The sequence below is a fragment of the Peromyscus eremicus genome, chromosome 6 (assembly GCF_949786415.1).
Source record: "Peromyscus eremicus chromosome 6, PerEre_H2_v1, whole genome shotgun sequence".
Classification (NCBI taxonomy): domain Eukaryota; kingdom Metazoa; phylum Chordata; class Mammalia; order Rodentia; family Cricetidae; genus Peromyscus; species Peromyscus eremicus.
This window is the reverse complement of record NC_081421.1, coordinates 12,886,852-13,031,030: the sequence shown is the minus strand read 5'-3', so window position 1 is coordinate 13,031,030 and position 144,179 is coordinate 12,886,852. Positions and strand designations below refer to the sequence as shown.

Below are 144,179 nucleotides of genomic sequence, written 5' to 3'. Positions count from 1 at the left end.
ACTGGGAGACAGACTTCACAGAAGTAAAACCCGGACTCTATGGGTACCGGTACCTCCTGGTCTTCGTGGACACCTTTTCAGGATGGATTGAGGCATTTCCAACCAAGAATGAAACGGCTAACGTGGTAACCAAGAAACTGTTGGAAGAAATCTTCCCCAGGTATGGGATGCCTCATACATTGGGGTCGGACAACGGGCCTGCCTTCGTCTCTCTGGTAAGTCAGAAAGTGGCCAAATTATTGGGGGTTAATTGGAAACTCCATTGCGCATACCTCCCCCAGAGTTCAGGACAGGTAGAGCGAGCTAATAGGACAATTAAGGAGGCTTTAACTAAATTAACGCTTGCAACTGGCACTAGAGATTGGGTGCTCCTACTTCCCTTGGCTCTTTACCGAGCCCGGAATACTCCTGGGCTGCACGGCCTAACCCCTTTTGAAATTCTATATGGGACCCCACCCCCAGTCGTGAAATTTCTCTATCCTGATATCTCATCTTTTGCCACCAGCCCCACTTTAGAGGCACATCTACAGGCCCTCCAGCTGGTGCAGAAGGAGATCTGGAAACCCTTGGCTAAAGCCTACCGAGAGCAGCTGGACAAGCCGGTGGTCCCCCACCCTTTCCAGGTTGGGGACTCCGTTTGGGTCCGGCGCCACCAGACTAAGAATCTAGAGTCGCGGTGGAAGGGGCCCTACACTGTCCTGTTGACCACCCCCACTGCACTCAAGGTCGATGGGATTGCTGCATGGATCCACGCCTCTCATGTGAAGGCTGCCGGGGAGACCGACCCAGCAGGATCCAGAGAATCAACATGGACAGTGTACCGCTCACAGAACCCCCTAAAAATAAGGTTGGCCCGCAGCGCCTCCTCCTCCTCCTCTTCTTGAGCTCTGTCTACCCCCAGGGGACTGGGGCGGCAGAGAGCCTGCACCTAGTCAAGAAACTCACTTGGCAGGTCATCTCACAAACTGGGGAAACGGTCTGGCAGACGACCGCCCTTCGTACCCCTTTTACATGGTGCCCCCCCCAACCCCTGACTTCTGTCAGTTGGCATTGAATTCGGGACTCTGGGGGGTTGAGGGCATTAAGCTTGATGTCTTAACCTCCTCCACCCACCCGGGGGGGGGGGGGGTGCATTGGCCAGATCCGGGATGCCGTCACCCCCAAGCAAGGTGTAAATTCGCCCAGTCGGACTTTTATGTCTGTCCGGGGGATGGGAGGGGCTGGGCCCTCGCCAAGAAATGCGGGGGGGAAGGAGATTTCTTTTGTGCCCAATGGGGCTGCGAGACCACTGGTGCAGCATATTGGAGTCCTAGCTCAAGCTGGGACCTGATTCAGACCGATAGAGGTTTCAGGAAGGTTACAGGCGGGGGGTCTTGCTCAGATGGGTCCACCGAGGTCAGCCGATTTGAGCCCGGGCTCTCACTCCCCCTAAATATAACTTTTACTGGCCCGGGGAAGGCTGATAGAAACTGGCAACGGGGGCGCACTTGGGGGCTCAGGTTATACGAAAACGGATATGATCGGGGCGTAAGGTTCACCATCAAACTTAAGGTTGAGGAGGCCTCTGCCCCCGTAGGCCCCAATCAGGTTCTCTCTGATCCGAAGCGCCCCTCCTTACCTGTTCCAGCACCCCCGAAAATTACCCCTCGACCCGGTTTGATTACCAGTCCAGGTATAATTCCGGCCACTGCCAAACCACCCCGGCCAGGAACTGGAGATCGGCTCTTGGGTCTGCTAGCAGGGGCTTACCAGGCCTTAAATGTAACATATCCAAATAGAACGCAAGAATGTTGGCTATGCCTGGTTTCCCAACCTCCCTACTACGAGGGGGTAGCAACCCAGGGTAATTATACTAACGGCCACAGTTCCCCTCCAAGCCAATGCCTAGGGACAGCCCAACCTAAGCTCACAATCTCAGAGGTGTCAGGACAAGGACTATGCCTAGGGAGCGTCCCCCGCACCCACCAACACCTGTGTATCCTATCCATAAGCGATGTCTCTGGTTATGTCATTGGCCCTAATGGTACCTATTGGGCATGTAATACTGGGCTCACCCCCTGCGTTTCAGCCTCAACCCTCAATGCTACCTCTGATTTTTGTGTGCTCATCGAATTGTACCCGAGGATAGTTTACCATACCCCAGAGGAGATTTATTCACACTTCGAACTGGGAAGGGACCTCCATCGATATAAAAGAGAACCGGTGTCCCTTACCCTGGCATTATTACTAGGAGGGCTGACTATGGGAGGGATAGCGGCCGGAATAGGGACCGGTACCACAGCCCTGCTGGAAACCCAGCAATTTAGGCAGCTCCAAATGGCCATGAACCAAGATTTACAGGCCTTGGAGGAGTCAATAAGTGCTCTAGAAAAATCCTTAACTTCCCTTTCTGAAGTAGTACTACAAAATAGAAGAGGCCTAGACATTCTGTTTTTACAGGAAGGGGGATTATGCGCCGCCCTCAAGGAAGAATGCTGCTTCTATGCCGACCACACTGGGGTAGTACGAGATAGTATGGCAAAATTAAGAAAGAGACTAGAACAGGGACAAAAATTCTTTGAAGAGCAACAGGGATGGTTTGAAGGATGGTTCAGAAGGTCCCCCTGGCTCACCACCCTCATTTCCACCCTTCTGGGACCCCTTCTGATTCTATTACTCCTCCTGACGTTTGGGCCCTGTATCCTAAGTAGACTTGTCCAATTTATCAGGGAACGCGTCTCTATTGTTCAGACTTTGGTATTAACCCAGCAATACCAAAGGCTTAACCAGATGGAACTCGAGCCACGTCACCAATCTTCCCCATGAATGGAGGATTCCATTCCCGAAATAAGAAAATGGGGGAATGAAAGACACCCAGCCTCCCCGCCTAACATAGCTTGGCTCAGCTGCTTTTGAATAAAGCCTGAGAGGTACTGAGGAGCTCAGTTAGCCACCTAGCCCCAGAGCGAGGAACTAAAAGGTCAGAAAAAGGTCGGGAAAACACCCTGTACCCTAGACAGAAGCTCGGGAAGAAACCATGAGCTGACCTGGGTTTGAACCTGGCCTGATTCGAATCATCCAATCAGAACTGGCCTCATTTGCATTATCCAATCAAAACCCTGTAACCAGACTTCTTGTTTCTGTACCCGTGCCCCACCCTATAAAAACCCTCTGCTCCAGCCCGTGGGCGCGCCAGTCCCTTGAGCTTCTTGAGAGACTGTGTCGCCCCGGGTACCCGTGTTCCGGAATAAAGCCTCTTGCTGTTTGCATCTGATTCGTGGTTTCGGTGTGTTCCTTGGGCAAGGGTCTCTCCTGAGGGAAGACTGCCATCGGGGAGTCTTTCACCCTGTCCTCAGCGTCTCATGGAATCTCTCTACTATTGTTGTCTCTCACACAAAGTTTCCTAGATTTACATCCTTTGTTGCTGCTAATTTGCATTTTTATAGAACATATATCCAAAAGATTCAAAAACTCCCTTCTTAAATGATGGTCTAATATAGGGCTGGAAAGGTTGCTCCATGGTTAAGAGCACTGGCTGCTCCTACAGCGGACCTAGGTTCAGTTCCCAGCACCTGCGTCAAGGCCCACAACCATCTGTAACTTCAATTCTAGGAGATCCAACGCTCTTTCCTGGCCTCCTTCTCCACCAGGCATGCATATGGCACACATACAGACATGGAGGCTAACACTCATATATATAAAATAAAAATACATCTTTTTAAAGATGATATAACATAGGGAACAGGGTTATTGCGTTTTGTTAGCAACAGTAGTTTATACCCACAATGCCTTTGGACTTCACTGGCAGCTGAGTAAGAACATTGTAGAGAAGAAATTCACTACAAAGAGCTTAATTAGAATCCCTAAATCAAGCCGGGTGGTGGTGCACGCCTTTGATCCCAGCACTCAGGAGGCAGAGGCAGGTGGATCTGTGTGAGTTCTAAGTCAGCCTGCTCTTCAGAGTGAGTTCCAGGACAGCCAGGGCTACACAGAGAAACCATGTCTTGAAAAACAGAAGAAGGAGGGGGAGGAGGAGGAAGAGGAGGAGGAGAATCCCTAAATCAAAGGCAGAGAACAGATCAAAATTGGCTCTCAAAAGTCTAAAAACAGGAAAAGTGTCAAGACATTTTTTGCTTTTCTATATAAAATTGTACCTCTAAGAATCCATTCTTTTTCCCTTTCTAGAAAAATCCTACCTAAAACAAGGAAAATGCATGAAGCCACAGGTTTCACGTTTTTGTTTTGTTTTCTTTTTTGGTTTTTTTTTTCCTTTTAAGAAATTCTCTACGCTCTTCTAAAAAGATTTATCTTGCCTCTCACACCAGCCACAGGGATCTGAAATTTGATCTGCTTCTGGTGGTCCATGAAGTCAAGTCTTTCAAACCCCACTTGACAGACGTTGCCAGGAGAAAGGTAAAGTGCGTCAGCATTTCTAATTAGCGAGCGGCTCCCTCCATTGCTGGGTTCACAACTGGTCACAGGTACCGTGGTCTCTGCCGAGATGCAGAGACTCGAACTGCGGTCAGACATTACACAGGTGTCCTTCATAAATGTCAGTGACCAAATTGACTGTCCCTTGGAGGTTGGAATATTCAGGGCTAAGGCACTAGACACATTCATCACAGAGGCAGGCTGGATGCCACGGCCCCAGAGCAGAGCCAAGCCAAGCGTGCCTCGTTCCATTAAGATCTCACAGTAATCAGGGGCTCTGAAATGGAAAGCAGAGCATCGATGTAGAAAGCCACTATGGGAAGTGAAATCACAGACGTTCGGCTGAGCTTACGGAAGCTTAGGGTAAAACAGCAGCCATTTTCTCTGGATTTTTCTACAGCGAAAGGAAATCAAATTATTCCAGGAGGAAAATATGCTGTGGTTTTCTTTTCCGGGGAAAACACAATTTGCTCTCTCTTATTATGTTTGACTGGGGTTAGAGTTTGACATTGTTGCCAGCCTGTCTGCTATTGCGAGTCTTGAATAAGCCTTTAAATAATGGCAAGTTAAAAACCTGAGCAGACATGAAAAACCCCAAGGGTTTTCTTTTTCAAGCTAATATGAATCATTCATTTCAGTAGCTTGAGACGTTTCTGTATAAACACGCTCAGAAGAATTAATGATGCTATACATAACATGAGCCATTTAAAATTTCATCTCCTTCATTAGAAAGTCTGGCTTTTAGGGGACTGGAGAGATCCTTGGCCATTAGGAGCACTTGCTGATCCTACAGAGGACCCCAGATCAGTTCCTGGGACCCACATAGTGCAGCTCCCAACTGCCTATAATTCTAGCTCCAAGGAATCCTCAGTTCCTTTCTGGCCTCTGTGGGCACTGTACACACATGGAGCACCTACACAAATAATTTTAAAAAAGAAAGTCTAGCCTTTTACTTGGATCTACAAAAGTATTTTATGATTCCAGTGTCCTCTGTTTCCATGCTGGTTCTACACCTTCTCTTCATTCTTAATGTTTTCTGACCTGAACTCTTAGTTTTCTCTAAAGCATTTGGAACATGTCACTCATTAAAATCATTTGTCACTCGGGAGGCAAAGGCATATGGATCTCGGTGAGTTCAAGGCTAGCCTGGTCTACAGAGCTAGTTCCAGGATAGTCAAGGCTACACAAAGAAACTGTCTTGAAAAAAAGAAAGAAAGAAAAAAGGAAGGAATTTGTCAGAAGAGCTAGAGAGATGGCTCAATGCTTACGAGTACTTGTTGCACTTGCAAAAGATCTGGGTTCAGTTCTCAGAACCCACTTGGTAACTCACAACCATCCTTAACTGCAGTTCCAGGGGATATGACACCTTCTTCTGGGCTAACCTCCATGGGTACTAGGCAGGCATGTGGTGCACACGCATGCGTAAGGCAAAACACATGTACATGTAAAATATATCTTTAAATATATGTGTGTGTGTATGTATGTATGTATGTATCAAGAATATTCACTAAGAAATGAGGGGGTTTGTGCTAATATAGAAAATTCTAGGTCAGCCTGGCTGTGGTAGTGCACACCTTTAATCCCAGCACTTAGGAGGCAGAGGCAGGTGGATCTCTGTGAGTTCGAGGCCAGCCTGGTCTACACTAGTTCTAGGACAGCCAGAGCTACACAGAGAAACTCTGCCTCAAAAAAACAAAAGAAAGAAAAAGAAAGAAATGAAGGAAGGAAGAGAAAATGAAAAAGAAAATTCTAGGACAAAGATGAATTATAGTTTAGGCTCAGCTCCGACAACAAAGACACCGAGAAGCAGTGGATCAAACAAAGTGACATTTTATTTTTCTCCCAGGACTTGGCCCATATCACCACTGAAGAACCCGATTCCTCCTTGTATTCTGGGCCCCTGTACACAGCTGGGACTAAGTTGGCATAGCATGGAAAGGGAAAAGAAAGAAAGCAAGCAGCTTCCTTTAAATGAAGCAACAGCAGCTACCCAGTCGCCTCGGCTCACAGAGTTGTTGCAAAGAACCTAGAAATGTAATCACAAGCTGGATAACCATGTGCCTAGACAAATTTCTGAGTTTCTCTTACCAAAACAGAAATGATGGCTGGGTGTGAAGACCATGTTAGATCGTGTTAGGACATAGGCATAGCATGCACAAAGCCCTGGATTGGATCCCCAGCATCATCCAGAAAAACGAAATTAGAGCCAAGCTTGGTGATTCATGCTTATAATCACAGGGCTTTGGAGGCTGAGCCAGAAAGATGGCTAATTTAAGGCCAGCTTGGGACTACATAGCAAGTTTCTGACCAGCCTAGATCTGTTAACAAGACCCTGTCTAAGTGAAAGAAGGAAGAGAAGGAAGAAAGGGAGGAAAGGAGGGAGGGAGGGAAGAAGGGAGGGAGGCAGAGAGTGGAAGATGGCTGCTAATGAGGAACAATTACAGTCTCCATCAATGACAAGGTACTACAAAGTGGGCTTAGTAACCCATGAGATGCCATCAGGCTTACCAGTATAGGGCCCTATACTCAAGTAATTTCAAAGATCACTGGATTAATTAAAATTTAGAAGAACTCTTTATAGTTGAGCTTATCATAGCATTCAATACGCTAATGTTTAAACCAGTAGTTCTCAACCAATGCTGCGACCCTTCATGCTGTGGTGACCCTCAACCATAAAATGATTTCGTTGCCACTTCGTAACTGTAATTATGCTACTGTAATGAATTATCATGTAAATATCTGATATGTAGGATATCTAACATGCAACCCCCAAAGGGGTCTTGACCCATGAGTTGAGAACCACTGATGTAAACCTGTGAGTGAAGGAGCTCTCCTTGACTTCCTATTTTTGTTCAATGTAGATCTCAATTTTAGAAAGATCAGCTCCTCAGATTAGTAGTTCATAGAACACATTCTGGGCCTGGTTCCTATAAACGCTATAAGTAACTTCACCAGCTTGATTGCAAATTATAATTCACCTAGGTAGAGAATGAAAACATTCTCATATTAATATGCTGTACTCCTTGAAAACACTAGGTACACCTAGAGACCGTCAACACAGAGGCTCCAGGGAACTTGGCTCTTAGGTCAAAAACACAATTTTTTTCTTTAAAAGGGAGAAAGAGTATTTCTGAACAAAAGAACAAATAAGTATAAATGTTAGGCATTGCACATAGTGGAGTTACCAATGAATTTCAGGACCATCCCACATGAGGTCATTGTCTATGAGAGGAAATTCACAGGACCATAAGACAAATAGCTTATAACTGGAATATCAGTCAGGCATTGTTGGTGGTGCCGAATTAAGTCCTTTAACATGAAGACTGTCGAAGCAGCTAACCAGAGCCTATTCCAGCACCTCTACACACCTTGCTGGAGGCAGTGAAGACATCGCTCAACATCCAAGAAAACATGCCTGACTAGCTCCATGCTAGGTTAAAGCAGAGTGATCACAGGTGCTTACTAAGACTCTAGGATCCTCTCAGATCACCACGTAGGAGGCTAATGTCCAGGCTGGAGAGATGGCTCAGCAGTTAAGAGCACTTGCTGCTCTTGCATGAGCATATGAGTTAGGTTCTCAGCACCCACGTGGTGACTTACAACCACCAGTAACTCCGGCCTCTCCGGAGGCCCTCTGCTGGCCTCTGCTGGCATCCCCACTCACATACACATACCCTTTATGCAGACATACACAGACACTTATTTGTAATTTTTAAATAAATATTTTTTAAAATAAGAAATTCATGCCTAATTTTGCCTCCTGTACAATGAATCCCTATCATATCATGAGTGACTCTAACCCTGACACATGTTCTCTAGCCTCAGAAGCTTTCTGGAACCTTCATGTAAACTTTCATGATGCCATAACGCCTTTGATTTTTTGCATGCTGGAAAAACCAACACCATGTAGAGAGCAACAAATTCTGCTGCCAAGGTAAGACACAGCCCAGACTCCTTAGAGCAGGGCTGCAGTGGCCTCTCTGTGCTTTTGCAGCTGAACCAGGAAATACATTCTTCTAGATGGCTGACCACTGAGTAGGAAGCCCTCAAGGCTCTCTTTGTTCAGCCACAGTGCTGGATAACTAAGAAGAGCACACATAGGCTCATATATGTGAATGGTTAGTCATCAATTGGCAGACTGTTTGGGGAGGATTAGGAGGTGTGGCCTTGTTGGAGGAGGTGTGGCCTTGCTGGAGGAGGTGTGGCCTTGTTAGAGGAGGTGTGGCCTTGTTGGAGGAAGTGTGGCCTTGTTGGAGGAGGTGTCCCTGAGAGTGGACTTTGGGATTTCAGAAGCCATTGCCAGGCCCACTCTTGGTCTCTCTGCCTGCTGCCTGTGGATCTGGATGCAAATTTCTCAGTCACCACTCCAGCACCATGACTACATGCTGCCATGATGATAATGAGCTAATCCTCTGAAACTGTAAGGAAGCCCCCAATTAAATGCTTTCTTCTATAAGAGTTGCCTTGGTCCTGGTGTCTTCACAACAACTAAGACAGCCACTTTTCAAATGAAAGACCTTCAAGTGAGTGTGCATTGTTCACACCCTGGAACCCAGGAGGAGTGAAGTTTTTCTTTCAAGGCCTCTCTCCCACTACCTCGGTGCTAAGTTCATGGTTTCTCTTTAATGATACTAATCTCTTTATCAATGTTAACCGCTTCGTCTGCACCTGCCCTCTCAATGGTTTTAACCAGGTTCAGTCTCCTGGCCTCACCAAACTGCGCCTTCTGTCTGCAACTTTAAGTGGGTGTTCACTACTTCCCTCATCAAACTACGTTTTCATGTCTGCTGGTCTTCTTTCTCCTCTCTCTGACTGTAGAGCTGGGTAAATGCAGCAACTGATGAGCACACCATTGTCTGCTTGTCAAGCTGAATGGAAATGTCTTCCACCAAGCAAATTAGTCCAGTGCTTTCTAGTTCAGCTTCACTCAAACTATCTAGGATGCAGAAGGCTGCCAGGTTCTTTGCTAGAATATAACACGAGAGTCCTGCAGTATATTTGTTAGAACTGCCCACATTCCAGAGCCAGGTGCCCCCCATTCACCACCCATCCTGCCTTCAATCGTTGTCATTACTAAAGGCCAATGTGACCCATTTCCATGTCACCGTGTGTCTTAGTCAGGGTTTTATTTGCTGTGAAAAGACACCATGATCATGGCAACTCTTACAAAAACATTTAACTGAGGTGGCAGCTTACAGTTTCAGAGGTTCAGTTTGTCATCATCATGATGGGGAGGATGGCAGTGTGCAGGCAGACATGGTGCTGGCTGCATCTTGACCAGAAGGCAGCAGGAAGTCCACAGGCTGTCACACCAAGTGGAGCTTGGGAAAAAGACCTCAAAGCCCACCCCCACAGTGACACACTTCCTCTAAATAGACCACAGCTACTCCAACAAGGCCACACCTCCTAATAGTGCCACTCCCTTTGGGGGCCATTTTCTTTCAAACCACCACAGCACTGTTGTGTATTTTCCCTCTCCATTACCCGCCCCCATAAAGCCCTCACTATCACAATCTACTCTCTCCCTCTTCTTCCCTCTCCCTCCCCGTCTCCCTATCCCCCTCCTCTCTTCTCTCTCATCCCCACTCAGAGGCCACCTTTTGCATCTCCCCAATAAATCTTAGGTGAGGTCTGTTGCGTGGTGTGATTTTTGCAGCATTCCTTGTCCCTCTGATCGCCAAGACGCCCTTTTGCCACAAAACCCTTACAATATTTCCTAAGGGAGTCTCTCTTCTGAGACCTCATGAGCCTGACCTCCACTGTCAGTATTGCTATTCACATTCTGACCTCCGACCTCCCAGAAAAATGGCCTGTTAAACTCTGCTTACAACATCCTGGGCCTTCTTTAACCTGCAGCTCCAATCTCTTCCTTATTCCTCTGAAAAACCAATTCCAGGGCCTAAAGGCCATATGCTGAATCCACGGTGACAGCAGCTTTTTTTTTTAAAGATTGATTTATTTATTTATTTATTTATTTATTTATTTATTTATTTAATATGTATACAGTGTTCTGCCTGCATGTATGTCTGCACGCCAGAAGATGGCGCCAGATCTCATTACGGATGGTTGTGAGCCACCATGTGGGTGCTGGGAATTGAACTCAGGTCCTCTGGAAGAGCAGCCAGTGCTCTTAACCTCTGAGCCATCTCTCCAACTCCTGTAGCTCCATTCTTTACACCAATTTTACATGTTAGTTACTTTTCTAGTTGCTGGAACCAAGCACTGGATGAGAAGCAGCTTAAGTGAGGAGGGCTTGCTTTGACTCTCCGTTTGGGAGACACAGTCCACCAAGCAGGGCAAGGAAAGCCCGCAGGAGCCTGGGGCTGCTGCTTACATCTCTGCAGAGCAAGAAACAGAAAGGATTGCAGGCACCTCACTGTGTGACTGTACACAAGCCATCTACATGCACCTCGGTTTCCATATCTATAACATACAGAGTATAATGTTTTAAGGAAATAAATAGAATACTAAATACCCAGCACAGTGGCTGTCACACACAGAGGTACAAAAGGAAAGTTTATTTCCATTCTAACCATTTTCCCAAACCTTCAGAACATGTTAGTTATTAAGAGCATGTTAAACATTAAAAAGGTGTGGTTAAGAACAAAGATTAACAGAGCCAAACATACCAAGCTTGAGTCCCTGCTCGTCTACGTGACTCTGAACCAGTTGTTTACCCTCTCTGTGCCTCTATTCCACACCTGTAAACTAGAATAATACCTACTAGATTGCTAAGGGTAAGATGCAATGTTTTAAAAGTAACAGAATATGGCAGACACATAGTTCACCAAACCTAAGACTCAGTTCAAAATGCAGCTTAGTTTTAGAAATGTGTGTAAGGAAATGCTGGTATTATTGACTTGATAAAATATGGTGATAAGCCCTTGTTAAATATTCGACCTTGTTATTCCTATAACTTCTTACTGAGGAAGTTGTTTGAAGATGCAGGGGTATGGCTTACAGATATTGGAAAGGTCACCCTTTGTCTCAGAATGCCAAGGTAAGTTATATTGGCCACTATATAGGACAGTGAAAGTGCTAACAGGAGTGTGTGCATTGTGCAAGAACAGGAGAGCAGAAGTTACCTTAAGTCAGGTCTCAGATTATGGGTCCAGGGCACAGGCAGGTGGGGATGGGAAGGAAAAAGCTTCAAATAACCGATTCATAAACAGGGTTTTGAAAGATGAGCAGGAGTTTAAGGGCTGGGAAAGGACATTCCAGAAAGTGGAGGAAGGAACTGAAAATAATCACCAGTGCTGAGAAGCGCATCTACTCAGCAGAGCTGGAATGTGTACAGTCTTGATCCTGGGCGAGAGAGCACAGACGTGTGCTTGATCGCAGCCTGGGGAGATCACAGCCTGGGGAGATCGCAGCCTGGGGAGATGAGCCCATCCATTCCCGGAGGGAGCAGCTTCTAAGCAGAGGAATTTAAGTCCGTTCAGGGAGGAATCATAAAACAAATGTACCAAACCGCCTAACCCTGTAGGATAATACAAAAAAAGATTAATAAAAAATCTCTAAGGAAAAAAGAAAAATAGACCTCAAGTCTGTTTCTTAAAGAATGCATGCACAATCAAAGGGAAGCTGACAAATTTGAGTGTCTTTCATGTTTCCTAGAGACTAAATCCCAAACACTTCTGTAATTGAAGTGCATTTTATTTCTAGTTTAAATTTATTTTTTCCTTAACATTAGTACAATGACCTCATCTTTTGGATTTTTTTAAGAACTTTAGCCCAGTGAGTATCATTCCAGTGTGTGTGTGTGTGTGTGTGTGTGTGTGTGTGTGTGTGTGTGTTAATATGTCACTAAAATCCACTCTGAAGCAGCACGACTCTTAGGAATGTAATAAAACACACACTGGGATCAGTAGACAGTCAACCTGAGATACAAAAAAAAACCCCATTAAAATCAAAATTAAAATTCCATCAGAAATGCAAAGTCAATCGAGAATATTCTTGTATGAGGAAATTCAGCGGTCGGATCCTCGTGGAGCTGTTGCTGTCTCAGCTGCGGGGCCCGGCCAGAGTCCTTCTACTGTGGTGCATTTCAGTCTTTCCTACATGCCGGCCTGCACAGAGTGCCCCACACACCTGAAGGGCCAACGGAAAAATGACGATTCCTGATATCGCACACACTGGCAAGGGCTCTGTATGTTTTGTCGCTTTTTGAGACAGGGTCTTTTCATGGACACCAGGCTGGCCTCAGACTTACCATCCCCCTGCCTTAGCTTCCAGAATGTTGGGGTTATAAGTATTTGCCACCTCATAGAGGTTTTAACTAGTGTGTTTGTCGCCATACAAGGAAGCGTAGAGCTGTGCTCTATGGAGGGCTCCAGCAGTGAGCCTAGCCTAGCACACATAAAACCTGTGCCAATATATAGTACTCAAAGATAAACTACAGAGAATTAAAACCCTTTTTAAAGCTCCCCTGAGGGCCTGGAGAGTCGGCTCAGTTGTGCTAGTGGCTCTTTCAGAGGATCCAAGTTCAACTCCCAGCACCCACATAAGGCAGCTCACTACTACCAGTAACTCCAGCTCCAAGGGATCCCATGCCCACTTATAGCCGGGTACCAGTTTGCACATGTGCATGTGTGTGTGTGTGTGTGTGTGTGTGCATGTACATTCACACGCTAAAAAAAAAAAAAAAAAAAAAAATGTTTTTCATTTAAATTTCTTTTGAGCAGATGGCAACTCACGAGCCAGGCTGCTTCCTACCGGAAGTGATCTGAGGCTCCACCGAAGGAGACAGAGGCCAAGTGTTTAAAAGACAAGTTCAGGGACAAGAGAGAGGGCTCGGTGGTTAAGAGAACTGCCTGCTCTTACAGAGAATCTGGGTTCTATTCCCAGCGCCAACATGGAGACTCACAATCATCTCTAACTCGAATTGCAGGGGATATGCTGCCCTCTTCTGGCCTTCTCAGGCACTGCACGTGCAGGCAAAAGACCGGTACACATCTACAAAAATAAGTAAATCTTTTAAAAATGAAGAGGTAGCAGCACAGGTTAAAGAAAGCATCCGGTTGGCTAACTTGGGGCAGAAGCCTTTGGACCAGTGCACTGAGAAGTCCTTAGGTGAAGTTAGCTTTTAGTTTTTGACCAGTGAAACCTAAACTTCATCTCTCTGAAACCTAACCACTTACACTAAGTGGAGGTTTGTCTAACATAGAAACCTCAGGACTGCCTGGGGCTGCCTCTCTCCAGTGGCTGCTGTACAAGAGAGAAGGCATTTTATTCCTCAGCTTTCCCAGGTTGCTAGCTGGCACGGGACCTGAAACAAGAGACAGACTAATGTGAGAAAAACAAGCAACTCGTTGTTCCCACACAGATCACGACGTGCAGGAACAGCCCAGAGAGTGACTTCGAGTTCCGGCCTGCAGCATCTTCAGCACAGAGCCACAGACCTGCAGGGAAATCGTGGGGGGAAGGCTTTCGGATTCCAAAGGCATGAAGCCAAGAGACAAGTGGCAAGTTGATGGTTTCTGTGAGCTCCTTGGCGCTCACTGCACTGGAAAGGTCCGGCTTTGTCTGGGTACCACGTGCATGCAGTGTCTGCAGAGGCCAGAAGAGGGCGCCAGACACCCCGGTCCTGGAGTTACAGGTGGTTGTGAATCTCCAGCAGATGTAGGGAATCAAACTCGAGTCCTCTGCAAGAGCAGCCAGTGTTCTTATTCCTCCAAGTCCCCACCTGATACTTCTTAATTATCTTTGACTCAAAACTATTTTTTATGTCTAAGGAGAATTTGCTTTGGGTGGCATAATCCAGTTTCCTTCGCCTCCCAATTAACAGTGGCTTAAGTAAAACAGTAACTGGGGTGGGCAGATGAGGAGCAAAACCATCAAAGCGTGAAAAGAAGCACTCCTAGCAGGTTCTACAGGTGAGGCCTGTCCTGCAAAGGCGGCGTTTGCCAGGCCCTGACTCCAAGACACGAAACCAGTGATTTCCACACTGCAGTATCAGGCTTTGGCATCCACCACTCCCCCTCCACCATCCCCCATCATCTTTCCACAACCTTGAAACATGAGCACCCTAAGGTTTTATAGTCACTGTGAAGAGAGTGAGGCTTGGGCTGGAGCAGAGTGGGGAATCAGGAAACTCAACGGAGGGAACGGCTCTTACCTCAAATAAATAAAAGCTGTGGTTTATCCTGGAGCCAAATATGCATGGCCATGGCCTGGAAACATAGATTTGTGTCTCCCTAGTAACAGTGCTCCAATGAGGTAGCGTTTTGGTGAACCTTTTATGGTAACTAGATCGAGAAAGCCATAAATCAAGACACTGTTCAAACACATTGGTGGGAACAGCAGGTAATAACTCTGATTTCAGCCTCAGATGCTGCATGACAACTCTCTCGGCCATGGTTGACGGGGAAAACTAGGGTTTCTGTTAAGTTAATACATCCCAGGTTTTTACCTGTGTAAAATGTTTAGTCTGGCTTTATCTGTTAGTAACAGGATGTTAGGTCCAACACAAACTGGGGTAGGTCAAAGGTCACCCAAGATAAATTATAAATAGGCTTTGGATTTGCAGCATCCCAGATCTCCACATCACTGAAGTTTTAATCTGTCAATCAGTGCTTGCAGAGACAGATTTTTTTTCTAGGAATTTTTGTCCACAGAAGGAAGAAAGAGATATTTGAAATGAAGACAGCCCCGGACCCAGGGGACTGCTGGAATGCGTACCATGACTTTCATATCATCTTTCTCCAATTTAAGAAAAAGCATCCCTTTGCTTTTTCTCTCCCCAGTCACTGGTCCCATTTCTCTGCTTCAGCTCTGCCTTCTCTTTCTTCTCTGCAGGAATTTCCTCCGACTCCCAGTACTCTCTCCTCTGTCCTGTGGAGGTTTCTTAGCAATCCTGGGGCAACATTTAATGGTTTGCAGCTTGGCAACTTTTTTTTTTTGCAGACTATTTTAAGATAGGGAGATTTCTGTGTCACAGGAATGAGCCGTTACAGAAATGGAAGGTGAGAAAGAATGTGCCACCTCTCGTTACTCCCTGCTGGGAACTGGGTACCAGGGTTTCCTGGGCTCCTTCTGAAGGATAATGACAGCTCTAAATCTGAGGCCAGTTTCGTTGGTGTGACAAGATTCTAAAGATGTAACTGGCGCCAACAAATTAGCAGAAAATCAGCAACAACTAAATTCTGCCCATTCCCCGCCAGTTTGTGAGGAAAAAAAAAAAAAAAACACTTTTCTTTATTTCTGATGCCCTTAAAGAGGAATGCTTCCCCAGTTTGAGCCTGTACCATTATTTTGATGCTGCTGGCTGCTAAACTGATTGCAAAAACTTATACTTTATCATACATAGCAGATTTGGGCAGGGTGGGGGTGGCGGTGTCATGACTGGGAAATATCCAGTTGTTCCGGTGCTTATCACACAGAAGTGAGGACCTGGGTTTGCATCCTCAACACTCATGTGCAAAGCAGGGTGTGGTGGCCTGCCCTGAAATCACAGTGTTGGGGGCGCAGAGACAGCAGGATTTGGACGGCATGCTGTCCAGCCAGCCTGGCCAAATTGTCAATCACCAGATCAGTGAGAGACCCTGCCTCAAACAAACAAGGCGGACAGCATCTGAAGACTGACACCCGAGTTTGACCTCTGTACATGCACGCACATACAGGTCAAAAGAACAGATTCAGATAAGGAAATACTGAATTAAACTAACTCCAGTTTTATTTTGTTAGGGTTTTGTTGCTACGAAGAGACACCATGACCACAGCAACTCTTATTTAAAAAAAAAAAAAAATTTAATTGGGGCTGGCTTACAATTTCAGATGTTTAGTACATTATTGTCATGGCAGGAAGCATGGTGACATGCAGGCAGATGTGGTGCTGGAGAGGTAGCTCAGAGTTCTACATCTGGATCTGAAGGCAACAGGAAGAGAAAGTGACATTGGACCTGGCTTGAGCTTCTGAAACCTCAAAGCCCACCTTCAGCAACATATCCCTCCAACAAGGCCACACCTACTCCAAGAAGGCCACACCTCCTAATAGTGCCCTCCCTACGGGCCTATGGGGGCCATTTTATTCAAACCACCACAATTTGCCTTACAAGAATTCCTGAACCCTTTAATAGCATACAAAGTAGAATCGAGGTGATGCTATGGTTTAGATCTGACCTGTGTCCCACAGGTCTTAGGCTTGGACCTTCCCCATGCTCCTATTGAGATGTGGTGGAACACTTGAGAGATGGGATCTAGTTGGAGGAAGTTAAGTCATTAGGGAGTTACTGTGAAGGGGATATTGGGACTACAGCCCCTTGCTTTCTTGCTGAGACCAAAGGGATATAGATGCCCTCTGCCATGACAATCTGAGCTACCAGCTCAAATCAGCAAGGTCAAAGTTTCAATCTCTGACACCATGAATCAAGTCAGTCCTCTCCTTGGTTAGGTTGAATGTGTCAGGTATTTTTGTCACACTAATTGAAAGCTCTCTAGCACTGATGAATGCCTTACAGTGCCTCCTAAATTCATTTTTCTACACAACTCTTTCTCAGCATCTTCTCCTCAGAGATGAATATTTACTGGGAAGTATTGGATTCCATGCTAACCTATAATACTCGGGTCTCAGGACTCCTTTGCCCTTAAAAGTTAATGAGGACTCCAAAGAGTTTTGGTGCATTACTATTTTCCATATCTAAAATTAATAAAAATTAAAAAATAAAAATTAGATGTGAGGGTATGTACCTATAGTCCCACCACTTAGGAGGAAGAGACAGGAGGATCAAAGCAATTGTGAGGCCAGTCAGGGCTCAAAAAAAAGTTTAAATGTATGGATCCATTTCAAATGCTAAAATAAACTTATTATGTCAGCATAATATTTTTATTTTTAAAAATAACTTTCCCCAAACAAAAATATTCTGTGAGAAAAGAATGACCCTGTTTCAGATTCCTGCAAATCACTTCCACGTCTGGCTCAGTGTACAACATCTGGATGCTCATATCTGCCTCCCCACTGTCTCTGTAGTCATGGTGTAAGTCAAGCAGAATTAAGGTAGAAATCTCAATATCCCTAGAAACTGCCCGGAAAGAAGCCCTGTGCTTACCTTGGAAATGTCTAGAGTCAGAGTAAAGAGCCTACAGAAAGAGAAAGATGGAGTAATGAACTGTGTATGGTGTCTCCCACTTGCCAACACACTGGGAACTTGCACTGTTAGTAACAGCCTTTGTCTGGTTCACCAACAGGGTAGTCATTACGTCCTTTGTTAGTGCAGGTGAGGAAACAGACTCACGGGGATTATAAAGCTGATCCAGCACCAAATGGCTGACGAGGCAAATCCAACCTGAAATTGAGTTGTGGACTACCAAATATCTTAAAGGTTGTTCAAACTTACGTCATGATACTCTCTGTCACCTATAACAAAGTTGACATCCCCAGACAACAACACATATCATCTCACCATTAAGTCCACCACAAGTCCTCAAGTTGCCACAGTGAACTCTTCTCCCCGAGTCTCACATTCGTGCTCTTACTGGCTGGGTTCTCACTTAGAGGTTCTGGGGAAGGATACACTTCCAAGCTGATCTCGGCCTTCGGCCATGTTTAGTCCCATTCCGGGCTGAGTCTCTCATTCGCTCTCTGGCTACTGCCCGAGTGTCACTGCTGGAAGCTGCTCTCAAGTCCTGCACATTTCACGGCCTTCATCTTTCTTCACTTCTGTTCCCTTTTCCCAGCTTTCCCAGGCTTCAAATATCTATGATGACTTCACTCTGTCCATCTGGGACCCGAAGCTCAGCCCTGCCAATCAGCCAGCTCGATGTCCTTCAGAGCCAGGTAGATAAAAATCTCTGGGTTTCACAGCAACTGACCTGACATCTTCTTTCACTTTCTGAATTCAAGTAACTATTCAGCCTAAGCATTTACCCCTCAACTCTCATGGCTCAGTGACCTATGTTTAAATAAAGAGGGGGATAATGTTTTTGGTTCCTGATGCCAGCCCTCTTCGTTTCCTCTCAAAGTATTTTTTTTTTTCTTGTTTCCTTCCTTCTCATGAAGATAAATTCAGACGCTTCTGTCTTGGTTGCTTCTTTATCGCTGTGATAAGACACCATGACCAAGGCAACTTGTAAAAGAAAGCATTTAACTTGGGGCTCATGGTTCCAGACAGTTAGAGTCATCGCCACTATGGCAGGGAGCGCAGCCTCAGGAAGCACGACCGCAGGGAGCACGACCGCAGGGAGCACGGCCGCAGGGAGCACGACCGCAGGGAGCACGGCCGCAGGGAGCACGGCCGCAGGGAGCACGGCCGCAGGGAGCACGACCGCAGGGAGCACGACCGCAGGGAGCACGGCCGCAGGCAGGCAGGCAGGCAGGCAGGGTGCCGGAGTAGCTGAGAGCTCACCTCTGATCCACAAGCGCACGGCAGAGAGATCCAACTAGGAATAGATGGGCTTTTGAAACTTCAAAAGCCCACACCACGACACACCTCCCCCAGCAAGACCTAATTCATTCAAATGTATGAGCCAATAGTGGCCATTCTCATTCAAACATCACAACTCTTTTTATCACCTGTAGATTACTCTGATAGTGCTAAATTAGAGACCATTTTAGTTAAAAAAAAATGCTAAAAACCAGATTTCTTAAGAATATGATATGATTTTAGGACCAACAGCTTTACAGTTCTACAATTCCAGACAAAAACATCGTTAAATATTCAAAAGAAGTACTAATGTATAAGAACATCACAAAACACTTTGGGGAAATTGAAAATCAACTTTCTTCCGTGCCCTGCTGTGCATTCATAGAATTATTATCACCGTGTTAGTCAGACTTTCATCACTGATATATTCGGCTGAAATCGACCAAGCACAGCAGGGCAGCTCAGAGCGTGAAGACAAGACAGGCAGAGCTGGTGGCTGTATTAGTTGGCTTGGCTTCCTCTTTGCATTCCATGTGTACCCTGCCCTATAGAAGGATGCTACTGTGTTCTGGGTAAGAGGGGCTACCCCTGTGCCAACCAGCCTGTCATCTCTGGAAACACTGTTATAAGCAAACCTAAAGTGTACTTTATTTATCTCCCAGACACTGAAATCCAATCAAGTTCACCATCAAAGTTCACCATCACAGCTATCCAAAAAGCATGGCATACCTTATTTCAAAAAAAAAAAAAAAAAATATTTTTGGCTTTATTTGTCAGTCAATTTTTCAGTCTTAATTTAAAAAAAAAGATTCCGAGAAGAATATTACTAATTGATTACTGCTGGTCTCCTTCCCCCTCCAGGATCATTGGTCACCAGTCCATGAGGGAGGAGGGAGCAGGAGCAGGGAACAGAGCTCAGACAGCTGTGAGCACAAGGGAGACACTCTTCTGGAGTCAGCTTCAGTGACACAGCTGAACTTTACTCCCGAGTGAGGGGAATATATAGGATGGGGACAGTGGCTGGGGCATCACCTCATTTGCATTTGGCAGCACGCTCCCATCATGCACCTGGAGCACAATACCTAATGATCTTATGGATGGCCGTGGGGGAACATTTGCAGGGAACTATGTCAAAAGTCATACTTAGTTCAGACATCCAAGCTCAGGGACAGCCTCCAGATAAGATTGGGCAGAGAGCAGGAGGCCCTGCTTTGGGGAGAAGGGGGCATCCTCCATTTTGTGCTGAGCTCAGAGAGCTGTCCTGACATGGTGGAGATATCCACTGTGATAGACGTGGGGTGCCGTCGTAAGACACCGATAACAGAATTAGCATAGAATTCATTGATCAAATTAAAGAAATATCACACAAGAAAGAGGCACAAAGGAATAAACGGGAGCATGGGAGCAGGAGGATCAGGGGAGAGGAGCCAAGAGGAGCCATGAAGAGCAGGTGCAAACACAGACACAGAATGTGAACACAGCACAAAAAGAAAGTCATCATACCACAGTTAGTCAACTAATAATATTTGTTAGATCAGATAGTTCTAGAATATTCTATTTGCATATCTAAAAATCTAGGTGTTTTAGTGAGGGTTTCTGCTGTTGTGAAGAGACACTATGACCACAACAACTCTTGTAAAGGAAAACATTTCATTGCAGCTGGCTTACAGTTCAGAGGTTCAATACATTATCATCATGTCGGGAAGCATGGTGGGACACAGGCAGACATGGTGCTGGAGAGGTAGCTGGGAGTTCTACATCTGGATCCACAGGCAGCAGGAAGAGAGAGAGACACTGGGCCTGGATTGAGCATCTAAGACCTCAAAGCCACCCCCAGTGACACATTTCCTCCAACAAGGCCACACCTCCTAGTAGTGCCACTCCCTAGGAACCTACGGGGACTGTTATCTTTCAAACCACCACAATAAATGGAATAAATATAATATAATCAAAACTGGAAAGATGACTCAGCAGTTAAGAGCACTGGCTGTTCTTTTAGAACACCTGGGTTTGATTTCCAGCACCCACATGGTGGCTCACAAGCATCTGTAGCTCCATTTTCAAAGAATCCAATGCCCTCTTCTGGCCTCCATGGACACTAGGAATGCAGGCACAGCACCCATACACATTAATAATAAAGTATATATGATTTAAGTCTGTCAACTTAGAGCTTTGAGAAAACTACACATTAACTAATAATATATGTTGGGTTGACAGGATGATTCAGCAGTATAGGGCTGGCAGGATGATTTAACAGTATGGGGCTGGCAGGATGACTCAGTAGGTATAGTGGGTTGCCACCAAGCTTGACAACCTAAATTCAAGTCTCAGGATCACTATAGTGGAAAGAGAGAAATGACTTCTGCTAGCTGTCCTTTGACCTCCAACTATGTGCTGTGCAGTATGTGTACACAACACACACACATGCACATACGTGCACATACACACAACACATAAATAATAAATAAATAAATAATAAAATGTAATAAACAATTTTAAGATGTATTGTTTAAATCTTTCACATTAGAGCTTTAAGTATTGGGGAGAATTCTACACTAAGCCAATGTATTGGCATAAGTTCTAGAGTTCTAGCCTAGAGATTCAAGTGCAAACACAGAAAGGGGCTCACAGGATCCATAGTCAACGTGGAACTATCTTTTGGATTTAACTCCACTTACACATAGCAGTGTACCTGAACCCAGTAGATTCTATTTTCATATCTTGGTGAGTTTCCACAAGTAAGCATGCCAAGGAATAAGAGTGCAGAACATTTTTTTATAAACTGCAGCAGGTAAGGAAAACATGGAAGTTGTAGATGGAAGTTTCTGTCCTGCCAGACTGTTGGCAAATAACCACAAAGAAATGTATTATTAATTATAAATGCTAGGCCAATAGCCTAGGCTTGTTACTAACTAGCCCTTATAACTTAAATTAACATGTATTTCTTATCTATACTGTATGTATAGATAAGTAGCAGTACCTTTCAGCATGGCATGTTCATCCCCTGCTTCCTCTGCATCTAGCTGGAGACTCTACCCTCTATCTTCTCAACATTCTCTCAGTCTGGCTTTCCCAGCTAACCTCTTCCTGCCTAGCTATTGGCCAGTTGGATCTTTATTAAACCAATGAGAGTAATACATATTCACAGTGTATAAAAGGATTATTCCACTGCAGGAAGTTTTTCCAGAGCAATTCTCTACCCAAAAAGGGAAAGTGTGGAAATTTTATATGGAGCCTTGTGGTGGTTTGAAAGAAAATGACCCCCAAAGGGAGTGACTATTAGGAGGTGTGGCCTTCTTGAAGTAGTGTGGCCTTGTTAAAGGAAGAGTGTCACTGTGGGGGTGGGTTTTGAGTCTATTTTGCTCAAGCTTCCCTCAGTGTGACACTCAGACTACTTCCTGTTGCCTACAAGATGTAGGACTCTCAGATACATTTCCAGTACCATGTTTGCCTGCAACAACCATGTCCCACCATAGTGATAATGGACTGACCCTTGGAACTGTAAGTGATTACAGTTAAGAAAGTGATTTGCATTTCTGAGCATGCTCAATTTAAATGCTCAAGAAGAAAGATGGGAGAAAAGTCCTGGGAAGATAGCCCAGTGGATAAAAGCACTTTCAATGAGAGCAAGAGGACCTGAGTTCAAATCTCCAGTAGCCATATAGAAGCCAGGCATGGCTTGCATGCCTCGGCCTCCAGCACTGGAAATGGAGACGGGGGATGTCAAGAGTTCTCAAGCCTTGGATTCAGTGAGGACTTCTCTCAAAAGCAAGATGGACAGGTCAGCAAATTGGTTAAGGTGCTTGCCACCAAGCCTGATAACCTACGTTCAATCCTCCAACAAGTTGTCTTCTGACCTCCACACGGGCCACAGGCACTATGACATACGCATGCTCTCTCTGTCTCTCTGTCTCTGTCTCTGTCTCTGTCTCTCTCTGTCACTGTCTCTCTGTCTCTGTCTCTCTGTCTCTGTCTCTGTCTCTGTCTCTCTCTCTCTCTCTCTCTCTCTCTCTCACACACACACACACACACACACACACACACACACACACACACACGCAAATGCGTGAATAAAAAATTTTTTAGCTGGGCGGCAGCGGCACACACCTTTAATCCCAGCACTAAGGAGGCAGAGCCAGGTGGATCTCTGAATTCGAGGCCAGCCTGGGCTACAGAGTGAGTTCCAGGAAAGGTGCAAAGCTACACAGAGAAACCCTGACTCAGGGGGAAAAAAATTAATGCCGACACATGTTTGGTGTATGAACAGTTCAAGGTCATGGAGCCATTTTGAAAAGGTTAAGTGGTGTGCAGGAATACCTCTGGGCCTGCTCACCTGGTGTCAAGATAACAGACAGAAATAACTATGGTGTTTTCTTCAAAAAGTTCTACCTGAAACAAAGAGGAAGGATGCTTTGAAGGTGCTTTACTGGGCATCTAGCCCTGAAAGAGTGTGTCTTGTGTAGTGGCTAGCAGTGATACTATTTTCAAAAACAGAAAGCCGTGCTTTTGTGTGTGGTTTGCTCACACGGTAACGTGACGACAGCTCCTAATGACTGAAAGCTACGCAAGGCTGGCGCCATCCTTTCAGCAGCCTCAGCCCAACTACTCAGGAGAAACCAGAAGCTTAGAAATTCTCTTTAATATTTTCCTTTCCTTTTCCGGTCATGCATAGATCTCCTGCTTTGCATAAACTCTTTCCGTTTAAAGTGAGATTCCTGAGGCCTCCATTGCCAGAAAACATTTATATTGCCATGCTACCCTGAAAGAATTAATTTTGTTGTTCTTCTTCTATTTCAAAAATGAATTATTTTATAAATAGAAGTAAATCATTTAGAAGCCTTATAAATAGCTTAGGAAAAGGATAGTGAAACAGAAGTAAAATATTACCCTAAAATCCACCAGAAAATTTACAGAATTGATACAACTTGAGACCATGCACAGTCCTGGGTTTCCTAAGGACATTTCCATGCCAGTACATAACATGCTTTGAGCATGTTCATCCCTCGGCCTCTGCTTCCTCTCCCCTCCTCATCAGTCACCTTCATTCCTTCAGAGGTCTTTCCTTACACTTTCATGTCACACATACACAAATGATTTTATGCACCACTCCAAAATCTAGGGCCCAGAAACAAGAGAAAGCACTAGGTACTAGGGCTAGCGCCACCCACAGTGGCTGGGCCCTCACACATCAATCACCAAGAAAACGTGTGACCCAGTTATCCATAGCCAATCTTCCAAAACCATTTTCTCAAATGAGTGTCCTCTCTTCTCAAATCAAAGTGAACCAGTCTCAGAAAGACAATTATCACACATGTTCCCTCATTCATGATTCCTACATTTTATATAGATCTGTAAAATCATGCATGTATGTATGTATGACATGAAAATAGACTTGCAACCCTCGAGGGAATGAAGGAACTAAGGAGAGGGAAAGTAGTGGGTATGGGGGAACATGCCCAACATACAATATATACTTGTATGGAAATTTTAAAATACAATTATAACATTGTGTGTGAATGTTGTTTGAGGTGCTAGATTATATCTGACAGCAACTCCCTAGATATAAAATAAATACTATCTTCGGATACCACATGTTCCTGGCTTTGCTCATTAGAAGTCCCAGTTTTTACTCTGCCAGGAAGTCACTTTTGTTGGCCTGTGACAACATGCCAGGCAGAACAACTTAAAGGAGCACGCGGGTTTTCTGTCGACTCGTAGCATCTGAGAGTTTCTGTCCATCTTACTGGGGAAGCCCAGCTTCATCCGGGGTGGCTGGAATGAGTAGTGAGGCTTTCCAGACCCTGGAGGACCAAGAAGCAGAGAGCGTGACCAGAACCAGGGGTGAGCAAAACAGTCAAAGACCCACCCTGGGGACCTACTGCCACCAGATAGTCCCTTTCTCAAAACCTTCCACAGCCTTTAAAGTGTCTGTGGAAACTTGGGACCAAGCATTCAAAACAGCCTGTAAGGAACATCTCAAGCTGAAACTGTAACAGGTCTCTTTTTTCCTTTGCCTGATTCCCAGCTGTCCTAGCTTGCTTTCTGAAGCTGTGATAAACACCATGACAAATAGCAACGTAGGGTGGGAAAGGGCCAATTTGACTTACAGGTTACAGCCCTCCATTGTGAGAAGCCAAGGCAGGAACCTGGAGGCAGGAGCTAAAACAGAAACCACGGAGGAACACTGCTTATTACTTGATCGATGAACTTTTTTGTACAAACCAGACCCACACGCTAGGGACGACACTGCCCACAGTGAGCTGGGCCCGCCTGCATCAGTTAGCAATTGAGAAAATGCCTCAGAGACATGGCCAAACGCCAGTCCAATGGAGGCCAACCCTCAGCTGATGCTCCCTCTTGCCAAGTGTGTCAAGCTGATTGAAAGGACCAAGCAGATGCCATAACAGGCTGCTCAGACTTCTCTCAGAGATCAGGCCTCAATTCCGGTTTCCTGAGACTGAACAAGCAGTCTCTGGGAGGGCCGTGAACAAAAGACATAGTCCTTGCAGTAGCTCCCTTTCTGCTCGTACTCTGACTGCTCAAAGTTCAGCCAGATGTTTACTGTCTGGGACCCCTCACCAACTTAGAGTTATGTATGTGAGTCAAGGACAGAGCCTGGACCACTGAGCCAGCCCCCACAGTCAGTACGTGCTAGGCCAGCCAGCCCCCATGGCAGCTCAAGGACAAAGCCTGGGGCTTGTGCTGGACATTGTCCCGGACAGCCCCCAAAATGATAATTGTAACCCCCAACCAGTAAATTCAAAAGTTACATACCCTCACCCAATTAAAAGAGAACAGACATAAAAAATAAACCAATCCTGGTTGTACCCGTGCAAAACCCCAACCCCCACCAACCTCCCTGAAGGGCTTGTGGTTTTTGCTTTTAAATAGTTAGCCTCACAAAGAAAGAGCAACTCCTCCCTGCCTCACTGTATTGGGTGTAGGAATGAGTTCCCTGTCTAGACTTGTATCTACAGAATAAACCTTGCTGTTGCATTCTGGACATTCAAGGTTTTCAGTGGTCTCTTTGGGGTCATGATCCGGGCATAACACTGATAATGGAAGCTGACTGTGACAGCAACTATGAGCATTACTATGACCTCTTTTTAGGTATTTGTTTCTTTTTCTCTGGTTAAAAATAAAATGTTTTATGCATGTATTGCCATTTACACACCTCCATTTGTGTTAGCTTTGGGGCCATTTCTCTATTGGTAAGTTTATCTTTCTTGTAGGAATTCATAAGAGCTATTTAAAAAAATTAATTATATTTTTTTAACTTCTCTTTGGAAATTCTTTTCCTTGACAGTCTTTCCCATTAAAACTAGACCATGAAAATAAGACAGTGTTTCAGTAATGTCTAAAAAGAAGACAAAAATCAAATTCTTGAATTTGAGCTCCAAAACAGACACTTGTAAGCTAACAGTAGAAATGATACTCTCTGACGTCATCAAACCATTCAACGTAAATGGCAGGTTTTAAGCCAGGAGAATATGAAGAGCCAAAACCTGACACGTTTACTGCATCAAGTTTGTACTCAGAGTTAAAGAAAACACAAGATGATAAAGGGCTGGTTACTCTTTCAAAGTGAATTCAATAAAAGTCACTCAGTGTCTGACATTCAAACAGATTCAAAGATCTGATTGCAAAACACTAGGATTTTTCTGTGGGAATTCAGCCCATGCCCAGCGTCACTGAATGACATGCATACTGGACCTCAGAAGCACACATTCTGTGTGAGCATGCAGAACAGAAGGAAAGCTCCCACTGGGCTATTTCGGTGATTCCAAGAGTGGAGACCTTGGCCTTTTCTACAAGATGAAACCCAGGGAAGCATCAAGACTTGTCTGAAGTCCCTAGACCAAGAAAGATATGAGAGTAACTAAATATAAAAGCATTCTGCAAGAGTCTGTCACCGTCTTACAGTCAAAGAAATAGCTGAGGGGCTCAGGGGGATCAAACACAAGCCACACCTTCTTCAGACAGAGTATCAACTGCATGAACCATGAGCTGTGACCAGTGCCAAACTCCCAGAGACTATACACGTCAGCAGAAGACGCAGTGAGTTGGAGGCTGCCAAGGGAAATGCCATGTCCACCTCCATGCATACTCTAGTGTACAACACCCGAAGACCAGATCATCCTCCTTCTATCAACCACCTAGAGCACTGTGGTGGCTTGAATGAGAATCGCTCCCATAGGATCATAGATTTGAATTCTTAGTCACCAGGGAGTGACACTATTTGAAAAGATTAGTAAATGTGGCCTTGTTGGGGGAAGTGTGTCACTGGGGGTGGGCTTTGAAGTTTCAAAAGTCCATGCCAAGCCCAAGGTGTCTCTCTCTCTCTCTCTCTCTCTCTCTCTCTCTCTCTCTCTCTCTCTCTGCCTGCAGAACAAGGTGTAGCTCTCGGCTGCTGTTCCCCGGTGCCATGTCTGCCTGTTCCCTGCTGTGATGATAACAGACTAAGTCTTTGAAGTTGTAGGCAAGTACCCAATTATTACTTCCCTTTATAAGAATTGCCTTGGTCATGATGGCTCCTTTTTTTTTTTTTTGGTTTTTCGAGACAGGGTTTCTCTGTGTAGTTTTGGTGCCTGTCCTGGATCTCGCTCTGTAGACCAGGCTGACTCGAACTCACAGAAATCTGCCTGCCTCTGCCTCCCAAGTGCTGGGATTAAAGGCGTGCACCACCACTGCCCAGATGGTGTCTCTTCAGAACAATGGACTAGGACACCCACTTAAGGAGTAGAGGAGCAATGTAGGAAATCTATAGAAAACCCTGAACGCTAAGGAGCCACTAGATTTAAGTAAGTTTACTAAGAAGTAACTATAGTCAATTTTTAATCATAAAGGAGAAAGTTAAACATTATAATAACCCCAAACTCTAAATAAAGTTATGCTTGTACACAAAGAAGTTTCACACTAGAAATCATTTTGCAGCCCATATCTATTGCATATGTTACTAATATTTTCCTAGGTTACAATTTATTCTTCAACCCTTTCAGGTTATTATTTTATTGCTGTTGCTTTTGCTTTGTTAATTGAGTTACTATTATAAACGGGCTGTGTGTGTGAGTGCACATGCATATCCATGACGGGAGAGCATGTGTGCTCCAGAGTACATGCGGAGGTCACATGACACGTTACTGGAGTTGGTTCTTGCTGCCCACCTTTATCTGGTGTCCAGGGATGGAACTTGGGTGTGTTTAGGAAGGTACCTGACCCACTGATCTCTCCCTCCCTTCCAGCTTACTATTGGTTTGATATTCTGCTTTTGGGGGTTTTGCATTTTAAGTTTTTTAAGTTACTCCCTGGTGTTTTCTGGAACAGGTATAATGCTTTGAAAGCTTTTTTTTTTTAATTGCTCAAATGATAAAAACATATGACAATATTTTCTCCACTATTCTTATGGCTTTATGTGGTGATAATGTGCTCCCCAATATATCGTGCACCCTAATAAACTTATTTGAGGTCAGAGAACAGAACAGCCACTAGACAGACATAGAGGTCAGAAAATGGTGGCACTCACACCTTTATTTTAATTTTTTTTTTTTTGGTTTTTTTCGAGACAGGGTTTCACTGTGTAGCTTTGCACCTGTCCTGGATCTTGCTCTGTAGACCAGGCTGGCCTCGAACTCACAAAGATCCGCCTGGCTCTGCCTCCCGAGTGCTGGGATTAAAGGCGTGCACCACCACTGCCCGGCTCACTCACACCTTTAATCTTAGCATTCTGGAGGCAGAGATCCGTCCAGATCTCTGTGAGTTCAAGGCCACACTGGAAACAGCCAGGCATAGTGACACATGCCTTTAATCCCAGGAAGTGATGGCAGAAAGCAGAAAGGTATTTAAGGCGTGAGGACGAGGAACTAGAGCCTGGTTAAGCTTTTAGGCTTTTGAGCAACAGTTCAGCTGAGATTTATTCTGGATGAGGACTAAGAGGCTTCCAGTCTGAGGAAACAGGATCAGCTGAGGAACTGGTGAGGTGAGGTGGCTGTGGCTTATTCTGCTTCTCTGATCTTCCAGCATTCACCCCAATACCTGGCTCCAGGTGTGTTCTTATTAATATGACCTTCTAAGATTCATGCTACAGCTTTATTTACACATATGAATGAGACTTGTATGGGACTAAGCTGATTTCAGTACAGTGTTTTAGTGTGACTATAGAATGACCCTCAAAGGTCATGTGTGAAAGGCTTAATCCCCACCCTGGTTCTGTTGGAAGATGCTAGAAATTTAAGAAGTGGAGCCTTGGGTGCAGATCTAGGTTATTAGAGACATATGTCTAAAGGGAATTGTAGACTCTGCTCATTTTTTCTTGCACCTAGGAATGAATATTCCATGTTGTCACCATAAAATACAGCCATATCACATGCCCAAAAGCAACAGGACCAGTACCTGATGGACCAAAACCCCCAAAATAAACCTCTCCTCTTTATAAGTTCATTAACCGCAGTATTTGTTACAGGGACTGAAGGGTGACTAATACATGCAGAGATCAAAAGAATAAATGTATTTTTCCAAGTGATCATCATCTTTCCTTACGTGATTCATTAAGTAGTTTATATTTCTCTTAGTATATATTTAACAGGATTATCATAAATTACCTTTTTATACATACAATATTGCTTTCTCAGTGATTTCATTTTTCCCCTAAGCAGATACTGTGGTAATATTATACAAGACATTTTATTCATCAGAACTTTATAGTATACTTTAGTATGTGACTAATCTATTATCTTCCCATTAAAATTTATTGTAAAAACTTTTTTCAAGTAAAAATTAATTTTGTCTGTTTCTCCCAAAACAAAGTTTAAATATTTTATTCATTTTTAATGAAAGTATAGATCATTTTTACACTATTGAGTCTTCCTATTCAAGCAAGTTAGTAAATAATGTATGGAAATTAAAGACCTTTATTATACAATTGATAACCAGTTAAATGGTATTAAGATAGAGAAAAGTCTATTTATAATGCAAAAAATATGAAAATACCTAGGAATTTTTTTCAAGAAATGTACAAAATTCGTATTAGAAAACTCTTACATGTTCCTAAAAGACATAGAAAGTAAATAAATAGAATAATACATTGGTTTCTAACTTAATAAATCTCATTAAAATATCAACAAAATTATAATGAAATTAGACTAGACATCATATTAAACTTCATGTGGAAAATTATGACATTGTCAACCAATTTTTAGAAAAATAAAAACCCTCAAGTATATATGTAGCCTCAGTATATGATAAAATGGCATCTGAGCTCACCATACTAAAAACAAAGCTTCTCAGCTACTTGAGAAGAGATAAAATTTGATCCATATCTCTCAAAAAACCTCCCCGCTCCCCACACCTCTCCCTCCCAAGTAGGTAAGAGAAAAAGGCGAAAATGCGCTCGGTGTGGTGGCTTCTGACTCAGACCCCAACACTTGGGAGGTGGAACACTTGCTTGGCTACCCAGCAAGTTTGAGGCCAACCCTGACTTCATGATCCGCTTACCTAAACCACCTGAGTGTTTGGATTATAGGGGTGCACCACCAAGACAAAGTAATCGCTTTGTGTTGATATCAAAGCCACCTCCCGAAGTGTGACACGAATCCCAGGCCCTAGGCAAACACCTCACCACTAAATCCATCTCAGCATGTAAATCACTAGGTATGGCTTTCACATGTTTCAGTCATTCTGTCTGTGATGTATGCAGCAGATTACAAAGAGGGAAAGTTCCCAAAATGAAAACAAAGCAGTAAGTTGAGAAATAGTGTGGTTCCAGCCAGGGCTGCCAGGGTGGCAGCTGTGGAGGGGACAGCGTTCACATAAGGAGGAAGTCCACATTTGACGTTAAAGACTGAAAACATCTTAATCCAATATTGTAATAATATAAAACTAGCATGTGTATAATAGGAGAGTTTTGTAATCCCCACACACACACTTTTCGTCCATTCGAATATCAACACTATTCTACAAAAAGTATTAGAGGCAATGTTCAGAAAGGGTACATTTGCCCAGTACTAAAGTTACCCATGATGTCCACCCTTTACTATCAGCGTGATAACCAACATAAAGATAACACCATCACAAAAAAAAAAATATTCTTTAAATGAAAAAATTTCTCACTAGAAATAATCCCCCTGACATGGAATTCTCCAAAAATGGCCCAGAATATATGTCATAGGCCAGCAGAGCACAGAGCATTCATTGTCCATGAGAATGAAACTTCTAATATGTTTTCTGTCAGTGTGCTACTTCAAAAAATGAAATGTTTCTTTTTCTTATCAATTCCTTTTAATTGACTGTCACTTATGATATCATTTGTCTGTCATAATAGCCTTCCAGTGCTTTCTGTAGATAAGCTTAGCTTAGTTACATCATTTCAGGTGAGATTCATCTCTCTCATGTTCACACAGTTCTCAATCTACTGCACAGTTATAGATATATACATATATATGTATATATAGTTATACATATATAGTTATATGTATGCTATATAGTATACATATATAGTTATATGTATACTATACACATATATGTGTGTAGTCATGTCTACTACATAATACTATCGGAGTATATATACATATATGTGTGTAGTCTACTACATAACACTATCAGAGTATATATACATATATGCGTGTAGTCATGTCTACTACAAAATACTGTTCCACAGTGCATCTTCAGTTGTTATAGACTATAGACACATTGAAAAAATAAATAAGCTTTTATATATATATAAACAGTTGTCTGATGGCTTAAGGAAGAGATCTTTGTAAACCATATCATTCTCTGTTGCGTTATGGACTCTCTAGAAAAGCTTGTGGTACTATAGTGTTTCTTAACTTGAACTGAAAAAAGAAAAAACTCACACATGAGATGGAAATCTGATTAAACTTATAAAAGCTTCCCTTTTAGAAACAATTTACATTTTCAGCTTTTACATATCTGATTTTTTATGAGTTGCTTGAGAATTGCTTTAATCCTTGTTCAACACAGGCCCTTCACTTTACCAGTGTCTGCCCTTACCTAATGCCATCTGGTGTAGATCAGCTTATTGCATGTCACATAACCTCCAAAGAATTCTTGGTATTATTTATAAATATTATAATATGGGTTGTAATATATCACGAAAAAAAACGCAAACCCATCTGGAAGTCATTTAAGAGAAATCAATAAACCCTACACAAATTCAAGCATCATTTGTATGTTAATCTGATTGGCTCACTAAATATTTCCATTATTTCACTAAACATTGCCTGTTTGTCCAAATATGCCTCAGAGTTGATCAAAGGAATCAGCGTCTACATAAAACCCTAACCGACTTCCCTGAGTGCCCTTCCATGTCACCACTCACTCTGGCCAGCCTTTAGTTGAGTAATACAATGTGAACACCTCAGGTACACTGCTGAGAGGAAACAGAGGATTGCCATCAATCCACGTGAGTCTATTCAATGGGTAACAGAATTTATTAAGATATAAATTGAGGAAATACACTCACAAATACAGAACAGAATAGACAGCAGAAGTCGTCCTTTGATCTGACTGGGGGCAAATCCACCTCCAAGGCAGGAGCAGGAAGAAGGGGCATGTGACCCTTCTTCAACTCCTTATAAGAGGTCACATACAATGGCAGGAAGCACCGCCTCCTTTGGGCCCTATAGCCCAAGGTCATGGGTGGAGCAAATACCACTACAACAGAGGATTATAATTATCTGTAATGTGGTTCCATGCACAAAATGAATAAAATAACTGTCTATCCTCCAGGCAATCTATACAAAAGAAATTACCCATTAAAGATGACTTTGCCCAAGTTACTCCCAAATCACTACTTCACACCTCCATATCTCTCTTCTATTCCATTATAACTGTCAGAGAGCCCTGTAAAAGAGATTCTTTGAATATCTTTAAACAACCCAAACATAGTCACACATAGTTCTAATCCCAGTGGGCTTGTCTTTATGAAGTTCTCATTGGCTTCAGCAGGACACACCCATTCCCCAGTGTTCAGCCAGCCTTTCTTGTTTCTGATGGGAGAAAACAGTTCATCAATAAAGCAGGTAGCAACCATGACAAATATCTTATTGAATATGAAATGGGAGGTTTCTGACCTGCAGACTTCAAATAGGCAATGTTCCAGCGGACAGACTGAGAAGATCTTTTACAGACTTTCTAGAAGTGAACATTTGACCTCTCACCCTGAAAAATCGAGATTGCTGGCCACTTCTGACAGCATGCTTTGTGCCAAGTATGTATGAGGCACACTACATACATTATCATCTTACAAAGAGTTAAGTTCAGCGGTTGTCACTAGGCATGGTGGCACACACCTTTAATCCCAGTACTCAAGTGGTATTAAAGAGGCAGACCTCCATTAGTTCAAGGCTAGCCTGATCTACATAGAGTTCCAGACCAACCAGAGCCACACAGTAAGACCTCTTCTCAAAAAACCTAGACCAAAAAAAGGTTGTCAGAGCTAAAACACATTACTTGCTGAAGGATTCATAAAACAAAAGAATCAGGTAGACTACCGAAGGCCAGGCCCCTTCACTGTACTACTACTCTAAATATGCCCTTGCCAAAAAGTGTAAATCACCTCTCCACTACCCAGGTATACAAGTAGAGTGATGCTCTGCCCTGCTGTCTGTAGTTCACAGTATTTTTGTCATGAGTCCCTACTGCCTGGGCAGCAAGAGACAAAAGTACTAAGAGTCACTTTGGTTAAAGCTTCCTGCAACCCAGTCATTCAAAGTCGTGGTGTCTCTGTGAGATGCCACCATGCATCAAGACTTGAGGCCTAGAGTGTGGTTTAAATGGCACTACCTTGTCTCTAGGGAGGAAATACTCTGAATTTTCTTCTTGATACGCTCATGGGGGAATAAAGGATCTTAGACAACCCCCTGATGCTCTCCAGACTGCTTGATTTTCAAGATTATAATCTTGAAGATAATTTACAAAATAGGGCAATATATTCACATATACTATATGAATATCTGCACAAATATAGACATAGATTTATAGAGAGGGAGATAAGATAGATATGAGAAAGAGAGATAGAGGTTGAAGAGATGAATCACATTTAAGAGCACCAGCTGCTTTTATAAAGGACCAGGGTTCAGTTCCCAACACCCACATTGTGGCTCACAGCCATCTGTAACTCCAGTTCTAGGGGACTCAACATCCTCTTCTGACCTTCTCAGGCACCAGACACACATGTGGTGCATATGCACACATACAGGCCAAAACAAAACATGCACATACATAAAATAACAATAAATCTTTGTTTGAAAAGTGAGAGAGTGAGAACAAGGTAAAGATAGATACATTTCCCTCACATGCTTCCTGCTAAGGTAACAAGACTAATATTGACACTCTAGTACATATCCGTCCATACTTGCATCCACACATACAAGCACACCAACAAGAAGATATGAGTAGGAATTTTTATATGATTGAACAAACTAAGCAAATTTTCAATAGCTTGCTTTTCTCATTTAATAATATTAAAATCTGTCAAACTGCCTTTTTTTAAAAAAGGTTCCACACAGATATTAACAGTTATGAGCACTTTAGAATTGGATTTATATAAATGGTGAAACATGAATACTATTACAGTACTAAATTGAATGTAAAATTCGTCACTGCCCTACAGGGAAATAAAGTCATAACGTTGGGGTTATCTTCTTTACCATACAGAAAAAAAAAAGAACTAATAAATGTAATCGCTTCCTAGAGTCCCAAGGGGTAGCCTCTAGCTTTTTGCCAGGCTGTGAGACATTTGGCCTTAGTCCACTATAAGCATCAGTTGAGCCAAATCTCCTTACAGCTGGAAGAAAGACAGACCTTCAGGCTGCCTAGAAAATGCTTTAGCAGGATGCTAAAGTCAGACTTTTTGCCTTATCTCCAAGTTTAGGATGGATTTCCTAAACAATAGGTGATAGGTACCCTTCTGGACTAACTAATATGGACAGATACACCTCAAATTCCCTTTTCAAAGATGCACCGTCAATGTGCAGTAAAGATGTTTTATAAACATTCCAACAATCCCACTATTGATGAACATGGGGTTTGTTTCCAAGGTTCTGGCCACTGCTGTTTTAATATCTTTATATACATGCCTCAGTACTAATAATTCCATCCTGAAGGCAGTCCCCAAAGCAGGGATAGCCAACCAAGGAAATAGATGTAAGCTAATACTCCTTCATGCTGTCTTCTAAGTGCTGGCTCAGGATATAGTCCTGTGCATATTTTTAACATATTTAAAATAATCCTAACAGAATTGAAAACACTGATATGTGGAGAGCTATAGCCATCCCAGGAAACGATATGTGGGTTTCCTGCCAAAAAGTGAATGGTCATGATTAATGTGGCTTTAAGGATTATCTGATGGGTGGGGCTTTGTAAAATGAGTATACACCCACTTACCCTTACCACACGAGCTGAGACAGCACGAGGCTTTCATCAGATAAGGATGCCCAATCTAGAACTTCCCAGAATGAAGAACACCATCAAAATAAATTTTATATAAATTATTTAACCTTGGGTTTTCCGCTATACCACAGAAAAAAGACTAAGATGCCATATGACCCAACGATTATACATCTTGGTCTATATTTAAGATAAGGAAAACATATTCACAAAAAAAACCTCATCCATGAATGATCACAGTATGATACTCACAAGAGCCAAAAGGTAGAAACAACTGGGTGGGCACCTGACAGACGCATGGACAAGATATGATGTAGCCATACAGTGGAAACCCATACAGCAACACAAGGGAACAGCGTGGTATCACATGAACCATGAAAACATGACACTACATGTGAGCAGCCAGACTCCAAAGGCCACACTGTAAGATTCCATTCATAGGAAACTCCGAGAATATGCAAATCTACAGAGTTAGGAAGTTGGTGGGTGTCAGAGGTAGAGGAAAGGAGCATGGTGAATAACAATATGAGAGTGGAGGTTTGGAGGGGTCAAAATCTGGCATCAGGGGGTAGAGGTACATTCTTATAAAGCATTTTAAACCATTGAATTACACATTTTAAAATGACTGCGTGGTATGCGGGCATGATTTTATTGTTGCTGTTTTCTTAAGGACGGTGAGAAATGATAACTGGAAACTAGGCACAGAATGGCCAGTCACGGGATAGAGAGACAGTTCAGTGATTCAAGTGTTCAGCCCACTAGCAAGCGTGACAACTGGAGCTCGGATCCCCAAAACCCACATAAATGCCAGCTGCCTGCCTGTAATTCCAGCACTAGGAAACAGAGACAGGAGATCTCCAGAGCAAGCTGGCTAACGAGAACAGTCATATCCGAGAGCTCCAGGTTTGACTGAGAGACTCTGCTTCAGTGAATGTGGAAGGGCCATGAGGGATGGTTCCTAACTTCAACTTGTTCAGGCTTCCACATACAGGTATACACACACCACAAGCCCACACATGAAAATAGAATATATAGATAGTATATATATATATATATATATATATATATATATATATATATACTATATGTATATTCTGTATATCGATAAATGTTTTATATATATAATTTTTTATGAAGAATGGTCAGATGTGGGCAAAGCCACTCCACTCTTTCCTTAAACCTCCAGGAACTCTCCTCTCCTTGTAGTCTGAAGAAAACGTTCAAATCTTGAATTATATGAATGGGATGAAATGCATTTTGTTTCATTCTCCTTGGCCATGCAGAGCTTTTCCAGCAAAGAATGGAGGACCAAAGTACAAACAGCTACAGAGTTCAGATTCTGTTCTGTATGACCTCACACACTGAGCTCTATCAACGCAGCCCAGTTCTTTTTCTTTTATGAACTGTGCTACTTATTAAATGAATGTCACTGGCCCCGAACTGGCCCCCTATAGTCTGATGCGTGGTCCTGGGGCAGGGACTCTGCATCCTGCACTCTGCTGGTTATTCCATCCTGAGCTTCTCCAACAGGAAGCAGAAGGGACACACACAGGGTGGGAGGCACCATCGGCATTCACGCTGGTATCTGTCAGGTTCCTGTCTGCTTGCTGCCCCTTGAGTGTTACCTCACAAAGCCTGGTGGGTCCCACAGCAGCAGCTCCTCTGAGGGCTGAAACTGAATCTTGCTTGTAGCTTTTCTAACATGTCCAGAAACAGTCTGAAGCAGCTCTCAAACTCACAGCCCCAGCTAACCAACACCCCTGTAGGGATGCTCAGTTTTCTACACTTTAGATTCTAACCCTCTCTTTCCAGTGCCAGGGCTGGCTGGTGGCTGCTCCATAAAGGGGCCACTTCTGTGGCACCCACTGCCATTTTCAGTCACCAAGTTAACAACTTTATACCTAGCTCACAATTCTGTATTTTTTAAACTCCTTCTGTTCTAAGAACTTGGGTGGTTCATCCTCATCGTCACATGTTAGCAGAACTTTTTATATGTGTATAACATTCCTGTATTGGGGGGGAGGCTCTCTCCATGGGAGATTGGGCTGTTTCTATCTATTGGTTACTATGAACAGTGCAGATAGGAATTGACAGAAGTCAAATGCAAAAAGCCACATATGGTATGAGTCTGCTCAGAAAAAATACCCAGAAAGGTATTGAAGGTATTGTTGAATACTAAATGGTGATTTCCAAATCAGTGACAGGAATCACTGGGGAGCAACTTCTTAAGAGGTGTGAGGCTCCCTTCTGGGATAACGAAAATGTTCTGGACCTGGGCAGAGAAGGTTGTATGATACCATGAAAGTACTAAGACAGCTAGTTTATATGATGTCAAGTTGGCATTAGTAAACATAAATGAAGTGTATTGTGGCCAGAAGTTTTCCTGGTCTCACCTGGTTCGCAGCTGCTCAGACCCAAATTAACACACAGATGCTTATATTAATTAAAACTATTTGGCCTAATAGCTCAGGCTTCTTGCTAGCTAGATCTTACACTTAAATTAACCCCCTAATTTTTATTTATGTTTAGCCTCGTGGCTTGGTACCTTTCTGTCTTCACATCTTGCTTCTCATGGTGGCAGCTGGCAGCAGCTCCTGACTCAGCCTTCCACTTCCCAGAATTCTCCTCTCTGCTTATCTTGCCTATACTATACTTCCTGCCTGGCTACTGGCCAATCAGCATTTTATTTATCAATCAATCAGAGCAACACATTCACAGCATACAGAAAGATATCCCCAGCAGTGTATGTCTTTGGTCTCTTGATTGGACCTTGACTAACACATGAACCTTCCCTCCAAAACCAAGCTTACTTTTCCAACCCAAGTCACAGTGTTGCCACCAGCCCTTCTTATCTACTCTTCCTGTTTTCACACTTCCAGAGGTGGCTCATTGTCTTGCCCTGGAGGGAACAGTAAAATAGCCACACATGACTATTTTAGTTTTGATTAAATGAAAGCTTTGGTTCTGCAGTGGCTTGGCCATATTTCAAGTGCCATTGACCAGTGGCTCGTGACTAGTGTTGAGCTGCATATGACAGTTCCACCAGTGTGAAAACATCTACTCATTCATCCTCACCTCACTGGAGCTGTTCTGTCTAATAACCTTCCACCTGTCCATCACATCCCTCCTGAACCTACATGGGAAAAGAGGAAAGAGGCATTTAGATCAGGGACACAGTGTGGCAGTTTTCATCACTTAATTCTCCCACAGCTTCAGTCCAGTAACTCAGTTCCCACCAATTCCTCTCCCTAAGTTCATCTCAATAACTACACAGCTGTTTTGCTTACACATTAATTTTTCCTCTAAAACTACAAACTATGGACTGGGGGATGGCTCAGTTTATAAAGCCCTTGCCTTGCCTTACAAGTATTAGGACCTGAGATTGTATCCCCAGAAGCCAAAGAGAAAAATGTGAAGCCCTGTGGCACAGGCTTCTACTCCCAGAGATGACTAGATAAAAGGTGGACACAGGAAAATCCCTAGAAGCTCACTGGCCAGCTAGTCTAGCCTGCGGCAACACTCAGGTCAATGAGAGACCCTGTCTCAAACAAAAGATGGAAGGCACTTGAGGCTGACCCCTGACCTACACACACACACACACACACACACACACACACACACACACACACACGCACACGCACACGCACACGCACACACACACACACACCACATGGGCATGTGTGCTCTAGGGCAGAGGTTTGAGGTTTGCCATGCACACTCACATGTCCAGTAGTGTACTCCCTGAGCACTCACCAAATAACTTGCTGATTGAACATCTGAAGAAGCTAGCTCTGGTTTCAAGGGATCAACTCAAAACTGAAAAAACAGAGCCTCTGCCAGCATAGTGGTATTACCCAGCCTAAGTAAACAGGAGTGATCTGCAGCGTTCTGCTCCTATGGCTTCTTCTGGGTTTTAGATTTTTAACGAGGATACCACTTCAAAAACATTCCTAGTGGGTACAGCCCAACAACTCCAGGAGAAAATGGTGAGCTCCCTGATGAAAGCCAGCCCACATTGTCCTCTGTGTTTCTGGGTCACAGACCAGTTCCAAAATCAACCCAGAAGGATACAAAACAAGCAATGTCCCTCCCAAGACACTCTCTGCGTACTTTCTATCCTGTTGCGGCTTTCAGAGAAAATCCCAAGAGTTAAAATGGAAAGTTCCAGTTATCCAACAGATGATCAACAGTGTTGAATGAGTTTTTGCAAATACAGTCAGATTTTAAAATATTGGTCTGGCAAAAACATTCCAAATCCTTCTTTCTAGCTTTCTGAGATGCACAGTATGCAATTAATAGCTACAGTATCTGCATTAATTTAAGCTCAGTGAAATGAAATCCTTCTTCTTCAAGCAAAAAGGCAAGAAAAGATTAATCATGTAATGATAAGAGTTGGAGATACACTCAGGAAGCTGAGGCAGAAGGACTGTGAGTGTTTTGCCTGTTTGCACACAATGTTCACATGTATTAAGTCATTGCACGATACACCATTAATATGAGTAATGTTTACATTTTACATACCACTTAAAATTAAATTTGAATTTTCATTTAGAAATTAGATGGAAAGTTGAAATAACTTCCTCAATATTTAGGAATACATTTTCAGGAAACTGCCGATTCCTGTAGGTCAATGATTGTTTGCTATTGTTTCATTTTTCTTCATTGGTCTGGCGAGTGGTTCTCTTCCTACATTCCTTCATGCACCATCTTGTCATGCTGCATTTAAAATGGTGCACACCTTTAATCCCAGCACTTGGGAGGCAGAGGCAGGCGAATCTCTGAGTTTGAGGCCAGTCTGGTCCAGGACAGCCAGGGATACAAAGAGAAACCCTGTCTCAAAAAAACTAACTAAATGAATGAATGAATGAGTGAGTGTGTATGCTATGGTAACAAGCTCATCCTTGCTAAGTAGAGGAGTGATAAAATATCAAGAGATAAATGGGTGAGCAAGCAATGAGACACCTTGAAGGCCCAGTATCAGCGCTTGGACCTTTGAGCCAATCCTTGCTGGCACTGGCCCACTCTTGTCTCTTGCCTGTGCTCCCTCAATTATTACCTTCTCTTACCAAGCTTACAGCCCATCTTCCCTCCTTCTTTAAGCCTTGATTGTCCACGTTTCAGATCGGTAAAGTCATTGTGGGAATCCAGGTGATAAACTGAGGCGGACGCATGTGTCTCTTGGAGTCTTCTTACACCCCCTGGCTGATCATTTCTGTGCCCACAGGCTGGTCTCAGGCTATTTTGTCAGCAGCTGCATCTTTTTGACTAGAGATCCTCTCACAGAACATGACAAACAGGCAAGCAAAGAAGTATCAGGGTATTAACTCGCTTTTGCATAACTGTGTTTATAATATCTCAGGGGAACCACTGAAAGGGGGAACAGTTGAGTTGGGTTTACAGTTTCAGGGGGTGTAAGTCCATTGTGACGGGAAGGCACAGTGAAGCAGCCTGGTCCGTGGCAGTGGGGCATGCGGTGAAAGCTGCTCACATCACAGCAGAGGAGGAAGCAGAAACCGAGACATAGTTAGGATAGAAATAATGAACTCTCACAGCCCTCCACCAGTGTCCTGCACCAGCCAACCAGGTCTCCCTTCCTGAAGATTCCATAGTCTCCCAAAAGAGTACCATCATCTGTGGAGCAAGCATTCAAAACACAAGCTTGGGGTGGATGAGAGGGACTGCAGATCCAACCCCAGCACTCCCCCTGAAAGGAGTCCTGTCCATAGATGATAACATTGGTATATGGTACCCAGTTCCCTGAAAGGAGCCCTATCTGTAGATCATGACATTGGCATGTGGTACCCAGTTCACTGAAAGGAGCCCCTATCCACAGATGATGACATTGGTATGTGGTACCCAGTTCCCTCACCCCTCGGGTGAGATGCTTTAAAACACATCTTCTAAATGACTCCCAGAGTTCTCTAGTGGGATGAAGCACCTGCTTTTAAGGTAGTTGCTTGGGTTTAGTGGCTGTCTTCCCTTCCCTCACTTACCCACTGGAGTTTAACAGGATTACCTCCCAGATAAACTACTCATACTTAAGTCTGCTTCAAGAGCCTTTTCTGTGGATCCCAAATTAAGACAGCTGTTGATGGTTATTTGCCAATGATAGGCCATGTCAGAGACAGCGTTCCAAGCGCTTGATGCATAGTAAGCCACGTACACACTGCACTGCTGGATAAGATGGATGCTACAGTCCCTGGTTTCATCATTCTGGAAGGAAATCTGGAGCTCAAAGAGGTAGAATAGCCACCGTTTGAGCCTAGCCAACATGGCTTCAGAACCTGTGTACTTATGGTATGCTCTGCTGTTCTGCCTCAGATAAGCCTTTGAAAAACAAACTAATAGAACATAAAAGGTAGAAAATCAGAAACCTGGGCATCACAGCAACTGATTAGTAAATCCTGGCAGCATAAAAGAGGAAGAACTGTCTGGAACATTTAATAGATCCAGTACAGAAAAGGGAGCAAAGAATAGTGTGGAGACAGTGGAAGGCAGACCCCTAGAGAAGAATGTACACCAGCCCTTCCTCTGACCTCTGTGTACAGCACACACAGACACATAATTAAAAATAGTAAAAAACGAATCTTAAAAAAAGAGGGCTCAGAAGCCAAAGGATCTCTTTGTGTAACCCTAATGATCTGAATTAGATCCCAAAATCCATGTAAAGGTGAAAGGAGAGAACACACTCCAGAGAGTTGTCCTTAGACCTCTAAACATGCATGTGCATGTGTGTGTGTGTGTGCACTCACATGTGCACACTCATGTGTGGATGGACACACACACTAATAAATATTTTTTAAATTTTTATCATATGTATTTTAAGTAAGCACAAAATAACATTTTCTATAGCTTTTAAAAAACATCCTTAGTGTTATTTATGCCTTCCCTCTTCCCTTCCAAGTTAGAGCATCCCCTGCTATTTTCCCATTTCCCCTTCATAGCACCTGTGTCCTACTACCCCACTCTCTAGAGCTTGCTCTTCCTGGCCCCCAGGGTCCCTTCTTACTTTCCCGGTATCTATTATAGTTACATACTCACAACTGAAGATTAGGAGCTAAGATCCACAGACAAGAAAAAATGTGACATTTGTCTTTCTTGGTCTGGTTACCTCACTCAGTATGTTTTCTTGTTTTATCCATTTACCTGCAAATTTTTTATTTTTTCTTTGCAGCTGAATTATATCCTTTTGTGTATATGTACTGCACTTTCATTATCTATTCCTTGGTAGAAGGACCTGTATGTTGTTCCCATTTCCTAGATACTGTAAATAAAACAGCAATGAACTGGGCTGAGCAAGTCCCTGTGGAGTAGGATGTCCAGGGCTTTGGACATATGCCAAGCCCTGGACATACACAAGCCCTGGTATAGCCGGGTCGTACTGTAGATTTATGTTGAGTGGTTGCACCAGTTTGCATTCTCACCAACAGTGACAGAGAGTGCCCTGCACACCCCCCAGCATTTGTTGTCGGTTGTTTTCTTGATCTTAGGGGTGAGTTGTTTTAATTTACATTTCTCTAATTGCTAAGGACCTTGAGCACTTTGATTTCTTGGTCATTTTTACTCCGTTTCAGAGCTCTGTGTTTGGCTCTGTAGCCCAGTTTTCTAATTGGGTCATTTGTTTCTTGAGTCTTTGTTTTTGAGTACTTTGTACAGTTTAGGTATTAATCCTCTAACAAATGTATATATGCCTGGACATAATTCTCTCCCACTCTGTGAATTTCTTCTTCATTCAATTGATTATTTCCTGTGTTGTACAGAAGTTTCTCAGTTTTATAAGGTCCCATTTGTCAATTATTGACCTTAATTCTCTAGCAACCAGAGTCTTATTCAGAAAGTCCTTTTGATACCATCCTTGTAGGGTCCTGCCTGTGTTTTCTTCTAACAGTCTCAGTCTTTCAGGTTTCACACTGGGGTCCTTGATCCATTTGGAGTGGATTTTGTGCAGGGTAACAGATGTGAGTCTAATTTCATTCTTAAAGGATGCTCACAACAGAAGGCCGGTAAAGGATCAAAGGAGAGAATAAACCAGGAGTGTGGGACTGTCTGTAGAATGAGGAAAGAGACTGCCCTAATTACAAAGGGACCTCTTGAGTCTAGAGCCCCCCTACACACACACAGTGTGACTTGATGAATATTTAGAAAATACTCGCTGAACACCTACTGTGTGCCAAGCCACACGCTGGAAATCTGTCTGTGTCTCATGTGAGCTACACTCTCTGGAAATGTACAGAAGTGAGCTGGCAAATCCAGGATGGAACTTTATCTCAGGAAGGCACTGGAGGCAGGTCAGCCAGAGGATTCTGGCAGGTGAGGAAAGCTTAATAAACTGCACTTTATCAAAAGGAGAAACTTCCATCTTCAAAAGGCTGTGTGGAGAGAGGGAGATACAAGCTGCAGGCTGGGAGAAAGCACCGCAGAACCCTTAGACAAAGGATGGGGGTCTGGACTTTCACATCTCTCAAAATCAATTGTTAGAGGCTGGTGAGAAAGCTGTTGGATGGATCTGCCTCACAACCATGAAGACCTGGTCCTGTCTCAAAAGGTGGAAAGCTCCTTCCCATCAACAGCAGAAACTGTCACACACACACACACACACACACACACACACACACACACACACGAGCATACAAACATGTGTGCACATTCACACAATAAAAAGTAAAAAAAATTAAAAACCCAATTAGAAGATGAATAAAAGACATGAAAGGCACACCAGAGGTGTGTGTGTGTATCTAATAAACACATAACGAGACATTTAAATCAGCCAGTAGGGAAAGGCAGTTAAAACCACAGCAAGGTAGTTTTACAGACCCCTTGGGATTGCCAAGACAGCACAAAGACAACGTCTGAGGGGTCCCAGGTCTCAGAACTCTTGGGACTTTGCTCCATCTGCTTTTGGTTGCTGCATGACACTGCATTTAAAATATTTTATCACACTTGTTTATTTATGTGTGTGTGTGTGTGTGTGTGTGTGTGTGTGTGAGAGAGAGAGAGAGAGAGAGAGAGAGAGAGAGAGAGAGAGAGCATGCTCATGCCAAGGGGTGTGTGTGTGTGTGTGTGTGTGTGTGTGTGTGTGTGTGTGTAGGTCAGAGGACAACTTCCAGGTCTTGGTTCTCTACTTCCGCCATGTGGTTCTGGGGGCTGAATTCAGGCTGTGAGGGTTGGTGACACGTGCTTCTACCTAATCTTGTACTTCCTGTTAGCTTACAGTCAAAGAGCTAGCAACCACCCTGCTGAGCTGAGGCACAGAGAGCTGAGAGACTTAGCAGGCATCCTCCAGAAGGTCAGAAATGAAAAGGCAGAGCAGGTCATCATCCACATGGAAGAAAGCTGGAAGTTCAGGTGAACACCCACCGTTTGCTGGGCAAGGAAAGCAAGCGCCTGCTGCTGCTTCCTGTGCCCCCCCCCCCGCCCCCCAGGTGGGTATGAAAGATGACCGGGAGCCCTGATCTCTTTTAAGAAAATATTTCCATTCTCGATTGGCAACAAAGTCACCACTTCAGAAAGAAATCCAAGAGTGTGAGTAGGAAGCCAGTCACTAGCACCTCAGTTAGTCAGGGACAAAGCCAAGATTCAGAGCCATTTCTTCTGATTCCAAGGCCGGCTCTCCCGAGGCCAGCTGCATCTCTCCAGCTAACAGCTTCAGACAGCCTTTGGCTAACAACTCCACAGAAAGCTGGGCTGGCAGGAGGAGGAAGTGTGATTCAATTGATCATTCCCACCTCTCGTCATGTGGGTTCTGAACACCGGTTTGGACAGATTAAACCTTTTGAGCTCTTATTTGGAAAACTATATTGCCTGTGGACACTGCCTTTCATTAATAACACACCAAACGCTTTCAAGTACACTTGGTCCTCACACAATCCTATGAAAAGGTAAGGCTGGCTTTGTTAAAAACCATTTATTTAAAAGTGAGGCTGGTGAGGGTAAGTGCCTTGCCAAAAATGACACGGTTCGTAGCGGAGGCGGGACTGGGATGAGAAGTCACATTCTCTATTGGCGGCCTTTTTTTCCTTTTGTTCTTTTCGTGTGTTTGTGTGTGTGATGTGTTCATGTGTGTATGTGTGTTTACATGTGTGTGTGCACACACGCACAGGAGTGCAAGTGGAGACGGAGGTTGATATGAGAAGGCTGTGACTGCTCGTCCACCCTGGTCTTTCAAGGCAGTTTCTCCCATTCACACCTAGAGCCCACTAATATGCCTCGTCTTGACAGCTGGCTTTCTCCAAGCATCCTGTCTCCGCCTTCCCAGGCTGGAATCTGAACGCTGATCATCCTGCACAGGTGGCAAGCATTTTAACCACTGAGCCATCTTCCTAGATGTTCTAGTTGGATTTCTCTGCTGCTGGGATAAAACGTTAACCAAAAGCAACTGGGGAGCAAAGGGTTTGTTTCATCTCAAAACTCCCAGGTCACACTCCATCGCTGAGGAAAGTCAAGGCCGGAGCTCCAGCCGGAGCTGAAGCAGAGAGCACAGAGGAGTGCTGCTTACTGGCTTGCTTGCCATAGAGTGCTCAGCCTGCTTTCTCATACATCCCAAGACCACATACCACATTCTTTTCAAAGCAGTCTTAACCCCCTCCCCCACATCAGTCAACCAAGAAAACGCCCCCACAAACTTGCCTACAGGCCAATCTGATGAAGGCAGTTCCTCAAGTGAGAGTCACTCTTCCCTACTGACTAATGTGTCTCAAGTTGAAAAAAACCAACCAGAACACCACTCCAACATCTTTTAATTTTTTTTTTTGAGAGACTAGATCTCACTTATGTAGCCCAGGCTGGCCTTGAACCTCTCTGTACCTCCTCTTGCCTTAGACTCGTGAATGCCGGGGGCAACACTCAGTTTTATTAATTCTTTTATATATGAAAATATTTATATTAGTAACTACCCAGATTGAGATAATTAGCATCACTCTGGACGCCCCCCCAGATCAATCCCAGGCATCACCAGCAGTGAACAGTAGGGCAGGCTGACACCCTGATGCTCTGCCTCAGCAGCCCTTTTCGGTCTCCCTTTCCCTCAGTCTTCACTTGTGTCCATCACTTCCTGATGTTTCACTATATATCTTTATTTCTCTCAAAATATGCTGCTTAGCTTTGCCCAGTCTTCTGGAACTAACTTTTCCAGTCCACGTTTTGCTTGCAAGGTATGTCTATCTTTTATTTTTTCCCTGCAGTGTGGGATTCCATAGCGTGAATCCCTAGCGTTTGTTCATCAAGCCCCCTTCCACTGAACATGGGCTTCGCTCCCTGCCTGGGACTATCATAAACACAGCATCTGGGGCTATTCTTGGACATCTCTCGTGAGCTACAGGCATAAACGTTCCCCTGGGGCTGAAAACAGTAATGTAACTGGTAGGAGGAAAGATTTACAATCTGCATCACGACTGCATCCTTTCAGGTTTTCCAGTTTTTGTGCCTTTTAACCATCAGGGTGTAGGGTCTCTGCTCTATCAGCACCTCTCTAGAGGAGGTGTAGAATCTCACCGTACCTCTTTGTGACTCTGCTTTGCATTTTATTGGTCACTGGTAGGACTGGTATCTTTTCAAACGTTTTGTGTCATTTCTGTTTTTTCCCCTTTTGTGCAGGGTCTGGTCATATTGGTTATTTGCCTTTCTCTTACCAATATTGTAAAGGAATTTGTGTTTATTTGTCGATGATACATCTTACATCTGTTCTTTACAGACTGGAGAGGGATTGTGATAGCCACCCTTGGGGCTTTAATGAATGAGTTGATTACGTACATGGCAAGCAAAAGTAAAAGAATAAAAGCAGCAGGCAGAGAGAAGCGGCAGACAGTGAAACATCACCAAATGAAGAGTTTACAACATTGAGCAGAAGTAACAACAAGCCCCTTCCTCAATTCCAATCCTCAAATGTAGTGTAGGTTTGGTCAGAACAATGTTTGATTTCTATACTCACGTGCGTGCTAAGATACATCTTACTAGGATAAAAGGAAATGGGGAAAATCTATGGGAGACAGTTTTAAGTACTTGGGTTTCATGCTTTTTCAATCTAAGTTTTTAGTAGAGAAGAGTTAAAGACATAGATAATCATAAACAAAAATAATATTCCTAATCACCCACAACTATCAGAAGTACTCTATGTGGAAATGTATAGACATATACTACACCTGCATATATTTTCATCTACATGTAACAACACACTGTGAATTTTTATCTGAGGAAATAATAGATCTGCATTAGTTTTAATGAATAAATAGCACTTCATAGAACAAATGAATTAAAATTTATCTTAGTATCATTCTTATTGCCTAGTACACTTGAGTCATTTCCTATTTTTACTGTCATACTTCTTCAAAGTACAGCTTGATATTTCCTGCTTTGTTTATTTGTTCTGTTACTTCCTGGGTAAACATCTCTAGATGTGGTTTAGCTGTGTCTGTTTTCTAATTGGCAAAATTCTCCAGTCTCTCGACTCTTCCGGATCATTTAGTTGCCTGAAAAAAAAAAGATAGATTAGATTCTTTTGACACCCCCACCCCCACCCTGCCGGTCAATAAATCCAATTATTTCCAAAGCTGTAGAGTGCCAAAGATTATTTAGCCAGGTGTGGACCAAGAAAGAACTCTCTAGAATCCTTCGGGATATATACATAGCAGTCTTTTCCCACAAGGAAGACAAAACAAAGGCAAGGCAAAAATTCAAAGAAAACTGTGCACGACTATTAACCCGCTATGTGTTCTGTTTCAACATACCGCGGTGATTAGTCTGTCGTTTGCAAATGATGATTCAAGTCATTCTGCTCAGATAACACATATTTCTCCTCTCCAAAGATGATGACTTATGTGTCTTCCTGCTTGGCTTTCTTTACAGTGGCCATCTCTGGAGACAGGAAAACAATTAAACAGGAGGCTGGTTTCTGGCAGGACAGAGTGGCCTGCACTGGTCACCTCTAAGTGCACTCTGCCTCAACCCCAGTGCATTGCTCTTGGGGGAAAAAAAAATAAGAGGATGATTCTCCTTAATCTCATGTAGTTTAATTTGGAAGCATTCCTAGCCCAACACGGAAAATAATTTAGGTCAAGTAAAAAGAGTGATGCTGACCTTGAGCAAAATTCAAGTAACTTCTCAAGGCTGGCTGTGTGTGAAGACAGTGTGTGGCAAGGGGGCCAACTTAAGAAGAGAAGCTTCTTCATCCCTAACTTCCCTGTGTGGCCAGGGCTGGATGGGGTCAAAGAGTGGACTGGTACCCTACAAAGAACCCTTAAATGGGGCTATCAGGGCTTTGGTTTGTGACCCATGGGTTCTGACTGTCAACGTGGAGCCCATTTCCCTCATGAACAATAGAGTGCTCAGTCGCCTGGGCTTTGGAGTCAAGCAAAGGAAAAAGAGAGTGCCTGTCCCCAGACTCAAGGAGCCTGGATCCTACAACTGTCCACATGAAAATACAGCTCTCACCACGAAAAGAATAAGAATTTATCCTGGGGGCTGGGGGGATGGCCAGTGAGTAAAGCGTTTGCTGTGTGCAAGCGAAAAGACCCGAGTTTGAATCCCCAGAACCCACATAAGAGGGCAGACACGTGGTGCAAGCATCTCTAAGCCCAGTGCTCCTACAGAGAGATGGGAGGTAGAGACAAGAGACGGGAGACACCGTGGGAACTCAGGTCAGCCAGGCTTGCATGCAAAGCAGGAAACAGCAAAGAGACCCGATGCCCAAGGCTGTTACCTGGCCTGTCCTCTGTCCACATGCACGAGGAAATGTGTGTACTCACATTTCATACAGCAATGTGCAGACTGTTCCCATGAATAACCATAAGAGTTGAGTTCTGGATGCTCAAAAAAAATATGAAGTGGACCTGGAGAGATGACTCAGTGGTTAAGAGCATGCTCTTGCACAGGACCTGAGTTTGGTTCCCAGGGTCCACATCAGGCTCATGAACACCCATCACTTCTCCAGCTCCAGGGGGACCCAATTCTGGCATCTCCAGGCACTCACACACACACACACACACACACACACACACACACACACACAAACACACACACACACAAACACACACACACACACACACACAAACACACACACACACAATTAAAAAGAAAAAGAAACTTTGATAAACGTGACAGTCATAAGGAGGAATATTTATAATAGCCAACATTCTTTTATATATGTCGTTGTGACTTCATCAATGATAAAGGAAATAACTTTACTTAATTTCATTTATGTCTACATTTTTTGAGAGAGTCGAGAAACAATGGGCAAATCTGAAGTACCCCTATCTTAGAACTTTTTCAGCCTAGAGAGGAAAAGAGGAGCATGGAGACAGAGGGGATAGGAGGGTAATAGACAGCAGTGATAAGTTAGAAGCAGACACATCAGCCATGCAGGGCATGTGAAGACCAGCCATGCATCCCATACACACTGAGTGTTACCTATCTAAAAGGCCTTGTTGTGAATCTAATATTCATTGTTCTTATTTCAAAAGTACGGAGTCCTGCCTGTATTATTTCTACAATCTACTCAGACACAAACATGCTCATTTGCTTTTTGAGGTAATATTTTGTAGATTTTTTTTGCATACTATATGTATACCCAGCAAGTTATTTACACACACATATACATAGTCTGCTATGCAGCCCGGGCTAGCCTTGAATTGACAATCCTCCTGCCTCTGTCTCCTAAATACTGGGATTACAGGCATGCACCACCTGGTGTGTGTGTGTGTGTGTGTGTGTGTGTGTGTTATAAAATTTCGAATATTTAAAGTACTTTGTATGATTATAATAGTAACTCTATAAAGTGTTTAGAAACACAGAAAGTGCATTAAATACACATAACCTGCATGAAAATGTTGTTGTGTTTCACACACATACATACAAACACACACTCACACACACCTGGGTTATACATCATTTAATTAACAAAGGGTATACAGTATCTGGTGTGCATTTTTTTCTTGATAATAAACTTGAACTGTCCTAAAGGAGTCCACACAATCTCCCTATGCAATTTTGTCCACAATTCCAAAATCCATTCTAAGGACTTTGTGAGTTCTAATGAAGAATGCGCATAAGTAATTTTCTGTTATAATGGCTCAGAACTTTCATGGACATTTTATTTTCATTACAGTAAAAATATTTGCATAAATAAATTAGCTTGAGAATTTATTATCTTCACATAAATGAGTCCCTATAAATTTGAGGCCTTTATTTTTGTTCCTCCTTAAAAGGGCATAAGGCAGGGCTGGAGAGATGGCTCAGTGGTTAAGAGCACTGACTGGTCTTCCAGAGGTTTTGAGTTCAGTTCCCAGCAACCATATGGTGACTCACAACCATCCATAATGAGATCTGGTGCCTTCTTCTGGCTTGTAGCAAACATACAGGCAGAATATTGGATACATAATCAATAAAATAAATCTTAAAAAATATTAAACAAACAAACAAACATTTTGGGACTGGAGAGATGGCTCAGTGGTTAAGACACTGACTGCTCTTCCAGAGGTCATGAGTTCAATTCCCAGCACCCACATGGCAGCTAACAACTGTCTGTAACTACAAGATCAGACACCCTCACACAGACATGCATACAGGCAGAACACCAATGCACATAAAATAAAAATAAATAAATTATTTTAAAAAAATAAAAGGGCATAAGGCAAGTTCCATATGCCTCCCCTAATTTCTGATATTGACATGACACAAAAAAGTAAGCATCTTTAATTGCTTTCCAAACTCACTGGCAAAAGCCATCCAAAGAGCAGGTGGCCTCCCAGAATTTAGTGGTCCTTGGCCCAGCATAATACTTTTCAATTCACAGCCATCACTTTTAGAACATTGTTTTTCCTGTTACAGGAAGCATATATGTGCTTCTTGGAGAGAATTTTAACAACAGTAGTAATAGGAAAAGAAACATCAGTAACAGTGTAATGACTGAAGAGACCAAAGGAGACACAGCTGAAGAAGCCTAGTGTCTCACCAGGCTGGGGATGTTCATGCCACACACAGGAAGCTGGCTGGGTCCACAATGCTGATCTGGAATGTAGCTGATGTCAACATGAGGCCAGCAGGCATGTTTCAGTGTGGGGAGTACCCAAGACATAGTCAGCAAACATCAGTAAATATTCCCCCACCCCATCCCTCTTAAAAAAAAAAAACATTGAATTGAACTTACTACTTTTGGTTTGGGAGGTTTGGGGTTTGCTTTGAGACAGAGACTTGCTCTGTTGCCCAGGCTAGTCTCAAACTTATGTGCTTTAAGCACTCAAATCATCCTCCTGCCTCAGCCTACTGGGACCACAGGTGCCCTGATATGTTCTACTAAACAATCCAAAAGTCATGTTCTTTTGACTTGGTGTGGAACGCTAGCAGGTCAGCTTTTCCATTTATGTCTAATTTGGCTTGTCCTTTATTTTCTAATGTGATGCTGGTTGATTGACTAAGAAACAGGTCAGAATGGGGCAGAGTGACGTGAATGATCTGTAAACAAGACAGTAGAAGGATAACAACTTAGAAGAGCCATAAATGTTCGACAGTTCTACACACACACACACACACACACACACACACACACACACACACACACTGTTAGCCTGGGAACGTCACATCAGATAAAATCGAAGACTTCATTTCTACTGATCTCCAGTTCCCCTTATCTGATGGAATTTCCCTTGCTTTCCCTTCCTGCTCTCTAGGACCTCCGCCTCCTGCATTTCCTGGACCTTCTCCACAGGCTAGACTGCCATTGCTCAGGACAGCACTAGCTCACTCCTGAAGATGGTGAGCCGTCAAGTTTGACAAACGAGAGTACTCAGCGGACAGATGTCAACATCAGAACCCAAACCCCCAAATGACAGTTTCTTGAGCATGTCACACTTTTAAAAGATTTCACGTACAGCATTGAAATTTAACTAACTTTCATTAGATTTTCACCTAATATGAAAAATGAGTTCCTATAGGCCAGGGAGGGATATGTTAATAGCGTAGTTATCAAACTTGGATGAAGTGTATGTAAAAACATAAAAATTCAAGGATAAAAATGTGAAGAAAACCTTGATTTCCTCAGTTCTTTGTTAAGCAATGTCATTTTACATTTTTGAGAAGAGCTATGAATGCCCTCTAGTGTTTGTTGGAATAGATGTTTTGAGAACAGAAAGATAAATTGTCTATCTAAATAACATTTCAAAACTACTTAAAAAGTAAACGTTGCCAGATATGGTGACTCACACCTATAACCCCAGTACGTAGGAAGATCACTAATATAAGACCAGCTTAGGCTAATGAGTTGTAGGAGGGCATTGTTCATAAAGTGAGACCTTGTCTCAAAAATAAAAAAACAAATAAAAAATTAATTCATAAATAATAAAAAAAACCTGAAGAAGTAAAATGTTTTACATATTACAATAAGTGAGAAAAGCAAGACAGGTTGTCTTGCCTAAATAGTAGATATTACGGTATTATACATAAGGTGGTAAAGTAGATATTACGGTATTATACACAAGGTGGTAAAGTAGATATTACGGTATTATACACAAGGTGGTAAAGATGAGAGCCGCAACTGAGAGTTTTCTGTATATATGTACATATATACAGAATATATATATATTCTAATATATATGTATATATGCACACACACATACATATATATATATATATTAGACACATTTGCCTCCTTTCTAGTTATCACCACTTTAAAGCAGTGGCAAGAGCCATTCTCAAAGGAACAATACGCAGAGAGTTTATCTCAGAAGCCACACTTGTATATGCCCACAAAGAGCTTCATTAGAGACAAAGAGCTAGACTTCACTTCCACGGCCATCTACCATCCCTGGGAAGTGAGTGCTCTTGTTGATAACGGCTGTGGTGGAGAAAGAAAAGCAGATACAGTTATGATTCGCCCAGGCAGGTGCCAAACTGCAGTGCTCCCATGCATCTTGCCTCAACTCTACATATCAGCAATCGTTCTAAGCAGCCATGCCAAGAACAAGAAATGCCAGCCCCTCAGGGTTTGATAACTAATGCTCTGTCTTCCTTATATGGCATATCCAGAGAGGGGTAAAATAAGCATGTGGAGATGCTATCTGACTAAATTCTGTCATACGATCTCTGAAAATGAGGAAAATAAAACCATCACAGACAAAAAGAGCGTTGACAGGTGAGGAATAAGTCAGGCATTTGGTACCTGTTGTCTCTCTTGCCAGCATCGCTTAGCCTCTTTCCAGGGGCTGCCCATCTTCTGTAGAACTGGTATTTTGTAGAGGATATTTCACAATCTGAGGACCAAGGAATGGGCACAAAAGACAGCCTTGGTCAGAGTTTACCCCAAGAATATAAAGCTTGGACAAGGCAAAGGGAGAGAAAGGGTGTTCCTTAGATAGCCTGAGCTGCGTGCTCCTGTGCTCCCCAAGACATGCACATCCAAAAGCTCTGGATTGTCGCTCTCTTCTTGCTTGGACTAAGCAGGATATGCTATCAAGCTACTTCATAATAATGTCATACATATCGCAATTGCCTAAGACATAAAGATCAAAGCTAAGTGCTATCATGTTGTGTTTCGATTACAAATGAATAGTTCATGCAGGATATAATATCATTGAGAATATGGCCTCAAAATATAATTTATAGAGATGAATTATTAATGGTTTGTTAAAAACTATGAAAGGACACCAGAAATTACTAGAGAAAATTATTCATTGCTGTCCACAGACAAAGATGGCTGTCTCCTTTGCTCTTTGCTTCAGTCAGGCAGTGTGAAGCGGCCTCCTTCTACCATTGATTTCCTGGTCCTCCAGGTCCTTTGTCCAACTGAATTTGTACTTATTCCATCCTAACCTTCCAAATGGCCATTAAGTGACCTAATCTTTATTATTAAATAATCCATATACCTTACAGAACAAAGGTAAAGTAAGGCCAATATTTCCACTTAAATAGTTGATTCAGAATGTTTCCAAGAAATCTCTGAGTCACGCATGGTGGCCCACACCTGTAAGCCCAACACCTAGCGGGTAGAAGCAGGAGGAGAAGGAGGAGAAGGAGGCCAAGCCAGTCTTGGCTATGTAGTAAGTTCGAGGCCAATGTAGCCTGCAGAGGTGGAGGGGGGTGGAAAAAGAATCAAGTTTCTTAGCATATACTGCAAAAAATAAAAAATAAAAACCTAATAAAAGATTAAGATACCTATTTGTTTTCTTTAGCAGGTAATTTCATAAAAATAAAATTAAAATTAATAATAAAAACTTAGTAGGCAAATGTGTTTTGGTTTGAATGTCCTCAAATGGTTTGTTTTATTTAAGCCTTAAAACTGTGACAGAGAAGAGATTGGTTTCTCTGCCAGATAAAGAAACTGGGGCTGCAGAAGGGCACGTGGTTCACCCCAGCCTGAGGGGACTGTCCAGCCAAGCAGCAGGGACTCCGCCAGAACTCTCCACCCCATGCTGCCTTTGTTTCCTGTCACTCTGCACGGTGACCTGAAGCCTTATTTCCCTGGGGTCCTGTCACCATGTGGGTGTCGGGAGACAAGCAAACAGAGAGCAGTGTGACGCCAGACTCTTCTGCGGTTTCCAGGAGGTGTAAGTTACCGTGGCCTTTCTACCAGGAACAGTAAACCCCCTGTCCCTCCACGCCACCCACTGACAGTGCTCGCTGACAGTACAAGGATGTGCACCCCATTCCCGTGATAACGTCAGTGGACTCTGGCTCCCCAGAGGGAACGTGGCCAACACTTAAGGTGAAGCGTAGTAACAGTCAACATGATGCGCTCTGTGTATACAGAGATGACACCCATGGCTCTTCTTCACAGAAGTGTATTTCTAGAAGGGGATTTGCATTGACTCATCCATCACTGTTGTCCATCGTGACCGGTGGGGGGCTATGTCAGAAACCCTACCTGTGGCTTTTGGAGCTCCTGGGCCCACTGGTATCCCAGGACACTTGCTCTTTCATCACTGAACACTGATAATAAGGCAGTCCAAACACTAGAATCTAAGTTTCATGTCTTCAAGTCCTCATTTTTCATGTGACTTTCAGAGGGAATCTCACGTTAGTCTGGGGTCTTAGAGAAGCAGGCACCAAAGCAGAGTTGAATATATAAAGATTCTGTAAAGTGAAATGTCTGCGTGAAAGGGAGTTAAAGGCCCAAGACAGATGTCCTCTGTGTGCACACAGAGTCCATCCGTCCCTCAAGCTGTGCTTTATCTCTGCCATCCTGTGCTAGGTCCTTGGGGACAGCAGTCTGGTGGAGGGGGGTGTGGCCTAACCAGGAACCAAAGGATGGCAGGATTTCAGAGCCTAGAGGTGAGGGCCTTACTGTTAGATGTGATTTCCCCACCACAGACAGTGTGAAGGGATGATGTAGAAAAGAAGTTGTTAAAACCTTACAACGTTAAAAACAAGATCATTTAAAAAAATAGATAATTCGTTAAATGGACTAATTCCATATGACACAGAAACAGTATCAATGGCTTTGTTCCAAATTAGGGAATACAGATTGGGCAGTTCTTCTGTTTACCACTAGGTGGAGCTCTTTTGCCTTTTTAAAACTTTTTTTCTTAGTTTAACACAGGGTAAGGCTGATTGTTTGAAAGCTCTTAAATCATCTTTGAAAAGCACTTGAATGGTTTCACACTGTATTTACAACTTTTGTAAACCTGATTTTTCCCCAGTTACCACAGAGCGATCAAATTGCAAGGTTATTTAAAAAAGAAAAAGACTAAAAACAAAATTAAATCACTAAAATAAAGTCATAGATAACACTTTTTTTAAATTAATTTTTTAGGTTAGCATTAAAAAGTGATGAGTTTCATCATGGAATTTCCATACATATATGCCCTAGTCCTTTGCTCTTACCCTTAACCCTCCCCAACTCTCTGTGCCCAGATCCTCTGCCTTTCCCTGGTTCCCCTAGTAGATCCTCTGCCTTCATAACACTACTGCATGTCTACTTTTTTTCAACGAGTTGAAAAACCTATTTAATCCCCATATTCGATAGCTGCTGAAACACTATCCCAAATCCTCCACTTGCTCCATAATTGTTTTCTATTCATCCAAAACGTATTCTGTATAGGAATCGAATTGCTGTAAACCTGACCTGAGGGTGTGTGTGTGTGTGTGTGTGTGTGTGTGTGTGTGTGTGTGTGTGCCCACACACAGCACTGTCTTGTGGGCCAGGCACTGAACTCAGGTCTTCATGCTTTTGAGGAACGTACTTTTTGGTTGAATTGTCTCCCCAGGCCAAATACAGTATTTTTAACAACCTCTCTGTGCCCTCCCCCCAAAGAAGGCAGCACACACAATTAACACTGTTTACCCTGCAGACCAGGACCTTGACCAGGGAGTTGTTCTGTGTCTGTGCTGTAGGAAGCTTTCATTAGCATCCCAGAGAATTTTTTAAAAACAATTTTCTAATAAAAATGCAAAAACATAATAATAAAATTAGTGATGTGGGTGGCAGACCTGTTAAGGATGGAGTTAGAACCCAGTTTTCACTTTCAGCTGATATTTAATCACTGCACATTTCACGAGGTAGAGTATGAGATGTTGATGCGTGTGTGTCCTCATCTGCTTCCTGTCTCTGTGATAAAAAAAAAAAAAAAAAAACTGACCAAAAGCAACTTGGAGAGGAAGGGTCTGTGGGAGCCACAGCAGGACCTTCCCAAGAAGTTACACTCAACCTGAGACTCCACAGAAGAGGAGTGTGGAATGAAAAATTAAAAACAGGGCTTTAAGGAGAAAGTTTGATTTTACAAAGGATGGCAGGTGAGAGAGCGAATTGAAAAAATGAGAGTATTTCAGCCTGGCTAAAACAGTACTCTAGGAGTAAGGTAAGTATCTCAGTTTGCTTCTGTTGTAACTTGGAGAGGAAAGAGTTTATTTGGGTTACAGCTGGGTACGCCGAGGCAGAAACTCAGGCAGGAACCTGGAGACAGGAACTGAAGTAGACTCATTACGAAACCCAGCTCCCTGGCTTGCTTTCCGGGGCTGGCTCAGCCTGATTTCTCATACTGGCCAGGCCCATCTGCCCAGGGCCGGCACCACCCACAGTAAGCTAGGCCCGCCCACATCAATCAGTAACCAAGAAAATGCCCTACGGACATGCCTACAGGCCAATCTGATGGAGGCATTTTCTCTACCGAAGTTCCTCTTCCCAGATAATGTTAAGTAGTATCAAATTGACAAAAACCAACCAGGACAGTAAACACAAAAAAATTGAAGGATTTATGAGAACCAGATTGCCAAGGGTCTTCCAACAAAACTAAGAAGTCTTCATTTTCCCCAAGAACCATGGAAAAAAGTCCATAGTGTGAGTTGAACAGAGAGGATAGGATAACCAGCCTAAGAGTGTTCAACGTCCAAAGGAGCAACTTGTTGGAGAATCAGGAATACCCGAGCAAGATAAACTGATTTGACGTGCTCCGTTTGATTTTTCTTATCCATTAAAATAATAGCATCCTGTGACAGAGAGATGGCCAGCAGTTAAAAGTAACTGACTGCTCTTCCAGAGGACCTGAGTTCCATTTCCAGCACCTACACGGTGACTCACAGGCGTCTGGAACTCCGGTTACAGGGACCCTGAAGCACCCTGCTGGTCTCTTGCAGGCACTGCATGCACTTGGTGTACAGATGTAACATGGAGGCAAAACACCCACACACACAAACTTAAAATAACAACAATAATAATATTGAGATACAGGACCCAGGCTCAGTGAGTGTGACTTCATTTCAGTGAGTTTTCCACTGAATTCTTTTGAAAAGTTTGGACCTCTCTTTTATTGGTATAAGACTCTTATACTCTCTTACTCCACACCCTTTAAGTGGATTCACTGTGTTAAAAGAAAGTGATACTTCAGTATTTCAGTTTCTGACAAAGCCAATCATTAATTTACTCAGTATATTTGTAGTCAGGAAATTTCAAGTGGGAAACAAGTCTGACTTTAATTTCATGCTTAGGCAGTTCAGGAACTCTCTGCTCTATGGATCCAAGAGATCTGTGCGCCATAGTTGACGGTGCTCGGTGAGGGTTCCCGTGTGCCTCAAAGCACCACAGCACTCACCTGGCATTTTGACCTGAAAGTCTTTTCAAATTATTACAGACTTTGCTTTTAAGTATCGTTTGAAGGCAAATAATCATGACTTCCTTAAAATTAAGCAATGATACATCAATACGGAGAGAAAATACCTTTGAAGGAATGGTTTCCTGCTAACCCCCTTCCACCCCACCCCCACCCCAGCGGCTACTGTCCAGACACCCCTTCTCTGGAGATTATGACTAATCTATGTGTTACATCATGTGAACAATCCACATTCATTTACCTTCAAGCTGCTGTTTATTACTAACATTTGCGTTATTCAGTTGGCTTGTTTTAAGCTATGAAGAAAGTTTTTGGTTTTCATGAGCTGAAATGCTGTGGGGTTTTGTTGTTGTTCATTTTTGTTCTAGAATTCAGGAATTTTTTTTTATATTGATAGTGTGAATTTAATTTAACCATATAGTTTTCAGGAATGGGATAATGTCACCAAACATCAAGAACAGGATCAAAATCTATTGAGGTGTTTCACTGTGTGTACACAGGCATCTACAAAATTTGGTGGAATAAACCATTAAATCAACTTTTGTGGAAGTCGTGTGATTACTTTGAAAATAAACCCGATAAACTCAATAACTTCCCAGGAAAACACAATTTACCCAATGTGTCTCCAATGGAGATAGGACAAGAAGAAGGAACGGGTTTTTAAAAGTAAGTGACAGCCCTAAACCCTGTGGACAATGCCATCAATTCAGTTACAATTAGAACCACAAAACACAAAGGCTGGAGATATGCACAGCCGTTAAGAGTGCTGACTGCTCTTCCAGAGGACCCGAATTCAAGTCCCAGCACCTGATCAAATGGCTCCCAACCACCTGTAACTCCAGCTCAAAAGGACCTGCTGCCCTCCACTGTTTTCTGCACACACACACACACACACACACACACACACACACACACACACATTTTTTTTAATTAAAAAGAAATAAAGCACAGACACCGATTTTTCCCTTTTGACAAGCATAGCTTCTGTGCTTAGTTTTTAAAAGTAAAAGTCAAGAAAACACTAATAAAATCCCATTTTCTGAGCACCTCTCTGCACAGTAGACCAGACAGCTTGCACACTTCTGGCTATTCATCTTTACGATCATTTAAGTTGTCTTTTGGGGAACAGTCTCTTGTTTCCTATAATTCTGTTATGGAGTGAGTATGTGTCAAAACTATGCACAAAACTAGGTTATGGGACCACTATGATTTTTGACCCAGGATAGACAGGGTAGACTTTATTTTGTATCCAAAAATCAACATTTTTTTTAAATCTCAAATTTCTAGACCATGCATATTGAATTAACATCTTAATTGATTTGTTTGCCTGTTCATAACACACATGCACAGATAAAACCCAGTGTGAAATAATTTTGAATGAATTTTCCATCACAGACATTATTATGCTTCATCTCTTCATACAGTCACCAGTTTATTCCATGGTTATTAGATTTCCAAAATGGCTAGTGACAAACAGAATCTTCACATTTATCACTGCCTGTCATTGGCAAGTTGTGGGACCCACCCCACTCTTCCTCTGCTGCTGGAAGCATCTGCTGGTCTCTCTCCAGAGACTTTTAATTTGTGCCTGTGAGAATCCTATTCCCAGTTTTTAAATTGCCTACCATCTTCAGCTCCTTTTCCTGATATAAGACCAATGGGAACTGAGTGCAAGGTTTCCTTGCACACCAAGCTTTATCTGCTGTCCCTGTGGTCCTTACTCATACACACATCTCCACAGCACCACGCATGAGCCAGTGCAGATAAGCGAAATAATCAGTGCTAGCCTTTGCCCAAAGAAAGCTCCTGCGCACACACTCCGAACTCTGTTATCCCCCTAAACGTCAGACACCCACTTCCTGTGCAGCCACTGCCTTATGGAAAGTCAGATTCCCTCTCATTTCTTCAATTCTTAGTTGTGTGAATGCATCGCCCTCAGGTTTACCACGCCTGTGTGTCATGAATGGCATCTGGGCCTTCAGAGAACGGAAAAGTGAGGTGAGCACTCCTCCACCCATCCCCATCCCCGCCTCCCACACAAGTTCCAGCCGCTTTCATCTGGGTGCAGCCCGAAGAGTATGGTGGGAGGTGGCTCTGCACACTATGAGACAGCACCCCCGTGAGCAGCTCACACGGACACTCAGAATCCAAGACTGATCAAAGCACACGCACACACACACACACACACACACACACACACACACACACACCGTGCACTAAGACTGACTGTCAGTCAGGGCACTAGGAGCTTTGCATACTCATATGTACACAAGTAAGGGGACTGGAGAGTATGTATAGGCTTTGAAATCAGACGGGAGGTGAAAAGGGAAGGAGAGGTGTTGAGAAGGGGGGCGGGAGGGGGGCAAAAGGACACTGGCACACAAAAGCCCAGAGGAGGCTGTAGAGGGGAGAAGAGCAAAGGGGGGCAGAGGGAGCGAGAGAAACAAGACAAATCATGTTTGAAAAACTACCATAGTGAAACCTAATTATGTGTGTGCTAACGAAAAATAAATTAAAAAGAAGCTAGCGGCGTCCTCAGTAATCCTGTATGCCACTGAACTGATCCCCAATTGCTAAAAGACGAGGCACCTGACAGGCCCTAGAAAGGGTCGGCAAAGGGCTCTTCCCACCTGCTTTGTTCTAACACACAGAAAAGATTTAGATGCAGTCCAAATCATGTTACCTATCTGCCTATCATCTGTAAAGCACCCCCTCTTCCCTCTCTCTCCCCATCTCTCCTTCTCTGCCTCCCTCCCTCCCTCCCTCCCCCGCCTCATCTTTAGGATGAAAACACCTGAATGCTGTTCATTAGTCTCTGACTTGGCAACGGTGGAAAGAGGAAACATCAGGCTGTGGAGAATCAGGTGCTCCTGTTTGGGACAGCAGTGCAAACAGCCTGAGACAGTGTAGTGCATCGGAGCTACGAGTCAACTCCTGAGAAAGATGGGGACTCTCAGCCCTGTGCATGGCTGATGATGGAGGCTCGTACCTCCCCCACACACCGCATCCCCAGTTAGGAAGACGGAAAGGGAGCCTTGTGATGAATGCCTTGAACACTGTCTCTAAAGGTTAACACAGCAATATGTACTCAGGAATATTAAGTAAACTGGCCTTAATGACATGAACATCTGTGCTCAGCACTTGGGAGGTGGAAACAGAAAGATGGCCAGTTTGAAGCTGAAGGAAAGGGGGTTGGGGAGAAGGAAGGAGAAAAGGGGAAAAGAGGAAATGAAATATTGGTAAAAAAAAATGATATGCATGAGGGGAGAAGTCAGAAATGCTAAAATACTATAAGCTTTCTGTGATGGTTAACACTGCTTGCCAGTTTGACAGGATCCAGAGTTACCCAGGAGACACACCTTCCGCAGGTCTGTGAGGTGGGAAGATCTGCCTTAACTGTGGATGACATCATTCCACAAGCTGGGGTCCCAGACTGAATAAAAAGGGGGAAAAGTGGGCTGTGCTCCCTGGTGCAGATGCAGTGTGATCAGCTGCCTCAGGCTCCTGTCACTGACGTGCCTGACGTGGTGGACTTTGGACCCTCGACCTGGGAGACAAACCCTTGCTTCCTTAATTTGCTCCTGTCTGTTATTTTATCACAGCAACAGGAAGACACTATTATAAAAAGACACTCTATTACCAATATGCCTACCAATGTCTAAAAGAAAGTACAGACACAGAATACTAACAGAAAAAAGTCTTGACTAATCCAATCCTGAACACACTTGCATTCGTGATGTGGAAATATTCCTCTGCTGTCCACATTACAGAGGTCCTATGTGCCCCAAAGCCCTGTCTTCCTTATTCCTTCTCAGTTTTCTCCTCACTTCCTACCTTCACTTTTTGTGGCATATTAGTTGAAGGTGTGTTATACTTCATTTATGCTGTGGAATATTTGTTGAATGATGCAAAGATGTGTTGCATTCTTTTATGTTGCATTTGTTTAACTCTTTGAAGCTGTGTCTGCCTAAAACACCTGATTGGTCTAATGAAGAGCTGAATGGCCAATAGCTAGGCAGGAGAGGGGTGGGGGTTGCCAGACAGAGAGAATAAGTAAGAGGGGAAGACAGGAGAGAAGAGTGAGAAAAGGAGGAGAGAGGATACCGGGGGCCAGTCACTCAGCCACACAGCCAGCATGGAGTAAGAAGGAAAGAAAGAGATATAGACTAGAGAAAGGTGAAAAGTCCAGAGGCGAAAGGTAGATAGGATAATTTAAATTAAGAAAAGCTAGCTAGAAATAGTCAAACTAAGGCAGGCCATTCATAAGTAAGAATAAGTCTCTGTGTGTTTATTTGGGAGCTGGGTGGCAGACCTCCCAAAGAGTAAAAAGTTTCAAAAAAAAAAAAACAAAAAACAAAAAAAACAAACACTACACTCACTATTCCGCCAGGTGCCCTAGCACTCTGGTGTCTGTTCCACACTGTCATGCAATAACCTCAGACTCATAGGCAAGAACCAAAGCTCTCTTGATAATCAACTGCAGCATCTGCTCATCTTTGGACTAAAAGGCCCCTCATCACTGGTGTGATTTCAAAGGAATAGAGAAGTGTGCTTTGTAGATGATAAGAACGGAGGAAAGTTGACCTTTGGAGGTAAAGTCATGAAGATTAGATCAAGATACTTCTGCGGTTTTTGTTTGTTTGTTTTGTTTCAATACAGGGTCTCTCAATGTGGCCTTGACTGTCCTGGAACTCACTATGTGGACCAGGCTGTCCTGGAACTCAGAGATCCACCTGCCTCTGTGTTCTAAGTGCTGGGGTTAGAGGCGTACACCACTACATCTGGTTACTTCTACAATTTTTAAGATCTAGACTTGCTATGTATATGTTGTCCTTGCAACAGAAGGGCACAATTGCATCCAGCACATAGAAGTCAGTGATTAAGACTACTCCATGCTTTCATTTTTCTTCACCGTGCTGGGGATAGAAGGCAGGGCTCTGCATGTGCTGGGCAAGTGCTGCACCCCCGAGCACTGGCCATTCATTGCCCTATGCTGCGTGTTCTTCCTGAGGCACAGAATACACAGATGGTCTCTGCAGTAATGTTGCACAGGTGAGCCAGCAGTGGCTGGGACTTCAGAAGCAGCCAGTAGTGCTGGACAAGGGCTTTGGAAGTCTCAAAGCACTCAGACTTCGTCTGTTGTTTGTTGTTGTTGCTTTGATGCTATATTGGACCCCATTGTGCAGCATCCTTACCAGATGTTAAAACCTCTATTGATAAACCCCTCTGGCAGAGAAGTCCATGTCAGACTAGTAGACCACTACCTAGCCCTCTCCTCCACCACCTCCTCTTATGTCTCTTCTCCTTTTCCCTTCCCTCTACTTCCCCTTCTATTGTTCAAGAGGAATTGTCTCTCTGTACCTCAGCCTGCCCTCAAATGATCTGCCTGCCTCCATCTCCTGAGTGCTGGGATTACAGGCATGCACCACCATATATGGGCTTATGAGCTTCTTTGATGTTCAGTAAGATGCTGTGGAGCCTGTCTTGGATCCCTCCGCATTCCCACTTGCCCTTTCCTTCAGGAACCATCCATGCCTCATCCTGCTGAGGACCAACAGCTGGGAGTCTCTGCTGAATCCCTACACCAGCCTTCACTGGAGAGAATCACCTAAGCAAATGTCTTTTCTGGATGCAAAGACCTGTTGCTTGCTTCAACTCAAGACCATCCCCTGATACGGACACAGATTGACTGAATATTTGTTGGGACTGTATTGTAGTTGAAGTATTCCTCCTGCCCACATGATTCCTTCATTCCCCTCCTTCATCTCCCTACATTTCCCAATAAACTTGGTATGTGGAAATCTCCATCTCAGAGGCATCTCCTGCCTTTGTTTGTTAACTGTAAATGTGCCATTGTAGAAAGGCCATCAGTCCTGATTGTAACTTGGAAGATGAGCTGATTTGAGCAATCTATTCTACATGAGAGCCTTTCCAACCTTTGAAGGAAGTTGCTGTGTGCTTGGGAAGAAGAGTCTCAACCTTTATGGCTTAGCATAAGAAAAGGAACTGCCCCCGCCCCACAAATGCAAAAGCAAGGACCCCAGGAGAGTGTGGTATGGAGAAATTCATGCCTACACTGTAGCTGCCAAGCACAGCTAAAGCTATTCCTGCCCACAAGCCCAACTGGGTGGAGTCTGCTCCCTGGGCAACTTGCCATCTGCACCCCTGAAAACACCCTACGTCCGTTTTCTCTTGATAAACAGAAATGGCACAAACTTTGTGCCCTCAACAACTAGCTCAGAAGTTTAGTGAAATCAAGGGTTGTGCTTAGAGTCTCACAGAACAAAGTCAAGCTTTACCTGGGGCTAAGGCACTGAAGGATCAGGGTGGGTGAAGGGGCAATCCTCTTCCAGGCTTATGCAGGTCGTTGGCAGAGTGGAGCTGTTTTGTGATTGTGAAATCTATGTCCCCATTTCCGGGCTGGCAGTCAGCCAGCTTTCACTCTCGGCTGCTAAAGCTACTGCATGCCCTCCATGCAGCCTCTCTACTCCCGGGCCACCACTGCTCCATGAATTCTACTCATGAGCATCTCTCCACCAGGGCTGGCTAACCAGCAAGCACCAGGGATCCACTTAGCTCTGTCTCTCCACAGCAGGAATTATAAGCAGGGGTACCTAGCTGTTTGACGTGTTTCTGAGCATCAAACTTAGTCCTCTTGCCGGCAAGGCAAGCATTTTACCTATGTAGATATCTCTCCCGGCCCCTCAGCTCTCTCTGACAAAACTCTCTGCTTTTCAGGATTCATGCAACTAGGTCTTTCTCATAGAATAGTCTCCACATCTCATCACCTACTGCACCATGAGAACTAGTGTAGCACCAGCGTGCTAAGTCATCATGTTTTCGGGCTCTGTGGATCACGATAGGACATCTCTGGGAGGGTGTTTAGCAATCCTGCTTCTCACAACTCTCAAAAGGCCTGGAAAGCTCTTTACGTTTGTCATTCCGGTCACCCTCTTCCTCTGGCCCAAGCAGTTCACCTTTCCTGTGCTTTTCTCAGGCCTCTACCTTGGCCCCCTGTCATATCCAGCAGATGATCTTGTCTCCCATTTCACACATGGAAGAAGCTAAACTGTTCTAGCTCCCCTGGACTTACACCAAATAGCGGCACACAAGGTGCTTAAAACATCAGAGATGTATCTTCCCATCGTTCTGGAGACTAGAAGCCTCAGATGAAGCTGTTAGAAGGACCATGACCCCTCGGGGGTTCTAGAGGATGCTTGGCTCCACGCCTAGCTTTTGGGGCTGCCAGCAATCTTGGGTACTGCTCGCTGCTTCAATGAGGTCACTGACTGACCCAGAGGCTCATGTGCTTCAGACTTGGCCCCCAGGGTGGTGTTATTGAGGAACCTTGAACACGTGGGACTCTAAGTCATAAGGAGTGAGCCCTTTCAAGGGATTGTGGGACTTTGGTCTCTTCCTCTTCCTCCTCTACTTCCTGGCAATGAGGTGAGGAATTTGCTTTCCAAGTGTCTGCTGCTACTCTCATCAGGCATCCCGAAAGGCAGTGTGCATACCTGCTAATCAGATGGGGCCATCTGTTTTCACGGTATTTCATGGTAGCGATGGAAAGCTGATGAATACATGTACAGATTCATCACTCCAGATCTGCTGTCCAACAGTCTCTGTCTCTCTGTCTCTCTGTCTCTCTGTCTCTCTGTCTCTCTCTCTCTCTCTCTCTCTCTCTCTCTCTCTCTCTCTCTCTCTCTCTCTCTCTCTTCTCTCTCAGTGTGTGTGTGTGTGTTTCTTTTTCCTGTTCTTTTATTTTTTATATTGATTTATATTTTATGTATATATGTGATTTGCCTGCATGTGTATCTATGCACAGGTGTTTTGCCTCATGCATGTCTGGGTACCTAGTGTGTTTCTAGTGCCAGCAGAGGTCAGAAGAGGCTATTGGATCCCCTAGAACCGGAGTTACAAATGGTTGTTAATCAGCGTGTGGATGCTGGGAACCAAATCCAGGTCCTCTACAAGAACAAGTACTCTGATGAGCCACCCCCAGCCCCTTTTCTCTCTTCTTATAAAGGCCCCCTGACAGATTAAGGAACACTCTAATTCAGTAGAATCTCATCTTTGTTACATGTCAAAGACTATTTCCAAATTAGGACCCATTTGGGTACCAGGGGTTAAGAACTCCACTATACTTAGGGTGATGTGAATTAGCTTATTGTTGATTGTATTATATGAAGACCCCAATTCCATGGCTAGCAAGAGACTTTGAGAACATTGAGCTAAGCTTCCATTCTTCTTCCTCTTCTCTCTCTCTTTCTGGACCATGGGGTGCAAGTGTACATGTTGCTTTGGAACCCAGGGTCAACTGAGGTCCAGTGCATCTCAACGCTATCTCCCAAGGACTGAACAAAAGACTCACGTCAGTCAGGCCTGCAACCGCCCTTCACACTGTACTCACTCACATATGTGGTTTCTTTTTTGATTTTTGCATGTTTGTTTCGGGACAGGGCCTTGTTATGTAGTCTTAACTGGCCTGGCACTCCTTACATAGAGCAGGCTGGACTCCGACTGGTAACTATCCTCCTGCCTCAGCCTCCCTAGTGCAGGGAAGAAAGAAGAGCGCCAGCAGCCCAGCTTGCATATGGTTAAAGGGTTTAAAGTCCCACCCACAGGGGCATCTGGCTCCTCTTCCCAGCTCACTTTCTCAGTCTGCAGCACAGCCAAGGGGCCTGCTCATCTGTCCCGCAAGCGCCTCCTCCTCGCCTAGCTCGTTGGTGGCCTCAGGTGGCAGCGTCTTGCCCTGGGGCGGCGCCTGGACACTGGTGTTCTAGGCTGGGGCCGCCTGAGGTCGGCTAACCCAGGGTGAGGATCGGAGCGTGCACCGCAACAAGAGAGCGCCCTTGGAGCGCGGTGCCTGGAGCGGTCGCGGGGTCCCGAAGGGCTACGGGGCACCCCGGTCCTGGGGCTCTGGGCGGCGCCACCAGAGCGCCCACCTGCAGAGACCTAGCGATCGCTCCCGCCGGCTTCCCCGGAGCACACGGACCCCCGGTGCCACCTGGGCATTCGTGTCCTTCATCCTCGATCGCAGTGGAGCTGGGGAACCGCTGACACCCGCTGCCGCCCCGAGGCTCATCCTCGCGGCGGCTTCCCACGGGCATGTTTCAGGGGGGTAGGACCAGCATCCCCAAGCCCGCGCCCCGCAACCTGGAGGACCTGGACTCGGTGCAGCGCGTCTTGCTACACAGGTCAGTGCGGGCTCCCGGGATGCGGCCGGGCTGGGCACAGAGGCAGGGTTCGGTTAGGTGCAGAGCTCCCCTCCCGGAGTCGGTGCTAGGTGCCTAGGGTCGCTGAGACTCCAGCCCCGCGCCAATCCGTTCCGTGAGGCTCCACTTTATAAAGAAGGGGAAGGACCACGTGAAGCAAAGCTGCCTCTCAAGGCGCTCTGCACTTTCTGCAGGAGGTTTGGGGGAAGCCGAGAGCTTTGCCTGGACTTTGTGAGTGAAATTAGAAAGAATTTCTGTTTTAACAAATCTAATTTCACCCCACCCCACCCTTCACGCTGCGGAACTGCACACTATAGGAGTTCTCCTAAGGAAGAGAACCCCAACTTTCCATCAGCTTATCCAACCCGATTTTTGATGCGAAACAGACGAACAAAGATTAAAACCCACGCTGAAGGCGATGAGTTTATTGGTGAAAAAGGAATCCACGCCGAGAACAAACTTGAATGCATGGCAGTTAACGTTGCTAACTCGAAAGGCCTGGCCTTATTGAGATATGATGGGAGGGGGAATCGCTTAGAAATAAATGAAGGGTTTCTCTTGAATACCTCTGTGGTGAGGACGAGTAAGCCAGCTTAGTAAATATCTGCCAGGGAGGTTTACGTGAGTTCTCTCATCTGTAAACGTTTCAAGTGACCCTTTTAAGTCTTTATACAAAACCATATGAGCTGTAGAAAGTGTGAGGGAGGGGGCAGCGTTATGCAAGTTTTTTTTTTCTTTTTTCTTTTCTTTTCTTTTTCTTTTTTTTTTTTTTTTCCGAGACAGGATTTCTGTGTAGCTTTGGTGCCTGCCCTAGAGCTCGCCCTGTAGACCAGGCTGGCCTCGAACTCACAGAGATCTGCCTTCCTAGTGCTGGGATTAAAGGCTTGCGCCACCACCGCCCGGCTGCAAGGGGTTTTAAAACTGGATTTCTTCGACTCGAGAGCTGTCTTCTGAAACTTGAAGTTTTCTGCATCCCACTCTCCACCCTGCTAGACAGCTGTTGCCATGTAAAATGAAATATTGTCAAAGGAGGAGCTAAATTCCCAAGGACGATTCCCGCTTGCATTTGATAAAGTTACAACTCAGGAGTGTTCACTGTAAAGTTACTCACAGCATGATTTTGGCCTAGCTGGGAGGAAATTTGTTTTAAACACCCAAGACTCCATTGCAACAGAATTTCTTATTTTTCTTGTTTGAAATGTCAAGTAGAAAGAAAAAAATCCAAACTGATTAACACTACAGAGCCTCAAATTCAAAACACAAGCCTTCCTGAATGAAGCAGGGCAAAAGAAAAGGTTTAAACTCTAGTCCTCAGCCTGAGGTGATCATTTCAGAATGAGTATTTCCGGAATACACCTGCTCAGCATTAGAATGAAAAGCCACTTCATCTGAATTACATAATAACTGCTACCATCTGCAAAGGCAGCCGGAGGAATCTGAACTCAGTTTGTCAGTACTATGGCTAACAGCGATTTCTTTCTAACAGAATATGAAAATCTTTTCATCTTTGCATTGCATTCTATTATTTTGGCGTTCTATTATTTTGTGTTTTATTGTCATTTTGTGTTTTCAAAACATCTGTTTAAAAATTTGTGACATAACAAAGTTTCTCTCTCACTTGATGAGGATATATTTTCACACACATTCATACTTTTCAAATACTTTTTGCTTGCATATATAAAGCTTTGCATGGATATAATAGAAACACCCTTTAAATCATATTCATCCATTTATTGTCATTCGCATGAACCAGACCGGTGCATAATCTGTGTTTTAAAGTTGTTTTGGCAATATTTTTATGTTTTCCTTCTAGAAGCACCTGTTGCTTGTATAGGCAACCCTATCTAAATGCAGTGGGTTGCACACACACTCAAAGACTTGCAAGCAGGAGGCTGAGAGTCAGAGAAGAAGGGTTTGAGCAGGGAGCAGGTGAGACAGGGTAATAGAGTGTGAAAGAGCCTAAAATTCACTATATGCAGATGGAACTGTCAGAGAATAAAAAGAAATAAATACCTTGTAAGTCATCCACAAAATTTTGACAAATGCTTTAAAGAGACCAGGGCCACAGGAAATTCATACTGAAGAAAATACTAGGCTATTTCATTTTATTTTCATGTTTAAATTTAAAAGCTAGGTCTTCCGGTTGTTGGTTTGTTAATTACTTGTGTATTTTCCATTGCAAATACGGTTTTCAAAACCTACAGCCCTGAATTGCTTAACTGCTGAGAAGGATACTAGAACCAAACATGCCAGTACTCAAGTGACAGTCGCTCACCGGTGAGCGAAGAATTCAGCTAGTCTGCTTTGGAGATGAAAGTCAGATTATCTGAGCCTAAAGAAAGGCTCCCATATTTCATTTCTCAGTTTTTTTTACTTAATCAAGTTAATGTTTTGGAGACATTTGATTATTTGAAATACTCTGTAGTACTCACAAGTATTTTCTTTCTTTCTTTCTTTTTGGTTTTTTTGAGACAGGGTTTCTCTGCATTGTTTTGGTGCCTGTCCTGGAACTCGCTCTGTAGCCCAGGCTGGCCTCAAACTCCATCTGGCTCTGCCTCCCGAGTGCTGAGATTAAAGGCATGCGCCACCGCCGCCCGGCTCATTCGTATTTTCCAAATACTTTTAAATTAAATTTTACAAATACTTTTAAACAACTTATGCACATGGCTAGTGAATTCAGTCCTCTCAGAGTGGCATTTCTGTTGCAGAGTCCTGTAACTTGGTGGGAACGGTAGCTCGTTCTTCTGTAACTTGGAGAGACCCACCTCATAGGGTGACACTGTGAACTTCTGTCCATGTGGCAGTGCTCTGTGAACATAAAGTCCTATCAAGCATAAGGGGTGGTGTTAGTAACTGTTGTCTGGGCTCTAAAACAAAACACAGGTGAAAGGCTATTCTTAGAGACTCCCAGACGTTCAGCAGGGTCAGTTTGTCAGAGATCTGGTGGCTAATGATGACACTGGGCTAGAACAGTGGTTTGTGGACACCTAAGCCATCAGACATGTGAAAATACTGGATGTTCTGAAGTTCATACTTTTACCAACAGCGAAAATGTGTGTATTCAAAATGTATCAAGTATCTAGGCCTTGCTGAGGTAAATGTATGCCCTGTTGATTAGAGTCCTGTTACCAAGATAGTATAGGATACCTTTTTAAACTTGAAAGTAAAAACTAAAATAAATAATAATAAAAGCAAAAGCTTAGGAAAATACAATGTACAATATATACTGCGTTATTTTTTCAACAGTAAGGCATTAGATTTAAGGGTTATCACATTTGAATTTTAACCACACCATGTGGTGGGTAAATTATTAATGCTGTCTACACGTAAGAAAACTGACTTTGCCCACCTTCAATTTGTTCTTAGTTCTAGACTCAAAGGAGAGCATGGCCGCTTCTGCATTATCCAGCACGTGACTGCCACTGTGGGCGCCTGCACGGCTCACAACACCGCAGGTTTTTAAAGGGCACCAGCAATGCTTTCAGCACTCACATAGGCAGTTGTTTTCTCCCTCCCGACTCGTGTCTGCTCTTCTTTCCTCCTTGTCTCTTCACCAGGAGGTTATAGACCATCAGCAACTCCCCCAGCTGGGCATTCCTGCTTCAGGGGCCTCTTTGCTTCTGGTTGGCAAATACTGGTCTCTGGCAGCAAATGAGTCACAGTTTGTAAGTAGAGCTAGAGGATGAAGATAAGGAAGGACGGATGAACTGGGCTTGGGGCTTGCGTGGTGTGTCTGCTGCAGTTATTGGGTGACTGACTGGGAAAGAATTGAATCCTGTTGTTTGGTTTCTGCCAAAGTGGGAATGGAAGCCACAGGTTTGTTTTTTTTTTTTTTTTGGTTTTTCGAGACAGTGTTTCTCTGTGTAGCTTTGTGCCTTTCCTGGGACTCACTTGGTAGCCCAGGCTGGCCTCGAACTCACAGAGATCCGCCTGCCTCTGCCTCCCGAGTGCTGGGATTAAAGGCGTGCGCCACCACCGCCCGGCGGAAGCCACAGTTTTAAGCCTGTTAAAGAAGCACATTACCCCTGACCTGCCCCAGTCTGGGTCTGCTTCTGGAGCCTCCTCTACGTTCTGTTCTCATTTAAATGATCTCGTAACGATTAACTCCTGTACATATGAACAAAGGATTCCATTTTCATATGAGAAAATTGAGATTTCAGACTGTAACTTCATTACATAAATTTAGCATTGCAGTGTCTTTTATATATTGTGATTCTATTTTGGAATATTTTGGAAAACTCCACATTAGAAAGTCATGGTATTTTAAATGGTATTATTGGTCTACCATCATTTTAAAAAATGATTACTTTAAAATAATTTTTAAAAACTATTATTGCTCATTTTATAAAGTGTTATTCCTGTGTTCACACTTAGGGCACTATTGATTAGTTCCTGACAAAGCTGCATTACATCAATTTTTGCCCCGGGGTTTAAATGAACATCATCTCCCATGGCCCTGTTTTCATTTATCTCTCATTGCTAGCTACTCTTGCTACCAAATAGAGAGCCCTTGAGCCTGCTAACGATAGTAAATATTTAATTATGTTCTTATCTGGGGTATTTTATGTCTGAATTGTATTGTTTGCCTAATTGAGATGGTAATCTATGGAAATTTTGACCTTGTGTCTCCTACATATGAAACTAAACATTTTTGGGCTTCAATTTTTATACAGTCAAAAATAAAAAATAAGAATATACCCCAGTCTAAATCTTTAAGATTTTCTTGTGATTTCCAATTATTAAGTCCTTGGACTAACAGAGTATTTTCAGAAGACCCTGATGTTATTTTCTTTTTCTTTCTCCATCCTTTCCCAACACAATTAAGATATTAAAAATTAATAAAGTTGGAGATACAATTTGCTAATACCACACCCACCCAAATTAAATTAAGAATAAAAATAGTTGTTGTTGTATTGTATGTGGGTCTGTATGAAAAATCAAGTAAGGTAGTTACACACAAATTCTCTATCTTTCTCTCTTTCTCTCTCTCCTATTAAACTAACAGATGGAACTTAATTAGCCCAGGAAGTTGACATATGGAGTATCTAGTACAAGGAATCTTTATTAGACAATATACTCTTATAGGGATCTTTTTTCTTTTCTTTTTCTTTCTTTCTTTCTTTCTTTCTTTTTTTTTTTTTTTGGCTGTGATTCAAGTTTGTGAAAGGAGACAAGTTTAAAGAAGAAATAACTGGTCACCTCATCATGTCTCCAGGACATGATGGATATCAAATGCACATAGGATATTTGATTGAGGGAAGATAGGAAAAAGGACTTCTTACTCAGGTAGACATGTCTGGGTGGCTTTTAAAAGAGAGATATTGTGTCTTAAAGAGAAAAGTTGTACTGTATTTGAACAAATGCATTACGTAGAAGCATCAAGGGAACTTCATAAGCCTACAGAGAGGCTCGGTCTACTGACACTGCTTGCACTAGGTATTTTACACGCATCAACTCACTGTACTCCAAACAGTCTTGTGCAGTGGGTACCACTGTGAATTTAGAGAATAGGAAAATGAAGCTTGAAGAGACTGATGTGCTGGGGGTTGTACAGATGTGGTTTTGTAGAGAGATTCAGAGCTGGTCAGCCAGGCTCAAATTCACCAAGTGGGAGTGGTGGCAGAGTATTCAAGAGTACCAACCATCCTGTCCCAAAGAAGCATTGGTCTGGGGCAAAGCTTAGGGCATCATTTCCCAAGACTTCAGAACCATTTGGGGCCCTCATTTAAAACAGAGATTTGGGAGCTGGAGAGACGGCTCACGGTTTAGAATACTTGTTCTTGCAGTGGAGCCAGTTTGACTCCCAGCACCCAAGTAGTGGCTTACAACCTCCTGTAACTTCAATTATAGGGGATCCAACACACTCAGGTACCAGGCATACACATGGTGCACATACATACATACATGCAAGCAACACATCCATATACATAAGGGAAAAATAAATCTTTAAACAACAACAAAGATTTCTAGGCTTCTCCTCTACTGATTCTGATCCCATTGATGTGGGATAAGGTCTCAAAACCTGTACATTTAGTAAGCTGTGAGTGATTTCCTTTTGATCAGACATGTTGAACACACTTCCTTAGTTTGGTTAATATGTAATAGGAATTAAGGACCTAACTCCTAGTTGATACTCAGTTATTTCATTTTGGGAAAAATATTTTTGAGACAGGATTTCATGAATCCCAAACTGGTCTCAACCTCTCTATGTAGTCAACAATGACCTTGAACGTCTGCTCCTCCTGCCTCTCTCTCCCCAGTGATGGGATTACAGATATGCACCACCATAGCTGGTTTTCATAATGCTGGGGATTGAACTCAGGACTTCCTGCATGCTATATAAGCACTCTGTCAAGTGAGCTGCATCCCCAGCTCTGTGAAAAGCATTTTAAAGACTATACAGAACGTAGACTCTATTGTCTAGTGAAGTAACAGTGGAGATTTATGAGCACAATGTAAGATTAATAGATGCTCATAGAAATTATAGACTATTACTTGGGGGGAGAAGACTGGATATTTTGCTAGTGAAAATGTCTTTTATAGGGCTGGGGAGATGGTGGTTGGGAGCACTTACTGCTCTTCTAGAGAATCTGGGTTAGATTCTCAGCACCTACATAGCAGCTCACAACTGTCTAGAACTCAAGTTCCAGGGGGTCTGTGGCCCTTTTCTGGCCTCTGAGCACACCAGGCATGCATATAGTACACAGATACACATTCAGACAAAACACCCACATACATAGCATAAAAATAAAGTATTTTAAAATGTCTTTTACTTTTAAAAAAAACTTCTAATAGGTTACTTTAAAAATGAAGAAATGCAGCCAGGCATAGTGATCTACATCTCCACTCCCAGAACCTTGGAGGCAGAGGCTGGCCAGTCTCTCTAAATGTAAGGCCAGCCTGGTCTACATAGTGTGTTCCATACCAGCCTTGGCTGCACAGTGAGACCCTCTCTCAAACAAACAAACAAACAAACAAACAAACAAAGGGCTAACTTATCAACCAGGTGCCTACAGTACTTTTTATTTTAGAGTAAAATCTTGGGTAAATTTTATTGTTTGAGACTTTAATGGTGGAAAAGTATATATGCTTTTATCAGAAATATAACTATTATAGTCTCTTTATTACAATGACCTACCCCTGTCTGACAGTAGGTCATAAGACACTTGTCATTCCAGAGGAGTCCTAGGAGAAAGAAATGCAAAAGAACAGATACATCCAGGCATTACTGAGTCTTCCCGTGCAGCCTGTTAGCAAGGTGGCCTATGTGATTACATTTCCATAAGAACCGAAAAAAAAGGGAGGGGGTCGGAGGCTCAGAGAACCCACAGATGTATCAGCATATGGAGGATCTCTTGGAGAGTGAACACTGAAGGAAGTAACTGAAATTCTGCACCCCTTCTCCCATACCTCACCCTGTGTATCTTTTTATGTATATTTTTGTAATGACATACAATAAAACGGCAACTATAAGATTTCCCCTGAATCTATGAGCCACTCAAGTAGATTAGTCAAATTCAAGGAGTTATGAGACCCTCATGTTGTAGGGAATAGATAAGTAAAAACAAGCTGGAGCTTGTGACTGCCATCTTAAAGGGCATAGCCTGGGTGGCAATCTTGGAGAATAATCCCTCAATATGTAAGGTCTGAGCATCTCCAGGCAGTGTCAAAATTACTGGAGTAGATGGACACTGCTGGTGTCCAATGCTTGCTTGCTTGTGGGGAGAAGTCTCCATACATTTTGAGGTCACAGGCATCTTCTTCATTGATTGTGGTACGATATTAGGAGGAGAAAGCCAGTATTTTTTTTCTAGATGCAGAGTGATATTAGGTAAATGATTTAGGCATTGTGATCTAGTTAGTGTTGGTTATCCTAACTGAATACAATCACTGAGATACTGACACCTTGACTGACGGCTTGTCTTCTAACCAGTCAGCTACTAGAAGGGACTAATGGGTGAGTTGCATATACAATGTGCCTACCGTGAACAAAGAGAAGGTTTACTACCAAGTGAGTGGAACAAGACTGTGTAAGATTTCACCACTGCCCAGAGTGACGTGCAATCTAGAACACTTCTAGAACCTATCATATAATACTTTCTCACCTTGGCTGATGTTGGAAAATGAAACCACAGATAAATGGAGCAGTGGCTCCTCAGGAGAAAGTGTAGTGTACTGTAACGACCAAAGTTCATTTCTTGGTTGACTTTGTTGCTAGCTACCATTCTTACCTCACTACGTCTCAGTTTCTTATCTAACTAGAGAGAGCTATTTACTTCATTGTATGCAGATACTTAGCATGGTATATGAATTGAGAACGAATGTAACTGAGTTGGCAATGAATGACTCAGTGATTGCTATTATGTACCTTAAAAATACTTGATTTAAGTATTCACAAACCACGGATAAAAAAATATTAAAAAAAAAAAAAGAAAGAAAGAAGGAAAGAAAGAATTGAGATATTTGCATTAGCACTGAGGGGTGCATGAATGCAAAGGCTCTTTACCTCTAAGGTTCTGTCAAAACAACAACAACAAAAAAAAACCTTGCTAAATCGAACCCATCCTTTTGGATCACAATTTTAAAAAAATTAGAGAAAAGAAAACAGGACAAAGAACAAACTGTAAGATACTCATCCTGGGAAGAAAAAGAAAAGAAAAGGGGGAAAAGAATGTCTGCCTCATTCGCTGCTTAGGGGAAACACGGAGCAGCTGTTTGCAGTCTGTGGAAAGAGCACTTACTTGCTCTCTTCAATGCTCCGCGTCTTTGCTGGGAAGCTTCTCTGTCTCCCGGGCAACCGACGTTTCAGCCAATCGCAGATGAACATCGGGGTCACGTGGCCCGGCCTGGCAAAATGGCGGCACGGCTGGCTCGCTCTGGGATCTGAGTGTCTCCACCCTGAGCTCTCGCAAACGTGATGATGTCGGACCCCGCGTGGCGAGACTCGCGTGGGCGCTCGGCCGAGCTCCCCGGAGACCTGTCCTTACTGGAGGAGGAAGAGGGGGAAGACGACTCCGACGCCGGGGCCAGCGGCTTGGGCTCCTGCTCCTCAGCCAGCAGCGACACGTAAGGATGCAGGGGATTGCTGGTCCTCCGCCCCGGGAGCACGTGCGGGGAGCCGGGTGCTGGCCTGCTTGCTGAGGTTTCCGGATAAGAGGGTCTCTCCTCCCGGTGGGCTCTGTGCTTTTTGAAGGATGTCTGTGGTGCTCCTGAATCCTGCCTTCTTACCACACTTGTGACTTAGACTACGGAGCGTTATTTTACAAGATGTATTTTTATTTATATTTTGACTCTGTGTACCTGTGTGTCTCTGTGTGGGCTTGTGCACGTGAGTGCAGTGCCTGTAGAGGCCAGAAGAGGGCGTTGGATCCCTGGAACTAGGGTTTCCAGCGGTTTGAGCTGTTGTGTGGGTGCTTGGAAGTGAACTCTAGCCCTCTGCAAGAGCAGCAAATGCACCTAACCTCTGAGGTCCCTCTCCGCCTGCAACTCTTGAGTATTTGTAGGGGAAGAGACTCCGTACACACTTTATAAGGCAACTGTTTTTAATTATGGTGATGTTTTCTTCTTATGAAAATGAATAGATTGTAGCGAGGAAGTCTCCTCCACGCCTCACTATCAAGACAGCCTCTCTGGCTTCAGGGTATTCATGCTGTATTTTTCTATTCAACCCCAGGGCTTTCTATTTCAAGTAGGAATTCTTGGTAATACCATGAATGAGTTATTTTGATTCACAGTATTTCATTTTTTAGTAATCTATACCTGTTGCTATGGATTAAGGACTTCTTGGGAAAGCCTGTGGTAACTTACAGTGAATGACTGTCAGTGGAAGAGTTCAGGCCACTGGGTACCCAACGGCCACCCATAGTTTTAGGATAACAATTTATGTGTAGTTAGAACTAGCAGTTACAACATCTTTTTTTTTTTTTTTTTTGGCATTAAAAGTGAGGGAAACCCTGCTTAAAATAAAAATGAGGGAAAACTCTGCTTAAATCCATTCTAGAAGCTTAATAGGGATAGATTGTATTCTATCGAACAAATTCGAACAAATATAAGAATATCAACTTTTTCTAAGTTATTGTTGTCATCTTAAAATGGTGTAAAAATTTGTGGCTTGTTCTAGTTTCATGTCTATTGCTATAATAAGAAATTATGACCAAAGGCAACTTAGAGGAGAAAGGGTATACTTGGCTTACAGGTTACAGTCCGTTACTGAAGGAAGTCAAGGCACGCCTGCTTGCTCTTCTACAACAATAACTCCAAACCAAAGAACTCACTTCACAGCCAAAGCTGCAAGGCAGAAAGCATGTGGGGTGATGCTGGCTGGCAAGCAAGCAGCCTTATGCTCAGCTAGCTTTCTTTATAGTTTCAGAACCACAGTGGGTTGAGACCTAGATCAATTAGCAATCAAGACAATCCCCTATGGACCTGCCCACAGGTCCATCTGATCTAGCAGTTCCTCAATTGAAATTGTCTTCCTAGATAATTCTAGGTTGTATCAAGTTGGCAGTTATCATTAACCAGGACACTGTTATTTCATGAATTTCTTGGGAGGTTGTGCTATGGTTAGCCTCAGACTGACATTTCCATGCCTGGTTTCTTCACATCTTAGTCATGCACTGTTAGCCTAGAAAAAATGTGTAATGTTCCTATGGGCGCAGGAATGCTGTCTCTAGAAATCCAGACCTCACTCCTGACAGGACACCCAGCATCCAGTGGGATTTTCTAGAAATGAGCAACCCAAGAACCTTGTAGTAGGAAAACTTAAGTGTCTCATGGTCCATAATACACGTGTCTATGTCTTTATTAGTCATTCATCAATCACTCCAAATATTCTAGTGTCCTTGTCCTGATGGTACTCCCCTGTTGCAAAGTATTCCGCTGGTCTGTATTTTGAGTCCTACCAAAATTCAGATTTTTATGCCTGTCCCTTATTGATGTGTGTGACATGAAGATGGAATTGCTGACCTGCCCTGGGAAGTTTTTGTTCACATCTTTTGTTCCAGTATTAGGTATTTACTGCCTTAAGCTGTACTTACAGTGCAAGCAGGGTCATCCTGCTTTGAGAAGAACCATTCCACTGAAAGGCTTAGGAATATGACCCTGAACTTTTCTAAGAATCACCTGTCGCCTCTGTGGTCTTCATGAAACTTAGTAAGAAAGACATATTACATATCCTGGACTTCAAGATTCCAATTGCTATCTGACTCATCTTTTTGCAAGTTATTGTTTCATGCATGTTTGTGATCAAAACACAGTTTGACCTGCATATGATTGTCAGTAAGTTTATTAATTTTGAGATGAAATTGCTTTAGGATAACATTCTGGTAGAGTTTAAAAAATATTTTAGCATGTGCCTGTGCGTGTGGGTGTGGGTGTACACATATGTGTGTGCTTGCTTACAGTTGCCATAACACAGGTATGGAGATCAGAAGACAACTTCGACGGTGTTGATTCTCTCCTCCTACCATGCGGGTTCAGGGCATCAAGCGTAGGTCGTGCCCTTTGCTTGTTGAGCGTTTCTCTGGCCCCAGGTCATTCTTTTCATAGATTTGTTTTAGGCTTGTTCTGGTAGAGAGAAGTTTTAGGTTGATGCTCTTATGTCTACACCTCAGGGAGGCTTCAGAGACAAAGCTGTTGGGAGAATTGGGTTAAGGGAACCACTGACTGCTCCAGAATTTAGGTAATGGACGCCAGGAGTTTCCTTGGCAGTGATACCAGACTTCCTTGCTTTGGTCTGCAGATACCATTTCATTGAAGCAACATTGATTAGTTCATGTTGGCCAGAAGCTGTCAATTTTATGACATTGATTTTTTAATTTTTTAAAGTGGTTTTGTTTTGTTTTTTTGTCATTGTAGTTTATAACTAGGGCTGGTGGGCAAGAAGAGGGGTGACTATAAAATAGATTTTAGCTGTAAAAAGCTGAGAAACTTCTACCTAAAATAAGATTGGCTAGAGAAGAAAGCAAATAGCTCCTTTAAATCTTACCTGAGATTTTCAGCCACTTTTTTGAGGCCTATGTGAAAACCTGGACATACACCCATCAACACAGCACGTTATACCTCATGCTTTCTGTTGCTCTAAGTGCCTTTGTGTTTTCCAGAGTTGATAAAAAATTAAGTCATTTAGTTTTTGTTTACCTTCTTTTTCTTGGAATAATTATGTTGTCTGTAGTGGTTCATCTCTCTTTTTTTTCTGAGTAGGATTCCATTGTTTGTCTAGATCAATGTTTACTTTTTTCTTGAGTTTTGACATGGATATGAGTGACTTATGGAATCAAAATATTTCATTCAAATTCATGATGCCATATTACTATTATACCCTGTTCAAGGTAATAGTTCTCCATTTTTCTCCTGTTCTGAACTCTGACTTTTCTTTTAATTCGTTTTTTTTTTTTTTCAATAAACTCATGTAGTTTTATAAGATAAGTAGCATGGGACTGGGTTAATGGTGAAAATGGTAATTCTCAACCACCACCTCACTCCGCCTGTAGCTCAGTGTGTGAAGAGAACTCTATTCCTTGTTTCTCTTCAGTCCTCACCGCCTTCTTCTTACTTTCTGTCTTTAGACTTGGAAGTCTCCAGTTGTACTCACATTCCTCCACCCGCCTCACTGCCAGGCCTTGCCTCCTCTCCCTCTCACACTCTGCGGGGGTCCCTCTGACAGCTGGAGATGTTCAGCTTCTATTGCCAGCCATTCCTCCTTCCAGCTGCAAGAGTTTACTTTCTCTCCAAAGATGGGAGAGAGGCTTCCTAGATTAAGAGCATGGCATGGGCTGTTGTCTTGAGGGAGGACCCATGTTCAGTTTCCAGCTTTGTCAGGTGGCTCACAGTCATGTGGAACTCCAGCTCAGGGGGAGATCTGATGCCTCTGGTCTCAACAGATACACACACACACACACACACATACACACCACACACACACACACACACACACACACACACACACACACACACACAAGTCCATTTCATTCTCCTTCCCATCAGTGATCCGTTTCTGGTTTTCTGGATTCTGCAGGCACTCCAGATTAAACATACAGATCTAAAGATTTGCCACTAAGAGGCATAAGATGAAGCAAGTTAGCATTCTAGCATGGAGGGGGAAGAGGTTCATGAATCCCCATTCCTAACTAAGGTACTGTGGATGGTTGATGGCTTCTGGGTTAGCTTCTGGCTTCTTGTGAGTTAGCTTTCTTTAAGGGTATGGTCCCTATTAGGTCCCTAAATACTCTAGTGGATGTCCCCACACCCAGGAGTGCATAGGCAACACTATTGGACTTGATGGGTCCTTTAAATAATAATAATAATAATATATTGTGGGGATAGAGGTGAGGGTGAATCTGGGAGTAGTTAGGGGGAGGCGTTGGGAGTGAATATGATCAAAATACAATTTTGTGAAATTATCAAAGAATTAATAAAAACATATTTAAAATAAATCTTTAAAAGACAACACAGTTCTAAACCATTTTTCCTGCTCTACTCAAAATCTCAGTGGCTCCCTATCCTTAGATTCCTTAGGATAGCTTTGAAAGTTCTCTTCCTGGCTGATCTAATCTTTGTTATGTGTGTGTGTGTTATATGTGTATATATATATGTGCATGTGCTCATGTACTGACCGAGATCAGTGGTGGACATGGGGTGTACTGATCTGTCACTCTGCTTGATTCCTTAAGAAAGGATCTCTCCCCACAGCCAAGCACTGGACCAAGCTTGGGGAATCTTTTTGAAGAAAGGGAGGAAGGATTGTATGAACCAGGGGGTTCAAGGACATCACAAAAAAATCCCACAGAAACAACTAACCTGGGCTCATAGCTCAGAGTCTGGACTGACAACCAGAGAGCCTGCATAGGACTGACCTAGGCCCTCTACAGATATGTGACAGTTGTGTAGCTTGGTCTGCTTGTGGGACTCCTGTCAAGGTAGTTGCCTTGCCCAGCCTTAAGATGAGGGGAGGAGCTTAGTCCTACTTCAACTTGATATGCCATGCCGTGGTGACACCCATGGGAGGCCTGCCCCTTTCTGAACAGTAACAGAGGAGTGGATTGGGGTGGGAGTGGAGGGAGAGGTAGGGAGGTAATGGGAGGAGAGGAGGGAGGGGAAACTGAAGTCGGGATGTAAAGTAAATGAATACATTTTTTAAGAAGAAAAGAAAGGGTCTCTCGCTGAACCTGGAGGTAGGCTGGCAGTCAACAAACCCCAATGACTCAGTCAACAAAACTCGATGTTCACACCTCACAGTGCTGGGGCGCCAGGCCTGAGTGGCCATCTCCCCTCCAACCCCTTGGATTCAAATTCTGGTCCTCCTGCTTATGGAACAAACACTCTTACCCAGTGAACCATCTCCCCATACCCAGCTTCATCCTCTGAGATACTTCCTGCACTGAATTGCCCATCTACTCTTTCCTACCTGCAGCTTTATACACTGTAGTCCTTGGGTTTGAAATCTCTTTTCTGTCTCTACTTGTCAAAAATCACTGAAGGGGCCCACTCAAATGCTACCTCTTCCTAGATCCCTGTTGGCTTCTTCTTAATTGCTCTGCCTTTTACCCTCTAGTAGTGTGTGCTTGTGTGTGTGTGTGTGTGTGTGTGTGTGTGTGTGTGTGTGTGTGTGTGATTCTTGCATTTCAGCTGTTCAGTTAGCTCTCTGTCCCAGCTGACATCCTCAAAAGTTCAGTAAAGCTAGGCTCAGTGGCCCATGCCTGTCATCCTGAAAACTCTGGAGGCTGAGGCATGAGAATTGTAATTCTAAGCCTGGCGTGGGCCACATAGCAAGATTTCATCCCACAATGAATAAAATAAAAGTACATTAAAGCCTTAGCATAAGCATAAATGTGCTGCTGGTCTGTGACTTTTATTCTGCCCACATTGGATCATAATCCAACTTAGCCGTATGTAGGTGTGCCCATTGGCTGCACAATGGGAAGTGGGAATAGGGTCACTATTGTCATAGCTTCAGTGGAGCTGTGCTCCTGGTGCAGAAATATACTACACTTAGTGAGTGCTTAGTCATGGGTTCAGCTGCTCCCTGTCTTCTCAGACATGCTTTTCTGTTGTGCCCATGGTGACTGAGGCTAGAAGAGCTTACCTGAGGTTGCCACATTGAAGCTGCTACAGCATCTAGCATGATGGTTTTCCATTAGAAGACTGTCAGAGGTGAAATTCAGATGTTACCAAGGGACCACAGAAAAGCCTAGGCCGACTGGCACCTACTGAACACATGCCAGATAGAATTCATATTAATCCCATGGTGTGTTAGGTACTTGTCTTGTTGCTGTAACAGTATACCTGACAACTTAAAGAAGGGAGGCCTTATTTGGTTTATAGTTTGAGAGAACAGCCCACCATGGGTGAGAAGTCATAGTAGCATGTACTTGAGGCAGCTGGTCTTGCATCCATGGTCGGTCAAGGATCAGAGATCAGTGAATGCTCAGCCAACTCTCTCCCCTTTATTCAGTCCAAACCCCCAGCTCATGGAATGGTGCCACCCATGTTTACAGTAGGTCTTTGTGCATCAGTTAACCTGTTTATAATCCCTCACAGGCATGCCCAGAGGCTAGCCTAATCTAGATAGTCGCAGGCATGCCCAGAGGCTAGCCTAATCTAGATAGTCACAGACATGTTCAGAGGCTAACCTAATCTAGATAGTCACAGGCATGCCCAGAGGCTAACCTAATCTAGATAGTCATAGGCATGCCCAGAGGCTAACCTAATCTAGTTAGTCACAGTCATGCCCAGAGGCTAGCCTAATCTAGATAGTCACAGGCATGCTCAGAGGCTAGCCTAATCTAGATAGTCACAGGCATGCCCAGAGGCTAGCCTAGATAGTCATTCACAGGCATTCCCAAAGACTTGTCTCCCAGGGATTCTAGATCCTCTTGTGTTTTGAATATGAAATGTTCCACATAGGCTCATGTCTTTAAACACCTGGTATCCAGCTGGTGATGCTCTCTTTGCTTCCTGTATGCAAATTCATTATGATCAGCCAGTTTCCTGCTCCTGCCTTCCTTCTTGTTACCATGTCACCCTGCTGTGATGAACTCTGTCCCTCTGGAACTGTGACCTTTCTCCCTTACGTTGTTTTTGTCAGGGTGTTTTATCACAGCCACAGGATTGCATCTAGGACAGACCCCACCAGGTTGACAGTTGAGACGAACCATCACCTCATCACCCATTTGTTTTGTTTTGTTTTCTATTCTGTGTGGTTTTTCTGTGTGTCTACACTTGTCCTGCTGTTATACCTGTTGATATCATATAACTACATGGTGGCCACTTTGGTAAAATGCATTGTACTTTTCTCAAGAAAAGGAGGGTGTAATTATTTGGGGTAGCACAAACGTCCATTTTACTTAAATGAGGAAATATGCAGATCAGGATACGTACTGTGTGGTTCTTCTTGAAGTGGTAAAGGAAATTGCCAGGCTATTTCAAAGGATGAAAAAAAAAATCTTGGCATTAATGCAAATGAAGACCTAAGAGAGTCATGTAACTTTCAGAAAGGGAAAATAAAATGTTTTCTGTGTCTTAGGGTTTCTGTTGCTGTGAAGAGATACCATGACCATGGCAACTCTTAGAAAACATTTAATTGGGGCTGGCTTACAGTTTCAGGTTTGGTCTATTATCGACATGGTGAGAAGCATGGCAGCATGCAGGCAGGCATGATGATGGAGAAGGAGCTGAGAGTTCTACCTCTTGATCCACAGGCAGCAGGAGAACTGTGTACTACACTGGCCAGAGCTTGAGCATATGAGACCTCAATACCTACCTCCACAGTGACACACTCCAACAAGGCCACACCTACTCCAACAAGGCCACACCTCCTAATAGCGCCACTCCCTATGGGCCAAGCATTCAAATGCATGAGTCTATGGGGGCCATTCCTATTCAAACCACCATACCTATAAACCCAGGATTTTGGAATACATTAGGAATTGGGAGCTGCTAACATTTTCTCAAGTCCATTTCCTTTGATACGTTATGGTACAGCTCTAAGTGGATGTGCTAATTTTCACATTAATGAATTTTTCTCTGGGCAGGATGCTGCTCCTGTATACTTTATTACTGAGGGTCTTGGAAACCAGTTAAAGCACCTTCAGACCTTGTCTGCACCTATAAACCTAAGGCTGTTTCTGACTAGAAAAAAGTAAAATGAACATCATTGACTCTCAAAAGAAAACATTACACAGTGAGAACTTCCTAGCTTGTGCCATGGAGTCTCAGAGATGTTAAAAGTACCTTATTTCTGACTCCTGAGGTCTGTGCACTACAAAAATGTGGATTGAAACAGCTAGATTTAATTCTTTTTCTAATTTTTTTTTAATATGGGTTAAGTTTTGACTTATAGAAAGTTGCAGAGGTGCTCCTGTGCTCCCAGACAGCCCTGTTCTCTGCGATGTTAACATCTTACCCAGCTGTTACTCGCTTGCCAGTAAGAAGTTGCTGTTGGTCTGTGAGCTGACTCCAGACTTCATTTAGATGTGACCGCTCTTCTATTACTGTTCCATTTTGGTTCCAGGATTCCACCCAGCATATCATGTTGCTGCTCGTCATCAGTTCTCCTTAGTCTCCTGTGGTTTGTGACAGTTTCTCAGCCCTCGCTTGGTCTCTCAGCAGCCATTTCCTGGGTATGGCGATGTCTGCCCTTTACCCTGTTCTGTGGGGGCCAGCTGTTAAGTCTTGTTTTTCTTTTGCTCCCTCACTCTGCCCTACCATTTCCCCTTTTAGGTCTCTGTCTGTCTTGTACCTCCCATGTGCATCACCATGGGTTCCTTCTCAGCTTCTCTTCCCCCAAAACAAAGGTCTTTGTTTTTTATAACTTTGTGTTTTATTTATTATTATTGTGTGTATTTACAAGTGTGTATGTGCCATGTAGCACGTGTGAAGAACAGAGAACAGCTTTGTGGAGTCCATTGTCTTCTTCTATCATGTGGATCCCAGGAACCACCTCAGGTTGTCAGGCTTGGCAGCAAGCACGTTTATCTGCTGAGCCATCTCGATATCACAGCAGAGGTGTTGTCACTGACCACAGTGCCCCCTGGCCCTGTGTACTTGCTACATTTTCTGCCCACATAGATCTTTAAATCATAACCAAAAGGTGAATTCATGTTCAGATTTTAAAGGTTAAGATGAGCCAGCCTTATACTTAGCTAGTGAAAAAGCGCTCATGAGCCTAACACAAAGAACATAGCCAACTAAAAGGATGATGTGAAAGCAGACAAACCATTTGTCATTGATATACATCTCAGTTACTAGGCATCAGTCACCTCTCAGCACTGTGACAAGTTAGTTAATTAGGGAAGAATTTGTTTTGGATCCTGATTTCAAAAAATGGTTGCTTGTCTTTTATCTGGGCCTGTGGTCGAAACAGTCCAAGATGGCAGAGGGAAGCTGCTTACCTCATGGCAGTCATGCAGGGAGGGGACAGAACATAGTTTGAGAGACATGCCCCTAGTGGCCGCCTCCCTCCTAATAGCCTTTTCACCTGTGAATTCATCAATGGATGGTACTCTCCTGAGCTTTCTGTAGCCCACCGCCTGGGACCAAACATTAGCACGTAAGTGTTTTGGGGACACTTCACAGCCAAGCCATAGTGAAACCTGATCCTACTGTCCACAATGTGCCAGTTAAGATTATTGTTCACTTCTCACCTAAAGGCTTACCGTAGGCACACAGCTATTTGGAATCTGCAGAGCAGAGCTAGCTATGAAGTGTTAAACACTAACTTCAAGGATAGGTGAGGTTGAAGCGGCCGACATATGTGGCTGGTGACACTGGACATCTAAAGTGATGCCAAGTATTGGGAACCAACCAGACCAGTGAAGTGTTAGTTTTGGTGTTTTGAGCCACGTGTATCTTTCTTTCTTTATTTTTTATGGCTAACACTTGAAAAGTCTGTGTTACTAACCAGCTATATAGACCACGGCAGTAATAGGATAGAATATTTTGGAAACTGATTTTCATGACATTCAGTATTTGACAAAAATCTAATTAAAGAAGCAGAGTTGCTAATAATCACTCAAGAGCAAAGAAGACTTCTGTTGGGTGATTAGATGATTAGAACACAGATTATCCTCTCTCCTACCAGGATGCTCTGCTTAAGACTGTCCCCACATGGCAGGTTGACACTGACAAACCACTGTCACTTTAAAGAACAGCAGCTCCAACAGGACAGAGCCATCAGTGGGTTGCCACAGTGTGGGTGTTGTTGCTGTTTCCATTTTAATGGCAATAATTTGGGTATTTACCAACCAACTTCCCACCTATCCTCTTTTGCAGCCACAGGGTGAATCATGTAAAGTGTGGGCTTTACTTTTCTTACTATTACTGCTAATGAGGAGTTGTGCAGAAATTATAGGTTACAGCTAGGTTCAAAACGAACTGTGATTATAGCTGGCTGGTTTGGGGCATGGTTGCAGTTTGTGGAAAGATGAATGCTGCTTGTCTGAAAATTGTTATCTAAACAAAGGACATGACGCGTAGCTTCACTCTAACCTGAAGCTGTCCCAAGTGCTCCCCGTACGGATAGAACGTTTACCTGTGGTTTCCAGACAGCTGGCCTCTGTGGATTCAGTCACACTTTCAATGACAAATGCGAATTCTGAGATGTCCAAAGTGACTTATAACCACACAGTGGCTCGATTAATGGTGTCTCTGTGTGTGTGTATGTGTGTGTGTACAGGCACATTTGTGAATGGGTGTGATTGCCCAGGTGTGCACATGTATAGGCCAGAGGTTGAAATTGGTGGTCCTTTATTGCACTCTACCTTATTTTTTGAGACAGAGTCTCTCACTGAACCTGGAGCTCACCCTTTGTGCTGCCATGTTGTTGTGTGAGGGATTTTTCTGAGAAGACACAACACATGTATTTACTCACTGCAGAAAGGGAACCCATAGCAGAGTAGACATCAGTGTCTAACGGTGAATCAGTGGGGTTTGTGGGGGTCACTAACAGGAGTTTTAAAGAGTTACTCACAAGGAGCAGGGACAACTCAAAAGCAAGTGTGTAGACTCAGAAGCTGCAGTCCTAGAGCCGTCTGTACAGCATGTAGGCAACTCCCCAGGCCCAAGCATCTCCCCTCTGTGGAATGTAGGCAACTCCCCAGCCCAAGCATCTCCCCTCTGTGGAATGTAGGCAGCTCCACAGGCCCAAGCATCTCCCCCCTGCACAGCATGTAGGCAACTCCCCAGGCCCAAGCATCTCCCCTCTGCACAGCATGTAGGCAACTCCATAGGCCGAAGCATCTCCCCTCTGCACAGCATGTAGTCAGCTTCAAGGCCCAAGCATCCCCCCTCTGTAGCATGTAGTCAGCTTCACAGGCCCAAGCATCTCCCCTCTGTAGCATATAGGCAACTCCACAGGCCCAGGCATCTCCTCTCTGTAGCATGTAGGTAGCTCCACAAGCCCAAGCATCTCCCCTCTGCGGCTGCTGTTTAAACTTTCCTCCCAGGCAGTTCCTGCTCTTTCTTGTAAAGCTGGGCCTTCTAGAATTTTCAAGTTTTTGCTTTCCCAGATGTGTGACATTTTCTTTATCTTCTGAATCTTGTGAGCCTCCTCATCCCTCCTAAAGGGAGCATGTCACTTCAGAGGATACCCCTATGCAACATCATCCCCGAGTCTGGCTTTTCTGTGGGTGCTGGGGAACTGAACTCAGGTCCTCATGGTTGTGCAGCAAGTACTTTACCCACGGAACCATTTTGTTGTTCTTGTTTTGCTTTGTTTTTGTTTTTTGAGACAGAGTCTCACTTTGTAGCCTGGAACTCACTGTGTAGCCCAGGCTAACCTTGAGTTCATGTCTGTCCTCCTTGCCTATGTTTCCTAAGTGCTGGAATTACAGGTGTTAGCCTGAATTCGTTTTCTTTTAAAAAGTATAGCCCAAAAGATTGCAGAAAAGATTCTTTCCTTTCCCCTTTTTTTGGTTTTCTTTGGTATCACTCTGCCTGTTTGATTTTATTCCCCATTCTTTAAAACTCTAACCCCACTCCATCTCTATTACCAAGTGTACTGCCCTCCCACACAGGAAGGTGGAGCTGTCTTTCTCATGTTGGATGATCATTCAGGTGACCTTTCTTCTCTCACACAGTGATCTGGAGCCCGAGTGGCTGGACAGTGTGCAGAGGAATGGAGAGCTGTTCTACCTGGAACTGAGTGAGGATGAGGAGGAAAGCCTCCTTCCGGAGACACAGACCGTGAACCATGTCAGGTTCAGTGAGAAGGAGGTCATCATTGAAGAGGATGATTCCAGAGAAAGGAAGAAGTATGAACCCAAGCTCAAGCGCTTCACCAAGATCCTGAAAAGCAAAAGACTTTTACCTAAGCGCTACCACAAAAAGAGCAGCAATGACAATGGGCCGGTGTCCATTCTGAAGCATCAGTCCAACCAGAAGACCGGAGTCACCGTGCAGCAGCGGTACAAGGATGTGACCGTCTATATCAACCCCAAAAAGCTGATGGCCATCAAAGCCAGGGAGCAGCCCAAACTCCTGGAAGTGCTGGTGGGAATCGTCCATCAGACCAAGTGGAGTTGGAAAAGGAGTGGGAAGCAGGCCGACGGAGAGAGGCTCGTGGTGCACGGCCTGCTGCCAGGAGGCTCTGCCATGAAGAGCGGTCAGGTCCTGGTTGGTAAGTGCTGCAGCAGCTCCAGCCCTTGTTTGCAGAGGTGCGTGGTTAAGGGCAGTGCCCCGTGAGCCATGGCGTAGAAGGCAGAATTTACAGTCTCCCTGTAAAGTTGGTCCAAATGGTCAGAAAAGAAGTACTTCCGTGTAACAGAGACATGCGCAGCTAGTTCAGAAGATGAGCAGCCTAGCTCATCTGTAGGTTTTGAAAAATATAATTTTATTTCATCTTGCTTATGGTTGCTGACAAAGAGAAGAAAATAAGTTGATTATACAGTGATCATTTAGGCTGAAACAGCTGTATCCAATAACATGATACAAAAATATGTAATTTATGAATAAAAATACTTTTAAATTGTATGTTTGCACTTGAGGACACCAAGTTCTTGGAGCGGCTATGGACTGTTTCAGTTGACCTTCTTAATGACAGTGGTATTATACATAAGTTCCTTTGGAAGGGCACTTCTCTAAAATATCCCAGTTTTGAGAGGAAAAAACAAGTTATTTTGGACATATTAAGATGCGTATTTTTGCGTTGCTGATTTCAAGTTATGTGATATAATGTGTGAGTTAATTAGCAACCTTATTCTACTTTATAATGATAGACTAATCAAATGTGAAAATATATCCTTTTTTACAGTTATTTATTTGTTTGTGCCTGGGCACATGTAGCTGACGTGTGTGGAGGTCAGAGGACAGCTTGTGGGCGTGGGTCTCTCCTGCCATCATATGTGTTCTAGGCTTGGACCTCAACTCACCAGGCTTGTTGGCAAGTGCGTCTACTCACCGAACATCTCACTGGCTCTGAAAGCGCATTCTTAACAAAACTTCAAACTTGTAACCATCCGAAAATGTGCCAGTCTTTTCAGCTGACCCAGTTTAAAACAGGAGTTTTAGAAACATTTTAATGTGTCTGAGTCGAAGTCTAAATTTCATTGTTTGTTCATCGATTCAGAACACATTTGAGTGTCTATTAAGTGTCAGGCATGCGAAGATTACAGTGATACTGTGACTGCTTATGTAAAGAGCTCGTGTAGTAGTGGAAGAAGCATGTTAGAAATAGGCAGAGAGTGTCACAGCGTGACGGATGATATGACAGAACATCACAAAGCTAGTTCTAAGGAGACATGTCAGAATATCTGTCAGAGCATGGATTCCAAAATGCATCTCCACATTATCTTACAATATGATGTGGCCTAGCCAAAACAGCAGCTGTGATTCAGTGAGGGACCTTGTCTCAGGGCAGAGAGTGATAGAGGAAGACACCAACTTCTTGTCTAGCCTCTGCATATACAGGGAACCAACTCCCACACACTTGTGCACATAACACACACACACACACACACACACACACACACACACACACACACACACACACGCACGCACTTCTCATGGAGAAAAGGCCACACAAGGAAGGTAGAACATTGAATTCTGGGGAAAGGCTTGACCTTCCAGTGTTTCATTTGTCTGCACAATAGGCATTCATCTAGCTGCTGCAGCTCCAGGAGCTTTTAGTGGATGAACACCTCCTAGTTTGAGGAAGCCAGCGAAGTTACTGACCACTTAGGAAGTGCATGGCAGTATAGAAAGACACTCAGGCAGCAAGAGTGCTGTTCCATCTCATTGCTTTTCTGCCAGATGTGTGGTCTGGATACAAGTGCATGTGGAAAGGCTTCCCACATCCTCCAGGGAGAGCTGAGGATAGGAACATTTAATTCGGAATGTCCGTGTTGGTATATATGGATTTGAGGAGCTTCAGAAAGAGCAACCCCATGCAGAGACTGTGCATGGACTTCAAGGACTGCGCCCTTGAGTAAAACAAACTGCTGTTCATCACAATTCAAGATCCTCAGATACGCCTGTGATCATGAAAAACCAGGGTTAACCGCCAAGCTGTTGTCCATAATCTGTCCATGTTGTATACTTCTTTATATGCCAGATATTCTTTTCAGCTTTAGGGGGATTTCGTTTTTGAATCTTTAGTTATTTTTCAATCTACTATTTTAAAGTGTCAACAGTGTTTTATATAATGTCTTGGATTGTTTTTGTGTGTCTGTGTGGTTTTTATGGTTATGTTCCCCTGACACACACTTATCTATTATCTCTAATACTAGCGATATAAATTATATAACACCTCTTCGAAAGTTTCAATTCATTTTATTTATTTTTCAGATTAGGCTCCAAGGAGATGCACTGTTACTAAGTTAGGTTTGCATGCAAACATTGGGTATGCACATAAACACATGGAGCCTTCCTCACATATGTACACAGTGCTGGCCTTGAACTCCTGAGTCTCCTGCCTGCACATCCCAAAAGCTAGGATTACAGGCATGTGCTATAAAACCTGGCTCACATTTTCCTTAACCAATAAAAAGGTATCTTTTTCCTCTGTCTGCATTTGATGACATGAGATCTCTCAGGATCTCAGCTCCATCAGTGACTGAGGTTGTCGGCCTCGGTATTTAGTTAGGACACTCTGCACAGTTAGTTGTCTACTGTGGCGATGTGCGCACACACATCTTGATTTCTGGCCTCTCAATGTGAGTGCAGCTTGTCTGCTGAAACTGCCTCTTGTCATTAGTAAGACAGGCCAGTGATGTTTCTCTTGTGTCCTTTCACAACAACAGAGCCTATCCTGCATTTATTTTCTTTGCTTGGATCTCGGAAACTTTCTGTCCTTTGGGGGTGGTGCCACCTACATTTCTGTTTCTAGGTGTTTTCTTGAAGTTTGGCAATCAGCTGAAAGCGGTAGCCAGCTGGCATCTTCAGACTGGAGCAAATAGAATTTACTCTCTTACCTATACTGCCTTGGTGGGGCTTTTTCTTCAATATTACTCATTTTTGGTCATAACTGGATTTCTTTTCCCTCAGGGACTAAACCTGAGTCTTTTGGCCATGGCTTCTTGAAGGGGATGAAGCAGGAGGGGTGGGTGGTACCAGTGGCAGGTCAGCTGCACTTCATGGGCTTGTGATGGAGAACTCCTCTCTAGCTTGATTTCCACCTGGCTGAAAGTCTTGCCATCATACATGCCCACCATACTTTCTCCCATTTGGGGCAGGATGATTGAGTTCCTCAGGTGAGTCTTTACCACCTAGGGCTTCTCCATGGGTGGCGCCTCCTTCTTGGCCTTTCTCAGGCACTTAAGTAGGGAGCCCTGCTTCCGAGCGAGCGGCCTCAGAAGGGAGCTGTCCAACTGCATCAGCTGCTCATAGGAGATAGCCAGCAGCTGGTTCAGGTTCATAGCATGTAGGTGAACTTGAAGACTGTCTGTTTCTTCTTCTGCTCCACTTCCACCATCTTGCTGGCTTCTGGGAGTCGGGGCAGGTGGATAACTGGATGTTTTTTAAAGATAAGAAAGGAGAGAAGGAAATCATACATTATCTATTTATAAATAATATTTATCTATTCATTGTTTTTTATTGTTTTTTGAGACAAGACTTTACTATGTAGTCCATAGGTTGATCTGAAGCATTTTATTCTCCTGCCTCAGCCTCCCAAGTGTTGGGATTACAAATATACACCATCATGCTCATTTCACACATGAATTTTCCAGATTACTCTCCTCCCCACCCCCCTGTGAAGACACTTTCTGATAAAGAATGAAGATTTTAATTCCAAACTGTTTTGTATCGTTTCTTAAGTCCTCAACTGTGGATTTGTTTTCTATGACATATATAGCTTATGTTTTTCTTTAACTTTTTTGAAGATGCGTGCTCATTTTTCAAAAATGTTTTTGAGGTATGATATCCATTCATAAGTGCACATTGATCATTTTGATGTGTGCATTGTCCTGTTTACCTTCTTGGGTCAAGAGTCAACATTTTCAGAACCTAGATGGTTAAAGGTCAGTCAGCATCCCTTCATAACGCAGCCTTGAGCCTTCCGTGAACAGAATTGATTTAGCTCGTTCTTCAACTTTAAGTGAATGGGAGTGTGTGTGTGTGTGTGTGTGTGTGTGTGTGTGTGTATGTATGTGTGTGAATATATATGTGTGTGTATGTATGTATGTATTCTCTTGTATCTCATTATATACATTTTCTGTGTCTTTTCTGTGATTCAAACTACATCTCTGAGAAGTATATCTCTGTTGGGCTGTGGAATTGGCTCAGGCTCTTGCTGCGTGAGGTCGTGTGTTCAGATCCCCAGCACCCGTGTAAAGCCAGATGCAGCAGTATCCATGGGTGATCTTAGTGCTCCTGTGCCAGGAGGGAGGTTGAGACAGGGGTCCCTGGAAGCTCATGGCCAGCTAGTCTGGCATGTGCAGCAGTGGTGAACAAGACGCCCTGTAAGCAAAGTGGAAGGCAAGGACCAGCATCCAATGTTGTCCTGCGACCTTCATGTGTATACTGTGGCTTGCATGCAGCCCCCCACCTGACACACAGCGATGTCTTCTTTATAAGAGAAAGAAAGGGAAGTTCCATGTGGCTGCCATGTAGAATTCCTTGGCATTGTTGTTATGTTTAGTTCTGGTGTTTTCTTGAGCCCGGTTCTCACTGTGTAGCCCAAGCTAACCTAGAATTCACCCCCTAGTACAGGCTGATCTCAGACCTACAGTCCTCCTGACTCAGCCCTCAAGTGATGCGATTATAGGCATATCTACTATTGTAGAATATTATTTTAAGATGTGTTACATTTGTTTATGCTGTGGAATATTTGTTTAATGATACAAAGATATGTTGCATTCTTTTATGTTGCATTTGTTTAACTCTGCGAAGCTGTATTACTTTGCCTGTCTAAAACACCTGATGCCCTAATAAAGTGCTGAATGGCCGATAGCAAGGCAGGAGAAAGGATAGGTGGGGCTGGCAGGCAGAGGGAATAAATAGGAGAAGAAATCTGGGAGAAGAAAGAGCAAGTGAACAAGTAAAGGAGGATACTAGGGGTCAGCCACAGAGTAAGAGTGAAGGTAAGATATACAGAAGTCAGGAAAGGAAAAAACCTGGAGGCAAGAGGTAGATGGGATAATTTAAAGTTAAGTAAAGCTGGCAAGAATCAAGCCAAGCTAAGACCAGGCATTTATAAGTAAGAACAAGCCTCCATGTGATTTATTTGGGAGCTGGGTGGTAGGCCCTCAAAGAGCTAAGAGTAAAAAACAACAACAGTCTACCATGCTTGGCTAATATTCCATTTTATATAGACTGTTTTTTTATTGCATTGTTGTTGAATCTTTTTTTCCAACTGAAATATTTGAAATGTTTTTGTAAAAGATGGGTTTGGTTTTATGAACACCTAATATGTTGTTCTCTATGAATTTTCATCTTCTTTTTGGAATGGGTTTTTAGTTCCCTGTTTGTGCTCCTTGTGACCCCCAGACTTTCTTACAGACAACGTCTCTGTCCTGTTCTGTCCCCCACAGCCTTTCTCTTCTCATGCTTTCCTGCTGTCAGGAAGAGGCTAGAGCACTGTTTGTTGGAAGGACAGGATTTTAGTGTCTCCTCCCTGGGAAGGCGCTGCTGCAGATACTTCCTTCTGCAGAAGTGGGACAGAGGCATTAACAGCTGCTATTCAGGAGCAAACTGCTCCTCACTGTTAGACCTGGGCCCATGTTCTCATCCCCACTCAGACTCTCTGGCCTGCTGTGTTGGTTGCTTCTATAGAATCAAAGGATTGATTTCTCATTGATGAAAAAAAAAGAGGAAAAGAAATTGTTTATGCTATTCAAAATATAATTTAGATATGAGTATCACTCTGCAACAGTGTATAATTTAACCCATTGACTTCATTTCTGGACATTTATCTTGAAAAACCATTCAGAATGGATAGGCAAATTAGAGCTGGTAGGTCACATCAGGTTTACCGCCTGTGTTTATACAGCTTGTCCAAAAGGCTTAAATAATGTACAGCATAGGAAAAGTCTTTGGAACCCAAATGTGGGGGAATAAAATATGATTGCACACAGCCCACCTCTTTACCTGTTGTCTATGGCTGAGTTCAGGATGGAGCTAGTGGGAGAGTTGTGCAGTTGAACACAGACCATTTATCTACCGAAGCATGAAATGCTTTCTGTGTGGTCCTTAACAGAAGAAGTTTGTAAAGCCTAGATCAAAATAGAAAAAAGGAGCTGGGAACATGAGGACCTGAGTTCAAACATCCAGTATCCACATTTAAAAAAAAAAAAATGGAGGCATTGCTCCCAGATGCCCTTGTAACCCCATTGGTATGGGGGACAGGAGGATCTCTGGGGCTGGCTGCCAGGCCTAGCTCCAGGTTCAGTAAGAGATTGTCACAAGGGAATATGGCAGGCAGTGACAGAGCAGAACATTCGATCCCCCCCACCCCCGTCCTTTTGTTCACATGGGTACACAGACCCACATACACGTGTGCATATATCACACACACAAATGGAGGAAGAAAAACTATGGGCACAAAAATGTTTATTGAGACACAAGTTAGTGTTTTAAAAATTTTAAGCACAAAAATGTCAAACAAGTGTATGGATATTGACGTTATAAGTTATGTCATTTGACCAATAAAATTACAGTTCTATAAACTATGTACCAGCACAAAAATGTTTGCTACTTGAGAGGCTTAAAAGTATAAAAACATCTCATTCTTCATTTTGGTGAACACAGTAAAGACGACTTAGTGTTCAAAAATAGTCATAGCTGGAGCAATAAGACCAGCAGAGGCTCCAGAACTAATCTACTGAGGGGTGAAGTTGTGTACTAGTAAGCCACAGGTTCTATGTGACCATCTCAGCCTACCACAGTGGAGGCATTCTTTTTTTTTTTCTCCATAATTTTTATTAAGAATTTTTTTTATTCATTTTACATACCAACCACAGATCCCCCTCTCTTCCTTCCTCTCACCCTCCCCAGTGTCTCCCCTCCCCCAACCCACCCTCCACTCCCTTCTCTAACAAAGTAAAGCCTCCCACAGGGTGTCCGCAGAGCCTGGTACATTCAGTTGAGGCAGGTCCAAGCCCCTCCCCCTGCATCAAGGCTATGCAAGGTGTCCCACTGTAGGCAGGGGACTCCAAAAAGCCTGCTCATGCACCAGGGATGGATCCTGATCCCACTGCCAGGGGCCCCTTAAGCAGATCAAGCTACACAACTGTCTCGCTTAAGAGGCGTTCTTTTCAATTTTTTTTTTTTTAATATTTTATTTAGAGAGAGTGTGTGTCCTTGTCATACTGTACAGTAAGCAGACTTGAGCTGTGCTCAAGAGAGAGACATTTTCTCTGACATTCAAGCTGTTCACTGTGCAAATACTCTTGAAAGGAAGACAGAGGACAGACCTGGTGCCTTCGTTTGTAAGACGTGCAGAACCTGTTGTTATTTTTTTACCCACTTACATGCTCACTACCCCCTCAAGCTTCCTGAGAGTAGAGAGTTGGTCTTGGTAAACTCTTGTCTTGATTCTCTTCTACAGTTAGTTTAGGACAGGACTTGACTTGTAAAGTTTGGAATGACGAGACAGTTTCCTAGATGTATTTGTGATTTTTGTTAACACAGCTTACTGGGGCTTTGATATTACTTTTAATTATGTTCTTATAAACTGAAGGTCCCAGAGAAAAAGCTACCCCCTTGGCTGAAGACTACAGGACTGAGTGACTGGTTAGAACTTCGTGATTGAGGAGATTTGAGGTGTTGAAGGTGCAGACCCAAGTTGTCTTGGACTGTCTCTGCCCTAATCATCGCCCAGCCAGTATCTGTCTCTTAGGCTCACATTACTTTCCCATGTACAGCCTTTTGACTGTCAGCTAAAGCTTGGGCAGTGTATTCTCAGCAAAACACAAGCTTCCACTAACCCCCAAGTTCCAACTCTCCCCAGAAAGCACCTAGTACTTATGGAGGCTCGCCCTACCCTGCTGTGCTAGCCCACCTACCTGGGACCCTCACCAGTGAATTGGTAACTGCGCTGATTTAAAGCTTCCTTTTATTCTGGCTTATGTTCACTTCCGCAGCAGAACATGTTTGGGTCACCCTGAATCTGAGTTTGTGGACCATGATCGCTCATATTTAACCCAAGAATAAATTGTCTCTTACTGTCTTTGGGCAAGAGTTGTGTATCAATAGTTTGAAAATAAAATTTCATTTTAATAGTGATCTTGATTTTGAAATTAGGTAGAAGACTGTTTGAAGAACAGTCATGGGGAAGAAGATTTTGACTAAAATGTACTTGACGGGTGGGTACTGTCGGAAGCTGTGGTACGAAGGCCCGCTGTGTAGACACCAGTCAGTGGTGGCAGCAAATAGCCCAGTGCGTTGGGATTTACCACATGGATTTAATTAAAATTGAAGCTGGATTTTTTTTAAAGCTATGGGTCTGAGTGGTTAGATTCAATTTTGTTAAGTGCAATACTTGGTTTATGTTAAAAATTTTCCATTTGTCCTTTGGGTTCACATAACTCTTAGTTATACCAAGACTAGGAATATTCATATCTTTAAGTATTCATGGTTTGCAGAGAGTTATGGTGCAGTGTTGGGAGGCATAATGGACGAGTTGGGTGATTGGCTGTGTCATTAATGTTCAGAATAACCTTGGATAAGTCCCTGAATGTACCACATTTTCCATTATACCCTTGAAGAAGTCTGGATAGCTGTTTTCTCATGCCGCAATTCTGGAACTCTTTGGTTTGGGGTATTCACACAGTTGTCTTTTGTTTTTCTGTTTATAGGCGATGTCCTTGTTGCTGTGAATGATGTAGATGTGACTTCTGAAAACATAGAGAGAGTTCTGTCTTGCATCCCTGGACCAATGCAGGTGTGGCCATCCCTTTCCATATTGTATACAGTGTTGCTTAAAGTGCATACATTGTGTGCTTTTTTTTTTTCAGATCCTGAAGTTATCCTCCCGTGTAATGGGTGAGGGACGGCGAGGCTTGAGCACCAAGGGCAGTTTCGCCTCTTGCTAACACGTAGCTCGGGAACACTGTTCTGAAAGGAGAGGGGTGTCTACAAATAGAACATCCTAAGTAAAGAAGGCCGCAGCAGTAATGAAAGTGAACACAGTTGCCAGCTTTCCTTTAGAACGCCCATGTTGCCAATGACAGCATAGCTCTGAGAAGACTCCTGTAAAAGCTGTGGCCAGGTGTGGGGATGCATGCCTTTCATCCCAGCACCCGGGCAGCAAAGGCAAGTGTGTGAGTTCAAGGCCAGCCTGGTCATCATAGTGAGTTCCAGGACAGCCAGGACTATGTAGAGAGACCTTGTCTCAAAAAAAAAAAAAAAAGTAAGTAAATAAATAAGCTGTGGACTTTATATTCTCTGATTTAAAATCTCTCATATTGTAAAAAAATTTTTTTTAGTTTTTAGGTTTTTGAATCTTTCTATGTAGCCGAAGCTGTCCTGGAACTCACAGAGCTCTCCTGCCTCTTACTCTCAAGTACTGAGATCAATTGTGTGCACCATAAGCCCAGCCCGTTTCTTGATATGGCTTTGGTTATTTTGAAGCCTAACTAGTGTTTTCTCTGAGGCTGTGTACACTAGGAGTTGATGGAGGCTGGAGGAGAGTACAGAGAGCTTGTGTTACTCTGTGGCCGTCAGCCGATGGCATGCACTGCCAGTGTGTCCTCCAGCTTTCTGTCATGTGGCACAGTCCCCAAGGGAAGCGACTCTGAAGGTGGAAAGGGTTGTTTGGTTCACGGGTTCAGAGGGTTCAGGCCTCGTCAGGTCAGGTGGCTGGTTTTTTTTCTTGTGGGGGAGGCTGCTGTGAGGAGGCAGAGCCTTGTTGTAAGGGGCAATCCTGGGACAACATCACTCACTCTCTGACAGCCAGGAAGCAAATACAGAGACAGGAAGGTGCTAGGCCCAGATGTCTTCCTCAGGAGCATTCCTCCACTGCCCTCACCTCTCCTGCCATGTTCTCAAAGGCTCCACTACCTTCGGCAGTGCCGAATGCTGGCAGCCAAGTCTTTAGTATGTGGGCATCAAGGAGGCATTTAAGGCCCCATATAGAACACTGTATCCCGGATTCACAGATGTGTGCCCATACTACCACAAAAATGCATCGAGTCCGTCTCCAAGAATTTCTAAAGCTTTCACGGGTCCTCGTTGCTCAAAAGCCTGAGCCCACACACTCCTCAAGACAGTGAAAACTTAGATGTGAGCCTCCACCCAAATGAGACTAAACCACTTATTTCCCAGGTGATGTCATTCTCATTACATAGGAAGAAACAGGGAGAGAATGAGGATGAATTAGACCTAAGCAAGACAAAAACTGAACGGCCTGGCCTGCCACCTGGGATAGACAGTGGCATGGTGTGTACTCCAGACCTCGGCACTCCCACCCCCGTGGCCTTGCTGGCTGCAGCCCATATGGCAGCTCTCCTGGGCTGGCTCTGCTTGCCGTCTGCAGCTTCCCCGTGCCAATGCCCGTGTTCCTGGCATCTGACTTTCTAGGTTTTCCACTCTAGCTTCCGCGCCACTCTCATAACTTCACGCGTGGCTGTCAGGGGCTGCCCACAGAGACAGGGAACCTGTCACACACTCTGTGGACTACACTTCCCTTTATAAATTTTTGGCTGAAGCCTCCAGGGCCCTACAACTCTGACATTCTGCATGCCTGCCAAACTAGCATCCCCATGGTCAAAATCATCTGAGCTTTGGCCGCAGCGGTTCCTGAGCGCCTTACCAGTTGAACAAGATAAAGAACCCTAGAGAAACTGCCCTGAACATACCTGTGCGAGCTGGGTTTTCAGAGGTGTCTCTTGAGAAGAGTTATAATGTTCCACTTTTGAGCTGGGGGTGGGCTGTGAGGGTGGGAGGGAGTCCTGGTCAATTCCTGAGTACCCTCAGAATATCCTTCCTGCTGTCCCAATGCAGAGTCCTTGGCCTCTTTTTTTTTTTTTTTTTTTTTTGGTTTTTTGAGACAGGGTTTCTCTGTGTAGCTTTGGAGACTTTCCTGGAACTCACTCTGTAGTCCAGGCTGGCCTTGAACTCACAAAGATCCACCTGCCTCTGCCTCCCAAGTGCTGGGATTAAAGGCGTGCACCACCACTGCTCAGCATCCTTGGCCTCTTCTTAACAGTGCCAATCTCTACATATTTACTGGCATAAACTTTCAATATACTCCATTTCTGGCTAAAATGTAAGTTTTTCAAATGTTTCTGTCTAGTTTTTTTTGCTCCTGATTCCCACTGTTAATCTGGCTAAAATTAGCAAACAACGCAAAGCCACAGCCTGAATGTTGTGTGGCCTTGAGATTTCCTGTTAGTTTTCTGTCACCTTTAAATTCAGTGTCTCACAAAATTTTAGTGCATAGGTAAAATGCATTCCATTTCTTTGCCACCATGTAGAAAGGTTGATCTATCCAGTTACCAACGGAGTCTTAATTTCTGTCTGAAACCTAATGAGCCTGGTCTTTGCTGTCTGCATTTTGCATTTCTGTCAGGCATCTGGTTTTCTAAACCCTTAGCAGAACTCCTCACCCAAGCTACTTAGAGATTCTGCCCAGGCTTTTCTACCCATTTCTCAGACACTTCGAGTAAGCCAGCTCCTCAGGGTCCTGAACTGCCATTGGGTGTAGATGTCACAGCAACAATCTGCTTCTTTCTAAAATTGCTTAATTAAAAAAATTATTCTTTAATACTTCCATGGATAAATACAGTATTTTTTTTGTCCTATCCAACCCCCATTTCCTCTCCCTCCAATCCTCTTGAACTCCCCACCCAGTGCATCCCTCTCTTGACTTCATGCCCCCTTCCAGTCAAATTAGAGCTGTGGGCATGTGCATGGGTGTGGAACGTGGTCAACTACCACGAGACACACCAGTGAAAAAAAGATGATCTTGTTCCTTCAGTGGCCATCCACTGCCAGTAACTCCTTGTGATCCCCTCCCCATCCATGCTGTAAAGCAGGCTGGCCTGATCCCCCACAGTTCTTGTGCAGGTAGCCACAGTTGCTGTGGGTTCATGAGGGCAGTTTCATGTCCAGAAGACACTTGTTCGCAGACCCTTGGCTCTTATGGACTTGTTGACACCTCTTCCACAGTGTTCCCTGAGTGCTCCTCCACTTCTTCAAATAGATTTTCTGACATGTTGGGTCCCAACCGTAAGTCCTATAAGCGTCCAGTGGTTAGTGGTCCTATTTTATACATAAAGAAGCACCTAGAGGGCTGAGGCAGGAGTATTGTGAGCCAGACTAGACTGGTTGATGAGATCCTAAGAAAGAGAGAGAATTTAGAAACTGCTTAGTGATTTCCCCAAAGTCACAGAATCAGTTACTCAAAGTAGCAAATTTCAAACTAACCCAGAGCATATTCCTTCCTTTTCCTTTCCACCTGTGTGCGTCCTGGTGTCTTGATGGGCCAGACCCTACTGAGATAGACCTGTCCAAGGTGTCTGCATGTGCAAAACAGTCCCTTCAGCAACAAGAGAGGAGGAGAGTGCAGGTTTATAAGTGATTCCACAGGAGACGTTAATCCTGGACATACCGAGCAGTGACATCTTAGACATGCACTCAGAGTATAACCAAGTCTACAGCTTCCCGTTCTCCAGCAGACAGTGACCTCTGAGACAGTGTAATGGGAAGAAGGCACTGGGAGAACAGATCAGTCCTCCATGTAACACCACCCAGAGATTCCAGATCTAGTTTCCTCAACTGTAATCAGAGGGGATCTAAAGGGAAGTCTTCAAATCCACTTCTGGCTCTACTGGTGTGTGCTGGTGCGAAATGCAGAGGCAAAACCCATCTCCTTAGTGATACACAAAAAGTCCATTTTAACATTTCAAAACTAGTTTTGTGGTTTTTATTTTTATTTTTTTTATAGATGCTTCAAAAGTCTTAGTAGCATGAGGGTGTTGGTTTGTGGAATAATGGTAGAGTGTGTGCTTAGCATGTGCAAGGCCCTGGGTTACGAAGTCCAGCACACACACACACACACACACACACACACACACACACACACCTTACAAAGTCCAGCACACACACACACACACACACACACACACACACACACACACGCACGCACACGCACGCACGCATGCACATGCGCGTATCAGGAAAAAGAGGCTAGAGAACTCCTACACATTAAGACAGACTGAACAGTGTGTGACTGTGTCTTACTTGGGATTTCTATTGCTGTGAAGAGACACCATGACCCCAGCAACTCTTATAAAGGAAAATATTTCAGAACAGTGTGTGACTGTGTCTTACTTGGGATTTCTATTGCTGTGAAGAGACACCACAACCCGGGCAACTCTTATAAAGGAAAACATTTCATTGAGGCTGGCTTACAGTTTCAGAAGCTTAGTCCATTGTCATCATAATGGTATATGGCGGCATGCAGGCAGACATGGTGCTGGAGCTGAGAGTCCTACATCTTGATTGGCAGGCAACAGGAAGTAAACTGAGACACTGGGTGTGGCTTGAACATATATGAGACCTCAAGCCTGCCCCACAGTGACACACTTCCTCCAACAAGGCCACAACTACTCCAGCAAAGCTGCATCTCCTAATAGTGCCACTCCCTGTGAGCTTATGGGGGTCAATTACATTCAAACCACCACAGACTGCAGCAGATGCAGCAGGCAGTCCTTGACTGCTTCTGGATTGCAGGAGGAACAGCTGTATTAGATAACTGGAGAAATCTGGGCTTAGAATTTGTTAGATAGTAGTATAGGCTGAGTATCCCTTACTCAGAATGCTTGCAACCAGAAGTGAGTAGGTGAGTGCTGGGTCGGGAAGAAGGGGAGGGAGAGGAGAGGAGAGGAAGAGAGAGAAGGGAGGGGAGAGAGAGGAATAGAAATTGATTCAACTTGGAATTGTTGCATGGTTGAACCTCCCAATGCAGAACAACCTGAAACCCTAAATACTCAAAAATCTGAAACTTTAAAAACACCACACTGACGGATGCTCAGAAAACCTGAAATTTTGAAGTATTTCAGATTTAGAGACCAAAGAACTTTCCAAGCTTTACCTTAAGCAACTCATTGAGATTGTCCAAAAGGAGAAGAGGCTGGAGGAAAGAAAATTCGCTGAGCCAATTAGACTAATTCCTTGAGCATTACTCATGAAGCGTTTTGAAAGCCCCTGCCACTTGCCAGCTGGAAGAGAAAGGATAAGGCAGCAGAGAGCAGCCCAGAGTGACAAAGACTGTGGCTGATTCACAGGTGCAAGGCAGGCCAGCTCTGCCATGGCATCGGGTCCTCACAGCCCCACAGTGTGCCCCTGTGGAGAGGGTTCCAGCTGAAGTGGGGAGGGGGTTTGTCTGATGAAGATGAATTGCTTCTTACATAGCGCAGCTTGAAGACAGACTTGGGGAGGAGATAACCAAAGCCACACGACCTTGGAGGTGATGGGTTATAGAAGTCACGTCCCTGGACCTGAGGGAACCAGGGCATCATTCCTGAACCTGGAAGGGGTGAGGATAGGTTGGGCAGGCTGCACAAGGGAGGGGGCAGGAGATGTGGAATCGTGAGCTTCCTTGCATGTTAAAGACTGTGGAAGAACAACAGGAAACTAAAAGGCATTAAAACAAGACTTATTAGATATTGCTTAGTAAAAGTTTATCCCTATAGCCACGTAGTACCCTTAATACTTATGTCTATCAATCTTTTTTAAAAATAGTGCTCATCTCTTTATTTAGTTATGTCTTATACCTTATGTTGTCAAGGCAACTGAACTCAGCATTTATAGTTGCTTATTATATAGGACTTCAGAAATGTCTTTCTGAAGTATAATTATCTTCTTATGATGGAACCAACTTTTCTTAAATTCAAAATGGTGCTAAAACAGTTCCTTGAAGAATCTTAATGAACAATTTCGTAGGGTGTGTTTTTATTTGGGTTTGTGTTGTGGCAAGGTGAAAGGTCTTTGCACCAGAACGTAGGTAATGGCATTTGCAAAATATACTATTAAAATTAGTTTTAAAGCACACACATCGTTGTCCATGAGCATAGCAAAGTAGTATCAAATTTTACATCTTTGCTACCTCTCAAGTATAATTTCCAAATCTTTCAGTTTATCAACTCATTTCAATTTTGTCATTTTTGGGGGAGTCCCACCCAATCTTTAAACCTTCCCAACCACAAGAACGTCAGCCAGAGAAGATGCCCTCCATGGTATGAGCCATGGCTCTTTCTCTGACGTCCCTTTCTGTGCATCCTCCTACCCCTCCCCCCCCAGAGTAACCACCATCTTTCACACTAAATACTGCTGACTTGTGTGGCCTGTTTGTGTCAGAACCTCACACCAAGACTTCTTTTTGTAACACTTATTTGTCGTACACTCTTGTGAGCGGTCAGAGGACAACTTGAAGGACTTGGCCCTCCTGCTGTCATGTGGTCTCAAGGATCAAACGCAGGTCATCAGGCCGGCAGGCAAATGCCCTACCCACAGAACCATCTCACAGGCCCTGAATATTCATTTTCAGGGCTAAGATGATGATTTCTAAAACCATAGGCTTTCAGCTCTTTTTTACTTTAATTATATGTTGATTTTCATATCATTCTTACATAGGGTTTTTTTTATTTTCAATTTTTGTTTAGTTTTTTTCTCTCTTTCTCTAGCAATACATTAATTTTCTACTCAGCCTTTTTGGACACAGTCTCCAGATACCAAGGGCCCACGTTTCCATACTGTGTTTACAGAAAACATGTAAAGAAAATTCTGTAGACACTGGGCCTTCTCATTTGACGTTTTCCCCTTCCTGCTCTCTCTGTAAGTTCTGTTAGCCTTGGCCCACTTCATCTTTCCTAACAACATGTACATCCAGACAATTTTAAAACCCTCTCTTTGCTCCATGTCAGTTAGCATCTGCCCCGTAAGAACTATCTAAAGTAGCTGACCTACAAGAAAAAGTTTATCTGGGCCTGTGGTTTTAGAGGTTCTAGTCTGTGCTCAGGTGTATTTGTTACTTATCTCATAGTTGGGACCAAATACCTGACATAATACAACTTATGGGAAGGTAAGTGTAGGTCGGCTCTTTTAAAAATATAAACATCTGGAGCACTGTGTGGCTACCGATCTTATGACGATGCCTTCATTATCCAGCATTCATTATATGCTCACGCTGGTGCATCTTTGAAATGAGTGGGTTGTCTCTGGGCAGCTGGCACCGGGTAAGTGTCTCTGTTTTCAAGGAGGGGTACCTGAGAGGTGGAAGGTGCCTTTTGGCACCTGGAAAACAGCCGCATTCTGGATCCTGACCAATCTTGACTTCAGGCTGTGAAATTAGAACTATCCTGATGAAACTGACCGATAATCCTCCCGGTGGTGCAGTGTCCCAAATGCCAACGGTTGTTGGTTTGGTGGCACTATATTTGGCCCTTCCTTACAGGGTTACAAAGACTGTCTGAGAGAAGAGTATTTGAAACCTGTCCCACTTGGAAGGAAAGGCAGCGCCCATGTGTGAGATTGCCCTTGACCCCCAGTCTCTCTCTTAGCTTCCTTTGACGAGTCAGTGCTATTAGCATTGAAGATGTGCAGTGACCCTATTCTACACTCAAATGGTAGGGATTTCTGCTCTTCTGTGGTCCTTCTTTAAGTAGTCATGAATGAACTTTAGTATGGAGCATTGTACTTTTCACTCAGTAAACATTTGTGATTATATATACATACATATAAACATACATATAATGTACCCACCACTGTGTAAAGAGCTAGATACAGATACAAGTGAACTCACTGTTCTCACCATTAGCCCTGGCTCTGAGGTGCCATCTCCATCATGTGCACTCCTGACTATACGTGTCAGCACATGTCTTTCTTTGTTTTTTAAAAACAAACAAACAAAACAAAACGCACCTGATGTTTGCCTGGTGGAAAAATCAAACATTTTGTTTTATTTTTTTCAGGTGAAGCTGACATTTGAAAATGCATATGCTGTGAAAAAGGAAACAACCCAACCAAAAAAGAAAAAGACCCAGTCAAGCACGAATGATTTGGTGAAACTTCTCTGTGGGTCGGAGGCTGAAGGCATCCAGCACAGTATCCTGGGCACCCCACACATCATCATGTACCTCACCCTGCAGCTCCAGTCAGAGGTGTCCAAGGAGGAGGTGAGTGTCTGCTCACGTATGCTGCAGCAGGAGGGGGACCTTCCATCCTTCCAGCACATTCAGACTTCAAGAAGGAACAGAAGGGAATTAGCTGTCTCGTATCGGTGTTCTCTTTATAGTATGTTATGCTGGGTGTAGTAGATACTTTATATCACCAGTTTTAAAACATATAAGAGAAAAGTGCATGCACTTTTCAGCTCTTCTAAGTGGTAGGGAATGAGACCCCAAAAGCTTCCTTTTGCGGTCTGTAATATGAGGTGTGTCGTTTTCTGTCTGTTTAATAAAAATTCAAATGGTAAACATTTGGTTAATTGTATATGTACTGCTTAGCATTTTTTGTGTTCTGGAAAATGCATAGATATCCAGTGGTAATAATTCTAATTTCGTATACCTTGCTGGCTCCTTGTATCTTTAGAACAAATGAGACATTTAAGCATTTATTTTTTAAACCTCCCAAGTTTGGGAGTACTGTCTTGAACCTTTCTAGCCCACATGTCATTGTGCCTGACTTTCCCTGGGAAAGTGTGTGAATGCCTCACAAATAAACAGGTTGCTGTCTGTGGCCAGTTCTGTAGCAGTATCATAATTAGGAGAGGCTCTTTATTCTTACCACACAGAGTGGAAGCTTCTGTAAGTGCAAGCTACTAACAAGGGCTTTAAAAATACAGCCAATTAAATTGGCTGGGCGCTGCAAATCTTGCCAGCCCCTCAATACCAAGGATTTTAAGACTCCTATGGAGACTTCCTTAAATGGCCTTTTTTTTCTACTATGTTACTTTACAACGAAGTGTCATAGGGTCATTTCTTTCTCTGAGAGTTACATAATTGATACAGAGCTTGTCTTCAAATTACAAGATTTGGAATGCAAGGACCACAAGATGAAGACTTCTAAAAAGCTAATCAAAGACAGTTTAAAACAGCGTTTGGTATTTTGACAAAATAGAATGGAAGGTTTGTTGGAGAAGGTTTAAATTTATTAAGTCAACTTCACAGAAGATTTTAATTCATGTTTGACTTAATTTCTAGAGATAAGTAATAAAATACTCTATAGCTATTTTCACAATGAAAATTGCAATAAAATTTGAATCATTATGCAGTGTATTTGGGAAACATATCCCATAGCATATATTGAATAATTTACATATATTAGATGGTTTTAATAAGTACAAAAAGTAGGTGGCACAGTGTATTATCATCATATCTGTGATGATGTAAAAATTGTGAATACATGGACATCTTGCCACATAACAATGTGGCATATAGATGTTTAACATTAGAGACAGAACCAAGGAAAAGCTAAGCCAGTATAATACTCGAGGAGTCTGGACTTTTGTTATAGCAATTATAACCATTGGAGCAATTAGAAGTTACTCTGAGTTCTTCATGCTTTCTATCTAGAAGTTTTAATTTGCAGTGTGAGAAGAACCAATGTTGCCTAAGTATCAGCAGAGAGGGAGGCTCAAGCTGCCCGTGTCTTAGGAGCGTCAGCATACTGCAGCTCTCTGTTTCCTAGAATCAGGGTCTTACTGAAAACGGGAGAATATTAACCATTTTCTAAATTACCATGTAAATTTGCATTTTCCACAATTTAAAATAAAACATGCCCTTTCTTATAGATTAATTTATGCTGTTTAAGCCCTCCCATATTTAGGTTAGAGATTTTATGATCTTGTGATACTTCTTTTTCTTCCTATTTGTACTTCTTCAGTTTTGTATTCTCACTTTGTAAATGTTTAATAATATCACCAAAATAATGATTATCTTTTAAGATTCAGTGTGACAGAAATTAAAGACTCCTAGGAGTAACACATGGAGATAAAAGCTTAAAACACTGTTTGAAATCAATACTATTTGTAATTGTGTAGATCTGTCTCCTGGCCAGCGTGGCATTTGAAATGCTTGTTGAAGTGTTAACATTCCAGGCATAGTTCTGTCCTTGGGTTTGAAAGAAACTTTGACTAAAGCTGAAAGGATTCCTGTTTTGTTCTCCATACAAAGTCTGAACCTTCAGGACAAATGTTGGTTGGAGCATCTGAGAGCTCATCATCTGTTCTTTCCCTCACAGCAGGAAATTCTGTACCATTACCCAGTATCCGAAGCCTCTCAGAAACTCAAGAGTGTGAGGGGGATTTTTCTCACACTCTGTGACATGCTGGAAAGTGTAACTGGGACGCAAGTTACTAGGTAACAATGTTTCCCTCTTTCTTCACTGACATAGTTGTCTATGATAGACCTGTTCCTGTCTGTGGCATTGTCCACTGCTGGGCGTCTGTTTCAGCTAAACATTGATTTTGTATGGAGTGTATGTTTCTAATTCAGTTGAAAGTCTGGGATTTGCCAGGATCATTTCATTAACAGAGTGGGCTGTTGACCCATAGTTACAATTCTTTATGACAATGTCCTCTTTGAGTTGGCAAGATGGCTCAAGGGTAAAGGTGCTTACTGTCAAGTCTGTCAACCTGGGTTCAGTTCCTGGGACCAGATGGTGGATTGAGAGAACAGACTCCTACAAGTTGTCTCCCAACCTCCACACTCAAGCTGTGGTGCACATGCCACGTGCACACGTGTACAACACACACACACACACACACACACACACACACACACACACACATTCATGTATTACTTTAAAAGAGTTATCTTTCAAACATGGCATTGTTATGTATCTTGACTTCCTTATGTTTCTCTTATGATTGTCAGCTCACTAAGTAATATGCTAAATTTTTCCCATGCTTAGAAAATACTCTGATTTTACAGTAATGAAAGAGAAATATAGGCTGTTCTGTAGGAGGGATGTTCAGAATTCAGTGTCATGTGAAGTTTATTTAGTGATGAAAGGGCAAAGTCAGAATGGGGTTGTCCTGCACAGTGGTGGAACTGTCGGTCAGTCAGCACCCTGCCCGTGGCCTTGGCTCCATCTCTAGCACGAGGGGAGGAAGAAAGGAGAGGGAGGGAACCTCAGCCATGGAAAGAACCCACCCCACACACACGGGTTGTCAGGCCTGACTGATGCCATGGCTAAGTTACGGGATGAAGAGCTCAGAGCTTTTGAATTTGTTTTCTCGTAAAATAAATTATTACTATTTTTCTACTTTAATATTTCAGTAATCTAAAATTCATGAAAAAAGTTTATATCGAGTTTTAACAGATCCCATATTACTGATACAATATGAAGTTGGAGTTCCCAGATTTTAACTTTTGTTTTCCCATCTCCTGGTAAAAATTACACTTAAAAATTTTAGAAGGTGTGGGGTGTGTAAAATAATGGGAAGAATTTACTTGTTTCCCTAAATAAAAGTTAGACATAATGCTCTGACTTTTTAATATGTAGATATATTGATTATATATTTGAAGACAGTGGTACTTGAGGCTTCATTTCATATATAAATTTGTATTTATAAAAGCAGCTTGTTGGTCATTCATTCATTCATTCATTCATTGCAGTGGATCAAAACAAGGGACTCATACCTGTCAATTATGTGCTGTATACCACTGAGCTATGACCCCATTCTCTCTTTAATATTTTAACAGCTTTGTTTAACTATAGTCCATAAACCATTCAATTTGCCCATTCTTAAAAATGTACAAGTAGCTGGGTGGTGGTGGCGCACTCCTTTAATCCCAGCACTCGGGAGGCAGAGCCAGGCAGATCTCTGTGAGTTCAAGGCCAGCCTGATCTACAGAGCAAGATCCAGGACAGGCACCAAAGCTACACAGAAAAACCCTGTCTCGAAAAACCAAAAAAAAAAAAAAAAAAAAAAAAAAGTGTACAAGTAGGGGGTGGGAGATGGCTCAGAGGTTAAGAACACTGGCTGTTCTTCCAGAGGACCTAGGTTTGGTTTCCAGCATTCACATGGTATCCCAAACCCTCTGTAATTTCAGTTCCAGGGGATCTAGCGCCCTCTTATGGCCTCTGTGGCTACCAGGAATGCACATGGTACAGGCATACATGGAGGCAAGATAACCATACACATAAAATAAAAACAAATAAGTCTGTTTTTGAAAAGTAGACAAGTAAATAGTTTCAGCTGTATTCATAGATTGGCCATGGTCAATGTCAGAACATTTTTACCACCTTAAAAAGGAACCATGTGCCCCTTAACTGTCAGCCTGGACACCACAGCTCAAGCCCCAGACTCCACTGGCTTGCTAGCCTTGCCTGGGAGAGATCCCTGCAGTAGACATTCCAAATGAATGGAATCGTAAGATGAATGCTCATTTGTTTTTTAAAAATGTGGTTTTAATTGTGTGTGTGTGTGAGTAGGGGTGGTTTGTGAACATGAGTGTAGGTGCCTACAGAAGCCAGAGGCATCAAATTCCCTGAAGCTGGAGTTACAGACACCCATGTGTACCTGACATGGGTGCTGGGAACAAAACTTGTCTTCTGGAAGAGCATCTCATGTTCTTAACTACCAAGCCATCACTCTACCCCTAGAGTAATGCTTTAATCTTTCGTTTGTTTTTTGTTTGGGTTTTGTTTTAATTTTAATCTTTTTCTGTAGGTTTGTTCTTTGTTTTTCTCTGCTCTATAGGATAGATGCTATTTTATTTAATAGTTAGATCTCACCAGTGATGATAAGACACGAGGTAACCATATGCAAGCAATAAGGACAGGTAGTTAACTAACTTAATAGTTAGATCTCATCAGTTATGATAAGACACGAGGTAACCATATGCAAGCAATAAGGACAGCTGGGAATACCTTTCTGAGGAAACAATAAATGTGAAATGTACTTTCAGAGTTCCTTAACAATATGTGTGTCTTGTTGCATGTTCTTTTCTAAAAATTGTAATAATGCTGGTATGATAGAAAAGAGGCTAATACTTGCCTAAAAGTGTATGTGCTTTTAAACTTTAAGATAAAAATAATATCGTTTGGAAAAACATCTGTTTAGTAGTTCATATTTAAAGTGGCACACACTTGTGTTCTCTATATTTCCATAGTTGGTTGTTGTATTTCTTTTGAGAGGTATCTAATTGTTTACAGCTGCATGAAGTATAATTAAGAATAAACTGCACATGCATGAAATGTACACACTGACAGCTGATAGAAGCACTCACTCTGTAACCATCACACGCTGTGCACATGCCCCGTCCTGGAGTTCCATTGAGGAAGATGTGCATATGACTCAGGTTCCATCGCTTGCTTCTATGGCTGCATCTCATATTGTCAGGTTGTCGTTTTTTAACTAGAATCACTGTTTTCTTTTCTTTGTAATCTCCTTAGTGATCATGTCCATACATGGGCAATCACAAAGTCTCTATGGAATTAGTGAGCAAGGATGGAAACATTCATTTAAAAAACTAAACTGTGTGCAGCTACTTAATGTCAACAAAACATTTCACACACACCCCAATTTGAGAGAGGGGGGGTCTCACTGTGTAGCCCTGCTGTCCTAGAACTGTGTTACTCAAGCTGGTTTCAAACTCACAGCAATTTTTCTGCCTCAGCCTCCTGAGAGCAGGATTGTAGGCATGTAATGATTTTACTTTTATGTGTCCTGGGGGTTTGGAGATAATTCCAAATTTATTTTTGTTGTTATATAACCCTTGCCTTTTTTGTGTGGTAGTTAGGTATGTGCCAAGAAATTTGCTTATTAAGCAATTCAGTTCTTAAATTATACCATGTGTAACCTTTTAAGGATATTTTTATAACTTCATAAAAGATATTCTAACCACATCTTGAATTTATGTTTTTCTTAGCTCATCCCTCCATTTAAATGGGAAACAAATTCATGTTGCCTTCTTGAAAGAATCTGACAAGTTGTTGTTAATTGGCCTGCCTGCTGAAGAGTGAGTTGAGATTTTTTTGTTTGCCTTTAAAAAACATTTCTGAAACTATGGTAACAACAGCAACAAAAAAAAAGTAAAATAATGGTAACAAAGCCTGTCTCATTAAAATTATGCCACTTTCATCAAAAAGCAAACTCCTCGGGATGGTTTCACGATCCCAAGGTGCTGCGCTGGGGAAGTCGTTACCTGTGTTCTTTGGGACTGTCACAGCAAACAACACAGAGGTAGCATTCGCTCCAACCTCAAAAGTCCTCATAGTCTATAACAGTCTCGAACTTGTTCCAAAGTCTTTTGAGACACATGGTAATCTCTTAACTGTAATTCCCCTGTAAAAATCAAAATCAAAAAGCAGATCACATACTTCACATACTTCCAACAACAGCACAGGATGTTCATTACCATTCCAAAACACAGGGAAGTGAGAATAGCGAGGAATACTAGACTAAAGCAAGACCAAAAACCAGCTGGGCAAACTCCAAACTCTGCATCTCCATGTCTGATGTCAAAATGCTTTTCAGATCTCCAGCTCCTTTCAGCTTTGTTGACTGCAACACACTTCTTTCTCTTGGGCTGGTTCCATTCCCTGTTAGTAGCTCTCCTTAGCTGGTATCCCATAGCTCTGGCATCTCCAACATCTTGGGTCTTCAAGGTAATCCAGGTATTACCTTCACAGCTTCACACAATGGCCTCTCTGGGCCTCCATTCAGGGACAAATCCTGACACATACCTGGCCTCAGTGGCTTTCCTTAGTGGAGGAAGATTCTATAACCCCTTTCTTCTACCCTTGACTCTAAAGCCAGAACCAAGGGGCCAAAAGCTGCTAAGTTCTGCTGCTTGCTGGGGCTGGAACATGGCCCCCTCATTCAATTATATCTTTGCCAGCTTTCTGTTTTCAATGGGTTCCTTTACTGCCTAAACTTGACTGTTCTGAATCTTGCTGTGTAGACCAGACTGGCTTTGAACTTAGAGATCTGCTTGCTTCTGTCTTCAGAGTGCTGGGATTAAAGACATGTATCACCATTCCTGGACCTAAGGTATTCTTTAATTCCTTTTGACAAGTTGCAAGAATAACTGGGTGGGGTCTTGCCCTGAGATCACTGCTCCTTTTATTCCATTTCTTAATCTGTTTATCTTCTTGAGCACAGGATTTAGTTCCATTCTACTTCCTGGTACTCTGTTCCTCCTCAAATTTTACATTTTGTATTTTTCCTTTCTCGGTTTCTCCTTTTCATTATATATCTTCCTAAGAGTCAACACTAGTAACCTCACAACTGAGCCTGTGCTAGGTTCTTTTGAGATTTCTTCTGCCAAAGGAATTAATCCAAAACTTTTCAGTTTAGCCTCAGGCAGATTTTTCTGACAAGGGCAAAAGGCAGCCACTTTCCTCACCAAAGTATCACAAGAGTGATCTCTAGGCAGCATACTAAAATTCTTCTCCTCTAAAACCTCTTGAGCCAGACCCTACAGTTTAGATCACCTCTGTTTTCCATGCTCCTACTAGTGTGGCCCATTAAGCAGCACTTAAAGCATTCCATTGCTTTGCTAATCCAAAGTCCCAAAAACATGGTTAGGCTTATCACAGCAATACCCCAGTCCCTGGTACCAATTTTTGTCTTAGGGTTTCTATTACTGTGAAGAGGCACAATGACCACCACAGCTTTTATAAAGGAAAACATTTAATTGGGGCTGGCTGACAGTTTCAGAGGTTTAGTCCATTATTGTCATGGAAGCATACAGGCAGACATGATGCTGGAGAAGGAGCTGAGAGGTCTACATCTTGATCCACAGGCAACAGGAAGTAAACTGTCACTTTAAGCATGGCTTGAGCAAATATGAGATCTCAAAGCCTGCCTCCACAGTGACATACTTCCTCCATCAAAGCCATACTTCCTCCAACAAGGCCACACCTACTCCAACAAGGCCACAACTCATAATAGTGCCACTCTGTATGGGGGCAGTTTTCTTTCAGACCACTACATATGCCTACAAGTTTGTTCATGCTGGAGAATTGGAGGGAGTCAAGACTTAGCACAGGGTGTCTTACCCAGGTGTTCAATATCTATAGTAAAACAGTGATGTTGCAATACTGAAGTGACTTCCTGCCTTAGGGTGACCATTCACTAGTTGGGTGAGCAGTTTTTACAGCTCTGCCCACAGCTGACTAAATTGTACCAATGTGTAAAGGTAAGGACATCTTGCTTCTTTGGGGTCTGTCTCATTGGGTTATGTTGTGAATGAGTAACAGCATTTTTTTTGTTTTAAGAATTCCTCTTCCCCGGCTGAGGAACATGATAGAAGATGCTGCCCAAACCCTGAAGTTCATGTATGGTTCTTTAGACAGGTAAGTGTTTGGCTGGACTCTGTCTCAAGTGTCAAGTCATGGTTCTGTGTCTTCCTCTGTGCTTTGACAGTGGCTCTTGCTTGAAAGCAAGTTGTTTGGTTCATTCTTTTCCTTGTGACAATTTCCTCATGTTTTCTTTCTTTTTTTTTTCCCTTTCTTAATTTTTACTAAATTCAGTTATGAATTAATTTTTTGAGACAGAATCTCACTGTGTACCTCAGACTTGCCTGGGCCTTGCTATGTAGCCTGGGATGGCTAGAACTCATGATCCTACTACCTCAGCTTCCCAGGTGCTGGGACTGTAGATATGAACCTCATACCTGGCTTTTTGTGAAGCTATGATGCTATTATTACTTCCATATTATATTCCAGTATATACCATATGGAAATTCATGAAAATTGCTAATTAGTACAAGATATAGTGATTACTACAAGTTTTATATTACAATATATAAACCAGAACATACTTGTTCATTTCCTTAGAGGTAAATATAGCATTTCTATGTAGAATACAGAGAAGATTAAGATTTTAAGTAAAAGTTTGTGTTTTCTTTGCTATTTCACTATCCTAAAATGTTTCTTTATTCAAAAAAATTTAATTAAAAATGTGCATTTAGGGGCTGGAGAGATGGCCCAGAGGTTAAGAGCACTGGCTGCTCTTCCAGAGGTCCTGAGTTCAGTTCCCAGCAACCACAAGGTAGCTCACAGCCATCTGTAATGAGATCTGGTGCCCTCTTCTGGCCTGCAGGCATACATGCAGGCAGAATACTATACATATAATAAATAAATCTTTTTTTAAAAAAATGTGCATTTAGCTGGGTATAGTAGCTCACATCTGTAGTCTCGGCATTTGAGAATTTGAGGCAGGAGGATTACTGTAAGTATGAGGCAGGCCTAGGCTACATAGGAGTTTCAAGGCCACTCTGAGTTACAGATCGTGCCTCAAAAAACAAAACAAACGAAGCACATTTAGTAGAAATCAGATGCACCGTATGGAATGTTTAGGTGCCATGTGTATTCCTTCGTGTATTCTCCAGAAAACATGAATATGCATGTCCATTTCAGGCATACTTTCTGCTTGTCTTTTTCCATTTTTTTTTTTGTCTTTTTCCATTTTTTATCCTTCGCCAGGTTCATAAGTTTGTATAGTGAATTTTAGTTGTGCTAACTCTTCATTACCGACACACGTGTTCATGTGTCCTGTGACCACTGAGTTCATAGGGGTTGCTGCATGAGCATTGCCAGGCATTATTTACTAGAGCATGGGCAACTTTCCAGTGGCTCCACCACTGAAGAAACCATTAAGTGCCAATAGTCGGTCATGGGCCGCTCCCCATCCGGGATGAAATGTTCGTGAACTCAGTCTTGTACAGGTCTTGTTCAGACAGCCACAGCTGTGGTGAGTTCACAAGTACAGTGGCCCTGTTCATCCAGAAGGCATCTTTTTGTTCGTGTCTCCCTCCACACCCTCTGACTCTTGCCTTTTCTCCTTTGATGCTAAGCCCTGGGTGTGATCTAGATGTCCCACTTAGGGTCAAGCACCCAACCATCACTTATTCTTGGCACTTTGGCCAGTTGTTGGTGCTCCTTGGTTTTAAACCTTATAATGTGATACGTATTTATCATGTTATCTTACTATCTTACATTATCATATGTATTTATCACTTATAAGGTGATACGTATTTATCATATTATCTTACTATCTTACATTATCAGATGTATTTATCACTTATAACGTGATGTGTATTTCTTGATTTGAAAGGGAAAAATTGAGCTAATTATTTGAATGTACAGAATTATGAATGGGAAGCATTTTTCTCCAGTGGAATTTCCACAGGTTCTAGTGCCTCTGGGGCCTAAAGTGATACCTCTGCTCTAAACACCAGAGTATACTGGAATAGAAACTGAAAGACAGCTTATGCATTTTTCCAAGCATGGTGGTCTGTCTCTCTGGTTATCTATGGTGAAACTTTATTGTCACAGTACTCAGAGCATCATGGATGAACTTCTGTGATTATATCAATCTGGAAATCATTTTATTTGTCACATTCTCCACTGCAACCCTCCCAAACTTGATTATTCACCAGAAACTTCCAAATGAATGAGGTGCCATAAGCTGGTCATGCAGACACAGTACCTTTGCTTTTTTTTTTTTTAATGTGATTTTAATCAATGAGGAATGAGACTGTGGTATTGTGGTATTAATTGCCTTTTTAAAGTTAATGTAACAGCGGCAAACTTTGCTTTATTGTGCCCTGGTTGAGCTGTTTCCACAAACTGGGAGATTATCAAAAATTAACTTTCTGCAGTGGGTTTCATGCATGTTGACAAACTCCTAAAGTTGTTGCATGTCCACAGAGTAGATTCAGGGCAGAGAGAGCTAGTTTCTCTGAATTTCACGTTCTATTGCTAGGAAAGTATCTCTGTAGTGGCAGCAAATTTAACTGATTTCTCCTTGTTCGATTGGGCCAAAATTACGAAAGGACAAACTACGAAAACAAATGGGAATATGGCTGTTCTTTAAGAAGCAACAGTGATGTAAGCAGATACTAGTAGACATTTTGTAGCAATTTTTAATTAAGGGTTTTTTTCTATAAAAAGATTTCAAAAAGGTTTTTCAAAGGTCCAAAGACTTAGTGATCATTTTAAAATTGTGAGCTAGTTCCTATTAGTGTTATGAGCAAATTAAAGCTATATTTCTTTTCACCGTCCCCAACTAATCCATCAGCAAGTCCCATCCTGTCTAAAATGCATCTCTACTCCATCCACTCCTCCCTCTGTTTACCATTTTCCTGCCCAGCAGCTGCTCCATGGCACTACAATGGCCTGCTTCATTCTTGCTACATTAATTAATTTCTATAAAGCAGTTTGAATGATCAACATTGTTATCTGGGTGCCACCTACCTACCTATCTGATCAGATCCCAAACTACACCCAAGCCCCTGCCTTACACATTGCAAAATTTTCCCCACCCTCGACTCTTCCCTTTTTCCTCCTGCTGGGTCTTCCTCATACAGGGATATCAACTTAAATTGCCTGTCTTCAAAGTCTTTCTTAATCATTTACTCTAAAACAGCAAACTGACTGGGTATGAAGTTGTATACCTATAGTCCCAGCACTTCAGGAGGCTGAAGAGACACATGACCTCACAAGTTTAGGCCAGCCTGGGCAATGTCATAAGATCCTATCTTTAAAATAAAGCACCTGACCAGTCATAGAATCCGTCCACACTCCCATCATCTCCTTGCCTCATTCCATCAGAATGTGTGCTCCCCAGGAGTTCATTGTCTTTTGTCTTGATTTTATTGCTGCACTCCCGACAAACAGAACAGTGATTGGAACAAAGTAGGTGCCGAAATACTTCCAGGATGAGTCAGTGACTTTTACTTTGGCATGGTACGAACGAGCCATTGTGTCATCTTCTGAGCCGTTCTGAGAACTTGGCATGATTACTGCTGGATCGCTTCTGCGTGTCTAAAATCAGCTATTTAATCTCTCCAGTCCCCTCCCTCCCTCTCTGGCCCTTCCTCCAATGCTTGTGCCCTCAATTGAGGAGAAAAACAGCTTAGCTCCTTATTTTCTGTTTCCTGTGTACTCGTAGTAAGCACCGCATGAGGTTGTGGGTACTGAGTACTTAGGTGATTTGCAGGTGAGTTGGATCACATTAACCCCAGTTTTGACTTGGAAACAAAATTCAGAGAGGCCCGTTGATTGGCCTTATGACGGCTGCCTTAGTAAGATTCAAAGCCAAATCTATTGTACTGCAGAGTTGACTCTCTCTTTTATCCTCCATCCCTTGAAAGACACTAGGACTTGTAAATGGTGGGAAGGTAGAGGAAGGAAATGTGTGCTTCAGCCCCTTTCCTTGTGCACATGCCCCCTGGGTTGGCCCAGCAGTTCTTCCCGAGTCCTCTCATTAAATACAGAAAGTGTATGTCTTCGCACCCTCCTCCAGGCACAGGACAGTGGTTGTACCTACGGGGACAGGGAGGCAGAGATCTTCTGTGCGTGCGGGAATGGAGTCAGTCCTCTTGAGCTAGTGCTGAAGGTGATGGACCTCTCCACAGGTTGCACTCACTCCCAGCCCGTTTCTTCAGTGCCTTTTGCCAGGTTGAGAACACCCCTCGTTTGGATCATTTCTTCAGCTTGTTCTTTGGACGAGCTCTTCAGCCTGACAAGCTTCATCTCAGCGCCAACCCTAGTGCTCAGCAGTATGATGCAGCCAGTGCCGTGCTTTTAGACGGCCTCCCTGCAGTCCGTTGGCTCGCACTTCCACAAGAACTCAAGGTAATCTTAGGGGTCCTCAGTAAGAACCAGAACCATCTGCCTCATTCTAAGCCTTGAGCTTTTTTCATTTTCTTTTTAAAATAATTTTTTTTAATTTATTACTTGGGGCAGGCCTGCTGCTGTGGTGTGTACAGGTCAGAGGATGGGTTTAGTACACTTGGTTCCTTACCCCCACCTCTATCTAGGTTCTAGGATTGAGCTCACCGGCCCTCTTCTTCCTTTCTCTGTGTGTGTGTGTGTGTGTGTGTGTGTGTGTAGGGGGTGTATGTGTGTGTATGGATATGTGTGTGTGTGTGTGTGTAGGGGGTGTATGTGTGTGTATATGTATGTATGTATGTATGTATGTATGAGTGTGTGTGTGTGTGTGTGTGTGTGTGTGTGTGTGCTTCAGTATTATAGGTAACAAGTGAAGAAGCTGCTGAAACACAAGATCTAGTGACATAAACTTCAACCAATGACCCTTTAAAAATAGAAGTTGGTTCTCTCATTGCATTTTATATTTAAGCTTTCCAAACTCAGGATTCTTTTCAGAAATCTAAGTTGTACGTCTTCCTTGGCAGTTTGGTGACTGTTATTTTATAGCACAGGTTAGCTTTATGTTTCTGTCAGGATTAAAGGTTTCTTCTGGGACAGAGGAGCAGCTGTGGAATGTAAAAGACTAAACAGATTGTTTGGTGGTCTACATGAGCAGACAATCTTTATAAGAATACAAGACCCACTGACAGCAAAATAATAAGGTTTTGTTTTGTTTCTGGTGCTGGGGGTTGAAGCCTGGGCCTCTTGTCTCCTAAGCACGTGTTCGACTCCAGAGCCATATCTCCAGTCCTTTTCCACGAACACGCGTGTTTTATCTTGCGGGTTGTTCCGTAGCTAGCTTAGCAGCACAGGCCTTGTGATGGTTAGGTGTTTTCAGTGGGACTTCATGATTGTCCACCACTTACAACTTGACACATTTGACAAGATTACTTCAGAAAGCATCAGTGCGGCCTCCATGTAATTCCTTCACTTAGAGCATTTTCTTGGTATTCAATGAGGTGACATTGCATCCTCATGAGGAAACCAGACTGTGTTACTGGAAAAACCTACTGGAGATTCTGTTCTTTGTGAAGCCTTTCAACATAGACCTTTACTGCTGGTCATTTAATCAATATGGCAGGATGAGATGGGGAAGTGGTAATTCTCACGGTAACCACAGTTACAGCTGTGAAGGTTCCGTTACACAGTCTGTTCTTGGAGGGAGTTGGGTATCAGCTCACATGTCGAGGACACTTTGCCCTCTGGTCTTTTCTTTTGTCCTTGGTTCTGTGACGTGCCAGTCTCAGACTGCAGTGACCATTTTCTTTTCTTTTTCTAGTCCTGGAACTTAAGCCTGAGAACCCTGAAGGGCGGTCAAGCCTTCTGCCACTGAGCTGTATCCCCAGCCTCATTTTCTGAAATCACCAGTGCTTTCCTGAGAAAACAGAACTTTCCAGCACAGAAAGTAACTAGATAATGTTGCCTTTAAGATAGAAGGACCCTGGCTCCAAAGTCTGTTTCACACCCTCTGGGGGTCTGTTATCCCAGGAGAGGCACAAGTCCCCCAGGGCCCTTTGTAATCAGAGGGCACCAGTGAGAGCTGGCTTCCTGGCCAAGAGTCACCCCAGGCTCCTGTCCCTGGTTCATAATTGTTTTTTGAAGAAACGTGGTCTTCACATATATAGTCCACCCTTCTACCATCAGCTCCTCTACCTGACTGTAGAGATAATAATGATTTTAGGGGTAATGTCTATAGCTTATATTGACTTTCTGGGTTAGATGGTGGACTGGAGCTGGCTTTTTGTAATCTGGTAACAGAACAGACTCCCTTCTGAAAACAGAAAGAAAAGAGCTTCAGGAAGGCACAAAGGAAGCAGTAGAAATACCTGAAGAGACAAACAAGGTCAGCAAAACACTACTAGTAAAGCTTACTAAAGAGAGAAAAGATCAAAATTAACAAATTGAGATGAAAAGTAGAATGTTACAAATTCTCATAAATCCAGAGGACAATTAGGAAATTCTTTGGAATCCCATATTCCAAAAAGCTGGAGACTCTAGAAGAAATCATTAACTTCCTAGACATGTATGACCCACCAAAATGGCTCTAAGTCAAAGCAATACAAGTATGAGCATGGGAACTCTGTGTTCTAAGGCCTTCTTCTGTTCGTTTCTTTTGGGTCTCCATGTTTTCGTTGTAGAAGGCTCCCCCTCCTTGGTTAGTTTTCCTTCTTGGCCATTGACTATTGTAGAGTCTTTGCTCTGTGCCTGTTAGTTTTCCATCCTGCACTTTGCTGGAGGTGGCTCATCATTTTTAAGCACTTTGTGGTAGAATCATTGGGGTCTTTTTAAGTACAGAATCATGTCACTTGCAGATAGGGGTACTCAACTGATTTCTTTCCTGTGTGGAAACCTTTTATTTCTTTCTCTGGTCTTACTTCTCTAGATAATACTTCGAAAATAAGAATAGTAAAAATGGGCACCCTTGCCTCATTCCTAATTGCAAAAGAATTTTCCATTTTCCCCACTTAAGTTTGTTGTATGTAGTTGAGGTATGTCCCTTCTATTCCTAATTGCTTCAGTGTTTTTATTAGGAAAGAATGTTGAACTTTATCAAAGGCCTCTTCTGCTGGGCAGTGGTGGCGCACACCTTTAATCCCAGCACTCGGGAGGCAGAGCCAGGTGGATCTCTGTGAATTTGAGGCCAGCCTAGTCTACAGAGCGAGATCCAGGACAGGCACCAAAACTACACAGAGAAACCCTGTCTCGAAAAACCAAAAAAAAAAAAAAGAGGCCTTTTCTGTAGCTAATGAGATGATCATGTGATTTCTGTCTTTGAGTCTCTTTATGTGATGGATCTCACTTATTGGGCTGTATGTTAAACCAACCTTAAATTCCTGGAGTGAAACCACTTTGGTCATGATATGTGATCTCAGTGAGTTACTTCCGCACATAAGTAAGTACCAGGGTGTGCTTGTGGAGGTCAGAAGACAACTTGTGGGAGTAGGTTCTTTTCCTCCTCCATTGGGTTCTAGGGATTGGGAACTCAGGTTCCTAAGCTTGGCACCAAGTACCTTTACCTGCTGAGCCATATTGCCAGACCTTCTTAGTACTTTGTTGATGTTTTGTGTATGTGTTAAGCTGCATCAAGCTAGCATGAGCTGGGGTTTGACATCTCCCTCCTCCTGCGTAGGAGGTTGCATGGTCCTCCTCTGCAGTGAGGAAGGCTATTTATTGCTGACTGTTCACCCCCAGGTCTGTGGCATCCCATGGGGTCGTGCTGCAGTTAACTAGTTTCTCCATAGGGCAGGCTTTGTTAAGGAGCCCAGTGCTCTAGAGTATGGCTCAGCGGTTGGTTCCCTTTCCTTCCTAGTGTCAGAAGGGCATTTACTGTGGCAACCTGGTTTGGCTGCTGGTGGGAAAACTCACAAAAGCTTGGAGGACCCAACAGCCTGGGTTTCCATGGAGTTTTCAACTGTGGGAATTACCCACATGGAGCCTCTGGCAACTTGCCAACTGTAGTGCAGGTTTTCCTATGTTGGGGGTTTCAGCTCGTGAGTCTGTTATGCAGTTGTGAGTGCCTGACTGCGTCTCCATGTCTGTCATTCTGTCTGTCTGTCTGTCTTGAGGCTAGCAGTTTGCTGTGTTCTTGCCCTTCTTCAGACACGGAAGAGTTGACTTTTTGTTCTGTTCAGCTTTTGGCTTGTTTGGACTAAGTACAGACTTTCTATATGTGTAACCAGAAATCAGAATCCCCAAAGTTTTTATGTTACCAATAAGCTCAAAGAATTTTTTCTTCTTTTCTTTGAGATTTTTCACTGTCTTAGAATAGTCGCTTTTATTGACAACATATCTTCTAATGAAAATAGTAAGGAATTTGCCGGGCGGTGGTGGCGCACGCCTTTAATCCCAGCACTCGGGAGGCAGAGCCAGGCGGATCTCTGTGAGTTCGAGGCCAGCCTGGGCTACCAAGTGAGTCCCAGGAAAGGCGCAAAGCTACACAGAGAAACCCTGTCTCGAAAAACCAAAAAAAAAAAAAAAAAAAAAAAGTAAGGAATTTAATCCCATAAAAACCCGGGTTTAAAACATAGTCGTGAGGCAACTTGCAGTTGGCAAACGTTCAGTGGAAGTATTTGGTTTTAATTTGGAAATAACTTAATTTGTTCCGAGTTTAGTATATGATGAGGTTTCCCTCTGGTTTTCTTTCCAGGTGTGTGAGAGTTTTTTCAACCCTGCTTTCTTCGGGCATACTGGCCTTGTTAGAGCAACAATGTTCTACCTCTTTTCTACAGGAAGTTAGTTATGTTAGTGTAACATCAGCCCCGAGACCAAACAGAGCAAAATTCAGGGAACAGTCTGAGATCAAAAATTACAAGTGTTCGTTCCCTTTGTCTGACAGTTTTTCACCAGGTAAAAGTTCTCACCAAATGGGAGAATACAAAGTATTTGCTAGGTGCAGGAAAATGCGGGTCACAAATGAGTAATAAGTCACACTGTGAAAAGTGTTGAAAGGCATGACTAATGTCTCAGGAGCTTTTGTTGTCTCAGTACAACACAGTGTGAGACACAGCCCTGCAGAGAATACCTTAGCCTTTAAGGAAAAAAAGAGAAAAAAGCAGGGGGAGCCCTTATTTACACATAGTGTGTATGCTACATAGTTAAGTAACTATTTTTTATATGTATACACATTTATGCATTACAGGTTAATTTTAACTCTTTTTAAATTATGAATGCTTCAAGGAAAAGTTCCAGCAATTTCCATGGAAACAAAGCCAAATCCTATGTAAAAGATTTTTGTCTAATAACTCTGTGGGGAAGTTAAACTGTGCCAGATCCCAGGGGAACTCTGGCCTTCATGTTTTCATCTGAATGATAATTGGCAACGCATTATTCAAAACATTGTTTCCAGGAGAGAGACAAGAAAGAATGTTGGTATTTTTCAAGAATCCAGCTGATCAAAAATAATAGGAAGTGGGAAAAACAACCTGAAGTAGGTTGACCACATTAATAATGATTCTCATTTTGCTTAGTCTAACAAGTTAAAAAAAACTAACTTAAAACAAGAAAGCAGTTTTTTTAATCTCATAAATTGTTTTGTGTTGATCAGAAGGGTTTTTTTTTAACCATTTTCCAGCAACTTTTAATAAAAAGTCCATGTGTTAAACTAAATAAGTCAGTGTTTTATATTTGCAAAGCTTAAAAACAGCATGTTCCATTTTGAGACATTCCTTGAGTAGTGTGACAGAGAAGGACACTTGTCCAGTCCTTTGGGCAGTTCTGAGTGCTTCTCATTGTGTTCACGTAGGTGGAGTTGGACACAGCGCTGAGTGACCTAGAGGCCGCAGACTTCGAAGAACTGGTAAGAGGAGGAGGGTATCCGCTGAGGTGCAGCGCTGAACTCTCAGTTTGTAGTCAGTTAGTCTGGGTGTCTGGCAAGAGGCCTGGGAGCATTCGGCCTCGGTTTTGACACTGGCAAATGTCTACTTGCCCCAGGACTTTCTATTCATCTGAAAATACTGGCTGCACCATGTGCGTTATGAGGCTTAGACATTGATTAGCTAACTAACACTAGGACTTCGTGAGGACAGAGATGGAGACAGTGTGATGATCTGAGAACACTGTAAGTCCAAACTAAATTTGGAACTTTTCGGTGGGACTTTCAACTTTTTAAAAATTTCTGTTTCTTTGGTCTCCCCAATGAAAAGACCAACAGGTAAACAATAAATATTATTATTAACACTCAAGCCACTGTGTATAAACAGCTCCTCAGAGACATGGAAGGTTCCAGAACTTTCAAAACTGATGCAAGTAATGCATCTTGGGGCTGACGATGTCATCAGAAGATGACTCAGCATACTGAAATGCATCCAGAGTGTTGAAGTCTGTAAGTTCATATAATGCTTTGAAAGAAGGGGAACCAAGTCATTTTGTGCAAACTGGTGGTAAGTGGGAAGAAGCAGACATTTATACTTCCTCTCTGAAGCACACACATATCAAGGCGACCGAGCACGCCGAGATAAAGAAGGCAACGGGCAATACACGGTCGGGAACTGCCTTGGCTTCTTTACCTTTTGTTGTGATAACATACTCTGTTGACGTCCATCTTCCATTTATACAGTCCAGGATCCCAGCATAAGAAGTGGTCCTCCCCACTGTTAAGATGGGTCGCCCCAGGTCAATTAAGATACCCAAGATAATCCCCCAACATGCCTAGAGGCTCACGTCCCACGTGATTCTGCAATTGCAGGTCGACACAGAACACGTTTTGTGGTGTGGAAGCACACAAAACACCCGTGAAATACCTGAGTGAGGGATTATATCATCTAACACCACTAAGTAAACTAAGTGACTGCATTTGTAGAAGGGAAGTTACAATCAGTTAAATCTAGACTGGAAACATAGGCTATTTCTCCAACAAATAAATCACAGAAAGATGGAGACAGAGACAAGAGGAGAAAGACCTCGAAAGAGGCTTTGAAGAGACAGCTGTGTGAACCAAGTTCACTGTACCGTCTTCCTTGGCTTCTCATTCAAACAGGTTTTTTCAAAATATCAGTGAGGTGGGGCATGGTGGCACACTCCTTTAATCCCAGCACTAAAGAGGCAGAGGCAGAGGCAGTTGAATCTCAAGTTAAGGCCAACCTGGGTTACATAGTAAGGCCCTTTCTCTAAGTACATAAATATCTAAGTGAGTAGACATTTGTGAGACAATTAAGGAAATATAGTGCTGACGGCTGTGTATTAGATGAGAAGAAATCTTTCAACATTGGCATTACGGCTTTATATTTTCTTAAGATCTCTCTTAAGAAAAACGTAGCTGAGGCTACTGTTTTCTGCCTTCCAGCTTCTGCCTTAGCCTCCTAAGCTCTGGCCACACAGGCATGTGCCACCATGCCCAGTTCTGTTTGGTCCTCTTATTTCTGAGTAGTGGTGCATCATATGATATAACACAGTTTCAAAGATACTTGGGTTATTTCTGATTTTTCTTTTCCTCTACGTTCAGGATAAAATTAACAGATGCATGTTACAGGAAGAGGCAAAGACAAATGGTTCTCTTCATCCTTTCCCAGTGGCACCCCAAGAGTAACTGCTCTAAGAGCTGGAATGGATCTTTCTAGACTTTTCTGTACCCTTACATTCCTACACGAAACCCCACATGTATGGATATATATATATATTGCATATAGTTGTGGGAGAGTGCACACCGTTCAGCAAAAATCAGATGTAGGGGTGTTTTGTTCTAGAACTTGCCATTTCTGCTGAGCAATGCAGTAACTTTTATGCCTGTATTATTCTAATGCCTGTGCTGTTCTTTGACACATCAAACGTAGCTGATCTTTCCTCCATTGCTGAATGTGGCATTATCTCTAATTTGTATTCCAAATAATTCACTATTGACTTATACAAAAATGTCTCGATTCACTCAGTTATCTTTTTTTTTTTTTTTTTTTTTTTTTGCTTTTTGAGACAGGGTTTCTCTGTGTAGCTTTGCGCCTTTTCCTGGAACTCACTTGGTAGCCCAGGCTGGCCTCGAACTCACAGAGATCCGCCTGGCTCTGCCTCCCGAGTGCTGGGATTAAAGGTCACTCAGTTATCTTATAGATCCCCAGAGGTGGGATTACTTGAATAATGTGTGTGTTCTGATTTTTAAATATCATTCACTTGCCTACAAATAAGTTGTGCTAAATTGTGCTTTCAAAAGTAGTGCATGGTAATATTGGATATTGTGGCTTAAATAGGAGCTTTCTTGTCATAACACTCATTTTCAGAGTCCCTCATGGAAGAGCAAATGCTGTGTTCTATGGTTGTAGGACCACAAGTAAAGCTATTAGACAAGTAAACACATTGGTCTTTCACCCCAGTCCTCTAGCATTTTCATGTCAAAGGTACCATAGCAAGTTGTTTCTAGGGCGATGGTGGTGCATGCCTTTAATCCCAGCACTCAGAGTCAGAAGTAGGTGAATCTCTATGAGTTTGAGGCCAGCCTGGTCGGTCTACAAAGTGAGTTCCAGGACAGCTAGGGCTATACAGAGAAACCCTATCTCGAAACACATACACACACACAAAGTTATTTCTAACAAATATAATAATATAATCTCTACTTCAATTATTGTAGCTTAGCTAGAATATTTTTATCTTTTGCATAAACTTAAATAAATAAGTACCACATTATAAATCAACTGTGAATTTCTCCCCAGTCCGAAGATTACTATGACATGAGACGGCTGTACACAATTTTGGGGTCTTCTCTGTTTTACAAGGTAAGTTGAAGCTTGAAATATTTATCAATACCCAACTGTTATATACATAGACCGAAAGTAAATTTTCTCAAACTTTTACACACATGAAAGAAATGTTACCACTTGGCTTCTGTGTGTAGGCACAAGACTATGGACTGGAAATAACACCTCAGAGATTTGTAAATACCATAAATATTTATGTTTTACCGTATACTAAGGCATTTCCAAATGTGTAGAAGTGAAAAAGTACTTAAAAGAATAAAGCATATAAAAGAGAAGAGCAATATGTTCTTTTTTTCAGAATTTTTAAAAATGGCATGCATTTAGTGTGTGTGTGCATGAGCCGCAGAGCATATGTGCAGGTCAAAGGACAACCTGAAGGAGTTGTTCTCTCCTTCGACCATATGGAGCTCCCAAGATCGAACTCAGGCCATCAGGCTGGTGGCCAGTGCCTTTACCCTTGAGCTCTCTCCAGCAGTATATTCTTAATTTCCCTTTGCAGTGATGGTCTTGCTCTTTTAACCTCTTCTTCAGAAGTGACATCATATAGTGCATCTTGTGGCATTGAGTAACTACTTCCACATAAAGCATTAAGAATTGCGTCAGTTTAAGTATTTAACTTAAAAATATCTTTAAAAACAGTAAATAACATACTTAACATAGATTCATTGCCACAGGAGGTACACAGAAAAGAGCAAATCTGTGCTGACCTTGGCCCCTGCTTCCTTTCTAGTCCTGGTTTTACCAAGCTTTCACAGGGATCCCACTTGAGGTGATCTTCTTTGTCCAAAGCCTTGTCTGAAGTCGTCAAACTTGATCTGCAGTTCGCCTCAGAAAAAGTATGGATTTTACCAGATCTTAGCTTACTCCCTCTGGAACTGCATTATTTGAAGTCTACTCTTGCAGTGTTTATAAAACTCTTAGAAATGCAGATCATTGATTTATGTTACTAGCTGGCTTTGGCTCTTGGTGGTTAAATCCCAGGGTTATTTGGTGTGCAGCCATCTACCGAAGGATGATGTTGTTGAGATTGCCGCGTACTGCCGCCACTACTGCCTGCTGCCTTTAGCAGCAAAGCAAAGGATTGGCCAGCTGATAATATGGAGAGAAGTCTTCCCACGGCACCACCTCCAGCCTCCTGCAGATGCAGACTCCGAGGTCTTCCAGGAACCCGAAGGGAGATATTTTTTACTAATTGTCGGATTGGTGAGTGATGAATGTCTTTCTTGAATTTTATTTTATACTTTTAAAATCTACTTGCTTAAATAAACAAACAAACATGCTCATTTACAAGCATGGATATGTTAATTACTTGTATTCAAGAAAATAGTATGTGCCCCTCTATTTCCTTTCTTTTATATCTATTTAATACTCATGAAGAAATATTAGTAAAATCCACTGTACAATTTTAGCAGGGTCTGTGGATGTTTTGTTCCCCTTTCTGTAGTGGTTTTTTTCCTTTGGCTTGTTCTGGAAAACATGGAACAATATGTATTTGAGCCCTGCATAGTGATGATCCCTAAAATCCCAGCACTTGGAAGGCTATGAGGCAAGAGGATTCCAAGTTTGAGTTTGAAGGCAGCCTGGCCTATACATAAATTCTGTTTGAAATGATGGTGGTGATAATTGAGGCTATTTGAAAGTTTTCTTTGGAAATTCTGTGGACTAAGAGAATTGATTGATGGTCAATTGATGCTTTATCAAAATAAAGCAGTGTGAAAGTGTTTCCACTTGAGGTCAAGAAGCTTTGATGATGGTGAAAACAGAGGAGAGAGAGATTTTCGGTACTCATTGAATTTTTGCAAATGCTCATATGCCTTTAGGACAAACTTGTACATATGGACTATATTAAGTATTTTCATGGCAGCTGAACCTGTACCAACCTTCCCTTGCAGCGACATTATATGCTGTGTGTGCTGTTAGAAACCGGAGGCTGTACATCTAAAGCTACTGGGAATCCTGGTCCAGATTGTATCTATGTAGATCAGGCCAGAACAACTCTTCATCAGCTGGAAGGAGTAGACTCCCGCATCGAGGAGCAGCTGGCCTCATCTCTGGGGCCCTGCCTGTCCTGTGCTGACTGGTTCCTTGCTGCACCGCGTGAAAAGGCAGATAGTTTGACCACTTCACCCATCCTCAGTAGACTGCAGGGGTCCACCAAGACAGCGACCTCTCCAACATGCAGAAGAACCTTTTTCAGTGACTATTCCTTCAAGGCACGGAAACCCAGTCCCTCCCGGAGCAGTGGAGGATGTGAGCCTGGTGAAGGTGGAGAAAGTGTTGGTCCTAGCCCACACACTACCCCAGATGCAGTACGGAAGCAAAGAGAATCTGATGGTTCAGAGGACAGCATGGGCTTGCTTAAGGTGTGTGTTCATCCAGGTGTCTGCATTGTGATCCATAACTGCTGGGAATTTTGGGTTTTTTTTTCAGTTGGGAGAATGTTCCTTATTAGAAATGGTGGGTGTTGTAGTCATTGCTGGAAAACCAAAGACTTAGAACTGAAAAGAGAAAGAAATACCAAGTGTCATCACATGAGCCCTTGGCATCTAGGATGTTCATGCCACAATGCTTCCAGGTAGAGAAGCTTCAACCCCTGGCCTGCATGCATTGGTCTTTCTCCTGTGTTGACAGGGATGACAGAACATCCCAGCTGTGGGGCGGTTTCAGTGTCGCTCGAAGTAGCCAGTAAAATAGTTAACAGGCACAAATGATCAGAATGAAGAAGAGACGCCTATTTGTAATAGCTAAGGTTTTAAATCTACATTTAGGAGTGTCACAAACATTAAAACTGTGATTGGGTTGGGGATTTAGCTCAGTGGTAAAGCGCTTGCAAGGCCCTAGTTTTGGTCCTCAGCTCCGTAAAAAAACAAAAACAAAACAAAACAAAAAACTGTGACTGAAGCACAGAGGTTGTTCATACTTGAGGGTATGACTTTTATCTGCCTTTTCCATACGTACTATAAAATACCCAAACAGCTGTTAGCATCATCATCACCCTTGGGAGCTTTGCACTTACTCCTGTGATGCTGGGGTCTCCCCAGACAGTTTGGAAACTTGCTATCAAGTGGATGAAGGTGATGCCAGACACGACAGAAGGAAGCTTGAATCTGAAAATGGGCTCCGTGTTTCTGAGTGGTGTGTTGTGCACAAGCACAGATATTCTCTCGCTTATACACAAACAGTGGGATGCATTGGAGCCATGAATAGAATGTATTAGGAAGTGCTTGCACCCTAGCTATAACCTATTATCTCAGTTGGTAAAATTAGTAGGTAACAGAGACCAAGAGGATTTGGGTAAATTATGTATACTCAAGCTCTAGTCAGCTATCATGAGTCAGGCACATATCTGTGACCTTGGTGTCCAGACTGCAGGAAGAGAGACACATACACGTGCATATACATTTGATAATGGAACTGGTAGGGAGTTTTCACCATGACCTCCTGACTTGACCTTGGAATACTCCTTAATAAAGAATAAGCCAAGAGATGCAGATTGGCATAAAAAGTATTTAATGGAAGCATGCATCACAAAAATAGCGCTCTTAGAAGGTTTTGAATTTCTGAGTCATTTCTGTTCTTTGATCCTATTCTTAGATACAAACTGACCTACTTATCTTCCAGCTCGCTAGAAAGAAATCGACACTTCCAAATCCATTTCATTTGGGAAATTCGAAAAAAGAGCTTTCAGAAAAAGAAGTGGAAGTCTATAACACAATGAAGTAAGAGCCTTCTAGCTTGCCTTTTCACTTGAACTCATTGTCGTGGAGGGGCTTTACAGTGAGAAAGGGCAGAGACCATTCAACAAGCGTAATTGTGATATAACTCACAGATATGAGGTAATATCTATGGTGTTTCTGTAATGTTTCATTTACACATTTGGGGAAATGAACATATTTGTATTCTAAAGAAAACACCAAAAGTGGTATTTCAAAACGTGAAAGTTGCTCTGTACCCCTCTCCCACAGACAATGTACTTTTTGGATGTCTATTTTCTAAATTTGAGTTTAAAGACTAATTTTAGACTCTAGTAGATGCCTGGTTATGCCCAGCCCAGTGCCTGTAAGTGATAGCTGCTACTGGCAGACAGCTCAGAACGCTCAGTTCTAGAGAACAAAGGGTTGGCCATTCGCCTAAATTCAAGACGGCTGTGAAAGGCCATCCACGCTTCCGGTTCCAGGTGGTGGGTGGTACCTTTAGCAACTGCGGCACAGTTCAGCTTCTCTGTAGAGTGCTTCTGTCACTCGACCCTCTGCTGCAGTTCCATAGAAGACGTCCCACTAACTTCTTCTTGAGTCTCGCTCTCAGACTCTGGCTCCTAGAAACTGGTCTTGAACAAATAGATAACACTCAAACTTATGTTGAGTAAGAAATTCTGAAGTAAAAAGACCTGAATGAAGAAGGAGTGTATAATTACCTTATGAAGTGTTATACAGTCACCGCGTGTGTATGTGTGTGTGTGTGTGTGTGTGTATGTGTGTGCGCACGTGTGTGTGTGTGTGTGTGTGTATGTGTGTGTGTGTGAGTGTGTGTGTACTGGTACGTGGAAGCTAGAGGATAACCTTGATTGTCATTCCTCAGGAGCTCCCTAGCTTGTCTTTTGAGACACGGTCTCTCACTGGCCTGGAGTTAAGCATGCTAGGCCGGCTTGCTAATGAGCCCTGGGTCTCCACGGTCTCTGCCTTCCCACAGCTGAAGCTGCAAATGTGCACCACCATGCCCAGGTTTTTTTCATGGGTTCTGGGGTTCGAACTCTGGTCTTCATGCTTGCAAGCAAGCACTTTACTGGCCGAGCCAACTGTAGCCTCACAAGCACCTCTTTTATATTGATTATGTGGCTAGCTACCTGATCTGCCTGAATCTTCTTGCCTGATATTTATGTTGATGTCATATGTGGGACCACCTGATAAAATCAATTGCACTTAAGCAATAAGACATGTAGAAGTAGAAGTCACATACGTGTGTGCATAACCACCACCGTCTAAGTGACAAGTATTTTCTAAGTGCAAGTGTGTAAATAGCAGTTGCCAGGAAATACTTTTTTTTCTAAAGTTAGGGCAAAAGGAAGAAAACTTATCTTATTAAAATAGTGCTCTGAAAATCTAATGTGTTAACATTTAATACCTCTATACATGTTTAATTTTTTTTTTGGTTTTGTTTTTTTGTTTTTTCGAGACAGGGTTTCTTTGTGTAGCTTTGGAGCCTATCCTGGACTCACTCTGTAGACCAGGGTGGCCTCGAACTCACAGAGATGCCTCCCGAGTGCTGAGATTAAAGGCGTGTGCCACCACCGCCTGGCTACATGCTTAATTTTTAATAGTTCAAAATTGTTAAACAAATAAATTTGAATACAACCTTCTTTAGTAAGCTGAAACCCCTTTAAAAACCGTAGTCTCCCATTTAGCAAATAAGTTCAAAATTTGAGGTAATTTCATTACTGCCATACCATATTTTTTAAATGCATACATTGTTTTGATATTGTATCTAGTAAAAGGAAACTTTCAAGTTTAATAGCTTACGTAAATCCACATGTATAAATCACAGAGTTTCTTATTTAAAAGATGCCAGAGATGGATAACTTATTCATTACCGATGTGGAAGCTTCATTTTAAAAGCATGTTATTAGATAAATGCACTCTGTTGCTCTAACTTGTATGCACACACCATTGTAAATATATGATTTTTAATCTTCTACACCAAGCGTTTTGTTCAATGGCAAAGTCATATCTACTCTGTATTTCTACAATCCCCGCCTACCTCTGCCTCCATAATACCATTTTGCATGAAGGTCCCTGTTTTCCTCCCTGGCTTTATTGCTTTGGCCTCCCATCTCCTGAAACTCAGCACTGGAGAAGAAAAGACTGGATACAGAGAAAGCAGGCTGCAAAGTCACCAGGCCCTACTTGGCTGTGCAGCTGAGTCAGGTTCACCCCAGTCCATCCCAGGACACTACTTCCCCATGGTTAAGAGGAACAGAATAACTTTTATTGTCATGCATGATCCTTATGAAAACTGAAATTAAGGTACTTTCAAGCACACACTGTCACGTAGAAGACATTCATGGTAGCTGTTATTCTTTCTTGCTTTTTGTTACTCTTTTAATTCTTCTTCCTTTGGGGAAACATAAACATTCTTTATAGGTTCTGCTGACCTATCTGATATTACATATGGAAGGAAGATATTGGAAAGAAAAGAAAAGCTGAAAACAGTGAATATTGTTGGAACATGGTCCAAGAATAGAGTCATGTGAGAATTCTGTGTGCTTGTGAGAAAAATGCCAAGAAACCAAGACAAGAGTCTTGTGACCTCAGTTTCTTCAAAACATGGAATTGTTCTTGAAACATGCTTTCATGCATGTTTAGGTGTAGCAGCTAGGAGTGAGTTTACATCATTTTATTCATTACAGCTGGCTATTGTAATTTATTTACATGCCTCTATAGAAAAACATGTTTCTGCCACATGTAGCTTGCTCGATACATGCGGCATGTCTACCATGTGCACCTTACCCTTGTGATTGTATACTTTACTCATGTGACCCCTCTTAACCCTTAGAGTATAAATTGTCTGATGCTCTGAATAAAGTTGGCTATTACATGAGACTGTAGTCGGCCTCATTTAGACCCACTCTCCCAGGTCCCAGCACCTCTAGAGCGGTAAACAGAGTGTCAGAAGAAGGTTGAGAGTGTGGAATACTATCAGCTGTTGGCACCGTGATAAGGATGTTAACCCAGAGTGTGAGAAGAAGGTTGTAGTAGTGTAGAATACTATCAACTGTTGGCACCGTGATAAGGATGATAATCCAGAGTGTGAGAAGAAGGTTGTAGTAGTGTGGAATACTATCAACTGTTGGCACTGTGATAAGGATGCTAATCCAGAGTGTGAGAAGAAGGTTGTAGTAGTGTGGAATACTATCAACTGTTGGCATCGTGATAAGGATGTTAATCTACCTTTGTGACTGCTAATCATTTTATATTTATTCAGGCTCATCAGTATTGTTGCCATGCAAGGAAGTTTAGTGATGCTGATTTCAACATGTTTAGTTTGGTAGGAGATAATATTGTATGTGCCCTACTCTAAACTGATACCATTTTTATGGCTTGTTGAAATTTAGGCCAAACATGAGCTCAGTTATTCTTACGAACCATGGAAAAAGAGGGCTGAGCCAATTGGTTGTTTAGTGAAGAGACAATTTAAGTTACTTGCCAATGAATTTGTGTTTATCCTTCCATGGCTGGTACTGTTAGTCTCCATTAGGGAATTAAGAATAGCCGAGCATGTGCTTTAGTCAAGGACAGGGAGTTAACCGCTTGGCTCAGCTTTCTGTCCATAATTGTACTGCTAATAGTATTTCACATAGTCTTGTGAGGATGCTGCCAAATTCAAAATGAAATAATTCTTCTAACTGTGCTTAAATTTCCTTCTCTCTCTTTTTCAAGGTTGACCTCTGGTCCTGATAATACACTCTTCCACTATGTTGCCTTGGAAACAGTGCAGGGCATCTTCATCACCCCCACCCATGAAGAGGTGGCTCAGCTAGGCGGTTCCGTCCACACTCAGCTAATTAAGAATTTCCATCAGTGTTGTCTCTCTATCCGTGCACTTTTCCAACAGACACTGAAGGAAGAGGTAAGTATTTAAGTATAGTTTCCCGCCAATACCCACTGTCTGTTTTCTTTAATCAACATGACCAGCAGTGTTTCATTTAACTCAGTTATACTGAGCTCCGTGGTCTGGAATCTTACCTGTGGAAATGGTGGACCTGGCTTTTCCACAGCAAAGTGCAGAATGGTAGTTTATGATATCAGCTAGCCATTCATATCTGATATTTGTCTTTTAACCATTTGTTAATCGATGGCTAGTGCTTCAATCCAGGATGAGATTTCATTTAATGTGGCACGCCGTTCTTAAATAGTAATTTTATATATAATTAAAAGATCAATTGGATTCTTGTGGTGACAGGAAAATTGGTATTGATCTCTTGTTATGGAAAAATATTCAGAGCTTTATGGCTAGGACTGCAGCTTTGTTGGCATAATGCTTATCTAACATCCAGGAAGCCCTGGGTTCCATGTCCTACTCTGAATAAACCTGTACAGTGGGTGCACATCTGTAATCCCAACATCCCAGAGGCGGAAGCAGGAGGATGAGAAATTCAAAAGCAATCTCCAGCCTCGTAGAAAGTTTGAGGCTAGCCTGGGCTACATAAAACCCTGTCTCAGAAAACGGAAGAAGGACTGAAAAGGTGGGTCAGCAGTTAGGACACTTAACGCTCTGGTAGAGGTCCTGGGGTTTGGTTCCCAGCACCACAGTAGGCAGCTCACAGCCTCCTGTAACTCCAGCTCCAAGGGATCTGATGCCCTCCGGACTCCATAAGCACCTGCACACATGTGATGCCTAAACTAACTTTATTAAGGCACCTACTCTGCATCAGACACTATTCTAGATGCTAGGAAAGAAAACAAACTAAATCCTCCCCCCCAAGCCCGTCTCCCAGTGAAGGAGCTAAATGAACTGACAAATACCAGTATCAAATCCAGTAGAGTAAATGTCAAGAGGAATTCAGTCATAGGCTGAGTGGTACAAGCTCCCCTGATCTTGACAAGCAAGTTTTTAATGAAGAGGGAAAGGTTGTGTGGCTGTCTGAAGAGCGCAGCTTCTGACAGAGGGACACAGCCACTGTGGGTACTCACTGGCATGGACACACATGTGGACACACACAAATCTTTAAAAAATAGACCAAATGTGATGACGCATGTCTGTAATCCAACCACTCCGGAACAAGAGACAGTAAGAGAGCCACAGGTTTGAGACCAGCTCCAGGTCAACCAGGGCTATGGTGTGAGAACCTGTCTTAGAGACAGGGGGTGAAGAGGTAAGGGGAAGGGGAGGGGATAATATTTGCTCTCTGCTTGGGGGAAAGCTTGTAATCTACCTTAGGAGATAATGTTTAAATCAAGAATTGAAGAAGAACAGGAATTTTCTGCAGGTTAACAGGAAAAATAGCATTGTAGACACTTAGAACCAGAGTCAGCCGTCATTAGCATCTTCAGATATTTATGTGAAACCATTTTATCTTTCTTCTGGGTTCTGTGTATGCTGAGCAAGCATTCTATCCCTGAGCTACATTCCCAGGTCCAAACATTTTAAACTAACACTGCGTACTAGTCAGTACTCATAACTACTGTTCATTTTCAGAAAAAGAAAGCACTACGTGGTGCAGAGGGTTCGGAGTCTGCAGATTCAGTGGCTTCTCTGACCCCTGTGATAGAGCATGGCGTCCTGTTTGAATGTTCACCTGAAAACTGGACTGATCAGAAAAAAGCACCACCGATTATGGCTTACTGGGTGGTGGGGTAAGTGTGAGGGAAGTGTGTGCACATCAAATGAAAGATGAGAAATGTGAGGCAAAGTAGCAGAGGTAACTGATATCTTTAATCATTGGCCTGGGATTGTAATCAAGCTAACGTCTTTTAATGTATTTTCGAGTTTGATTTTTTTGTTTTGGGAGGTTTTTACCCTCTAAATACCTCCCTTGTGTCCTTCCGTTGGAGATAAGAGAGGATAATGGGGGAGGGGTTTGATAAAAGGATGGATGGATGGATGGATGATCAGGAGCAAGGCTTCTCGGAGACCTTCCCAAATCACTAAGAGGACATTGACCCCACATTTCTTTCCCTTTCCCCCACATCTTTCTTTTCTTTTGTCTCTCCTTTCTTCCCCTCTTCCTTCTTATTCTTTACTTTTTCACACACTCCTTCAAGACCCACCTGTCTGGGTTACTCTGTCTGTCCACTGTGGGCCAGCTTCATTGGCACTGGGCAGCTGTTCCTGCCTTTTCTTCTGTGTGGGAGTTTCCCCCTTTACATCCATCAACACTGACAGGTTGTGCTCTACGGAGGACCCACGCAGAGCTTCCTTGCCCTGCGAAGTGGCACCAGTCATTTTCAGTGCCACCTCCTTCTGTTTTTGTGTGTGTGTGTGTGTGTGTGTGTGTGTGTGTGTGTGTGTGTGTTTGCTTATTGCCATTCCCCTCACCAGAGTGCCAGCCTCATGAAATCGGGGTTCTTCCATGTCTCCCCCACTGTTGATGTCTGTTGTAGCACCTGGCACTCAATAGCAACTTGATAAAATATAAAGGTGTATTAGATGGAGTGAGGCAAGCAGTGTGGATGGATGAGTGAGTAGCATAGAGAACACAGAGGCAAAAATACAGTCATCACCTCCCAGCTTCACATCTTGTAGAAGAAATATGAAATACGTACACTCACTCTGTATTTATAGATACAATACTAACATATATCTACATATTTATGTGTATATGTAGATGCATGCACCGACAATAGACTTGACCAAACACAGGAATTCTGAAGAGAAAAAAATCCAAGCAAAGATTAAAAAGCAAGGCACATTGAAAGTTCATTTGATCCTGTTTAAAAAATGAATTGTCTTTGGAATGAGCCTTCTAGGTTAAGGAAATGGGGTGGATGAACAACGGTCCACACAAAGGCAGTCATCAGGCATGACAGCGAGATGTGTTGACGGGATGTACGTGAATGACCCACACAAAATTAAACTGAGTGACTGCGCTAGAAATCTTCAGTTAAACCTGTTGCTGAGAGCCTCTGGTTCCTAGCTAAGGAACTGAATTTTTAAGGGAAGGGCTGAACAACAGAAAGTTCTTGAGGCTGGGGTAAAGAGTATAGAGGAAAAGACACAGTTTGGTAGGACTATAGTTGTTGGACACCTACCAGGTAGTTCTAGGCTATGTGATAGGCACTTTACAAATGATACAGATCAATAGCCTAGCCACTGGTCCATGGAATTGAGAACCACCAAATCAATTGTGGAATCCTGAGCTTCCTGCACCTGTGCCTAGACCCACTGAGTCAGAGTCTGGGAGTAGGACTCTGGTTTTAAGCTCTCTTGTGATGTAATTAACTAGGTTTGAGAATATCATCCTGAATGTGATTGTATAATGCCATCAGAGCTGTGTTACTATAATTTATCTGGACATAGCCTACAGGTGCTGCTAGGTAGGTGCACACCCAGGTGCACATTCAGAACAAGGGAGAGAAGAACCAGATAGTCCCATTAGGGAACAGAGTACTTAAGAGAGCTTTAAAGGATGTCAGACAGAACCATCCCCAAATAAACTGTTCAGTTTATGTACATTGTACTGAAGAGAAATAGATTTAACTTCTTTTCTTTTTGAGACTGAATCTCAACAAGGATGGCCGCAAACCCATGATCCTGCTGCCTCAGCCTCCAGAGTTCTTACAATTACAAGTGTGTCCCACCATACCTGGCTCTGTATGAAAAATTTCGTTCTTTAGAAAAACCAAACAAAATTTTAATGTTAGGTGGAATATAGGCAGATTTTTCTGTCCTGCTTGCCAGCTCCCAAATAACTACACAAAGAGTTTTTAGTAATTATGAAAGCTTGGCTGATGGTTTAGGCTTATTACTAATTAGCTCTTACAACTTAAATTAACCCATATTTTTACTAATCTGTGTTCTATCACATGGCTTTTACCTCTATCCCATTTTTGTGTCTGACTCATTCTGCATCTATCTGGGTTCTTCCTGCATCTCCTCTCTTCTTCTTCCCAGCATCCTCTCTGCCCCCAAAATCCTGCCTAGCTATTGGCCGTTCAGGTTTTTATTAAACCAGGCCTAGTGACAAATCTTCTCAGTTTGAAAAAGGTTATTCCACAACAGTGGGGAGGTAATTCAGTGGGTAAAGTACTTGTCATGCAAGTGTGAAGATCCAAGTTCAAATCCCCAGAGCCTGTGTAAAACCAGACACAGCAGAGCACATCAGTAGTTCCAGTGCTGCTCTGGAGAGATAGGAGGCAGACAGGAGAAGCTCAGAAAGCTCGAGGTTTGCAGCAGTAGACAACAGAGTTCTCAAATAAGGTGAAAGACTAGAGCCAATGCCTAAGGCTTTCTGTTCACCTGTGCATGCACACACCTTGGTGTGCATGGACACTCAAGCACACATACAAACACAGTGCTAATCCAATTCTGTCTGCAAATGAGTTGCCATTTTTTTGTTTTGTTTTGTTTTGTTTTGTTTTTTTCGAGACAGGGTTTCTCTGTGTAGCTTTGCGCCTTTCCTGGGACTCACTTGGTAGCCCAGGCTGGCCTCGAACTCACAGAGATCCGCCTGGCTCTGCCTCCCGAGTGCTGGGATTAAAGGCGTGCGCCACCACCGCCCGGCGAGTTGCCATTTTTATGTTTTAATAATAATAGCAGTTTAAATGTAAGTGAAAATAAAATACTTCATGTCTACTGTGCTTAAAATGATATAGGAAGTATTGCCTAGATGATAATAATAAGCAGGTTTAATATTCAAAACTGAGGGGTTTGGTGATGTGCATTGATTAAAGAGGAGTTTTTACACTCTAGGGCAATAACACTAAAAATTAGGACATACATTATTTAGAAAACGAGCTGTGTTCTATTTTCTGTAGACTTGGATTCATGCGTTTTTGGTGGTGATGGTGGTGGTAGGTATTTTGTTTGTTTTTTGTTTTTTCAGGTTATTATTGGTTTCCCCCAAAACAGAAAGAAAACAAAGGGAAAAGGTTTTTATCACCTTTAATTTCTGAAATGACCACGTTTTTTCTTTTTGCAGGAGGCTCTTCCTTCACCCAAAACCTCAGGAACTGTATGTCTGTTTTCATGACTCAGTCACAGAAATCGCCATTGAAATGGCATTTAAATTGTTCTTCGGATTAACATTGTAGCTGTTTATAGGATGTACAAATGAACGAACCATGGGACAGTGTCAGAATGGCCGAAATCAACATAGAGAGATCAGGCTCAGCTTAGTCCCTTTACAGTATTGAACTTATCTTGTTAAATATTGAGATGCAGTGCTGTTAGGCTGGTACATCCAGTCATGTAGTATTATATGAGACATCTGAGCAGATACTTGATCAAAATACGGAGACAAGATTGCTAATTTATTGCCATTTTGGTATACCATGCTAATTTATTGAATAGTTTTAAATAATGTAAACTCTTTAATAAAAATTAATAGATGTTTATTTGGGGATCATATTCAACTCATTGTTTGTCTTTCTTCGAACTCATGCTGACTTATTCCTGGTGAAGGAATCATAAAATTGAAGAGATGACAGGTTGTATAATCAGTCAGTTCTGTACTGCGAGGGACCCTCACCTGTCAGGCCTCAGAGCATCTGTGTACTAAAAACATTATTATTGCATTGGGATTTTTGAACATCACAGTTAAGAAAAATGCATTGTTTTTGTTTTGCATATTAGTCAGTATCTAAATTTGCAATATCTGTGTTCTGGTTTCTTAGCAAATCAAAAGCCTTTGCATTAGTTTTAAGTATTTTAGTAGATACCTCACTGAAGAGGAAGATGGGAAGGATGAAAGTCAAAGTTAATTTATATTTATTTGACTCTCTTTACTCTTTGTGATAAACTTTATTTTGGATTGGGATACATATTTTTAATCATCCATAAGTTTCCATTGCTTTTTTTCTTCTCGTTGAAGGACATTCTGGTACACATACATTTTTATATCACCTCTACCAAGTCATATTAAAAACACTGGAAGAGGGCTGGAGAGATGGCTCAGAGGTAATGAGCAAATACCTCACTGGAAGAGACCTGAGTTCAGCTCTCAGCACGCACGCGCGCGCGCGCGCGCGCACACACACACACACACACACACACACACACACAAAATTAGAAAATAAAAGCCTTTTTAAAACACTGAAAAAAAAAAAACAGGTTAACACTGTCCTAGGGTAACTTCTTTTATAAAATACTAATTTTTGTCTTACAAATAAGCGTCAGTCTGTACTGGATTTTCCCAAAGGGAGAGGGAAGGAGCACTTTAACTGACAGCAGTTTACTTGAGCTTCACTAGTACAGAAGACTGACTAGACACAGGTTTTCTTTGGCCATGAGACTTTAGTGTATGGAAGAAAAGAAAAATACAGTAAATCTACATTTATTATTACCATCTACCCCGGTGGACTTCCCACAGGCTCAATATCCCCACACTTCCCAGCCCTGGGTAGTTTCTCCTTCAAGGATTATGTCTGTTGGAAGGCAGGCTATCTAAAGTTGATCTAAAGTTCATCTCTGCATTTTCCCTCCTTTGAACATGAGCCTTCCAGCTTAAAACTACAAAGCATATCAGTGCGCCCTGAGCCATTTGGTCTTATAAAAAAATACTGTTTAAGAGAGTCTCATCAAGGCATTGGTGACAGACACCCACTCTTTACATCACCAGTGACTCCTGGGCTTTAATTTCAGTTTCCAAGTAAGAGAAGGAAATTGTGGATCTTGAAATGTAGAGAACGGTTTGAAATATCTCCCCTCTTAACAACACCGAGTCAAATTAGTTAAGACTGTCTTCTGTCTTAGACTGCCTGTGTGCCAATGTATGTGTTCAGCATTTCTAAAAATGTATCTATTAAATGTCTTAAATTTCTGGATATCCCCTCAAATCCCAAGCTGTTTCTAATACTGATCATTATGATGAATGTAGCCATTGATCACCTCAGGTTTTCAAACAGAACACACTAAGACTTGGGATTTTAATACAGGGAACTTTTTCCACTTAAAATTTGATCTGGTGGTGCTTTCTGGGAGTCAGATAGCCATGAGAACAAAAAGTGGTGTAAAAATACAAAGCAGACAGCAGATCTTAAAGATGGGCCGTTTGCTGTGGTACATGTACACTACAATGTCCATGTTGAAGAGGCATTGCATTTTTAAAAAATAAAATGCTGTCTTCTTTTTCATTTCCAGGTGAATATTGGAGGTAAACTTAGCTCACCATCTCTCTAAATAGTTCAGACTCACACTTGAAACTCAGTCAGTGTCTTACTGTTGGACATTGAAGTCCTGTCTTTGCCCTTTACAGGGAAGGGACAAAGTGACAGGTGCAGACCCCATAGCGATGGGCTTTCAGAGAAATCTCAGAGTTAGGCTATTCATATCCTAATAATAACGTTCCAAAAGACACTAAGTCCAGTGTCTACCTAGCATTCTTAGAAAATCCGACACAGCCAGGCATGGCGGCCCATGCCTAGAATCCCAGTATTTAGGAAGCTGAGGCAGGGGCGATAATAAATTCAAGGACGACAGGGCTGTATAGTAAGGTCCTATCTCAGACAAACAAACAAAAACACAAGGACTTTCTTACTACCGTCAGATGTTTCTTGGCCTCAAAGAAATTTTAGAGTGTTGTGCTGTGGGATGTTCTGTATGGCAAATGTGTTGCTAATTAGTCAATAAATAAAACACTGATTGGCCATTGGCTAGGCAGGAAGTGTAGGCGGGACAAGGAGGAGAATAAAGCTGGGAAGTGGAAGGCTGAGTCAGAGAGACACTGCCACCCGCCATGATGAGAAACAGCATGTGAAGATGCCGGTAAGCCACGAGCCACGTGGCAAGGTATAGATTAATGGAAATGGATTAATTTAAGCTATAAGAACAGTTAGCAAGAAGTCTGCCACGGCCATACAGTTTGTAACCAATATAAGTCTCTGTGTTTACTTGGTCGGGTCTGAGGCTGTGGGACTGGCAGGTGATAGAGATTTGTCCTGACTGTGGGCCAGGCAGGAAAACTCTAGCTACAGTGTTGCCTTTTCTTCTCTCTCTTCTCCATCTCCTTAGCTTTCTTTCGGTTCTGTCACGTCAAAACTGTACCTAGGAGGGTATACAGGGTTTCACTTTTTGTGCCAAGGGACTATGGATGATGATGCGTGTGTAATAAGATGGTAATTGTGAAATAACTGCTTTTTAAATACTTCTGACACAAATTGAAAACAACTGTGAAACCAGTCTACTAGGTTTGTTTGTCTGTTTTAACCATTATTTGTTTCTGTGTGTTCTCTAAATTGTGGTTGTCGCATATTATAAAGTATGAAGTGTGAGCTGCAGCTACTATTTATCAACATTAAATGGTGTCTGCTTGAGAACCAAAGGAAACAGCCGAGTCATGCCTATTACTGCACAACACGACAGGAATGATCTGAGAAAATTCCTCCTCCCTCTTGTTTTGAGAATAAGGATTTATATTTTGGATTTTTTCAAATAGTAAGTGCTGTTAAAACTTGAACCTACACACCAAACCATATGAACTAATTTAATTTTAAAGAGTTTTATTTCTGTATGTAATTAAAGCTATTTTTCTACATTGAGAGTTTTAAATAAAAGCGTTTTGGAGGTTTCTTTGCAGTATTAATTGCCTTTTAAAATTATTATACTTTGTGTGTGTGTGTGTGTGTGTGTGTGTGTGTGTGTGTGTGTGTGTACATGTATGTGTCCATGTGCTCATACACCAGCATGGCAGAGTGTACTGTATCTTTCTACTCTGTGGGTCCTAGGGATGGAACTTCATGCTCGGCAGTGGCTACCTTAACCTACTGAACCATCTTGCTATCCTTACGTTACCTTTATATACACTTACCCAACAGATGTTTCCTGAACTTCTACCCACTGCCAAACACTGCAGAGACAGCAACGAACAAAATAGCTAAGGCTTTCTGTTCTTCCAGAGTTTGTGTTCCCATGCCAGAGGGAGACCACAAATACAATATTCTGCTGAATGCTAAGAGAAGCAACAGGGAAGTTAAAAAAAAAAAAAAAAAAAAAAAAAAAACATGGTGTGAGGTTGGCAAACAGAGCAGCCTGGTAAGGATCTGTGAAGTGACCTAAGTCCAAAGTGAGAAAGTGTGAGCATGCTGCTTCAGGAGTGAGAGGAGTACACGGCACAGAGACCCTTCCCAGGGACTTCTGTGGCAGTGTGAACCACTGGAGCTTTCCTTCTTGATCAGCGGAGTGTCATGAAGCTAGTCAGGTTCAGTCCAGTGTGCGAACTTGACTAAGCTCTCAGTGTTAAAGGTAACATTTCCAAGGAAGTGCTTTCTTGTTGGTCTTGTATCACTGGATACAGATAAGTGGATGCAGATGCTAACAGGAATAAGCAATAATATTGTTAGCTGTCAAGTCAAACATGAGCGTGGAGGGTGAGACAGTGGAAATGGTCCTGAAGGCAGCAGACTTGTTTTTCTGTCTTCAGAGACACCATGTCCACCAGGGCCGGAGATAGGTCCTGACCTTAAAAATACAGGCTGACTTGGAGAGGAATTGAAGTCATGCCTTCCTTAAGCTGTTGCAAGCATTCTTGTTGATGCACTTCGTTACTTAAAGGAGACAAACATTTCACTACAGGTCTTGGCAAATAAAAAGCTGCTCCTTTCTGGAATTTGCAGCGGGCTTCACAAAGGGTTTTGAAATCAATGTGATAAGAAAAGTAACTTAAAAAACTATGAGTGATGATTAAAGTGGTTGCTTCAGGAAGATTATTCTGGACACAGTATATTAAACAGACTGATTAAAAACACAGGCAGAGTTGGAGAGTCACTGGAAAACAAGCAGATGGAAATACACGGAACCAGAACTTGCCAGCTAATGTCATGAGCAGTAATCAAAATAGTAACAAGATTCCTGGTCTATGATCCTGGCCTAAATGCCTAGACACAAACT

General features: G+C 42.9%; 1 protein-coding gene and 1 long non-coding RNA gene across 4 annotated transcripts; one reads left to right on the top strand and one right to left on the bottom strand.

Annotated features, from left to right (window-relative positions):
* Positions 1-47,408: 47,408 nt before the first annotated feature.
* LOC131912903 (uncharacterized) lies at positions 47,409-76,302 on the bottom strand. 2 transcript variants are annotated; one of them, XR_009379738.1, is made up of 5 exons: positions 76,158-76,302; positions 70,909-71,057; positions 53,320-53,410; positions 47,897-48,023; positions 47,409-47,638 (listed from the first exon to the last, which is right to left on the bottom strand). It is a non-coding gene; the product is annotated as an uncharacterized LOC131912903 (long non-coding RNA). The 2 variants fall into 2 exon arrangements; XR_009379739.1 differs by lacking the exon at positions 53,320-53,410 and having other exon boundaries at positions 76,158-76,290.
* Positions 66,961-140,302, top strand: Intu (inturned planar cell polarity protein). Of its 2 annotated transcripts, none has more exons than XM_059265182.1 (16): positions 66,961-67,398; positions 88,491-89,029; positions 97,644-97,729; positions 105,762-105,965; positions 108,031-108,149; positions 111,669-111,758; positions 114,022-114,099; positions 118,197-118,386; positions 123,704-123,757; positions 126,597-126,659; positions 127,623-127,844; positions 128,534-129,004; positions 130,263-130,360; positions 134,075-134,264; positions 135,834-135,991; positions 139,276-140,302. In XM_059265182.1, the coding sequence occupies exons 1-16, from the start codon at positions 67,310-67,312 to the stop codon at positions 139,385-139,387; spliced, it is 2,763 nt and encodes a 920-aa protein (XP_059121165.1). In that variant the 5' UTR covers positions 66,961-67,309; the 3' UTR covers positions 139,388-140,302. The 2 variants fall into 2 exon arrangements, with proteins under 2 accessions (XP_059121165.1, XP_059121164.1); XM_059265181.1 differs by lacking the exon at positions 66,961-67,398 and adding an exon at positions 75,961-76,482.
* The last annotated feature ends 3,877 nt before the right edge of the window (positions 140,303-144,179 follow it).

What these genes read in the sequence shown, in the direction of transcription:
- Intu (XM_059265181.1), top strand. Translation starts at nt 76,334, where the DNA reads ATGATGTCGGACCCCGCGTGGCGAGACTCGCGTGGGCGCTCGGCCGAG. An exon ending in GAGCGGTCAGGTCCTGGTTG is followed by an intron (nt 89,030 to 97,643) that starts GTAAGTGCTGCA and finishes TTCTGTTTATAG; the next exon opens with GCGATGTCCTTGTTGCTGTG. An exon ending in ATGTATGGTTCTTTAGACAG is followed by an intron (nt 114,100 to 118,196) that starts GTAAGTGTTTGG and finishes CCGTTTCTTCAG; the next exon opens with TGCCTTTTGCCAGGTTGAGA.